We start from the raw sequence: 143241 nt of genomic DNA, 5'->3' as shown, positions 1-143241 counted from the left end.
CTCCAGCAATACTTCGGACCGGCAGCGTACACGTGACATTGTTGCTTCCATTTCGTCATTTTGAGAGGAAGTTGCAAACGGGTCCCATGGTCCCTTCCACTGATCAGTGGTCCGTGCCATCCGATCCCATCACAGTCCTCACTTGAACCCTTGAACCACATCCCACACAATTTCGGTTTCGATACTCCGCGTGCGGTAGTCCGATCCAGCGTAATCGCTATCGACATCAATTTTTGTGTAGATTTTTGCGGTTTTTTATGGTGTTTGCGTGCGGTCAGTTTCCTCGCATTTATCTAGTGTTCAGAAAAAAGAAAAGTGGCCCAATGTAGCCCCGATTTCGAGCAGTATTCGTAGTAGAAGTTGTGGCTCCTTGGTAGTACCCAGTAGTACCTAATCGCAAGCATGACAATGAGTGTGGAAGCTCAGGTTATGCGCTACATAGACAACGTCTTGGTAAGTTGGTTTTAAATTCTGTGGTTCCTGGTTTTTGCCAGTTGGTGAGTATGTAGTATGACTGTACCACACAATTATTTTATGACCTGTACTTTATGCAATCCATAGAGTCCGTACCGTCGATCCACCATAGAGTCGATCTACCGCGAACGAATCAGTGCGTGATTCTGTGTCTTTCTATACCATCATCTGTTGCTATGCATTCGGAATTCACTCCCGCTGGACCATCGCTTCGTCTCTGCTTGCTTTCACATACTTCATTTCGTCATAATGGCTCTCTCTGACCATTTTAGAAAAATGACACCCTCGAAGAAGTATTCAACTGCTTCATCATCCACTCCCAAGAAATGCAGGAGTATAAAGAGAGGACCTACCAAGAAGACATACGGACCCTGTTCTCCAACATACCCCAGGTGGGTATCTATATACAGCTTTTTGTCCAGAGATTTTCGTCTATGTGAATGCAGTTATGTGACTACACTGTGTTTGCACCTGCAGGATGGCGTGGAAGTGGCACTCAAGCACTACGTTGCCGTTGTTGCAACTCTGAGCAACCACCGGCAAAAGCAAACGTTGCTCTACCTTTTGCATCACGCAGTCACTTCAAACGTCGTCCAGGCAAAGTTAGTTGTCGTTTTCTGATCACTGTCAGCACTAAGTCACGTGTAATAAAGCCAGAAGCTAATTCTTGATGGTGCCATTGTGCTGGTAAGGGTGAAGTAGTCGTGCTGTAAGTGGTTTGAAACAGGATGCAAACATCAACACTTAGACACATCATAGCTGCGCCTTGCTGGTGAGTATGCTAGCTGGATCTTGCAGTATGCAATACACCAGCAAGCCGAAAAAGTAACTCTTCTCAAGCTGGAGCTACACTCTTAAAAATGAGCTTCACCGCATAGCACGCTCCAAACCAACCATCATCTCAAATGATATCGTTATCTGCCCCGATTTGTTAAAAACGGGAGGCGTACGCCTTTTTTGTGACACTTATGCTGTTCATAATTGTCACAAAAAGGCGTATGCCTCCCGTTTTCAACAAATCAGGGCAGATAACGATATCATTGGAGATGATGGTTGCTTAGGAGCGTACTGTGCGGTGAAGTTCATTTCTAAGCGTGTAGAATACAAGAATCGAGTTGGGGAATTATGAGCAGAATCAATTTTGTGACACCTTCAATATTGTCTTGGCATTTGCTGTGCACACCAGTTGGAAGATATCAGTGTGTATTGGTACATTACATTTTATGACATACAACGCTTTTGTTTTCCCACACAGGCCAGTATGTGATGCCCTATTATCAACCGAAAAATTCACCTACACAAATGAGGAGTACTGGTGCCAAGCTCTTGCCTTAATCAGGAAAATAATTTCCGGAATTGATTACAAGGTGCGGGCACTTTCTTTTAAGCTAGAATTGCTCCGTTCAGTGAAGTGATATGGTCATTTTCCTTTTTCTAGGGCGTCCGTGATTTGCTGAAGGTGATATTTGGCAAGGCCTTGTCAATACCATCTTCAGTAAATGTATCTGTTATGAGGCAGCTGAATGCCCTGACAGACGTAAGTCTTCTGTTTTCTCTCAAAGCATTTGAAAGCCACGTTTTATTCCTTTGTTTTTCTTGTTCAATCTGAGATTAATATAGGCCTGTTGGGGAGAGTAGTATTCTTTGTCTTGGAAAGGCAATGTGATGTGTATCTTTTTTTTTTTTCTCAGGTGATTGAGCACAGTTTGGACAGGAACGCTGCCCTTCTGCCAAGTTACCTCATTCTGGACGATGTTCAGAAGAGATCACTTCCCAAAGGAAAATGGCCTCACTGGGTATGTGGCAGTGATATGTAAAACATGGGTAATTGTTGTCATACATTTACAAGCATATCTGCACTGCCTCAAAAGAGATATATGTACCATAATTTCACGGGTATAATCCGCAGGACCCATTTTTAGGAATGTTTTGAAAATTTTCTGTCAGAGATAAGCCGTGGGCGATACGACCCGACTGATTTGTGCGACAAAGGAGATCATAGAGAAGGCCATAAACCCTGGGGTCCATACTCCGGGGTCGGCATTGTGTACAACAAAGGAGGTCAGTTCTAGTGTTCTACCAAAATCGGATTGTGCCCTGGTTGCGTGTTTTTCATGGATCGACGGGTCAATGGCCTTCGAGAAGACATGAATCACTGTCACCACTTTTGTTAAAGCTGCTTGGGGGAAGGCACCAGGAAGGTCAGTCTACTCAAATGTGGACGCGCCCCTGTTACGCATTCTTCGTGCATTGGCAGGGCGGTGCTGTTCCAGAGGCACTGTCAGACCTTTCGTTAAAACTGACGTAGGGGGAAAATACGAGGGAAAAATACTCATGAGATAAGCCACACTTGGCGGATAAGCCGCAGAGCGCCCGTGAGAAAAAAAATTGTGCGTAAGCCGTGGCTAATACACGTGAAATTACGGTACTTGGCACCTCTTATTTGTAAGGTGTTCCTTAGCAGTTCCTAAGATTGTTCCCGCTTCCTGAGCACTCTGTTGCTTTATTCCAGAAGTTTGCCAAACTGGTTGCTAATTTCATTGACAGCTTTCAACCATGTGCTCAAATGGTTACCATTGTGGGTAAGACTTTATACCTTTTCTAAAGCATTGTTTCTCTCTGCTGTGGTGTTATGGTATCTTTCTCAAGGGTTTCAGTTGCATAGAGGTGAATACTGACAATGCAATACAACTAGTCACGCAAAACTATCAATAAATAGACATTGATACTATTGATAGTTTTTTCAGAACTATCGATAGTGTACTATCAGTTGTTTTCTTTCGATAGTGCGATCGATAGTGTAAAAAATATAAATAGTTTTATGATAATTGACCCCGTACCCCTCTCTCTCTATCGAGAGCACTGTTATTTTTTTTCTTTCCTATCGATAGCTAGATTTAGTTGTCACTATTGATGCTTTGGTTCTCGTCTTTGTTTTCGCACTAGCACAGTGACAACGAAAACAGAATCACGGGAGACGCAAGTGCCTTCTGTTCTGCTGTATTGTATGATGCACTGCAAGCAGCCAAAGAAGATGTTCATCATGAAATCGTACGCACTCATGAGACTGCAATGCCAGTCAGTCCAGTGCATGTAACTGTGTATCATGTGACTGTGTGGTTGACTTGAGCAGCACAAGAAGCTGATAAGGTCAGCGTCGGAGGGAAGCTGCTCTGAGTTGCATTGTAAAACTTGTAGGAGTGAGGCATTTTCTTTGACGATTTTTTGTCTGCTCCCCGATAGTTTTCCAATAGTCGTCTATCGATAGTTCGATTCTTATGCATTTAGTTTTAGTTTTGCACCTCTAAATACAACACCATTCACAAAATTCCTTGGTGTGGAGGTAGGCTGTTCTAGTTCTTTTTCTCTTCTGAAGTCAGGCATAAGAGTAGGCAAATGTGCAGGGCATGTCGCCTTTACCTCCTGCCACTCTCGGCCTTTTGGTATACACCGTATACACCGGTATACCCGCTGGCATCTTACCAGCGGCGCACATAGAAAGGGGTGGCAGCAGTTCTTACTCAGCTGTGTTGAATAGATGAACAAGGTGGTTATAAGCATTTGGAAGTATGCAAGCAGACCTAGTTTAAGAGGAAGGTACTAATGATTATGCAGAATATTGTGTCCATGAATACTGAGTTTTATGCCATCGTGACAGCATTAGTGCCATCCCCTATTCATACTGCAGCTTTTCAGCGAGCGGCTCTCCGCTCTTGTGTAATGTCACATGATTCTCAGTACGCACAGGAGTGGTTGAGGTTAGTTCATGGCATAGATCGAGAAGTTACCCGTCAAAAAGAACTCGTTACGAGATAAGTTACCGTGTGAAAAATGTAACTAAGTTAATAACGAAGTTCTTCAGCCTGAAATGCAACTCGCAGTTACGGAGTTACATAAAAAAAAGGAACGAGTTACCTCCAAGTTACTTCGGACACAAAATAGCACTACACAGGTGCAGTGCGCGTGAGCAGTTGAGTTAGACCTTGAGTTGCCTGCGGAGGAGTGACACACGCTTAGATCGTTTTCGTTTATGTCCGACAAGTCGAACGCTTTGCATCTTACTCCCTGTGGGCGCACAACGGTTCAGCCTCATTTCAGTGACAGCGGTTTTTACTTCCCGAATAGAATACTGTCATTGATTGAATATCACGTTTTATGGCATAAAATGCCACAAAAGAGCCGGAGAGAAAGCAAGAAAACAAGTGGACGTGTGTGAAAAGCGAAGTAAAAGTAACTTGGAACTTAGCTTCAGTTACTTTGCCAAAGTTACCCGAAAAAGAAACGAGTTCCTATGGCGCAAAAGTACCGTGTTAAGTTACAAGTTGCCAAAAAAAGGAACTTAGTTACAGTAACGAGTTACTTGTAATGAGTTACCTCGAACTCTGGTTCATGGTTTACTCGCAGGTCGTTCAAAACTACAACCAGTTGTTGGCCATTCTGGAACTGGTTGCTCGATTTGGAAACTGGATCCCGTGACAGCAAAGTTCACAATGAAGGGCCAGTTGCCGTACAGCAGTGTATGTGCAGAACTCATTTCTTTGGGTATAACTCCCAGTATGCGATATATTTATGCGCTTTATTTGCTCAAACAGGAGGTGCAGAAGCCACAAAACGACTTGTTGCGATATGTCCTAGAGCAGCCCTATTCCAGAGAAATGGTCTGCAGCATGCTTGGCCTGTCTAAGCAAGTTTGTACCACGTTCCTGCCTCATTACATCCACTTTTCGAATTTTTTTGTATTATGCCGACACCACAAACAAAGATGTGCTGCTATGGTTGCTCCATTACTCAGGATGGTAGCAATTGGTGACATGGTATAAGCAGTTTAGATACATTGTGTGATTGTTGCACAAGGTTCTATGGGTGTTGATATTTGAGTGTCACGGTCAGGCGGGCAGCATTAGTCTGCAGGCTGGTAATACCTGTAGTGACTGTAGTTCTCCTGCAGTTTCAAACTCTGGAGTACTGTCAGTGCAGAAGGCTGCAGCACCTGTATCATGTGTCTGCCCAAATGGGTGTATCTCGTTTGAAACCATTAAAAATAATCTTTCAAAAATAAACGCGTAAGTACCCACTGTTATAAATATATCCCCCAGAATATACATTTAAAAATAAACGCACAAAAATAATGGGCGAAATATCCCCGTTTAAATATAGACGCTAAGGAATCTACTGTTAAGAATATATCGTTAAAAATAAATCGTTTCAGAATCCCCCAAATCCACCCTACAGTTGCTAGAGTCATGTGGTATGGCCCAAATCAAGGTGAACTGCAAGCAAGGGGCTCACAGGATCAAACTAGCCTAAACTATCCCAAACTAACCGAAACCAAACTAAGCTAATCTAACATAACATGATATAACCCGGCGTAAATTGCAATCAGTCCGCCTCCGTGCTAGATGGTGAGGGGATTTTGAAACAGTTTATTTTTAATGGTGGATTATTAAACAGTGATATCTAAGCGGGGATATTAAGCGGTTTATTTTAGGAGATATATTTTTAACCGTGTATTTTTTAAGCGGATTATTCTTGGCTGTTTTATTCTTAAACGTTTATTCTTAATGGTGGATTTCGGGGACCCCCCCCGCCCAAATGAATGCACAGAAAGGTGCACTTTGAGAAACAACAAAAATATAAAAAGAATAATTTCACAAAAAAGCAGCTGAAGTCAGGGAAAACAGCAGACAAGTGTCGTGACGATGCGCGGCGAATCACGAGTGCCGGTCACTGGTTGGACGGCCATGCCGCAGCAACGTTGCTGCGAGTAGCAGTTCGCCCATACGACAATCTCAGAAGCAGAAAAGTAGGGGGGGCCTCACTAATACTCAATAAATGACCCGTTTTATGAGGGATCTGGTATCAAAATGTAGCAGCCGCACCAAGTTCCCTTTTTTTTTTTAGGTCGGGGAATTCGCTTGAAATAGTCAGTGAAAAACCTGGAAGAGTCGGGGATTTTGAAGGCTGCAATTTGGTAGACACCCTGCTTATACCAGCTCGCTCGCATCTTTTTACCTATGCTCTACTTCACAATATGTGTCCCCGTTCTGATGGCTTTTATGGTAGTGACGCTCTGACACGCCTGCAATGTTTTTCTTACACCTGTAGCAAAAACACCGATGCCCTGTGCTGGAAGAGCAGCTCGTGGAGCTCATTGTAGTGGCCATGGAAAAATCCGAGGCTGACGCAGAAGGTCTGGAGGATGGCGGTCCCATCCAGCTGTTTTGGCAGAACTTGTCCAGCCAGCTCATATATTTTGTACTCTTTCAATATGCGAGCTTCCCCCACATGGTATTGGCTTTGCACGACAAGGTAGAGCATCCGCTGCGTACAGCGATAATTACGCAGAGTGCTTGACATGTTGATGTTTTGCAACAGCTGGTCGGGAGGAACCTTCGTAAAGGAAGAGACCATCTCATGTGGGTTCTGCTGCAATTCATATCGGGCAGTATCCAGAAAAACCCTGTGAGTTCTTCTTTCTTCTCTGTGAAACTTCTACATTTTTGGAATAAAAGAATCCTAGCGTCTCACCAAATGCAACTTTTTGTACAAAGCGTTGAAAGTGAATCAATACCTCAATGCCTTCCCATTTCAGCTGAACGATTTTCTACCTGTGATGAAGCTGTATGACCTACTCTACCCTGAAAAGGAACCCCTCCCATTTCCTGATGTGAATAAACCCCACTGCACACGAGTTTTGGCCATCACTTCTATATGGGTACACCTGATGCGCAAGGCTCAACAGGAGAAGGTGCGGCTTCAGAGGCCTCTGCCTCAGGCACTGCAGACACATCTTGAGTAAGAAATATTTCTGTATTCTCGAAGTAAAGTGACGTTGATCTAGTGAAGCCAAAGTCTATGGATAAAAGCTACTCTGCTGTCGTAATATGACCTTGAATACGGCTTTCAGCAGAAATCAGCACCAATTTTATTTTGATTATTATGATTGGTGTGCTTCATCACCACCTGGCAGCACCATCCTTTCCTGGCAATGAGAAATCAATGCTGTTGTGTTTTAAATACGCAATGTACACAGAAGTATAAAGCTATAGTGTTGTAATACGCTACGACAGTATGTCTCTGCGCATGAGAGAAAGAAAAGGTTGGAGAAAATACGTGACAAAGCGTCTGTCCACTCAGGAAGTAGCAGTACGTGGGTATTCGCAGACGGGCCACAACACTATCGTAAAAAAAGATGAAGCAACATGGACCTCGCGTGCGGCTGTTGTGGTACCTTATTTGAGAGCGATCCAGTGTGACTGTTCTACGTGCACGAGGGGAAAGGGAAAAGCTGAGGAACTGCTCGAAAGGCTGACCTACTTTCATAGCATATTGTGATTAATTGGACTACAACATGTGCAATTTACCTGTTGTGAGAATTAATGGACATACCTTTCTCTTGTTAGGTACCTACAGCAGTGGTTTGTAACAAATCAGTCTACTATGAACTTTGGAAATGACTACTGGATCTCCCTGCTGTGCAATGCATGTAAGGTTTTACTAAAATCCTTTATTTTCCGTAAATTGCAATCTTTGGCCACTATACGGCAAGGTTCTTTCCCACAGACAGCACAAACCAAGACTATTTCACTCGTCCTATGGGAGTTCTGGTGGAAGCCATTCAGGGCAATCAAAGAAGCCAGTCTTCCATGTCATCTTCTAGCTCCGGTCAGAACAACCCCACCCATCCCCTGGGCATGAACGTTCTCGACTCCCTCACCGTACACACCAAGATGAGGTATAGTACCTCCAGTTTTCTATATATATTTGCTCTGTTGAATTGTGCCCCTTATATAATTGTGTGGCATTCAATACCTTTTTGCTCTCGCAGCCTGATCCACAACGTGGTGACGCACGTGATGAAAATGGCCCCAGCGAAGTCCTCAATATCACTTACGCCAGCTCTGGTAGAGACCTACAGTCGGCTGCTGGTGTACAATGAGATTGAGTCGCTCGGGATCAAGGGGTTCATCAGTAAGTTGGGAAACGCAACGTGTAATGGCTCTAAGCGAGGCAGTATTTAGGCACTGTGTGTATCTATCTTGTAGCTAGTTACTGCATCTAATTGGAGCCTTGTGCCTTAAGGTTAACCCCAGTAAAACCCGTTTTTACTCTCGATTTGACCCCCCACCACTTTGGCCCAGAAAGCCACGAGGACTGGACTTGCCGAAGCGCAAACCTCCTCTCAGTATGCCGACTACATTATCCATAGAGTCTGAAGTTTTAGGGTTTTACCCGATTCTGCCCCAAATTTGCACCCCGAATTGAAGGTTGCCCCTTTAGGGTGAAACCCAATTTTTACCAGGCAAATTGCTCTCTCTGGGATGTCTGTAGGAATGCACCAACTTACTTGTTTGGCAGAAAAATGCAGTTACATCACCGTTTGTACCAAACCGCTACAGTTAGTTTGAATAACTGAGCCCGATTTCTGCCCGATTTTAGCGTAATAGAAGTTTTCTCACCCGAATTCGCATGAATTTAGTGCACATGTTCATTTACCCGATTTTTACCCCCGGAATTTAGAAAAAAATATTTCCCGAAAACTTCAGGCTGTAATTATCCACTGCCGAAGATATACCTCTGTGGCATGTAGCCCTTATGTTATCTCGGAGTATGGTTAGGTATTTTTGGAAATGACTCAGCTTTTGTATTGTGGGCCACTACTGTCAAGGTGTGTCTTCATTGTAGTATACCAGGTAGTTCTCTAGTCCTCTGAAGTTCTCTTTTGGGAAATTTCGTGTTACAGGCCACCTACTGCCCACTGTCTTTCGTCAACAAGCGTGGGGCATTCTTCACACCCTGCTTGAGATGTTCAGCTATCGTCTCCACCACATTCAACCACACTACCGAGTTCAGCTGCTCTCACACCTGCATAGCCTAGCTGCTGTCCCACAGACCAATCAGACACAACTTCACCTTTGGCAAGTTTCGGTCATGTTGTCACTATAAGGCGTATTCTCAGTACTAGCACAGTGGAGAGTGCTCATAATCATCTAGTGTATAGTCAGGTACTGGACGTAGTGAATACACGGTGGACATAGCAAAATAAATAAACAGAGTTTCTACTGCTACGAAAATACGGAAACATACACCCACGGCTTACCAGGCGGTATGGGCTATGTTAAGAGGGCAGCATTCTGTAGTTTTCACAATTTATCAACAAAGAACTGGAGCAAGTGACAATTTTTATATTAAATTTTGGCACATAATACATCCCCCGATCTATAGGTGGCTCTGTAGAGTCTACCTATTGCATAACTGATAATGCATAATGCAGCAAAACCTACCGATGTGCTAGCTGCGGTTCATGTGAATGTGTGGTTCACATGTCGAGAACATCTTTAAAATTACAAAAACAACTGCTCTGTGGCTTAGTCAAGGTGTGGCTCACACACATTAAATTACAGTATTTTGATAAATCCACAATTTTAATGGTGACCCCTGTATGTTATGTCTTAATTTCCTTGCCCCATGTCTCTTCATTTGCTTTGCATGTGCATCATGTCCTTATTCAGTAATAGTTCTTTTCTAATGTAGGTAGTCAGTGCTCTCACAACCCCCTGTGATGGTCCCCATAAGTAATCTATGTTGTACGAGCCTCTCTTAGTACTAATTCATCTTACAGTGTGGAAAGTACAGCATTGAAGTTGATCACAGGCCTTGGAAGTGCAGAGGTTCAGCCACAGCTTTCACGCTTCCAGAACGAGCCAAAGAGCATGCTGTCCTCTGAGTCCGAGGAACTTAACAAGGCTCTCATCCTCACCTTGGCTAGGGCAATACATGTGACAGGTAGAGAGCTTTTTACATTTAGCATTGTTTGTTCACAAATTCAGCTGCACTTTTCAAATGGGATTTTTCTTTAATGTCGCTAAGCGAAAGATGATACTTGTAAGATTAGCATTAAACTGTTTTGATTGTGCAAAGTAATTTTATTGCACTGTTGGGCTACAGGCTATGTAACTCAGTCACAAATCGGTTCAGGTTAATTTAAATCGACCTAGCACACAAATACCTTATTTCCAATGCACATGGGATGACCCTCTAAATTTGCAGCCCATCTGTTAGAGAAAAAGTTTTTGAGACATATAAGAAAAAAATTTAATTTGAAAGACTGAATTGAATATTTGTCCTGTGACATACTTGTGTTATGATGAACAGACAAACAAAATAGTATGGTGTTGATTTGTGAGATGTGTTATCTAATATGGTAATTTGGAAAGAGCTAATCCTTAAAGCAAGATGAGGACAGCCCTGTATCATTCTTGCAGGGTCTGAATCTCTATCGATGACCTGGTGCAAGGAGATCCTGACCACCATCATGCAGAACACCCCTCATAGCTGGTCAGGCCAGACGCTTTCTAGTTTCCCCAAATCTCTGAACGAATTCTTCAACCAACACCAAGCACAGAGAGAAAATAAGGCTCAGCTGAAACGGTCCGTTGAAGAAGAGTACCGCAAATGGAAAAGTAAGTCTTCCCTTGCCTTTCGAGCTGAGATGGTGAAATAAGAATGCGAGGTTTGAGCGTGTAGCCTTCCGTTTGCATGACCGTATCTCATGAGTGCTCTTTCTCTTTGCAGCTATGAGCAATGAGAATGATATCATTGCCCACTTTTCGCAGCAGGGAACTCCCCATCTGTTCCTCTGGTGAGGATGTGTACTTTTTGCGTGAATTCTTTTTGTACCTAATGTGCAACAGGTTTGGTTCATGTGGGGGAATCATTTGTGGAATCTTGAGAAGACCGCATGACATCACCAGTTGGTGCAGGACCAACAGAAAAAAAATCTTGCGGACACTCTCTATGTGTACAAGAAACAGCCGCCATCTTGGTGCTTTTATGATGCCCAATACAGAGCACGTTCCTTCGCTGTGTACTCAGAGAGCAGAAGCAGAGCCATGCTTGACAATAGCCGTGTTTGATCCATATGCTGTTTGCAGTACAAACTGTAGTATTTATCAGAAACTTGAGACAACAGCTTTAACTTGTGAGCAATGTCTTATTGTGCATGAAGGATTCACATTTATACCCGTGTTACATTGTACCTTCTGTCATGCACGAGAATGCTCTTCATGGGTATGTCACATAAATCAACCCCCCCTCCCCCCTCCCAACATTCTCGATTTGTACTCGGTTGTTAAGTGAACAGCCCCAGACAATACTTCAAATGTAATGCGTACTTCTGTTTAGGTGCCAGCTTTAAACTTGGGCTAATATGAAAGATGATTTGTATGTATTTGTCCCTTCTATGTTGTTCCAGCCTCAGAACATCAGTTCTTTTGTGTTGGGCTAATATGTTTACACAGACACATGTCTTTTGTAGCAGGAGTCTTTAAATACTCCTCTTCTTTCTAGCTTGCTGTGGAAAATGTTGCTGGAAAATGACCGTATCAGTCCACTTGCGTACAAGTAAGTTCACAGATAGCTTATTTGGCTCATCTTCATGCAGTGGACATGAAAAAAAAGAAAAGAAAGAAAAAGTGTGTGCTGTACATTGCATCATTTACATTTAACCTTGGAGCCTTTGTATTGATGTGTCATTGCTTTGAAACTTCAGAATTTTAGATAGAATTGGAGCTCGAGCTCTCTCATCCCATCTGAGGACATTTGCCGACTTTCTTGTCTTCGAAGTGTCCAATTCAGTTGGTGGACAACACGTTAATAAGGTGTGTGTTCTCTATGTTTTGCCATGTGGTTTCACTAGCACATTTGTAACAACTTCTCAAGAATGCCTATCATCTGACTCGTTGCAGTGCATCGACGCCTTGAACGATCTCATCTGGAAGTGCCATGTGATCTCCTTGGACAGGTTGATTCTGTGCTTAGTATGTTCATTGTTTGATTTCGTTCTTTAATGCCCCTCTTGGCAAATGGATTAGTTAAGGCTAATATTTAACAAGCTCTCTACCCACATAGAGAAGTGGATTTCATCAGCGATCTTTCACAGGCACTGCGCAGCTTTGAAGGAAATGAAATTCAAGTCTGCTTCTTCATTATTCAAATGCTGTTGATCAGACCCTCCGAGTTCAAGAATCGTGTCTCGGACTTTGTTAAGGACGTAAGTGATTTGGTCATTTGAGGCAACCCCACCACCAAAAAAGAATGGTTTGCATTAACAATGAACAAAAAAATATGCTCTCTTTCTCCGCAGAATTCACCCGAGCATTGGAAGCAAACTGACTGGCATGAAAAGCACCTAGCATTCCACAGGGTAGGGCAGTCAATGTTTAACACTTGAATGGTGCTGAAATAATGTCTCACATCTGTATTCCGTGCGTCTAAATAAATTATGTGTCTAAATAAATTATGCTTCTTCCAGAAATACCCAGAGAAGTTCTATTTTGAAGGGCTCCAGGACTTGAGCAGCCAAAGTCAACAGCACACCTATCTACCCGTTTACTTTGGAAACATATGCTTGAGATTCTTGCCTGTAAGAACGGAATGTTTCTTTTAAGTGTACGTACGCAGCCCGTATCCAATATAATGACTAATCCCACGTTCAGGTCATGGACATTGTGATTCATCGGTTCCTCGAGCTATACCCAGTGGCGACCATTTCTGTCGAGTCACTTCTGGATCATCTCGGATGTCTCTACAAGTTTCATGGTGATTTTCTCTATTGCATTATATCTGCATTTTATGTCCTTGCTCATCATCCGTGTTTGCATGTCACATAAAATAGTGAAATAAACATATTTCATCTCTGCATTTTGTATTTCCATTTTAATACTTGCAAACCGCAATCATGCTTTCCAGATCGGCCATTGACGTACTTGTACAACACTCTTCACTACTATGAGCAGAAGCTCAAAGATCGCCCTCCATTGAAGAAGAAATTGGTTGCATCTATCACTGGTATGTATGGCTTCATAATTTGTTGTCTTATTAATGAACTTAGTCATGTCCTGACACAAATGGAAACCAAAAAATATTGTAATATGCTTTCTTATGATGCTCAGCATCACAGCACAGAACATTTCAACTCAGTTTGCTGCCAATTATGTTCAATTGAATTTTGTTGCCAGCACTTTCAGTGCCATGGCATCACTGCCAGTAACTCTTAGCTTTTCTTCTGCCAAGCAACCAAGTCACCAATTCAAGACAAAACAGAAGCAACAACAACTTTATTTTGAGATGATAAATGGGTAGTTTCATGGCCAGGGGGCGATACTCTACCCCATTGCTGGTGGTGATGTGGGGAATGAAATAATGAACCCCTAAAAGGGTCTCTAAAAAAAGGTGTCTAAAAAGGTGCAAAACAGCTTCAAAACAAAACTTGCTGATCTTGTTTTAACATTTTGTGAAACAATCCAAATGTTCAATAGATGATCAATTCATGTTTGTGCCATTCATGTGTCATTAAATGCTTATGTTATTTTGTATCCAAGATGGAGCATCCGATTTGCATGCACAGTGGTTCACACGAATTTTGTGAGGTACACTTACCTTTTCTAACAGGCGCTCTTCAAGACATCCGCTCAGAAAACTGGGCATTGAGCGAAGCCTATAGTAGTTATCTACAGAGGCCACCTGAGGATACCTCATGGGTGCCAGAGCTTGACTACTACATCAGCTTGGTTCGCAGAATGGCTGACAGTATCCTTTCTCATTCTGTGGCTGTGTGTGCCCTCTGGTGGCGTAAAGTTCTGCGCATAAACATTTCAGTAATTACTCATACAGCTATCACCTTGACTGACAACACTTAGCCATGGCAGGTAAATCCCCATTTCCACACATGGACTGGCGATTCAATGAGTTTCCCAACCCGGCCGCTCATGCACTGCATGTCACCTGCATAGAGCTCATGTCCCTACCAGTTTCGGCAGCAGTTGTGGGTAACAATCTCCTAGATGTTGTCTTGAAAGGGTATGTATTGCTAATGCACTGCACAGAATTTTGCTTTATGTAAGATGAGAGTTGAAATTTATGCTAAGGCAGTGGCATAGTATGGAGGGGGGGGTCAGCTACCCTCCTCCGTCAAAATCACACCTTTGGTAGTGCGTTTCTGAGGGGGAAACGTGGGGTGAAATCCTCCTCCCCCATGTAAAGTCCGCATGGACCGCCTCCCATGTTTTTGTGTTTTATGTTTTTCAAAAATCGGGTGCAAAAATCGAGTTTTTATTTCAGGACCCATAAAATAAAGTAAAATTGGGTGATATTATGTGAAAGAGCAAACTTTCAGGTGGAAAATAAGACAAAAGTGCTTCCCGCATTTCACATGAATACAAGATGTTCAGCGGCAGTGCGGAGTGGAACGTTTTGTTGTCAGTGTTTTTTGGGTTTTACCGTAAGTAATGAAGATGCAAATTGGTGGGATAGAAATGGGTGTTACTGTCTTTGTCCCCTTGTAGAGGCATATGTGCTTATCTCAAAACACATGCCTCAAAGTGTAGTTAGGACAGGTCTGAGCTGCTGTCCTGGTTGCACAGAGACGTGGTGCTGAACATCCTTTTCATACCCCGTTACTGCTGAAACACTCTAACATTTCCAGTGTACCATACTTGCAGGCACACAGCCCTCCCACGCAGCGGCATTGAAAACTGGATGAATGCCATAGGCCTGATCCTTACCGCACTTCCCGTAAGTTAACCTCACACTGTTTGACGTCAACCGACACCTGTGCTTACTGTGGAACTCGTGTTAGGAATCGTACTGGGCTGTGCTCAACGATCGCATCCTCACGATGCTCCAAGGCCCAGGGCTCGCATCCTCGGGACAGAACATCTTCCAGTTGCTAAACTTCTCTTCGAATCACAATAGCATTACGGAGGTGCAGTGCTGCTACCTGATGGCTCTCGTACATGCAGTGTGGTACCATGCCAGCATTGGACAGATCAGTCAGATTCCACAGTGAGTAGTCTTATGATATTTTTGTATGCACAAAAACGCGATTCAAGGAATGGGCGCCGCCATTAGTGCTGGCACCCCGTGGTAGTCACAGGAACTGTGCACGCGTGGGCCACGACCTAGTAGATTATAACGACCATGTCACAATCAGCAACCCCTATGAGGAGCCTGTCCGCACGATCCGCCAGGGGCGCTACTCATCGGCACGCCACGATTGGACTATGGAAATTTGAATTCTGAAACGCGCAGAAGCGTATGTACGACTACCGTAGCAGACGATAGCGATAGCTCCTATGAAAACTTGTAGAATGATGATGATGATAACCAACCTCAGAATGAAACATCTGTGGTTGCAGATGTTTCTGCAGAAACTGCACACGTGAACAACTGTGCATATCACACGCGGAAGCGAGCAATCTTCTTTTTCGTTGATCTCTCGAACGTTGATACGCTACTCAGATGTTTACTGGATGACTACTTATATGGAGTGTTACGTCATCGTCAGTCATGCTCATTAAAGACGGCGACCAAGAGTATTCATCCCAGTGGGAAGAGCGGTTTTTGCAGTCCAACCCTGTTGTGTCGTCGCTGGGAATGAGGCTAAGGAGCGCACGGAGACTAGTGGTTTGAGAGTAACGCGACGAGGTTTATAAATATAATGAATGGAAATGAATATGTATGAATATGTAATGAATTAATAATGTTTAAATGAATGAATAATAATGAATGAATTACTGTATAAACAAAATATGTGAATAGCTTTATGATATTCACTCGAAAAAAGAAGAAAAGAGGCAGATTTGAAGGTCATTTTTGTTGCTCTGCCAGAAGCGCACTTTCTCCCTCGCCCTCAAATGCGAGGGTGAAAAGGCTGCAGCTCTTGCTCTCTCTTGCACAGTAACCTTGTAACAGAGTCACTTCATGTGGCGATGACACACCGCTGAGGTCATGGGATAACAGAGTTGTTTCCCAGAAGAAAGTGCAAAAACTGCAGCTTTGTTAACTTTGTTAACACATGATGAAACCAATACTTTGAGACTTCGTGTTTGTGTCTGTCCCTTCGTGTTCCCTAGTCTCGGGGTTTTACATCATGCTGTAAAAGTATTTTTATTCTCGATGTATGAATTCTAGCGAATTTCACGACCGCTAAAAAATCTTGGCAAATTACTCGCGTTATGTACCCTCGAACACAGCTTGTTGACGTTTATCCCGCAAAAGGAAACAACCCTGGAAATCGCGAAAAAACTTCACAAATGACTGAACGTATGATTCGCCGAAAATTAATACATCGTGAATAAAAATACGTTTACAGTATGCATTTTTTAGTGGAAGGCCTTCCAATAGTCATGCACCTAGTGTGACTTGTATGAGACAAGCTCAGTGGTATCCATTAGAGCTTCAGTTGACCCGACATATATTCACACTGACCGCTTTTCACGTCTTCTTTTGTGTAGGTTAATACATGAACGGCTAAAGCCAGTGATCAAGACAGAAGAGCAGTTCCTGTTTCTTTGCCACCTAGTTGCACCTTTCTTTCAAAGAATAGTCACGGAACGCACTCGCTGTGTTATGGATGTAAGTATCACTTTTCGTTGTTATGTAGGAGCTCTTGTTAAATAATGTAAAATATATCTGCAGTAACCTAGCATGGAATCTCAATAAATGTGATGTATCTTTGTCTAATAACTATCTGTCGAGTGATTTTTTGCTTTTCATGGTACAGTAAGTAAAAAAATTTCTCATTTTGTTTATTTTGCAGATAACGAAGGAACTGTACGAGATATTAGAAAACGTCGACAAGAACTGCGAGCAGCTCAACTATATGGACCAGATAACAGATCTGTTGTATCCTTTCTTGCCTTTGTAAGATGTTGACTGAAATCTGTATTGAATACTGCTTAAAACGTAATAATCCTCAGGTTGGGGGCCTGTAATAACTCCTAATTGGAGTTGTTGTTCGGCCAGGTCTAGTGGAAGAGTGGTGGCCCCATCCTGAGGATATTCCCTCTCCCTATTGCTACGGGGCAACTCGATTCAGTTGTCCTTAAAGGGACTTTCACCTCCATGGAGTTCCCTCTTACAAAATGCCGAGGGAACCATAAGGGTTTTGAAAGGGCTGACAGTGAACCATTCAGTTTGCTTTTGTAAAAATGAAATTGTTTTGGGTAGTTTATTCTGTGCAAAATATTAGTGTATACAGTTCATTTCAGGTAGCTTTTTAAAGCACATTTACTGTCATGTCATAGTGCTTTGGAATGCCAGCATTGTTATTTTGTTAGAACAAAGTAATCACAAATGAATTCCTTGACAGTAATCTTAGCTACCACATCAAGTACATGTTCACTGGCGACTCGGTAAAAGCGGACGTGGAGCGAACTATCCGTAACCTGCGGCCAGCTTTGCAGCTGCGCCTACGGTTCATCACACATCTCAACATAGAGGAAGTCAACGTTACATGAAAGCCACGAGCGTCCTAGTGTCACATTAATTCATGCACAGTTGAACATTTTCATGAAAGTGTCTCGCCCGTCGTTACATCTTACACATATTATTTGGCCATCACTGCTCGAACACCGACTTTTTACATGCCTTGTAGCAGGGATTCTCTCAGCTACCCTTCCTATGCACACACCATACAGAATTGCAGCTCACTAGTGAGTATGCAAAAGCCTATAGCATACAGAGGTGGATGTCATAAAGGGCTTGGCCTCTAGTTTGCAGCCACATAAAATATGTGAACACAGTTTGTATATCCAAATGATTCGATGGTGCAACAAAACAAACAAGCACCTCCTAGAGACAGTAATAATGGTGACGTCACGGCAACAACAGCCATCCTAAGGCACTTCCATTGTCTTCCCAGTTCAGAACATCAGCACTACGCTTGCTGAGGAACTTCTGTCTGTTTGTTTCTCATCTATTTATTTCGACCTACTCCCCCTCCACCTTGGCAACACGCATGAAAGACACTTCTCAGAGTGTCCAGCCTCACTCATCCATCCTCATTCATTCACTTCGGTTTCATCTGCGAGAGTGTATCCACACAATCGTCCTCAATCTTCTGGTCAATGAGGTACATGATATGAGTTCCTTGTGCCACTAACTTTCGTGATAACTTCTCCACAATGTCCATTTCAGTAAACATTAATGTCTTGCCAGTACGTAGCACCTTGGTTTCGAGAAGGATCGTTTCACCCATTCTAGCAGGGGAAAGGAACCTGAAAGGGGAAAGGAAAAAGAAGTTCTGTCATATCTACAATGAAGTGTTTTCTCTCTTTTCGTGAGGCTCATCCACAGTACATCATTATCATCATCATTGTCGATACTGTGTGTTTTTTTGGTGGACGTTGTGAGTACCGGAGGCAGCGTTGCTTGCTATTGGTGGTCAGCTGTGTGAAAATAAAGGCCCATTCATTTACAGATTATGTGCTTCAGTGAGAGCATTGAAGGAACAGGAAACTACATAACTATCACAACATTCAATGGCAATTTTTTTTTTTTTTATTCTGCTTCTGCAATAGCACTTGTGTGGTGTAGTCTTACCGCAATAACATATTAGATATGTTTGAGCAGACAATGTGCTCTCGTGCAGACAGCTTTCTGCTGACTTCACATAGTGACTCACAGGAGTGTCGAAAATGTGGGAGCCACGAGGGCGACCGCCCCCCTTTGAGCTCGGGTTGTTGGGGCCTTGCCCACCTCCCCCTTTCATGCATGACACTTACCTTATCTTCATTTCCACGGATAGAGCCCTCTTGTCCTTCACGCCCACAACTGAAAGGGCCGTGCAGGCTGTGAGAATGTCAAGCAATGTAGATGCCATGCCTCCATGTAAGGTACCACTTAGATTGCAGTGATGTTTCTCTATTTGAAGTTCATAAGTGGCCTTGTTCTTGTCAAATGATGCAATCTGTACCTACATCATCATCAAAGCAATAATTGTAAGCTTCCTTGGAAGCACAGTAATATTGTCTCAATGCAAAAAAAAAAATAAAATAAAATCTGTCGCAGTGCACAACAAATGTTTGTGCAAGAAAGGAATGAAAGAGAATAGTACTCAATCGTATGCTGGGGAGAATTCCCCTCTTCATGCAGCAGCAGCAACCGCAGTTTGGCTATGAATGCAGCATAACGCGAAAAAGGAAAAATAACGACTCGCTGAGACATTTACTTAACGATAATGTTTCTGATGTAAAGCTAGTTCGAAATGTGGCGGCATGTCATAGCACGCAGTAGTCTGACACTTTTTCGACTGCGATGAAACGTAAACAGTGCTTTACTGGCAATAAAAAAATCATGTGATGTGCAGCGTGGTTATCAAAGCGGACCCAGAACTGTCTCAGCCGTTAGTGTAGCGTGAGTGCTTAAGCTTAAGGTGTACATACACTTTAAAGTACATGCCTTGTGAATGAAGGGTTGCAGGCAACGCACTTTATACAATACATTGGTCATAAAATAACGGGCATGCTCCATATTTTGTGTTGCTACTACCACCGTGATCGCCACCCTTTGAGTAGCAGACAACAGCGCTTGGCTTGGCCGGCTTGGCGCTTGGCTCGGAACGGGCGAAGAAGCTCTCTTCTTCAGAGCTTCAGAGGCTGTTGATGTCGAAGGCGCTTGGGCTGGTGTTGGATCGCGCTTTCGCAATCTTTCGCTTTCGCTTTTGTTTTTGTCGTGCCAACAATTTTCTTCTACAGTGTGCATTGTCGTCTGATGCGGGTACACCCGCACCACCCGTGGACGCAGTGCGGGTACTCCCGCAACCTGCAGCGACACTGAATTTCCACTCGAAAATAACAAAACAGTAAAAAAAAAAAAAAAACCGAAAAGAGAACGCATATCCATGAACGCGTGCTGTTTCGTGAAATCTTCGACGTCGAATTTGTTAGCTATTTACACATGCCACATGTGCTCTGGTGAAAGGTCACATCACCATGCGTCGTGTGAAAAAAGTTTATCCATCTGGGTGTTTTCCTCCATGAAACCTCCCTGGTGGAAATGGTCTGGAATCCCAAGTGGTTTATGAAACCTTTTCCATTCTAGACCACCTACGTACAAAGTGGTTCAAAGGGGTTTCCAGTGGAAATGGTTTGATAAACCACTTGGGATTGCAGACCATTTTCACCTTTTTCCACCATTTTCCCCCAGCTGTGGAAAACTCCAAAGCTAACGAAAAAGTTAGGGCCGCAAACGATTACTTTAGGGGATGCGGGTAATGCGGGTTTACCTGCACTATCCGCGGACGTATTGTGGGTACACCCGCGTTTTACACGCAACCCGCAGCGACATTGAATTTCTACCCACAAATCGCAAAAGTGCGCGGGTATCTGCTGGCAACCGCGCGTATCCATACCCGCACCCGTGCACAGCTCTAATTATGACACCACTACCGTGCCACTAAAATTCGTATCACTAACACCGCCTCTAATTCGGGATACTTCCAGTGCTCTACAGTGCTGTGGCTGAGCCGCGCGACTTGTCCCTATTAGCAAGGAATGCTGGAGGAGTTTGATGTTTATGTTTATTCATTTCGTGTTAGCGCCGCGAAGCAACTGTGGCTGTGAGCTGCATACAGACGCGGACAAAGAGAGAGAGGGCGGCAGGAAGGAGTGGGGGACAGGGGGGTTAGTATGCGTCCTGGGCCGACTTCAGGGGGAGCTGTGCCGACATTCGTCTGGAAAGTCTGCTGAAAAAAAGAAGAAGAAAAAAAACATGGGAGACCCCAGACAGTACAGCCGGTGCGGGTATTCGAACCCGCGCGTCACCTCCCAGTCTCGGTGTGGAAAGCGGTTATAGCTAAGGTTCCGGGTTTTCGGTTTTATCCGAAAAAATCCGAAAAACGTACTCCGGTACAATTTTAAGCAATTCGGATTAATCCGAAAAACTCCCCTTGGCAGATGTTTTCCCTTTCCCCTTTGTGTCCTGGGCTTTTTGTGACCTCGGATACCGGCCCCACGGCAACATAATAATGGTTTCCGTGACCTAGCGTTTTCTTCGGCGGTCATCTCGACCACTTGAGGGTTCTCCGCCCGGGATTTTCCCCAGTGTGTTTCCCGGTTTCCTTGTCCTACACGTGACCTAAGCACTAAAACAAGCATCGAACCGAAGTCATACGGGGTGGGACGCAAGCGAAAGCTGCCCTGTGACTACGTCAAGAAGTACCCTGATTTCGAGGAGTTCACATCGTCACGCGATCGCGATGCAGAGGTTGTCGTATGTAAGTACTGCCGCATAACAGTGAACACTGCACACGGAAAGGGTGCATTGAGAATTGCGGAATATCTCAGTGTGCGTCGCACGGAATGTATTGTTAAGCTTGTATCTCTTTAGTGTTGAAGCGCTGCACAACTGTGCGTGCGTCGTCAAGTTTTCTCCGAATTTAGGATATTAACTGAGCTGTAAATCATAAACTCCGAAAAAGTCTGTTTTTTTTTAAAAACCAATAAACTCCGAAAACCATCCTCCGGCAACGCCCAGAAATAAACTCCGAAAACCCGGAAACCTAGTTATAGTTTATGTTTAGAATTGATATATTCTAGTGCAAGCGGTCTTTAGCGTGGACGTGACGACGGCAGCTGCTGAAAAACGTAAAAAAAAAAAAGCTTGTTTCGAAACTGCACGATTTCGACATTTTGGTTTCATGGGCGAAGCTCTAGGAATGGTTTATTCATTTTTGGTTTCGTTAATATTTATTCTGCTTGCCAGCAAAGTGCTCGGTATGGACTGGGACCGAAATAAGGTGACAAATTTCTACCCGCTTATTTACTCCTGGAGAGCTACGTACGTCAACAATTTCAAACGCTTCATATCAGTCACTACGCTGTTGCACTCCCGCTTATTTTAACGTTTATTTATTTATATATAGCATCATCATCATATATTGTTGTTTTTGTTTATGTTGACAGGCAGCTCGTCTTTTCCAGTAATTTAATTGCGCGTTTCTCTTCGTTATTAATTGATTAGTCGTTGTCGTTCCGCAAAGGTGATAAGAGGATCCATGAAGTCGTGTTCCACTCACGCTGAGTGCCCGAAGGGTGAGTGTTGTCTCTACAGCATGAGCCGAGGGGACAATTGTATGGAGCAGAACGGAACGTGTCCCGTCTTCATCACTAAAAAGCCACGTAAGTTAACGCCCTCACCTATGCAGGTAAAGCCGAACACTTGGCCATCATTGTCAAAGTGTCTTAGCCTGTAGTAAGGGTTCCGCGTTTTCGTTTTTAACCGAAACACACCGAAAGCATACGCCGATAAAATTTTCATCATTTGGTTCTAACCGAAAAACACCGATTACGAATGAATGTCCGAGGAAAGATCAGGGAGATTAATCTGTGCACAAGTAAATTGCAAAAAAAAAGAGAAAAAAATAGGAGCCCTGCTTTCACGATTTAGGTAGCACCATTTCGCTGTGGAGTAATGTGTAGATGTTTCATAGGGGCTAATTTTGTATTGGTTTTTGGTTTCAAGGCTGCGCTGAGACGCACAGTTCTGAAATTATGTTGCGAGTTATATTTGCCAATAACTGCAGGGTAAACCATGCACACTAAAAGGAAATCACCGAAAACACAGAAAAAAAAAAAGATAAATAAACACCGAAGAACATACGGTGAACCGGCCCTAAAATAAAAACTGAAAGTGCGGAGCCCTACCTATGGTCAAAAATCTCATCTTTCCTTCATATGAAAAAACGTCCTTTTTGTTTTGCTTCGACCACAGGTCCATGCTTTCCGTGGAGCTTATGCTGTTTTAGGGCACCACGGCTTAAAATAGGGCACCGAAGTGCTTTGGGGCCCCAAAGAAAAAAACGGATCGTCAGTGGTCCAGCACAGAACGCGAAAACTATGTTTTGCGCAATGCAGACTGACCAGTCTCAAGTTTGAAATCATTTCGGATTCCCACGGGAAAGTAAGGTTGTGACGAAAGTACGAAAGAAAGTTAGAAGTGGAAGCTTGGAGGATATAAGGTGGAAGCGACTACAGAATTCGAGCTTCAGAGGCACAACACAACAGGTTTAACGGAAAACTTGAACTGCAAGGATGGCACATGTGCCTCATGAGCCACAGGCCTACGCACTTTTTTTATTTCTTTGTCAACAAACTGTTTCTGCTGACCAGCCCTTACCGTAGAATGCTCACGTTCTATTTTCTGCCAACCGATCATACCGGGTTTGTGCTCAACCCGTTCCCGAAAACTCTCTACCAGAGAGTTGACAATGTAGTGTAGTAAGGGGTGTAGTGTAGTAAGCGAAAACTCTCTACCAGAGAGTTTTAGCGCATGGTACGCTATCTCCTTTGCATACGTATGGGCATGGTGGTTCTGCTCGCTGAGCGAAGCTCCCTTTATATTTTGCGGGTGCGCAGGATCACCACGCTAACCCTTACGTACGCAAAGGCGATAGCGTACGGTGGACTAAAACTATCCATTATATCGGGGAGTTTAAGAAAATCGTAAGCAGGTCCTCTGATTCCGACTCCGTATCACTGCATGTCAGTAAATCAGATATATCAGCAACGTACGATGTCACCCACTCTAAAGGAATCAGGTGATTGGCTTATCATGTTTTCGGAAACGTTATCGTGAAGCTTCTACGTCCTCCTAAAACTCCCGAAGTGGACACATAACGGTCAAAATTTCGAACGACTCTTCGTCTTCTTCTTTTTGCAAGTATGACATTTTCAGTTCGCCGTGTTAGCGTTTCTCACGGGGGAAAAACAAAAGAAAAAAAAATCAGTTCCGAAAGAGTATAAGTAATCTTCATCCAAGCGGAATTTTTAGTTGAGTGGGAATGCGTCCCTCTTCTTCCCCATGACGAAAGTGAGAGAGTGTCCTGCGATCCAGGGTTGCTGAGTTGCCACTCCGGGGTTGGAATGATTCCGGAATCATTCCAGATTTATCACAGCTCGGAATGGAGTTGGAATGGAATGGTCTGGGTGCCACACGGTCAAGGGCGATGGTTTGGTTTGGTTTTAAGAAAAAATAAAATGGAGATTTTGGCTTCACTAGTGTGAGGCCCACAACCCCACATCACGTGCACCAGTTACTTTAGTGGAAAACCCCTGTAATGATGATGCCAATAAAGAGGAGGAGGAGAGGAGGAGGGCGAAATAACCTTGTCTTTGTGCTTTTTCCGTGCTGCGTGACGACAATCTCCTCTATAGCACTGCTGGGCTAGCTAGTACGGTTACCGGTCCTAATTCTTTTATTGGTGGAATTAACTGAATGGAATGGGGTTGCCAAGCCATTCCAGGAGCGGGAATTGACCGTACCTTTTCATTCCGAGGAATTGAAAGGAATGGAATTATCGCAAATCTTCATTCCTCAGAATGGAATTGGAATGGAATTGGTGATCCCATTTCGCAACCCTGCTGTGATCCATACCTGCTATCACTGAGGTGGGCCCCCTTGGACCACCTTTCTGCGTGCACTGACTTATTTGGCAGCTTGCATACTCATAAGTTTTAATTTAGACGTATAAAAGGCATTCGTCGTGGAAATGATTAATTTAATCTGTTTCGTGCAGGTCACACCCGCTTCTGTCCTCCTTACAATAGCGGCGAGTGGTTGTACAGCATCTGTCGAAAACCACAACACTGCCCCCCGCCTCTGCTTTGCTGTCCCATCAGGGGTGGAAACTACTGCGTCTTCTCGTTCTATGATCGTAGAAAGCGATAAACATTGGATGCTTTCTGAAAATAGATGTGTGTCACGCTGTAATCACAACTACTTCCAACAAATCGGTGTGTGCTCTTTGCGACACACTTGTCCAAACTTACCGCGCAAATAACTGCTTCAGCTAAGATATATAGTATACGCTACAATTGGGTTCTACGGCCATGCGGACATCCCCTGGAAGTAAGTATGCAACCGCAAGATGACTAATTACGCAAAATTCGTCAATGGACTCTTTAATTAGGGTGTTTCAGGCAAAAGCGAGGAAGCAGGATCAGAGACTGTCCTCCTCGTTGAAAGCCATTCCACGTCAAACAAATCCTGAAACATGCACGTGCGTTAAAAACTTAAAATCTCCATTCCCGCATTTTGATATGCAAATGAGCCGAAACCGAAACAGCGACGACTGGAAACGCGGGGAGCACGGAGCTTATTCCACGTCACAGGGCCAGGTGATTTGGAGCTATGGAGATGATTGGAGGAGGTGCCGATCTGCTGGCCAGATAATCCGCTTTCCGGCCCAGATAAGCCTATCCGTCGGCGTAGATGATGCGCTCCTGAGGCGCGCTTTCTCGGTTTCGGCTCATTTGCATAGTAAACAAAAACTGCTCGTATCTTGAAGCGCAGAAACATTTCGGAATCGCTGACAGCTGGAATAGCTTTCGACTACGACGGTCTTTATAATCCTGCCATCTCAGTTCTTTCCCTAAAACTCGTTAATTAGTAAGTTAATTATCGGATTTTAGTTAATTAGTCATCGAACACTGATGCGACCCGGCTAGGGAAGATGTCCGCCAGGCCAGGTATGTTAGACGCCCAAACGGAATTGGAATTGGAAATGAAAGAAAAATATGGAGATGTTAGTCCAGACCCAGTTGGGACTGAGTACCCGAAAACGCCCAAACGGCATATCTGGTGCTCTAATAGATTTTTAATGAAAAATCTGTGGCACCTAAAAAAAGACACCTTGTATATACTACAGCGCGCCGTGGCACAATCAATTCTATCGGCGGATTCGGCAATCGCCGATGAGGACTCATGTATAGAGGAGGAGCATCTCTACAACTCTCCCGACCACTTGCCAAGGGGCTGATATCGACGATGACGTAATTGCGAATTATTGGATTCATTTTTTTTTATTGATTGATTGATATATTTTTGTCTTTCCATTTCCTTACATGATACTGAGATAGGACCGCTAGGCAACCTTTTTCGATACCGACAGGCTAACTTGTGGGTTGTTCTCCCGCAGCACTCTTTTCCAAAAAGAAACAGCATAATTCAAACCATGTCGAGGCTCTCAACCTCATATAACGCATCCCTCCGAGACATATCCGCACCCTGCTATCCAGACTCCTCTCCCCATTCTCTCTCTCTCTCCTCTTGTCGTGCATGCATGCACCTGTGTACCATATTGGAGCGTTCTTTTAAATGGCGCCTCTAATTTTACAAGCTCCGGTCGTTTTACTGTGCGAGGCCATCGACTGGAGCCTTTTTACGAGCCACCAATCGATGCTGGGCGTCCGCATCCAGCCGTGCATGGCTATGCGTTTGCCCAAACAACCACAGGCATCTATTATTCACCTTTTGTCGCTGGCTGCAGACCCTGTGTCTAAAGCGCTTATGAAATGACCAACGCGCGGATTTATTGGTCTCCCTTTTGCCTTCCTGTCGTGTTGGGGGAGAGATTTCCCGGTTGTTATGCGCGCTTCAATGGGGCCAGGAAGATAGAAAGTGACGTGAAAGGGAAGATAGGGCGTCGTTGGTGGCAAAATTTCGCCTAGTTAAGAGTGCATTTCGTTATCGTTGCACCGTAGGAAATATGATAATAATTATGTGACGAATTGGTTGATGGTCGTGGTTCCCCGTATGGGATTGCAGGCAAGGAAAAGAAAGAAAAAGAAAGAAAGAGAGAAAAGGAGAGAGGGGCACAACGTCAGGAAAGTCAAAATGGCTGATTGGACGTGAGAGAAGCCATATTTCTATAAGGGGGGGGGGGGCAGGAGGGGTGAAGCTCTTATGCGCTCACCCTTGGGCTGGATACGTATCGCTGCTACCAGTGCTACCATGACAGAGAGCGTAAGGAGAAAAATACTTTGGGAAGGGTTCTATGGGGGAATTCGAGTTGCTTTTCTTTTCCCCAAATGCACAAGCGAAGGTACGAGTTAGGGGGACTGAACACCCCTATAGGGCTACGTGACTGATAGAGAGTATTAGAACGGGATACACATGGCGACAATAAAGCGTCCTCACTGCGCATGCGCGGAACCCATACAGTGTTTCGCGCAATGAGCAGTGCGGCTCTTTATCTCTTTTGAGCCCCAAAGTGTTTGCTTATCCTGTAAAAAAAAAGAAGAAAAAGAAAAATATCTGTATATAGTCAGATTACGATAAGCTGCTCTCGTGAATATGGTAGTCAGTCGTACAGTCGCCGTCAGACTTAACCGTAACGTGCGCGCGGGAGGCCTGCGCAGACGCCAGCGCCGCGGAGCGGAAGCATCTGGGCTTGAGACTGCGCCAGAGACACAGACCCGGCAATAGGATGAGATATACGCCGCATGCAAGGCATGCTCGACTGGCCGGTTATCTCGCTTGCAGTCAGCAACTGCTTCGCAATCACGCTAACCAGCGGCTGTGCTGCATGCGTGCTCCGCGGCGCTGGCGCCCGAGAAGGTCATGCGCTCGCGCGCTACAGTTGAGCCTGTCTGCGGCTGTACGAAATATATCGACAGGTAGAAAGTGATACTTTCTCACCACATACCACTGCACCGCCAGTACAGCCAGTGTCGCGGCCTCATTTCATCCCTTCCAGCACAACATCCTGACCCAATACTGGTTCAATATTGGTCCAGTATTGCCGATATCCTGTCAAAATTGGGCAACGGCATTGCTCTGCTTGGAATATATGGGAAGTATCGGCAGCTCTCGACGTGTTGCTTCTGCTGCAGTCTTCGATATAATAACTAAAGTCACTTCAAAAGTAGAAAGTAATGTAAATAGGTTAGCATTGAACACAACTCTTGTCTCTAACGGTATAGAATTCCCAACCTTCAAAGTTGCCTCACCGTTGGGCCAAGACAACTTTCATACCAGTCCCGGTGATGATGGTGATGTGCTAATGCTTTGCTTTCTACCGTAATTTTCGGTGTATAACACGCGTGTTATACACGAAAAAAATTCGAAAAATAGGCCGTGCGTGTTATTTGTGAGTGCGTGCTAACAATAACATCGATACAATTCCGCATAGGACCTCCAGTGACCTTGTATAACACGCAGGGTGATGACGGGCCAAAATTGCGTTGCAATTAACGGGTGCGTGTTATACACAGACAATTACGGTACATTGCATCTCTCAAAAGAAGTCACGGACAGATCCTTCTAACGTAACTGAAAGCACGAAAAGACGGGTGGCCGGAATTTTTCGCCGGTGTTTTTTTTTTTCCTTTTTTCTTTCTTTTCTCGGATGATCGTATATAGAGGCTGCAAATTTTGTGCTGCGCGCCCGTAATTCAGCTCCCTTCGAAGCAAAGTACATAGAAGCATAGACTGAAAGTCGCTCTCTGTTTATTGAATGCTGCGCGGTATATTTGCTGGCCACAAAATGTGAAATAAAGCCAGCAGAGTATATACAAGCGCAAATAAACTGTCGTTGGGCCTTGTTTGGTTGAGAGAGCGCTGCTGGGATTCCGAGGCCAGGTGTTCTTGATGGATGCGTATATACGACCAGGTTACGTCGTCGTTCTTTTTCTTTTCTTACTTCCTACATTTTCTTTTTGCACAGCGACTATACGATTTCGGTTTTCATTTTTATTTTGTGCCGAATTGGAGTTCCATTTACCGGTGTCGTTTCAATTTAGTAGTCGCTCAACTACGCGATTGTGAGTACGGAGTCAAACGGGTATCGCCGAAGAGGTAGCTCTTTATGGCTTTGGCAGTCTTCTAACTGCCGTTGCGGGAAAGACTTGTATTTTGGGGTGGGGGTGGGGTGGGGTGGGGGTGGGGGAGTTTCCATTTAAACAGTTGATAAGGATATGCTTACTGTATAGGCATACGTATCGTATGTAACACCAGCCAAGCATGACCTAGAATATCCTAATATTGCTTTACAAATGTATCTTCACTGTATCTTCCGTTGAGCTCCCTAGAACGTTGTACGTCGCGAAGGAAAGTAAATTAGGTGTGCTACGGATCAAGCTCCAGACCCGCATTCTACCGGCCTCGGTGGCTCAGTCGGTAGCGTGTTCGCCTTCTGATCCCGAGATCACGGGTTCGAATCCGCCAGCAACTTGGTGGCAGGGTACAAGTTGCTTAGACACGCCGTCGTCCGCGAGGGACGTTAAATACGGGGAGCCGTGTGGTGAGCTTTCAACGCACGTTAAAGAACCCTCAGGTGGGCAAAAGCAATCCACAGACCGACCGCTGTGGCGTCGCTCATTATCTCCGTTGTCTCGCGACGTAAAGCCCCAATTACTACTACTACTACAGACCCGCATTTAAAGAATTTTCTGTCCATACGGATTTATTTTAGTACTCATTCCATACCCGATAACAATACGTGAATGGAACAGCCTTCCGGCCGCTGTAGTTAATCAAGGTGACATGCAACATTTTGTGACTCTCTTAGAATCTGTATTATAATCGTGCCACATGTAACGGTCCACTGTGTGGATCAACAGTGTCTAGAAAACAATAAGCACCTTCAAAACCAAAGTGTATTAAGCCAGGGATTTGTTCAGCACCATCCCTGAATCCCCCATACGACCCATAAAGGCAAATTCTTCAAATACCTGACAAAAAAGGAGAAAACAAAAAGCCCTAGAAGTCAGCAGATACGGGTGTCACACATCCCCTACGCAAATCCAACCCCCCCCCCCCCCTGATATGGACAACTCTGCACCCTGTGTGAAGCTACACCGTACAGGGTGCGCATTGATTCGAACACTCAAGCGTGTAAGAGCCTTCCCAGCGACTTTCAGGGTGCGTCATCTGAAGGGACAAACCAGCCACTGTCCCTTCTATGTTGTTCCAGCCTCAGAACATTAGTTCTTTCATGTTCATCGTGTAAGAGCGTTAGAGACTGTAGCGTACCGTTGCAGCGTAGAGAGCATAAACTCATTGCAAATGCAAGAGCATACCGACTGTAAGAACACAAATTATAAAACTGTGTTGCCCCAAACCAGGTTGTTATCGAGGTGTTTTCAGCAAGCACGACGCCAGTCACTTGGTTATAGATTTAATTTTTTTTTAAATTGTGTGTTAGCGCCGCGAAGCAACTGCCGCTACGAGCGGCGTACAGAAGGGGACAGATGGAGAGGGTACAGCAGGAAGGAATGGGGGACAGGGGGGGTTAGTATGCGTCCTGGGCCGACTTCAGGGGGAACTGGGCCGACATTCGTCTGGAAAGTCTTCGGAAAACCATGGGAAAACCTCAGACAGCACAGTTGGTGACAGGATTAGAACCTGTGTCACCGCCCAGTCTCGGCGTGGAAAGTGATAATCCTAACCGCTATATGGCCACGGGAGCTGGTCTATAGATTTTTAATACGAGTGGTACAAGAGATAATGACGTTTTCCCTTATATGTGTGTACCATACTATTACTTCTGTCAAATGATCGTAGCGAGAAACCGTTCCCGAGAGCGGAGGTTCCTCTTTTGGCATGGTGGTTCTCCAAAAACCAGGCTCACTTCACCAGGCAAGTGGCTCACTTCGTCGATACGACGCAGGACCTTAGTAGGAAAAAGTGTATTGCAATTTCCGATACTTACTTTGTTGTTAGAACGTTATCATTTTCCTATGATTGAGGATAGCTGCCAGGTGTTCGCGCACGTACATAACAGCACAGTTCACGTTGAGCGCTCAAACATAAAACAACATGACGCTCTTAAGTTATGACCCAGAGAAACCCCTGTAGATATTTTCCGTTCCTCGTTGGAAGTTAGTTTTTTTTTTTCTTTGCGCTTAAGTATCCCGTAATCACTAACGATTTTTCCGAGACGACTTGAGAACCTTTCCAGGTCACAAAGTCGACACCGGCGCCCGCGTCTTCCATTCTGCTTGTCGTCTGACCGCACTCCCTTTTCAAGAACTGTCTAAATTCCTCTCTTCTGTATTCTTTACCGAAAATCTCCGCGAACGGAAGAGACATGCACTAAACCCACGTGCCTTCAAAAAAAGCTCCAGCATTTCACTCCACATAAATCAATTCGTCGCCTCCTTTCCCTCGAGTCATTTCCAAACTCCAGAAAACCTCGCGTGACGCCATCTGCGAACCGCTAGCGGCACTCGCATCGCACGCGCGAAGCGCCCCAGGTCCATCGACACGTGACGCAGACCCCACCATTCAAAACCCGAGCTCACGCGCTCTCCCACGTGATGCCACTTCGCCAATCAGAACACCGCATAGAGGGCGCGAAAAGCGCCGTCGTTTTCATTTTTTTTCTGTCCCATCGGTTTCTCCCGGCTAGTGCACCGGCGGCTTCGTCGAGGCAGAATTTTTTCTTTTTTGATTGCACAGTATAGACACGTTTTTAGTAAACGCACAACGCTGTGCTTTGTGGGGTGCTTGCTTCGTGCTGGATCCAAGGTTGTGTCTGCGTTATGTGTGTGGATGCTCGAAAGCGCTCATGAGAAAACGGATTCCGAAGCACATCTCGGGAGCTCCCATGTGATACGCCGATGGGGAGCTTCAGATCTACGCCGGCTTACGTCTGCTGCTTGGCCATCAGTGCTTTATTTATATCCGTTTTGGTTACTGCAGACACGAACGGCTCCGAAGCGGTTGCGAACGAGTGAGTATCTGTGCCTCAAAAAAACCACCCTGTGCTTTGGAACGCCGATTTATTTTGCTCCACGCCATGCCTAGAGCGCGCATGCGTCCAAGTGAGCGGTATGCGAAATCCGTCCCCCGTTTCATCGCAGCGGTAAAGAAGAGCTTAATGTGAAACTCGAAACCGGTGTTGCGCAGTGTGATGTGTATAAGGTCATTCGGTGGATAGAATCGTCTGCGAAATACTAGTCTGCGTCGAAATACTCCTCTGGACAGCGGATGCCTCTGCGTTTGCAGAGGGCGTTAGGGTTAGCGTTGCTCGTATGCGGATACTACTATTTTCTTGTAAGGAATCGCGTTGCAATGTGATAGTGAGGATTTGGCGGTTCCTTAGGCATCGCGACACTCATGCGATAGCGAGTTTGCAAGAAACGTAATGCTCCACGAACCTGTTATTCATATTTTTCCTACATAATCTTCTTATGTAAAAAGTATGGATCTCACGTTAGCTGTGTTACCCGATGTTATGATTTATGCTTGCGCTAGCGAGAAACGGCTGCTGTTTGTGGTCAGACTTCCGCAATTGAGTCACCCGGAGCACACAGATGTTTCTGGGGGATCGTAGTGTGTTCGCTAAGCACGCGCTGGCGGTAGTGTTTTGTGGAACGACGCCTTCGGTGCCTTCACTTCATGCGTGTTACGGCGAAGAACATAAGAACTTGGAGCGTTCTAAATTAGCCTCGAAAGTAGCCTCATTACGGGTTGGGCTTTGCCGCATAGCTCTGGTGCACTGCGGTGCAGCATACGTGACATTCTGTGACACACTGGGAATCCCGGCTTTGCGCGAAACTGATAGATTTTCTTAGTGTCTCCGCACGACCTTTTTTACCATTACTAACCTTGTTGATCTTCACGTACATATTCTATGTGTGTCGGCGCTTAGCGGAGACAAGATTGTGACCTTGCTGCTTTCTAAAACATCGGTGCCGCTTGTTTTCTGGGATAGAAGCGCAAAATATGCATTGCATCTAGAGTCTCGAGCGAAAGGGGTCTTGTCACATCGCATTCATGTTTCCTGCTGGTGGAAGGCAGCCGGCCAGCAAGAGTGAGATAGTTCAATACACACGAGCATAACCCTGATATAATGTATTAGTATTGGTGATATAATGTATTATGTATGTAATGTATTATAATGCAAAGTGTATTTTTAAGTATTTTGCACAAATAATTATGCACATAATTTCCATAGACACAATTTGATCCACAACAACAACAAATACACAGATGATGATGAATGGGGAAATTCGCCACCTGGATTGTGGCCCACTACCCCAATGCCGACACAATCCACAATAGCCGACACAATTTAACATTTTACCATGGCAGTACTATCGTTTTCACATCCGAATCCCACGTACCCTTATCAATAAGCGCTCAGCTCCTGAAAGATGTGCATACTGCCGGCAGTGGACAAGGAAGTTAGGTATACTCGAAAGTTTGATCCGCATAATTACACTTGACCGCCCTTGGTTACGCATACTTTCATATTTCTTTCATGTGCCATCTGCTGCATTATATACGCATACCTTTCTGAGCAAAAGAGAAAGATGCCTGCTACGAAAGTAAACATAAATAATACTAACAATAATTGGGAGTAGATTTAAACGAAAGTAAAGTAAACATGATCGGCTTCATGACGTAATCTGGTCCAATAAGTAAACGACGAAGAATATAATTATCAAGTGCGGGATCGGTCGCACGGTGAAGTTTGGTACACGTTCTTTTACCCTTTCCGTTCTTTGTCTCAGTTTTTTTAAATACCGTGTTAGCGCCGCGAAGCAACTGTGGCTATGAGCGGCGTACAGATGTGGACAGATGGAGAGAGGACAGCAGGAAGAAGTAGGTGACAAGGGGTTTAGTATGCGTCCTGGGCCGACTTCAGGGGGAACTGTGCCGACATCTGTCTGGAAAGTCTGCCGAAAAACCCAGGGAAAACCCCAGGCAGCACAGCCGCTGCGGGGATTCGAACCCGTGTCCCCCCCCCCCCCCCCCGCAGTCTCGGCGTGGAAAGCAAACATCCTAACCACTATATGCCACGGGAGGAGGTGCTTCAGTTTGTGACAGTCAACTATCAACGCTGCCGGTACATGCTTTGTTACATTCCGTTTTCAAAAAAAATTGATGAGACAGAAAATTTTAACGTGAAGACGTTGCCGGTGCAAAAGCAAACACTCCAAAAACTTAAGGCGACATTTGAAAATAATTCAGCGGCACAGCGTTCTCTTTAGAATACCATGTTTCGAACCACGAGCTTCGTGAAAGTGGTCCTTCCTCCGTTGGCTTTACTTGGCCTTCTCTTACACCTATATCTCTACCTACACCGTGCCCTCTCTCTATCCATTTTTTATGACTTCTCGCACAGAAAAGGGGGGGGGGGCGTACAAGGAGGAGGGTCCCTTCCCGCACACCTTTTACGCGCAAGACTTTGCAGAAGGACCAAACCGTAGGGGGGAGGCTCCCTAACGGTAAACCCACTTAGCTGATTGAGGGCCTCCCTTTTTTAACTCTCTCCTATACTGTATTTTCCAGCAACGTAGAGACGTAACCATCCGGGTATTCCCACTCAGTATGGCGTGCACTGCTGTCTGAGGGTCCTTTTAATCGGGACGGTCTGATATCGAACGTCTTCGACGTACCGCATCGGAGACATCCGTTTGTGCCTGGCGAGAGCCTCTGGAGAATCTCCTTCTGTCGCTTTTTCTTTATCGTTCCGTCTAACAGTAGAGGAACACTCGTGCTCTCAGTAGACTTTATAATGTGGGAAGAACGACTAAATGATGATGATGGTGTGGGGTAGTTCTCCGCGACCCCAATGCCTTCGGGTCTACTATCAAAGGGGTGATAATTACGGAGTGACCTGTTTTTTGGGTTAAATGCCTTTCTCAGATTCGGGGGGAAGGGGGTGAAAATCGGGCGCTATGCTTAAATATGTAAGTCGGGGAGAAATCGGGCGATAAATGTGCATTCGGGTGTTATCGAGTGTTTTTGTTTCTCGTCTTCTCTATTAGGTCATTTCCTAATCTCTCTCTCTTTTTTCTTTTTCTTTTTTGTGTGGGTAACCTATGAGCAGTAATCCCCAAAGGCATAGACAGTGCTGACACACATGGGCGTATTTGTGGGAACGTAAGTGACCCATTCTTACATGTGCTTATTTGCGTGGCGACCTTTGTTCGTCTTCAGCGGAAGCGTCACTTGAGGATTTCATAGTATAACTGGAATTCGGGGAGCAATCGTGTTTAGCACGAATTGGTCGGAAGTCAATTCGGGGAGGGAATAACCGGGCGGAATCGGGTTTGACCCGAAAAAGTCACTCCCTAATGATAATAATGATAATAATAATAATAATAACTTTATTTTTGTTATAGTACCCAAAAACAACCACTAGGGTCTACTAATTGGTGCACCACATAAGGTTATACATGTGAACAAAGAAAGTAAAATATACAAAACGACAGTAAAATATACAAAAAGCCAACAAGGTTATGATGAAAGGGTGCGTGGACAGCAAATTGGCTGCATCTGTTTTGGGCATTATGCCGAGCGCGTTTGAGTGCAGTTGCTTTACAGGGTCATCGTTGTCCTATAAAGCAGTTACGGACGGACTTACATGGTGGCTGGCGCTATAAATTAGCTATCGCTTTAAAAGGAGAGAAGGAGATGCAGTGGGAAGTTATAAACACTGTAAGATATCGAGCAGGCCGGTCAATCGCAAAAAGCTACGGGAAGACGCAGGGGCGTCGGAAGGTGGGGGCCAAAGGGACCACCGCCACCCTCGAGCGTGGGCTATGGGGGCCTCTTCCTTCCCCCTTTTATTTATTGAGAGTACCACCTATACATTCGCAAGAAGGCATTATAGTAGGGGGGGGGGGGGGGTTAAGGAAACATAACAGTGCAAACAAGAGTGGAAATAGTACAAAGCACGTCACAACAAACGATACTACTAAGCACAGCGAATAGACGCACAAAGATGTATAGAAGGGCGTTCAAAACCGTAGTTGAACACAAAAACAAAAGCACTGAAGACGGTCGTAGATTTATTGCGGTACGAGCTTTCGTGCACGAGGCTGCACTTCATCGGGCACGAAAGCTTGTACCATCACCGTGAATTCACACGAGCGACTTTCCTCCAGAAGCGGAAGATGCGAAAAGCGTCATAGCTTTCTGCTGTCACGTGAGCGCGAGCGCTCAACGTCGTGTCTTCAGGTACACTGGTAACCGTGGGGAATATCCTGCTGCACAGCCACAAGATATTGCGTTGCAGACGGCAGGACGCTGACAATGTCGTCTGCTAAGTGTCGTCTGCTAAACGCGCAGTACGCCACTCCCAATATTCCGCACCGTGTGAATGCCCGACATAACAGGGGCCGGAACTTCGGCTCTGTGAGCAGTGTTTTCGCTTTTTCTTCCACTAGAATACTCCATGAGGATGTCGCTCGTGTGAATACACGGTCACTGACGAAGGTATGTTCTGACGAAGAAGAAGTTCAAAGAGGAAAACGTGCTCCGGTAACCATGCTGGCAGTCAACGGCTATATTACATTTCTCGTAGGATTCTGTGTCAACGGTTAGTTACATTCGTGTCTCCAAGTCAAATTAAAACATATTTCATAACAAAGTATGCAAGCTTATTTGAAAATTTTGCACTTTGCTCGCAAAAGCCCGTCCGCGAATCGGCAACATGTTCTGTGTATGATGTCACGGCCAGTTCGCCTCGGAGGCGTGCCGTAGCAGCTGCAGTTCACGCCTGTGGTAAATATACAATATTTTCGCTATTTGTACGATTTTCAACTTCATATTTCACAGAGTGAATGCTTTAGTACAGGGGAACTAATTAAAAATGATCGTGGGCTTGTCAAAGATCCTTTCATGGTCCCTTTAAATATTTATTTCTGCACTGCGTGTAGTACGTGACACTTCACTACGTTTTATTTGATTTTTTTTCTTCTTTTTATTAACTTTTGTAGGCGGAGCGTTCTTGATGTACCAATTCTTCGAACTTCAGCTCACCCCCTGTCGCGAGGGGCTTCCGACTCCCCTGGGAAAATGTCCCGATTGCGACTGGATTACGGGGCACACATATCGCTAGATTTTTGCAGGACATCAAAAGAGCGTAGGTTCTTCACAGACTTAACCACTTCTGCAATCATGATCTCAATGCCTTATCAAAGCCTGACGATCGCCATCATGAGTGCGATCACGAAGCACTGGCAAGGCTGCCACGATCATGATCGCGCCGACCTATGGTTCACAGTGACAGAAGCCCCGGCAAATACCGATCGTGATAACGGAGATACCGCTCATGTCTATTGGCACACTGGGTGGTAATTAATTAAAAATGTTTAAGGTATTCGATGCAGTAACGTCGCCACTGCAGTTAACGTTATCGGCCTGAACGGTTTCCGTTAATCTCACTACATCAGTTCTCACATAACGCAAAGCGACCGACATCGTATAAAATCTCTCTCGGCTGATACAGCGTTGGCGTTCGTTCCGACATTCTCACATGATATACAGTACGAGGCAGGAAGCACGAAGTTGGAACCGAGCTGTTTTGTGAAGTTCGCCTCGTCCCATGTATTTAAAAGAACGACATTCCCCAGAATACTCCAGCGGAAGAAAACCCGTCATATATACACCTTTCTGCTGCCACGCGAGCGCCAGCGCTCAACCAACTACAAGGCCTGATCGCTTGAGCGACGTGACGTAACAGTTAAGAGTCAGCCAGTCACAACGGTGCTTTCAGCTGCCATAGCTATGGAAACGATCCGCCAGCAGCCGCATAGGCAGCCACTGGTAGCCACAGAAAGCCTGTGTTTCAAAATCGTCTGCGGCGATTGGCTGTCATCATGGCTGGCTTCGGCGATTGGCTGACACTATATGTCTACGTGTGAAGGAGTGAGAGGAGGCACTAAGCAGGCCTTCTGTATCTAGGCGGTGTTGGCTCAACGCTCACGCCTTTTAGTGCTCTTTCAATCAAGGGGAATATCCTGCGGCTCAGCCACAAGATATTCCGTAGCAGACGACAGGGTCGACGGTGTCGTCTGCTATGTGCCTAGTACGACACTTCCGATATTCCGGCACCGTCCGAGTGCTCAGCATGAGACGCGGCGCTGCTTCTGCCGTGTGAGCAGTTTTTTTTTTTTCTTCCATTAGAATATTCTGTTGGTTTGTCGCTCGTGTGAAATACACGAAAAGGGTATCATGATGGGCTCATAATAATTTCGTTGCTGTAGAACTTCATGTCGTGACTATATGGGCTTGAATCGATCTTCTCTTCATGCCGACATCTATTTATCTCGGTCGACAACAACAGCGACAATAAAAATCTAAACAGGAAAAACTGTGCAGGACGTTCATTCGACAAACGCGAAAGAGCGATCCAAAGTTCTATTTCCCGCGGCGCTGTCGTTTATTTAAAAATCAATTTCCCGTCGGACAACACGGGTTTGATCAATCCCATCCATTAGTCGATTAACGCGTACTGTAACAAATGACCCTACGGACGTAACCGACCAGTATACACGATACGCAACTACAAGCACGAGGGAAAGAAAAAGAAGAAGAAAAAAAAAAGAGAGAGAGAGAGAGTTTCAGACGATTCGTCTCCCGAAACGAAAGAGAGGACATATAGTTAAGGCGGCGGCGGCGGTAACAAAAATGTCGCTTCACAGTTCGCACGGAGATCGATTATTTTGAACGACAAAAATGGGCGCAACGCCGATTCCCTTATCGTTTTCAGCCAGTCCACCGTTTCATTTCGTCTCCCAAACATTTCCTTTTCTCGTCGTCGACGAGTGACGGATTTTGTTCGTGCGAGCGGACAGGATAGGATCTACGGAGACACACGACGTCATGCGTGCGGTAATTGCGAGCGCGTTCTTCGGCGCGCGGATTAAACTTGTTAGTCCAGTCGTGTACTTGCAGTGACCGAGAACCGCCAAGGAAAGGCAGCGAATGTTCCACCATCATTAGTGGATGGCCTGATACACGTCGGACGAATTTCTTCCATGCGTAATCGGGTGGTATTTTTAGGACTGTAATACACGATCCTAATCCCCTCCGGAACTTAATGCTGTTCTGAACGCACGTTGCGATTGTGAAAACACACTAGGCTATGCACATACACGCTAAGTGCACGCGTTGACATCCTTTTCCGTCCGGAAATAAAATCATTAAAAAAAGGCAGGATCCTAAGAAAGTAAAAAAAAAAAAAAAGAAGAAGAAGAAAAAAAAAAAAAGAAAAAAAAAAGGACAGCGCGTCGGGATTTAGAAATCGATAACATGTACCCGCACATATTCCTGCATCGTCTTCACTCTCCCTTCTGTTTAGTTACTTGCTTCCCTCCCCTATGACACGTGGATATCCTTGACCGATGATTGGCCCGTCTACGATCTCTGGAAGTGTATATATATATATGTATACGCTCCAGCATTAGAGAGAGTGACTTCTATGAAATTTGGGACGGTGTATCGTTTCGCCCTTCAGTGCACCGCTGTTTGGACAGTAGATTCGATGGCCCCATTTTGAGCGAGAAACTGTCCGCCCAAATGTGGCAGAAAGCGGAGGAGACTTTCATTTCGTCTGCTTCGTTTCTCATTGGATCCCCGGATTCTCTCCTGTCGTCTGCGTCGGTCTGCTCGCCGAGAGTGAAGTGTGACAGCTTCTATTTACCGGGGAAGGGTGTTCGTACGAATTGTCCTCGTCGACGAATACGAGTCCGTCTTTGGTGTCTCGAGGTTTTTGAGTGATGTGTGGCTCGGAGCTTACAAAAATAAAGCGGTTCTAAATTTTCGGTAAGGTATTTTCTTGTCGATGTTGTTAACTTGTGTCCGAAACGAACTTGCACCGAATCTTGCCAGATAAGGGAGGTAATTACTATACCACCCCCCGTTTCGCATCGAACCAGCGTCCTCGTCCACACTGATCGCGCTGCAGCATCACGATGTTGTCTATCGGTTCAACTTTCCGGCTTCCTCCGAGATACCGATCCAATATTTAGCGTTGCTGCCCACCCACAGCATCCATTGTTGTCGATCGCGCCCAGTGTTGCTCGCGGAGCCCTTATTTCCGTGGCTAGCGCAGAAAACGGATGTTTATTTATTATTAATGCTAGGCTTCCTTTCCCCTCCTGCTCTCCCGTCCACGTCCTAATCAGGTATATAGACAGACGATAGCACAAGGGGGAGAGGAGGATACTTATATAGGACGTATAACGTGACCGTCCTGCAGAATGGTGCAGTAGCATTGCAGGGTTACGGGGGGGGGGGGAGGGGGAGAAGCTCTTGGTGGCCAGATCTAATTAGCGAAAATAGGTGGGCCGACGCTAGAATGCCGCGCTTACAGGAAATTGCGCCCTCTCTTCTGTGGAAGAGGGGTATGGGTTACTCGTTCGGGACCAGTTGACTTGTAGCGACATGGGACATCGGCGGTGATGATTATTATTATTATCATCGTGGTGTAGTTAGCTATGACTTGCTCTGTGTGGTTACGTGAGCCTGTGCGTCGACGGGGTGGTTTAATTCCATCATTGCGTGTCAGCGCCACGGAGCAGTATCGAATGTATATATCGAATATATATATATATCATATATATATATATATCATATATCTTGAAAAGTTGGATCGGACGGCTACGTAATTATAGTTGAAATAAATGGGAGACAGAAGACGAAAGTAGGGGAAGTAACAAAAAAGGGGTTTATTAAAACCCCTCGGCCATTAACGAGGACCCTGGCATGCTGTCAACAATAAGAAGTCTAACAACCTAGATAAGACCCTGTTGCCTTTTCTCGTTTCAGCCAGATCAAGGTCCCCACTGACCCACAAGGACGATGACCCCACTCCTGTACCTGACACAGAAACGCTCTGGAATTTCCCCAATTGACAACCGCCAGGTGGCGGGAATTTCCCCCAACCGATCACGTCATTCTCAAGCCCCTTATCAGCCTCGTGGCCACATTTAGCTCTTTTGTCCCGAAGAAGGCGGAGCTTCCGCCGTAACGTAGACATTCTCCCTAACTTTCATGATTTTTAAGTTTTAATAAACCCCTTTTTTGTTACTTCCCCTACTTTCGTCTTCTGTCTCCCATTTATTTCAACTATATATCATATATATATATATATCATATATATATATATATATATCGAAATACATCGAAACTACCTCTTCCAAACATTACGTGTGCACTGTAAAAGTAAATAAAACATGAGTAAATAGGGGAGCAATTACAGCTTCTGCTCCCCTAGGTTGCAGTAGTTCATCATTTTAGTCCCCAGACCGTGAAATCTACTCCCCAACACTGCATATAGTCGTTAAACGTTGCATAAACTTCGTGCGTGTAGTCCCAAACGCGACTAACATTGCCCCCCCCCCCCCCATTGTTTTTTCTTACAGCGTGGCACTGTTGCAGGACGGGTGGTCACAATCCCCCTCGAGCCTTAAATAACAACGTTGCAAACAACTTTTTAAATGCTGTTTCTACCCGGTACTTAAAAGCTTCACAGTTTAAAAGTTGCGGTTTTGGTGTGGGCGTCCATAATTTTCGTTTTTCTTATTCAGTGACCAATTCAGTTCTTATTCAGCACTTCAAAGAGCGGTTTCTACGGACTTTCTCCGTTCCATTTATGTTCGCACGTGACACCCCATGCGCACCCCCATTTCACCCCATTTCAACCCAATTACCCCATTTCAACGCGCTCGACCGCAGTGTCCCAAAAACTCGGCCATTTTTTTTTTCTTCTATACAGTCAAACTCCTTTACAACGAAACTCAGGGGACAGCAAAAAAAAATTTGCAGTAAAGGTATTTTCGTTAAAAAGGATGTCCGTTATTGGACCTATAGGGCTGCAGCGGGACCGCAAAAAAATTTGCTGTAGTGGTATTTTCGTTAAAAAGGTGTTCGCTATAAAGGAGTTTGACTGTATACCACTTACGGCCGAGGACACGTAAAGCAACGGAAGAACCTGTCACGAATGACGAGCAAGAGAAAGTCTGGTTGTGTATAAATTATAGCGCTTCCAGTATACTCCCTCTTGTGTTCCTCAGAGTATACATAGCCAAGCCCACGGTACTTCGTGAGGAAAAGAGAAAGAAGGAAAAGCTTCCTTCTCCTTGTGCGAACAATTAGCTGTCGGTCAAAGACACAGCGACTCAAATTAACTCCTGCCTGCCATAAAGTGATCCTCACCTAACGCGCCATGAAAAACAGAGCAAAAGAAACGTCTAAGCGCGTCTGGCGTAGCAGAAAAGGCAGCGGAATGCGCCGGTAATTAAAGGCGTAAAAATCGCCATAAAACGTCGACCTCCCGCGCACCGTCAGATTAAAATTGCCCGGAAATTTTCTTCTCCCTTTCTTGGATGGCGTCCAAGAAAGGAAAAGTTTGCTTCTCTTTGGAGCTGTTTTTCGAAAGGCGCTCCAAGCTTTCGTCATGTACGTCGGGTCCCTTCTTGCTCTTTTCGCTGTCCGCCGTTGCTTCGTCGTCGCTGCGGTTAGTCTCGAATATCTGGACGACACTGGACGTTATTGCGCCGCCTTATTAATGTACCGCGTTAAAGTTTGGCATTCTTTAACGAGCGAATGGTTAGCGTAACGCGAAAGGTTAACGGGGGGGGGGGGAAGAAAATTTCGTGACTGTCCTCCGACAAAGAAGTCAGGGAGGACATTCTTAAAGGATTTTGGGATGATTATTTCTGCCGTCTTTCTTTTTTTTTTCTTTCTTTCTTACAGTAAAGCTAAAGAACGGCAGTTGCGGCCGGTCGCCGTGACGGTAGGCGGTAGTCGGACTGGGGGGGGGGGGGGGGGGATATGTCTATTACAAAAAAAAAAAGAGGCAGGTAAAAAGGAGAGGTCAGTCAGGCAGTAGTCGACTTGTTATTCCTTGTAAAAAAAAAGAGAGAGAGAAAAAAAAAAGAAACAGAAACAGAAAAGGAGAAAGACGCAAGCGGTGGGCAGCAGGGGTGCATGAGTACACGATCGCTCAGAGGCAGTCCAGGAGCCCAGAGTCACACAGGAAGCATATTAGCGCCCTGGTAACAGCCCATTGCTTCTGCCCTACGGGGCCCAGTATAGGGTGGCCAAAGAGAGGTCTCTGTGCCCCAGGGCAGATAGGCGGTGCGTGAGTGCGGTGGGTGCACAACGGGTACCTCCCGTGTTTCTATGTATATAAGGTTCGTGTAAGAGAGTTAACATGGGTCATTCCACCGTGTGATGAAAACGAGTGGTGTGATAATTAATACGGACAGAAGAAAATTAATAAAAAATTGATTATGCGATACTAATATGTAATCCTGATCGTAGTACAGGACAGCTACCGTAAAGCGAACGTGAAGGAAAATGACACACAAAAAAAGTAAAGAAAAAAAAACAGTCCATGTTTGAAATATCGGCGGCCCTGACCTGGCGCTGTTGCTTGAATAAAAATATAAACAAAGTTCGTGCTGGCGATTAGCATTCCTCCTGCTTGTGTCGTGAATTGGAATTTTGCACTGTCTTCGTTGTCCAGCAAACGAGCATTTTCGTTTTTTTTTCTCCTAAAGGAGACCAGCTTGCTTGCTTCTCCGAGATACACCGCTGTACTGCAGGCAGAGCACGCTTTAGAGGATATACAGATGCTATAGAGATAAAAAAAGCTGTGAGAGCTGATGCCTTCTTTTTATTTTTATTTTTCATTTTTTTTGCGACCGGATTATTCGGCCAGGCGGACGTCCTGTAGGAAAGATCATGGAACTACTGTACGACTAATTACCCAAAACTCATTAACTTTTTAATTAGATGTTTTCCCGGGAGAGGCAACTATTATTTGAATCCACCCTCTTTCTTAAAAATCTTGAAACGAGTACCGTACTTGGAGATATAAATCGCCGAACTCTGGTATGCAAATGAGGCGAAACCAGGACTACTCACTTTTCGAGCGCAAAAACGACATGGCTTCGGCTTATCTGGCCCTGAAAGCGGTCTATCCGGCCAACAGATCAGCGTTTATTCCAATCGGCTCGATCGCTGCAAAACACGTGACCCTCCGAAGCGAACGACCTTTCCCTAACTTTCGTGCTTCAGAAGTGCGTGGTTTCAGTTTCGGTTCATTTACATGGCAAAATTTGTCGATTTATATTTGAAGTATGTGCTCGTGTCGGGATAAAAAAAAAAGGATGGGTTTAAATAATTGCTGGGTCCAATGCTGTTATCTCGCATTTCCCCGCAAAGCACCTAATTCATAAGTTAATTATGATCACAGTCGTGATGGTGATGTGGTGTGAATACAGTTGTTTCGCGACGTAAAACCACGAATTATTATTCTTATTATCGAACTTCAGGGAATTAGTCGTCCAGTAGTGACATGCTTTTTCCCACAGGATATCTGTTTGACCGCATAACCCTCCTGTGGAAACTACATCTAGGTAGCGCTCGTAGCTCTATTATAAAAATTTTGTAAATGATAAAAAAAAAAACACGCTTTATGTCTTTCTTGGCTTGTTTGTTCTTCCACGCAAATATGGTCCATTTAATTCACGTTGATTAAAACAGGATATTGTAATCGAAACATGTAAGTCTCAGTTAAGTTAAATCGCATTACGGACTGTACGATTTTTCTTTATATGATGGTAAAAATTCTTTGTGATGGTAAAAAAAAAATCTTTATTTATTGTTGCTTGGCTAGATGTGCCAAAAAAGCGCAGCACTGAAAAAAATGCGAAACTGCGAGTGGGACGCGATACCGTCACTCTGGGAAGCGTTCCTATATATTTATGCACCGCACTGTATAATCCCTGTATACAAAACGTAGAGCCTCCACGGCTCTCAATCTCTCGCACGTAACGGTGTGATCGAGTCATTTTTTTCCCGAACCCGTGTCGAAATGAACATGTCTTCATACCGGAATCGAAGGGAGCGACCAACCGCGTTAAACAAAGGCAGCATTAGCAGCAGGGAAAAAATGTTCGATAAAAATATTCCCGGGGGGGAAGGGTTCGTATGGACGTGACGCGTGACGCTCCGTTAAACAGGCACTCATTGTGGCACAAAGTCTTGCTTCTTCTCGTTCAAGAAATGCGAGAGCCGCGCTTGAGTAAACAAGTCTTGTCAAGAGTTTTCAAAGAGATCTGCTCTGCTGTTGTTGTGTACTCGTGCTGGAAAAACATTTGTGCAGGGAGTTTATTCGTGCTCTCGCCAAATGTTCGCGGGGGAAGTCTTTTCTAGTGCGGAAATGAGGAACGATCGTTAGGTATCGTTAAAGTATGTTGATAGTGTTGCGATTGAATGAAGATTTTTTTGTATTGTTATATTTTTTTGAGGCAGTGAGGACGTTGAAAAATTGACTGCATCGCTGGGCACTGTGCGAAACGCGTTTAGATTCGGTATAGCTTTACAGGGACATCGCTGAAAAAAAAAAAAAAAAAAAAAAATTGGCGGGACCCTTTGTGTCACGTGACCATCCTAAGCTACGGACGGAGCTACAACGCTATCCCTTACGTACGCAAAGGCGATAGCGTACGGTCCACTGAAACTCTCCATTTTGCCTTTGATATCTGAAGAGGAACGCGAGGGTCACACCTCCCTGGGAGCGCGTGCCATTCTTTCTTCATGGAGGCTTCTGAATGAGACGCGTTTCGAGGACTTGCCGAAGACAGGCCTATATAGCTTTCATTTTGTGCGTGGAAGCGACGGGATCACTGGAGGAGAGCGGGTGGGAATGTAAACTACCATCGAGCGTGCACGCAGTCGTCGCGACATCTCGGTGGGGCCATACGAGCAGAAAAAAAGACATTTGCGTGGCGGTTCAATAGAGATAGAGTTGCTCTCTCGCGTAGTGCAGTATAGGAATGTCGGATGACACGCCTTTAAACACGGAAGAAGTTCCGAGACACGGAGTACAAAAGACAGATCCGCGTCGACATACCTTCTCTATGTTGTTTCGCACACAGACGTTCAGTTGATTTGCCGCGTTCAATGCATACCTATTGTTGAACGGCGGTGGGTTGCTCCCTCATGCGTTGCTGTTATGCAGACAAAGCACGCTTTACAGGGGCACGTTAATTTAGGTTCGAAATAGATGTTGATTTGTATTGTATGGTGATACCCCTGTCACACGGACACTTTCGATCCGCATCGAGCTCAATGCGGATCTGGCGGTACTACACGGACACGTTCGAGTAGGATCGAACTCCGATCCTGCTTAACCCGATCCAGTTTGTTAAACGGAGTTGAGATCCTCAAGACGGCTTGAAGACCGTCATTGGCATTCGCGAACTCAGGGAATTTGTAGTAGTCAACAAAAACATTACACTAATTTGCGAACGTCCCTATACCAGCCCATGGAATTTCACGGTTACGGTTTTAGTCTTGGTATGACGGGCGACTGCGTTTCCTAATTTGTTTAATCTCGACCACTCTCGACACCGCGCACCCCCTTAAGGGCTTAGTAAACACCACAATGCGGAAGCGGATGCTGTTATTCTCGACTTTTTAGGAACATATTTGTCAATCCCAGCGTACTGCCTCGGGGGCTGTTACCGCCACCTGTCGACAAGCCAACCTTTCAATACGCATTGAGTTGGACCATGTAGCAGCATCGCGCACCGAACGCTCTTGAGAACTCGATGCGAATCGGTTTCAATCCGCATTGAAAGTGCCGTGTGACAGGGGTATAAATGTTCATTCGTATTGTGATCTTACAAAGTGCCGAATTCGCGCAATTTGCCAGTCGCGTTGGTTCATCGAATTAGCTCACATCACATAGCCGCGGTACTTAGATCGCGGCTTGGTATTTCGCGGCCAATAGCCGCGGCAGGTACTTCGATTTGTACCTGTCATTTTCGTAGAGGGCTTATCTTAGACCATTGCTTGCATGTCGTACCTCTACGATAGAGCGAACAAACATCCAATCGCGTTGTCCGTACCTTATCACAGCCCCTTGACTTTCCGCAGTTGCTGGTCGTAGAGTGGCTTTTATCGTTACTAAATCCGTTGAAGGGTACGTCGATATATCGCTGTAATGTCTTCCGACCGGGTACTGCTGTGCATTTCGTGACGGGGCATAGTTACGCTGGGACTGCTTTTGTTTTAGTTCGCTTAGTTTCGTTTACTTTAGTTGTATGAATTCACCGTCGATTTTTTCATACATCCAGATCTTGTTTTCCTTTCTTTTTTTGCCTAGTCGCCACAAAGAGGAAACAGGTGCTGTGGCTGAAACGAACAATGTTTAATCGTTTGTAAAGTGCTGGACGAAAGTTTACGGAGCACGCTCTGGCGCATACCTTCCTCAGGGTGACACGCTAGCAGCGAATGAGACCGTATACGGACTCACAGACATGTGCCCAAGTAATACAGTCACCAGTTTGCAAGTCCGTACGGTATCATTCGATACCAGCGTACGTGTCACTCGTACATTATACGTTCACTCGTACGTTATCTAATTCTTATGCATTCCTATTACGCTTGGCATTCCCTAAATTTACTTGCTCTTAACCGAGAACACTTGCAGGGTTCCGCGTAGCCTTTCCGTATCATTTTTTGCTTCCTATCTGAAACACTTCATACTCCGTTAACCTAACCCCCCATCCTAGGCCTAGCTTGCCACCCTTTTCGTCGACTTGTAAAACGTGAAATTGCACGAAACGGCCAACCAGCCTGGATAAATTCCCACGGCGGCCGTTTCTCTTTTTCTTCTCCTTTTCTAACACCTTCGAAAAGTGACGTTGCTCGGCCATGCACCGCGCGAGGAAGAACTTAATGGTTCGCGAAAGAATAATGTTTGAAGCTTTTTTTTTTTTTTCTCGAAATCTTATCGCTTCTTTCTCATTCCGAAAAATGCGCCCGTAATGATAGATCAGGAGATAAAGAAGAGCCTAACAAAAGAGAAAGATTTACTGCCGCGAAATACGAGATAGAAGATGACGGAGGGACGAGGGAGGGCTTTTTTTTTTATTATGATTATTTTTGTGAAAGAAGGTCTACAGATGCTTCCCCCCTTTTGAATACAAAAGATACGGCACGCGCGAAGAGAAATGGTTCGGCGTCCTTGTCTTTTATGCTGTACGGCTAGTCATTTTTCTTTTGTTATTTAAAGCCTCGTTCCGGAGTCATATATGCGCCAGGGAGGTGGCTGTTCCTCTTTCTTACGTTTTATTCGTAGCTGTTCAGAGTTACTTTACGCTGAGGGAGCGAGAAAAAAAAAAAATAAAAAATCGGAACGCGGAGAACATTATGTAAATGAAAGTTACGCCTGGCTGTTTTTCGATGCAGAGAGCAACGTTTGATGTACAATTTGTGTGTCTGCCGGTGGTGGACATGAATAGCGCTTTGATTCGGCCGCGGATTGAGTCTTTATGTACGTAATCGTATTGCAGTTTAGGGGGAAGTATTGAAGCTTGACGGCGAGTTTTCTTTCCTTCAAGGGAGGGATGATGAAGCGTGTGTGTTTTCGTGTGTGTACGGTTGTAGTGCGTATATACTGAAGCGGTTGAAAGGCGATAGATTGCGCTGCGCTCGTCCACGACAAGATTACGCGAGGTGGAGCACGAACGCTGACGCAGCCTCGTGTCGTCTGCGAACACACACAAGTGTCGTCTGCGATCGGGGCTTTGCAGTTTTGTCGTCTGCGATCGGGGCTTTGCAGTTTTGTCGTCTGCCAGGACTGCTCATGTGCTCAGTTTTCTTTCCTTCAAGGGAGGGATGATGTAGCGTGTGTGTTTTCGGCTGTGTACGGTTGGTAGTGCGTATATATTGAAGCGGTTGAAAGGCGATAAATTGCGCTGCGCTCGTCCACGACAAGATTACACGAGGTGGAGCCCGAACGCTGACGCAGCGCCGTGTCGTCTGCGAACACACACATGTGTCGTCTGCGATCGGGACTTTGCAGTTTTGTCGTCTGCCAGGACTGCTCATGTACATAGTAGTGGAATGGTAGACCCGTTTTCTGCTTGAACATTATAATGTTGCGTCATTCGACACGTATGTGGGATACGTGAGTGTATATGCGACACACACGTGTGAATGACATGGGCGTGTGCAACAATGGGGAACCATAAGCCTACACTTGCTTTCTATAGGGGTAGTAAAAATCTTGTATATTATCTAGTGTGTCGAATAAGCGTGCTAGTTTACAGCGGATCGATAATGAACTCTACTTGGAGTTGTAACGTTCGTTTCAGAAGGCTCTATCATTTTCCGGCTTGGCTTGACTTTCGGGCGTTCAGTTTGGTTTCACCATTAAGATAAGCGCATGAGATACGCTTCGATCCAGTCTAAACATAACCCCCGCTTGATATCCCTTAGATTTTGATGTTTACGGAACTTACGCCGTATACAAGGCTGTTTCATGTCGAAGCAGTTACAGTACAGGATAAGAACACGGTCACTGCTGGCTCTCTGCGATTTTTGCACTCCAAATATAGTTGGGCACCACAAGCGCACCCATGCGAGCTAGTCGGTTATGACTCCTCTGACTGATGTTGTAAATCGGACAGTAGCACGCGAAACATAAGGCGTTTGTGCTAGTGTTTCTTGTCGTGCTGTTCGATATACGCCACGATTCAAACGGCGATGTAAACATGCGAAAAAGAAAAAAAAGAAAGAAAAGCCGTGCGTAAAAGATGGTACGATAAACAACCCCCTTATATTCTGACCCACTTCGCTCAAGTATTACCGCTTTAGCGCTTATTGATGTATTTTCCGGCGCTTTAAATGCGGTCGAAGTTTTTCACGTGTTTTGTTGCCTATCTTTTCCCGCCCTTATAGTCTCCATTGATTCACGGTGAACGACTAAACGTCCGATGATGTCCAAGCCGAAAGATTGCAGCCCTGGGTATGCATGACTGCACAGCACTCTATATGCATTGCCAATGCTTTCATCTACCGTACGGCTCGCAAACTATGTATACAAGATAAATGTCCGGCCGTGATTAAAATATTGATCGCACCGTGCAATATTAACCCAATACGGTGTAGCGGCAGTTTCAAAGGCAAGATGTGTATGCGCGGAAACGCGTTTTTGCAGCACGACGTCGATACGCGAGTAGCCATTAGTCAAATTTTGGGTTGCTTAAATTTCGAGAGCCTAGTTTAGCATGAGAGATATGAGCTCTTTCATTTGGGCATTGTATAATCTCCGCTTATTTCGTATATAGCAGAGAGAAGTGAAGAGAACAAACAGCGTCCAGAACAGTAATGATGCGCAGGAAATCCAACAGTGAAGCCTTCCTTAATATATTCACAAGCCCCCACCCCTTTCATGTAGTGGTCTACATTTCTTCAGGTGCAAAACGTTTGTACAAGTTGCACAAATATATACAAGGGAGGTCCCACGTGAACAGTAAATGGCGAGAGGGGAAAACAAACGTGGGGAAATGTGTACGCACATTTCCCCACTTTCCCCCCTTTCGCCATTTACTACTGTGTAAATTTACTACTTTTACGCCATTTACTACTCGCATGTGTCGTCGAGTTCCTTGTTCCAGTTTTAGTTTGTCACGATTCTGTGCACTTCTATGGGATGCAGATATGCAGTTCGAGGAGAAAGAGGGGTGATGTTCTTCTATATTTCTTTTTCTCTTTTTCTGGGGTTCATTCATTGAGGGGTTCATTTCGGCAACAGCTGAATTCTTCGGGTGACGAATTCAATTTCTCTCTCTCTCTCTCTCTTTTGTAACATTTAAACATAACATCCTACGCACGTGGTTGAGGCGACCCTCAGCGAACCATTCGTTATATACTGATCGTTACAGCGCGTTTGGTTTTATCCAATCGAAGACAAAATGTTGAGTGCTACTAGGACATGGACGAGTGCCAGATAATTATGGCTGCACTGGCGTGAACACGTAACAAGATGGGGAAGAACGTGTGCGAGACAGTTATGTGGTTGGAGACACTGCTACGTAATTTCGGCATTCCCATTTGCTTCCCTTAATATGCCGGTATATTTTCAGAAAGAGCGGCTGCGAGCGTTTTACCGAGAAAGTATTACACGATGTCCCCCCTAATCCACATAGTGTTCTCACATCGACCCGCCGGCTGTATTCCTCCCCCGACCTTAAATCCTCGCCACAGCTTAGCGCTATGAAACATAACTACCTCGGACATTACAGGGTCGGCCGAACCCGCTACCGTCATTCCCGCACACACACTCTTGCCACGCCATAAAGGTTGCCAGCACAGTCACTCACCGCTGTCCCCCCCGCTGCCTCCCCCGCGGGTTGCGGACGCACGCGACATGCTGCTGACACCTCTCGAAAGAAGCGCAATAAATCTACCCACCTTTTACCCCCTCCCCTTCTGGGTATAAGCAACTTGGCTCATAAAAAGGAACTCCCAAACAAACGTCAAGTAAACACACCTTTATCCTTACCCTATGCTCGCAAGATACTTTCACATGCCAGATATTTGACGCGCGTGCTGTTTCTTTCTTTCTTTTTCTTTTCGGGTTCTCTCTCGTTCTCTTTCGAGATATGAAGGAAGGAATGGGCGGAGAAAACATACGCGAGCGTCTTTTTGAAGCAGATGGCATCTGCCACAAGAAAGCCGTCGCGAGCAGCGCGCGCGGTGGCCCGTTGCCATGCCAACGACCGGGAGCTTCGATGAGGATTTGATGCCGGGCGAAAGAGGGCTTCACTGCCAGATTTCGTGAAAGAGCTGGAAGAAGAGAGGAACCGGTTATTATATATATATCTTCCTTCGCCGTTGGGTGATTGTTTCGGGCTCCTTTTTGCAGCGTCGTCGTCGATCGCCTGATAGAAACGCCGCATTCTGCTCCTTCCACCATCTTCGCTGAGTTGCCAGACCACTTTTGTTTTTTCACCGCCAGGCGACGGAGATAAATAGTCGCTGTCTACTAGGTGGATTTGGCACGGGGTTTGGTGCTGAGGCGATTGTGGCGCGATCTGCCGTTTACAGGGTAAACGAAGGAGCGATATTGTTTGGATTGTTGGGATCGGGAGGCAGGATGACAGACTGATTTGTCATTGCTCCAGGAAGAGTTTGTGGAAGGATATAGGCGGAAGCCTGTTTGGGTTGAGTTATTTGTGTTGGGGCTAGTGGTTGTGTATGGGTAAGCCAGGACAAATAAGAAGAAGAAGAAGAAAAAAAAAAACCTTGGCTCTCTGAGTTATTGGCTTTTATTGATATTGGATTGTTGTGGGTTATTTATCCACAACTGCATCCAGCTTTACTGAAGTTGTGTGGGGGAATACCATCTTATAAATTCCCAAGCTTTATTGTGTATCGTGTGAATGTGTGTATACATTTTTTGCGATATCTTTTTGATACGCGTTAATAATATGTTTAGTTACGACACGGTTTAAGTAAATTTATTTATTTTTGCCACAGTTGGGTTACAATGAAGCCGGGCAGAACGCAGCAGTGTAATAAACTGATAATTCCGAATAATGTCAGATATTTGAGCTATACGACATGATGCGATGATCACCCGTTTCACATTTGATGCGAAACAAGGTACATAGATAGCTCATGGCAGATTGGCTCTGGCTGTTCTGAACTACCTTTTTTTACAAGCTGCGGAGCTTTCTAAACACTGGCACTAAAGAACTCAGTTTAATATCATCCCAGTTTACACTTTAACGCCAACAGAAAACATACATACAAAATGAAATAAAGTTCTGTTCGATAAAAAGAAAGTCTCCATTGGTTCCTAGCATATCAACTTTCCTCGTTTCGAAAACGCTTTCTTTACCTCGAGGAATTGAAAGGCCTCTCCAATTGAATACTGCTTGCCTGCCTGCCTCCCATTTTCATTTATGCTTTTATATACCTATCTCTGGAAAAGAAGCTGGCCCGTTTTATGCGCCGATATTATCCAGCTTTCCCTGTATAGCGGTCCGGGTCAGCTGGGCTCTAAAGTTGAGGATATTAAAACGCTTCCTTCCAAATATTGGCCAAGGATGCCGAAAATTCCCACGAGGAATGTGCATTTTATCAGAGCCAAACCGTATGGGATTTTGCTGAATAAGAAAGACTCTTTTCGAGAAGACGCCATCGTCGCTTTCAAAGCCACTTTTTCCGGTAACGGCCACTGCGATTGGATTGTTGCGGATATCATTTCAACCTCTCTGTTGTCGTTACACGTGTTGCAGCGCGAGTTTGAAACCGGCGATTAAAGTTTCTCAACTGTCTTAACTTTCGCGTATTTAGAATCCTACCGAAATTTATGCCATTGCAATCCGGTGTCTATGACGTTATCTTATCGCCGTCGAATTGAGAAACTGGTCCTCCCGTGGGGGTTTTGAGGGAGCTTTCTCTCGTGTAGCACGGTCGAGCATCTGGAGAAAAAGGAGTTTACGGGTTCCTGGACCGCTTGTTAGGCGAGCGTTGTAAGCGGAAGCAACGCCACCTAGAGTAAACAAGCACCAGCGCAGCCACCAGAAACACCCGCCCAGAGTGCGATGTCGCCACCGCACTTGGACTCAACACTCCCACAAACAGAACAGGCGAGAGCGACATCGGCAACATCATCGAAGGAACGAAGCGCCACCTCACCAACTGGGAGAAACAGATAAGAAGCCTCCTGCGTCAAGCCCATCGACGACCACCATACCAAAACTGACCAGTGCCCTATTTTATTGTTTTTATTTTTTAGTGCCAGTGGATCCATTGAGGAGACCTGCCCCGATTTAAAGGGGAAAGGCACAACCTGAACCTGAACCTGAACCTGACTGCTACAACGACGTAACGATGTCATTACGAATCCTCCAATCGCCGCGTGCTTTCGGCGGCCGTAGCTATGGAGACAAGCCACCATGAGCCACATGGAAAGCCACTGGTAGCCACACAAAGCCTGTGTTTGAAATCGTCTGCGGCGAGTGGCTGAAGCAGACGACACCGCGACTGTATGTGTCACGTGGCGAAGGAGTGAGAAGAGGTATTAAGCGAGCTTTGTTTGTCGAGGTGGCTCGGCGGAAGGCGCTTTCCTCAAATGGAAAGAGCGGAAATAGCTCTCTTATAGCTCGCAAGTTGTATCTTTCTACGATTTTTCCTATGTCTGTTCAGAATACAACGATATTTCAATTTCAAGAAGGAAAGTCGCAACGTCAGCACAGGTCAGTCGTCGCTGGATTTCTGTCAATTGACTAGAAAGAACTGCAATTCAGCCAGAAGCTGATTATTAAATTTGTCATAACGTCCTCAGGACGTTAGGAACTCTCCCGTTTAATTTTGTTTAATAGAAAGGAAACTGCGGAAAAGGCATTCGAACTCTCGTTGGAAAATGGTGATTGAAAGAGCACGAAGATAGCACGGGACGAAGAAGTGGACGACACACGGCGCCCTCTCGCAAATTTCCTTGTGAACATCCGGTGAAATACGCCTCGGGTACTGCGATGAAACATTTACACTTTATACGCGCGTTACGGCATGCGTACACTGCTTCTCCTGCGCTCGTTGTTGCAGTGCAGTGAAAGAACGCTTTTTATTTTTTATTTAACTATAATGCTAGCCAACTGAGGTCGGCCAAGGCATGAATGTACGTACAACATCATTCAACGTACACCAGCATTTCACTAAGTCGTATATGTAGCATCTAATCTATCACAAAAAGACTGCGACGACTGGGCACATACAACACTGTTTGGAAGAGCATTCCATTCAATAGCGGTGCGGTGAACGAAAGAATATACTGATAACAATTCACGCTCGGTCGAAAAGTGTCTACATGCCGGGGCAATGGCGAATTCTGCTCTGTTGAGTGGAACTCAGCGAAAACAAATTTCGATAATCAATTTTCAATTCGCCAGCTAAAATCTGAAAAAACATCTTCAGTTTATGCAATTTCCGACGGTGTGCCAACGGCTCAATACTAACCTGTTTGTATAGAGCAGTAACAGATGATCGCATATCGTATATGAGCCACAGATAAAGCGAAGGGCGAGCCTTTGCACGCGTTCCAACTTCGTAATATTGAACACTGTGTAAGGGTCCCAGACCACGTCAGCATACTCAAGGATAGGGCGGACGAGTGATTGGTACGCTGCTAATTTTGTCGTACGGGTACTGTGTCGCATGAAGCGTCTAAGGTACCAGAGACTATTACTTGCTCTTCTCGTGATGTAATCCACATGGTTATTCCAACGCAAGTCTGAAGATATTATAACTCCGAGATACTTGTAAGTATCGACAACACGGAGTGGCACGTTATTTAGCGAATAGGAGTAAGAAAGGGGGCAGCGTTTGTGTGTAATTGTCATTTGAACACACTTAACCGGATTCAGATCCATCTGCCATTCCGTGGCCCATTCAGATATGCGATCCAGTGAGTCATTAAGTACTACCTGATCTTGCACAGAGTTTATACTATTGAACACAATGCAGTCATCTGCATACAATTTGCAATGTACTGATACCCGTCTGACTAAATCATTAATGAAAATAAGAAAAAGTACGGGACCGAGGAAAGGAACCCTGCGGTACCCTGGAGCGCACTTCTGCCCTGGAAGAACAAGAACCATTGACGACAACAAATTGCGACCTATCCTTCAAGTAAAATTGTAACCAATTAACTAAGCGTTCGTTATTGATAATATAAGACAACTTCTTCATAAGTTTAACGTGAGAAACACGATTCAAATGCTTTCGATAGATCCAAAAACAGAACATCAGCCTGACCATTATTATTCAATACGTCGGCTAGTGTGTGAACAGTTTCAATTAGCTGGGTAATAGTTGAAAACCCACGCCTGAATCCATGCTGAGCATCGGTGAAAAAGCCGCCTTGCTCGAGATAACAGATGATGTGATTACAGACATAATGTTCTATTAACTTGCTACAAACCGGTAGTAACGATACCGGTCTGTAATTGAGAGGACACAAAGCGCTCCGGGACTTAAAGACAGGTACAACGTGTGCGCACTTCCACTGTGTTGGTATCTTGCCAAGACACAAGAATTTGTTGTAAAGCATAAACAGGTTCTTGGCACACCACATCGTGAACCGTTCTAAAAATGCAGCAGCTAAGTCACCTTGACATTGTGATTTTTTTCCAGACAGATTTAACAATGACGCCAAAATTCCTTCCTCAGATATAACAAGATCAGGAATGGAAACAGTCTTATCAACAATAGTCAAGTTCGTGTTTCCATTGTCTGTTATAAAAACATTTGAGAAGTAATCGTTAAAAACATTCGCTATAAGCCCTGGATCATCGGTCTCGACATTATTATGCGTGATCCGATTAATGCATGATTTCGGACCTGTTAGGTAGCGCCAGAATTTTTCGGGACTTTCTTCAAGGTAATTATGTATGATAACATTAAAAAATCTAAATTTGGCAGACTTAATCTCTGCCCTCAGTAATTGTTTCAATCTAGATAGACATGCGCTGTCCACCTTACGTTTCCGCATTCTGGAAATCCACCTCTCTACCTTTCGAGTGATCCAAGGGTAATTTTGCCGCACTTTCTTAACTCTGTATGGTACAAACAGCTGCATACACGTGTCAATAAGACCCCTGAAAGTTATCCAGGCCTCGTCTATGTTATCACAATTGCCCAACATGTCCGCCAAGCCGTCAAAATTGAAAGCAAGATAGTCGATAATACTTGTATCATCAGCGTGGTTAAAGTCATAGGAGGTTTTAAAGGCAGGGGACGAGCAGACACGTTGTGCCAGTTCGCATGAAACAGACACTGTACGATGATCTGATATGCCATCACGTATATTCACGGAAAAGGGCTTGGAGGCGATTCGAGAAGATAAGAAAACAAGGTCCAGAATAGATCCACCGCTTTGCGTGATACGTGTCGGACTGTGGACAATCTGGGACAACATTGACGAGAATATAAAATCGGCAAAAAATACTGTATTATAGCACAAGCTCCACTTAGAGGAGTACAACTATCCCAGTCGACACAAGGCAGATTAAAATCTCCGCCTATTATAATAAAAGGATGAGTAGAACAGTACTTAGAGTAGAAACGATCCGGTGAAGAAAGAACACTAATATCAGAGTTGGGAGCCCTATACACCACGCCAAGAGGAGACCGCGACGAAACAACAGATAAATAAGGGACGGGCAGAGGCTTTTTCGCGGAATGCATTCTGCATTGAAACATAAGGCCGATTTTGAAAGCCATGAAATAGTGCGCGAGTACCAGGGACCGCATACTCAAGCCTACTTATTGGAATCGGCCTTATTTAGGGTTCCAGTTAGGTGCTCCCTCATCAAATCAAATGGCTGCCTGTTGTAAGTTTTCATAGCTCCCTCCGAGTCGCCAATACGTACGGATGCTGAGCAACTAAACCGAACCGGTACATCTGTCTCTCGGTACACACGTCTGGGAGCACTCCAAGGCAAAAAAGAAATAAATCGGGGAGTAGTTACAGCTTATACTCTCCTGGATCGCATTAGACCTCTCCCTGTTTGTAAACAAATGACGTGATAGTGTTCGACAGCGCCACCAATTTGGTAGAGTGGAACTACGCTGGAAGCTAGGGGGCGAACAAGGTCGCGCCCGAAAGCCACGGTCTTGAAGGGATTACGATGGTCCCTGAAAGGCACGCGACCTGCGGTCCTAGTTTTCTTTCAATAGGAGGCAGCCAACAAGTGCCCATTCGTGGAACCCAGCTCTTCCCTTCCGATTTGTTTCGGTTTCGGTCTGTCTACCAACGTCATGATGACATTTCTCGGGTAGAGGTCTATTACTACTCGCCATTTTTGTCCCGTGACCCTGAAAGCTGCTCCCGAGCACTCCATACAGTTCCTATTTTTTTTTTATTGATTTCTTTTCTATCTGCAAGATAACAGTGGCCACTGGAAAAAAAAAATAAAATATAAATAAAATAAAGCTACATCTCTGTAGCTTAACTTCCACACCTTTAGTCTCGAAAGGGACTAATGGGTTATGGCAATGCAGTAAGCCTTCCGAATAACTAATACTACTAATTTGTTTTTTGTTTTTTTTTGTCTTGTGGTGCACTTACTCGTATTGCGGGTGCTCGACGAATTCTTCCTCCTGGTGTATGTTCGTCGGTTGGGATCCCGTGATACGGGCAGTCCTCCGTGGATTATAGTTTTCTGAGGAACGAGGATCGATCTTCAGGGACGAGGTTCTCTCGCCAGCGACGGCGGCAGCGGAGAAGGCACTTGAGACACGACGCGCGGTAATTTCCGCAGTAATGGGTCGGGAGCAAACATCGACCGTCTGCAAATTGTTTCAGCTCCCACTGCGTGCCGGCTGCTGTCCAGCCCCCGCTGGTGGTCCTGCACTGGCGCTTCCTCAGATGTAGCTTTAGCCCCCTCGGTCTTAACTTCCTCGAGACGCAGATATTATCTCTTCTAGGGGCTAAGGAGAGGGAAAGTTATGAAGGTTTTTCGGGGCCGTTCTTTCGAGGGAAGAGGGATTTCCAAGGGATGGGAAATAATGGATAGCTTTCTACGTATAAAGTGTTGATTATGGTTAAATTATGGTTATAGTTGCGCGCTGTATCTTTGAACATTAGGTTGTGGTAGCTTTTTTTTTATTTATTATACGTCAAAGGCCCGTAGGCATAACATCACGGAGTCGTGGGTTGCATAGTAGCAACGTACAAAGCAAGTTATAGGCAAAGTGCAAAAACACTTATATGAACAGAAACAAATAAACAAGCAATGGACAAAGTGCATGGCAAAGTGCAAAAACACTTATATGAATAGCAACAAATAAACAAGCAATGGACATTACACAGTATAACTAATTACACGTAAGCTCGCGCTAAAAATTGTTCAATGCCGTGATATAACTGCGGTTGAACTGCCCCTACTGGAAATGTCCTTATTGCCTGTTAAATCTATGAAATGAAATCTATTGCGAAACACTATTTTGCTGAAGCCTTCGCAAGGCCTACATAGTCCACTACTACCCTGTTGACTCGGAATCGATTATATTTGGAACGAGTACTGCTGTAACGTTACACTGCTATTAATATGTTACTGACAATCTCAGCGATAACACGCATCTTACGTATTTAGTTTCGTCTGTTCCGTAACGGCAATGCTATCCAGGGTTTGCGTCAGTTTCTACGTATAAAGAAATGACGACGTACGTAATATATCCTCCATAGATAAGTGCGTTGCTATGTGGTGATAAAAACTAACATTTATTTATTTATTTACCCTCAGGGCAATACAGAACAACAGCAACAACAAATAAATCTTGACTATGACATGGGGTAATTCACCACTGAAGAGCAGTACACTACCCCATTGCACGCGAAACATTAGATGTGAGATACGAGAATGAAGTTAAAGTTATGTGCAAGGGCAATACAGAGGAGAATGGTTGATAATAGGATGTTAATATAAGCAGCATACAAAAATATTTACAAATTAAGTCCACATGAACAAATTGCACAGATACATGGACGTAAATAAAAAATGAAAGATTTGAGTCAATTAGAGCAAACAATGACAGCACAAGTGTACAACATATAGAACGAAAAATGGCTATACAGAGAAATGGTCGCACGAACACTTCTTAACTTGCTTGACGTCGCACGCGGCGTGAATATTAAAGCGCAGGAAGATTCGGTTGGCAAATGCATATGCTTACTATGGGGACAAACTAAATAAATAAAACTATTCCTAGAGTTTCCCCTCGAAAACGTGTTTACATTCAAATCATCTCTCTATATGACGGCATTCATAGCGTCGACTTCTCGTGTGCCTTTATATCTGTCGTCCCTCCTCCCCCCTTCAGTCGCGCAAGAAACCCAGGACACGCGTCTGAACGCGTATTTTTCGATGGGAGCCCGTCCGCAGTTCAAAGGCCGGGGTTGCACTGTCGAAAGCGTGTAGTACCTTCTCCGTATTTCTTATTCACCTTACGTAGAAATGCTCAATGCATACTGGTGTGATGGTAACAAGGCTTGAAAGGGGAAAAAAAAAAAAAAAGGAATGCTGAGCTGTTTCTTTCCCCGGCCAGACGTGGCTCGAAATAATACGGCCCTGCGCGCTAGAGCATGCATAATAAATGCAGAAAGATGCACAATTACAAAGCGCTGCCGCGTCCTTTTCTTTTTTTTTTCTTTCTACACGCCCACTTCTTTGTCCTGTTGTTTTATTTTATTTTATTTTATGTACGTGTCCGTTGTTATGTATTATGAACCTGTGCAAGATCCGGAATGAATAGGGATAGGCGCTTCCGAGAATCTCGTATCCTTCATATTTAAAATGCCCGACTCGCACGTGGCCTTTTTTTTAATCCAGTTTTGTTTTTTCACTTTTGTTCATTGTGTGGGCATTTTGCATTCAGGTTGTGTGTTGCGTGTACAGTATATTCAGTTCGTTATATAACGCGCGCGTTCGCGAGGGTTGCGATTTCGATATATCGTTAATCTTGGTTTTCGTTTTTAATGCGCGTAATTTGGGCGTTTGTCTGCCTCCATGTTCCCTTCTCTTACGGTGTCTTGCTTGGGCATGTGTGAGGCAGCTTTGAATGTTCTAATGACATTCGAGCAGTATAAAAGGTACGCTATGGTTGGTCAGTTACGTTACTAAATTAATTGAGGCTCGTTATTGATTATGATATACGTTGCGATAAACAATCGAAGGTGGTGTTCCGTCAAACAACAACGTAGGTTTCGTTATAAATATGCGTATACGTTTACGAGTAAAAGCAACGTCGCGAAAGTTAGTATACCAGAGTACGAGCGCATAACAGTACAAGAAGAGAGATAGAGAGAAAAAGACAACAAAGACTGTCCTCCTGTGAGGTGAGGTGAGGTAAAGCGTGAAAAAAGAAAAAGAAAAAAATACAATTAAAGCGATGAAGCTGTCTTTTCTAACCGCCAGAATCCTGTTTTCGATTGACTCTTTCCTGTCTCCAGGGCAACTTTTTTAATTTCCAACAATATCCTCGTGTAATCCTTTACCCTTTTATAGATATATTTTTTTTGCATTCAAACTAAAATATTCTCGTGACGGATCAAACTAAAACCAACGGTAATCAAACCTCACGGAAGCTGAAACTCACTTTTCTCTTATTTTGCTCACCACAACGTATACAAGGCCACGCATTGGAATCTTATTTTCATTTCATTTTATTGTTTTTCAAACATACGTAAAAATACGCATTTACATATGTAAAATTGTATGTATATATATGTACGCATTTTTACACATGTACATAAAACATATGTTACATATGTTTTCATATGTAACATATACGTAAAACATGTTTTACATGTGTAAAAATGCGTACATACATAAAAATATATATAGGTAAAAAACGCAAGTTTTAACATGAGTTTTTTTTAATATGTCTTTGAACATATTGATCGTTTAGATATTGTTGTTTTACATATGTTACATTTGCCTGTGATGACAAAAGCGAGCACTCTCCACTGTCCCGTATCGTCTCCTCGCCCCCATTCCTTTCAGCCGCAACTATCGCAGACAAACACGGACAACGAGAGGAACGCGCAATTACGGACTGCGCAACATCAGCATATTCTCTCCTCTTCCTGCGTGCGGTCATGAAACCGCCCGTCTATGTATCCAAGTATGTGTGTCTACACTCCTTCTTTCTTTCTTTTTTCTTTTTTATTCCCCGTGTGCCATCATTCGTTTCCTGAGCGAGGGAAACGGCCAAGATACATAGCGCAGATTCTGCTATTACCAAGATGGTCCCCTTCCTTCTTACATGATGGATGACGTCGTCACTTAACCCTATACTCTCGTTCCCGAGGTAATGTCGTTAAGTCGCATGTCACGTCCTTGTACCGCCAGTGGTTGCTTATCGCTGGCGCTGCTTGACAAACTGATGGCTCCGTCACGGGAATATTTTATGTTGCGTATATATACAACGGCGGCGAGTAGTGGTACTGCTGCAATCCAATAGGGGGCTTCATTCCTCATACACAATGTGTTCTCGGGATACGTGTTGTTGGTGCAGCGCAGATCGCATGAGCGGGCGTTCGATTTTCTTCGAGCGACTTTCGGCACGTGCATTGAAACGAAAAACAAAATACACTGAACAAACAAACTTGCTTTATGATGGAAAGTGATTGTTTTGAGGCTGGAACATGTAGAGGGACAAACACAACACGAGCCTCAAGGTGCCTGGGGACATGAACAGTTGAAATACCGTAAACAACGAGAATTGGCCGAGGCAGACCACAATTGAACCTCTGTATGCTATAAGGGGATAAGTAAAAAAATACCAAACCGAGAAAACTTCAAGCGAGTATTTGGTAACGTAGCTGCAGCCGGATTTTCTCGAATAATGCAAATGCAAAATGTGTAACGTATATATATATACTATATATATGTCTATGTCATATGTTCGCCCCTGGTGTCTTAATTATCGACGCTGACATCATTTGCGAATGACATTCGGTTTCTTCGCGTAGCTCGATGTGAGACAAACGAATGCCATTCGGTGCGACTGTCATTCGCTGGGAATGCCATTCAGTTTGCCGTGTGACAGGGGTATTAGAAACACGATTCCAGTCGGTCACTTCCCTCTTACCGAGAAACATTCCATAACAAAATGGCCATAAATGTGCCGCAGGAGGTACCTTACAGAATATCTCACTTTTGTAATTCATTCGTTTAGCACTTTGTCTTCCCGAGTTCCCCCCCCCCCCCCATTCCCCTTAATCCTGAGTAAAGCTTCATTAAAAAAAAAGACCTGCATATGAATTGTATCCACAGTGCGGCTGCATGTCAATATTCGAGTTGAAACTCGTTAGTTTTTGCTCAGCATGCACTAATGCTATTTTATGTAGTAGTATCCTAGCACGGAGAATGTAATGTAGAAAATTGAGTAAAGCTCGGGGAAGGCATGAAAACACAAAGCAAAGCAAATCTGTCTCGTAATATCGTTCTACAGTGTCAGGAAATTGCAATCATCATTTTGTTTTCTTTTTCTTTTCTTTTTTGTGAACATCGGACAGCGTGCAATTCTTTCATAAATTCGTTTTTGCTGAACAGAAAGTGGCAATGCTAGAGTAAAACGTGCAGTTACAAACATTGCGAGCTATTTTGTAAGATGAAGCGAAAGAAAGAAAAAAAGTTTCATCCGAAGATTCGAAAAATAATTAAGTATCGCAATTAATTATTCCACGACGTCAAGTCTATTTTGCGAGACGCTTTGCAAGACGCTCAGAACTCTTGCATGTTTCTAGCACCTCGTCATCCTTTCCAATACCATATCACACTCGACACACTGACGATCTCAAGTGGAGTTCAAAACGCTTGTCAGTTGAAAACCGCAGATATAGCCAGTTACCAAACCCCCGTACCCACTTACCTAAACAACGAGCCTTTCGCTGTTTTTCCTTTTACTCTTTCTGAATACCGTGTGTTGTTTTCTCCCTTGTTCACAACATCCAGAAGAAGAAGAAAAAAAAAAGAAGGAGAGGAGAAGAAAGATGGAAGGGGGAAAAGTGCAGAAGAAAGCCAGCGTGTGGCGGGTCTGAAGCGGTCAGATAATACAGCGGGCGAGCCTAGCTTTTCCGTTATCAGGAGCCTTGCACTGGCGTGGCGAGGCAAATGGAAGCAGTCGGAAAGGCAAATCCACTGGATTCATATATCAACGCGGTATTAGAGGCATTCAGCAGGGAACAAGCGCACTTTCTGTCCGGGCTCGCAGTATAGTCGCTTCTCTATTACATACAGCTTTGTGTATGGGCCTACATTTGCTTGGTCGTAGAACAGTTTTGCGCTGCGAGGAAGATCGCTGTACGTGCGCTACCCGCCAGGGAGAAAGAGATTGATAAACCGAGTTCGAGAAGGTCTCGTTCCGCACTTTTCTCATTCTTTCTTTCTTCTGTTTTCGCTGTTGCTTAATGAGAGCGCGGTTCCCGTTAATGTTTCTTTCGGACGCAGGTGAAATAAATTAAACAAAGAGAAGAAACAGAAACGTGGACGGTAAGCACAGGCGTTACGAGCTAACGAGGGGCGGGGCACTCGTCGAGAAGGGCACGTGATAAAACACGTGCACGGCGCTCTTCGCGCCATACGCGAAGGGCGTGCTATGCGTCACGCGCAATGTGTCACGTGCCCATCTTGTTTAATTTCCCGCCCGCCTTTTTTGAATTTCCCGCCACTCGTTAGCTCTTAACGACCGTAACGAGGATGAAGCGATTACGCGGAGAGTTGTATAGTACAGCTCGCAACAGAGTTAACTTGAACGCCATTCCGGGCTGCATACCCTGGTGGTGATTAGTAGACATAACGGCGGAGGGTGTTTTGGTCGCATCCATTTACAGTTAGAGGGGGTGTGATCCTCGTTATGAAGGCGATGTTCTCTGCTAGGCGTTGCCAGGGTGGCTCCCTTTCTGCTTCGCAGGCTGGGAGCGGTGTTCAAGTTAATTTTTGACGCGAGCCGTACATGCGCCCATGCCTGGAACTATAGGCAGTTGTCGAAGCAGTTATAGTACGTACGGCGAGACTTCTGGTCCCGTACTTTTACAGCAAGGGCAGACTTCCCCGAGATATCGTGGTCGGCGTCCCCAGAGAACGCGCGTCCCCGCAGAGTGTAATCCCTGTCAGCAATACAGAGCGTTTTAAATCATACTCGTAAGATAAAACATCTGAGAAAAAGAATAGGTTCGTTCGTTCGTTCGTTCGTTCATTCGTTCGTTCATTCATTCATTCATTCATTCATTCATTCATTCATTCATTCATTCATTCATTCATTCATTCATTCATTATTTCATTCATTCATTCATTATTTCATTCATTCATTCATTATTTCATTCATTCATTCATTATTTCATTCATTCATTCATTCGTTTCACCATTTTTTTTTGTCTAGCGGCAAAATTAGCTCACCATTATTACTCTGTGTCGACTGTACTTCCCGACGACTCGCCAATAAACTAGAGCGGACGGAGCGAGAACACTCTCACTCTTTTATCCCCCTCTCCTACGCGCACTATGACCATGTCGCTTTCCGTTAGGAAAGAGACCGTAACATCTAACGAATTCCGAAGACAGTAGTGTTGCAGTCGCTGTTGTATATATATAGTTTCGCAATAACCAGGTTGTGCAGGAAGAGTTTCAGAACGCCTCCCTACGCAACTCCGCTTCAGAGAACATGGCTGTGTATGTCGCAATCCTCTTTCAGCTCTCATCTTCCTCGTATATAGTCTGCGATCTAGCGTTCGGGTTGCCCTTGGATACCGAATCTTGCGTGGCTGGAGTTGACCTTATCGTACGCCCTTTCGATGCCTGATGCGGATGCTGCCATAGTACTTCGATCTCGGACACGTTCGTGTTCCAGGGAAGTAACCATATACCTACCGCACATCGGACGTACCGTCCATAGTGCACCTGCACTTGTGGAACCCACTCTTAGACTTAGCATTTTCTCCAACAACCATACCTCTCCTACACTTTTTCACTGACACAGAGACACGTTGCGTTTAGTTTTATTAGCTTGTCCATAAATAGCGCGATGGCCGTCTAATATGGTACAATGGCTAGTACAAAAGAGTGGAAAATTAATTATTGAAACATTGTACAATCAAAAACGTCAATGTCACTAATTTCATTATTATAAAGATGCTGCACACGGGCCAGGAGACTCAGTGAGCTAAATCTTGGAACATTAAGAACACGACACCGACGGAAAGTTCGCATTGGTACATGAAAACTCATTGATTCAATGAAGCACGGGCTATCGAAAATGCCATGAACGGATTTGCACAAAAATATAAGGTATCGACTTTTGCGTCTCGCAACCAACGTGTCTAAATTGCAACGGCTAAGTACACACAAGTGCAACAAATGGCTAAGTACAAGGGCAAACATGAATCAACAATGACCAACAATAAACAAGTACAGCTTTGGGTGCCGCCGCCGTTGTCCTGCTTCAACGACGGCTGCCTTATTCATTATCCCTGGGCGTTGATGCCTTTAACGTTAACTCTGTCCATTTACGTAATATCCTTGGCTTGGTTGTTTTCCAGCTGCTACCTCGTATCTGGCTCTCGCAACACCGTTCATCTTGCTATCTTTAAGACTAGCTACAAATCGTCGATTTAAACGACTTTGCGCGGCAATGCAAGTGGCTCGAGTGAAAGGAAAGGGCGCGGACAGGCTTGTGCGCACTTAGGGCCGGATGTTTTCGGGCTTTACTTCTTTTGAAAATCGGGATGTAAAAATTGGGTGCTATTTTGTGGACATGAAAACACGGTGAAATTTTTTTTTTCCAGACATTGACGTTTTGAATGATACGTAACCTTATGCAAAGTTTTACTGCATCATGTCGAATTTTATTCTAGACGTTACATAATGCATTGTTTTGAACATAATCATTTTACTTTGAATGAGTCGCAATTTTCACCATTGTTTGGCGCATCACGGTCATAGTCGCTTATGCGCAATAAAACATCAACACCTCATCAAAATTGTGAAATCGTGGGAAATATCTTTATTCGGTTTTTTTTTTTTCGTTGACATTTTTTCCTCACCTTGATGTGGTGCAGATATGCAGTACCAGTTATTACTTTTCCACCAAAAGTGTAAGTTGTGCCTTCAGGTGTTCATCATCCATTGATGTTACCAACGTGCTCTGCATGTACCGCAGCTCTCTGAAGCTGTTCTCTACGTCGCAACTCCCATTAGGGAGACTGATTAATGATAGGGCCGCACAGGCAAGCATTATATTCCTATCTGCTGATGCTGACTTCCACTAGTCAAGCGCCACAAAGTGGCCACTCGAAGGAGGATCTTCACGCATGTATTGTCCGAACTCTGATTTCAGTTCCTCACTGCAGTTCGTGACTATAGGGCAAACGGTCCCTTGCAGTCTTCAAAAGTCACTTGTCGTTGAGAAGATGAAGGGCTGGCAAGTTTCTGCTAGTGGTTCCCTGCCACTTGTTGAACAAGTGATCGCAAAAGGCGTGACAGGTCGCCTTTGCAGTCATCCGTACGTCCTTTGGTGGCATCGGCAAGATCAGACGTTCCTTCTCACTGGTCCCTACATTGCTTTTGATGTTGGAGAGCGCTTCTTGAAGTTTTACGCTGACAAGGTGGTAGCACTGTGGGAGCAACACCTCCTCACACTCAAGCTATTGCCGAACACCTGTGATTGGTTTCAGTATTTCAGTGTGCCCTTTCCATACGGCTCCTTCCTCTCAGCTTCTACTTTGCCTCCACTGTGCCTCTCAGCAAATTCTGTAAGGCAATCCCACATTTCAAGAGTCACCTTTAGGGACTCGTGAAAGCTGTATACCACCGCTGAGCTACAACTGCGGGGCTCTTTAGCGTCTGAGTGTTGTTATCCGAGAGGGTGCTATCCAATTGACAATGCAGGGCTCCCGGTAGTATACTGGTACTGTCGATTGCTGTGTTTGAAGAGGCCACTAACTTAACGACAACCTGCTGTAGGTCGCTTACTCATTCTGACGTGATCGATTCCCCACTGCTGCGTGAGTCAAGTGAGGTACAGCGCTGGGAGAAAAGTTTACGGAACACGGCTCTGACGTATTCCTTCATCAGAGCGGCCCCCTGCTAGACATCAGGAAGGGATAGAATAAGAAACGGGGGGACGGCTGTTCTAGCCATCTCTCAGTTTGTGTGTCCGCTCCTGTTTGCTGCTATAGGATGTCGCTCCAATTGAGAACTGTGACACTCCGGCGTTCCTTTTGTCCTAAGCTGTACGTCCTTTGTGCATCGCTTCTACCTCGTTAACATCCTTCACCATCCGCTAGCTGCATGTATTTGGCCGAATCACTTAAGACGGCTGTCACGTCACGCCATGATTTACCGAGCACTGAAAGTACTTCGCGAAGTTTTTTTTTTATTTGTTATTCCGTGTCAGCGCTGCGAAGCAACTGTGGGAATGTGGGCAACTGTGAGCAACCCAGAGATGCAAAACAATTAAGACCGACGCAGGGCAATTTCTCAAACGCAGCTACACTTGTTTTTATTTTTGATTTTTGCATTATAAAGTAGGGTTTCACAAATACTAGAATGACGTTGCGTTTGAGAACATGTCCTGTCTGTCGTCCCTGTTTCTCCGTGTCTCTAGGTCGTATACCCGTGAAATGGCGTGCCGCACAGACATCAGACTGCACTTATCCTCGTCTCCTATACACAGTATTTTTTTTTTACATCTTTCGGATCTATATGGCTTGTCGTGTGGCACACTTTATGGTTCATAGTAGGGATGGGCCAACCGAATCCGCCAATCCTCCAATCCTATGCAGGGATTCGAGATTCGGGAATCCGAATGCTAGCCCAAAACGGCGAATCTTTCGAATCCACCAATCACGTTTGTTTGATTCTTTTTAATTGGCGCCTCCGGTGTCCTCCGAAAGCCTGATTGACCGGCTGGTGTTTTCTTGTCTGTTCATTGTGTGTGGGAGAGATTTACTAGACGGATTTCACATTACATTACAGACACACATTTACACATTACAAACACACACATTACACACACACACGCATACATTACACATTACATTTATTTACATTGCTCTGGACTGCAAGAGTTCAGGCACGAACTCTTACATTACAAGTTTAAAAGTAACACGGTTTTGTCTTTGATTGTTTCTCAGTTTTATGGAAAGAATTCAGGCTCGAGAGTTTTATGTATTTGCTGTAGTCGAAGAACAACATGTTAAATAAATTACATCTAAGAAGTATATGGGTGTGTTTTATCCTGAGAGTGAACTATTATTTTAATTTGTTTTTCATTAAACAAAGATGTCAAATTCTGCTTCAAAACACTTTTCAGTAGAAGTGTTTTCCCCCCTGGCTTTCTAAAATCTTTTTTTTTCTTTTTTTTTAAAGCAAGGATTCGAAAGATTCGAGATTAATAAGATTCGTGGATTCGCGGAACCTTCCTTGAATTCGGATTCAGATTCGGAAAATACTGGAAATGTCCCATCTCTAGTTCATAGTTTCACACCCTCCCACCCTTCTGAGTGTTGTATTTAACTAAAATGCACCATTTCAAAGGGCACGCTTAACAGAAAGCACAATGTCAGAGGGTGTATCCCATTGAAGACACCGTTTCATATAAGCGCTTTGCAAGCACCTTTTTCAACACTGTTATCACACTTTTCAGTTGAGCCAGCGTAGTAAAAAGGAATGTTTATTTACAAAGACACCCCTTTTTCAAGCTGAAAGAAAACAGTTACGGTGTAGAGCTATGACAGGACGTAAAAACAGATGCTATCCCTCGAGTCAAACAGTGTCTCCCAAGCTGTGCTTTGTGTTTCTATCCTGATGAACACCCGTCGGTTCCTTCCGGCTTCCTGATTCCATTTATATAGAGGGAGTGCTATAAGTGGCGTCTCAATTGTTTCAACAGGCGGACGTTGCACAAAATTACCGCCATTGTTTGCTGGACGCGAATTAATTACCTGATGCTTTTAGGAACAATCGACTTTACATTCAAAGAGCGTCGTGCTAGATATCGAATTTGACTCTACTTTCCGCTTTTGTGTGTCCGCGGCACGCAATTCCTTTTTGAATTGCTGATTACGTAAGCTCTTTCCAGTTCGCACGATCGTAAACGAGTTGTAGATTCATTCATTGTGTATCGTAGATTCATACGCTTGTTCTACAGTCATGAGAGAGAGAGAGAGAAAAAAAAAAAAAAGACTGGTGATATTGCACAGGGTGGTCTTCGGACTCTGAAGGGCTGAAATGAAATACTGTAGTACTGCCGTTAGACAGAGGAAAAAGTGAAATGAGGAACAAAGACATCTTTTGAAGACCATGGCGAGCACGCTTGAAGTCACGCTTCGAAAAGTTATGAAAATATTATACACACAGGGCTCAGACGATACACCACCGGGTGCTCTGTTAGTTAGTGTGCCTGTCGGTGCCAAACGGAAGTCATCCTCGAGTACCTTTGGTCGCGATACATGCGAAGTCGGCATACGCGTTACAAATCAGTTCAGAATCAGATGAAGTATTCGGCACTTACTTATGTCAACAAAGCATTAAGGAAATACTTGTAAATGTAATTTTGTCGAAGCCACGCTTCTTACTTCCGCAAGAACAAGTACAATTTTGTAGTATGGGTCTGGAAGAAAAAAAAAAAAAAAGAATCGGTAAGGACACACGTGTGACATCTCACAGCACATACGTGTCAAGTCCAGTCCGATATTGCGAGGCTCGAGTTATTACTGGTTACGTTGAATCGGCGCTGATATAATAAAAGCGCTCATTTAAACCAGCGTACACCATCCAAAAGTCGTTCTCCAGCACGGCGGTTCTTCTTCTTGTCAGCACCATTGTCGGAAGCACTAATGGCTCGCCATTCGATCTTCCAAACTTTCTTCGAGTTCTTCCTTCTCCTCTAAATGGGAAGTTGGTCGCTGTCAGACAATGCCTGCGAGTGACGCATTCTTCTTTCAGAAAACTTCGTTTGGTTCCGAATTAAAACGACCCCTCTTTTAGCTCGACCAGTTGAATGGTTTACGATGGTAATGTGTGTGCTTGTTTGTTTAGTTTTGTCTCGTCTTGCTCCAGAGCATATAATCGCCGGAAGAAATAAAATAGAGCGGATTTGTACTGTAAGCGTGTATTCACGTCAGCGATATCCCCACGGAATATTCTAGTAAACAGAAAGGAAAAAAATAAAAGGTCGCCGAGTCTTGTGTCGAGCATCGCATGGCAGCGGAATATCAGCAGACAGCAGACGACACCATTGGTACTGTTGTCTGCTACGGAATATCTTGTAGGAATATCTTGGCGCAGGATAGTACCCATGGCGCGAAAAGACATGACGTTGCACGACTGCACGCCGGAGTATTAAAAAAAAAGAGAGAAAAGAACGAAAGAAAGAAATAAGCACACGCGAAGTTGACTTGGCCAATTTCGGACTTCAGTTAGGAAATTTCAATTTCTTGCGAATTAAATTTGATAAAAGTGCTCAGAAATCGTGACAAAATCTCTCCCGAGATAAATAGCGTTGGCCCCATAGTGTTAAGAAAAGTAGGTTTTTTGGCACGATTTTTTTTTTCACGTTAGGTGACACACCCTGTATAGGCTGTTGACCACACGTACGCGTCAAGCTCTGGTGTCAGAGAAGCGATGGCTATGGGCACTCCCATTGGTAGTCATAAGCACGTGACCTCTCCCGCGCTGCCTCACTGGCGGCGAAGCCTGCAGCGATGTGCCTGTTTTCTATGCGTCCATTACTCCCTTTGCTGTAAAGCTGGTAACAGAGGTTTATATAGATGAAGATAGCCGTCTTCTATGTTTATCTGTTAGGTTTTTATGACGAATAACCATTTTAAGCGGTGAAACACCCCATGATAAAGTCATCATGTATTTGGTGTCCTTCGTATTGTAAGAACGAGGAATATTGGAAAGCATATATTTAACGTCTGTTGTTCTATGTATTTCTTGCAGTTCCTTGTTTTTCGTCTCTCGCTTGCATTTTACGTTTACTTCAACGTCAGAGAGTTTTAGCAAACCGTTGATAACGTGGCTTGCGTCGAACCGTATCAACGGGAACCAATCAGTGGATAAGGCTCTGAGTCACACAAGACTGTGATTGGTTCCGATAGGCACGATAACCTTACCGATGGTTTGCCAAAAATGCCTATTTAATTCAATTCAATTCATTTAATTTATTGAAATTCAAGTTCCGGTTTTGAATACATGTATTTACATTGGGTTAGATGTGAGGAGGGTGGGGAAAAAGCTGTGCAGAACAGCTTGACAAGCTCCATGCTCCCCACAACTATTGGTAGCATCAGTGGCATACAACTTATATATAGAGACATGGAAACTGTAATTGATACACTAAAAAGAAAAAAAAAAGTGCGCAGGCAAACGAACTTAACAGTAACAACCCGAAAGCACTTTTTATGTACATTGTTATACACACGAACATTATGTATATATAAACACACGCACATACATATATACATACACACACATATTCACATCAATGCATGGCCAATAGATAGTTTGCTTTACCATAACTTGTAACGTCTTTTTGGGTAGTACGCGTAACGGTTCTGTGGTGAGTTTGAATTTATCGAGTGCGTTTGGAAGTGTATGTTGCTGCATCTGAAATTTACTTCCTACATTGACCCTCTCTCATTATCGACAGCGCGATTATAGACGACCTGCGTCCCTATACGTCATCGATTACGTTTCGCCGCCGCGCAAACCATGCTGGTGGGCACCTATCACCCTTATCAGCCTTTTCGGCCTATCAGCCGTTTCCCTCTTCTTGCCCACCACAGCAAAATATAACCTCGAACCGGTCTTCTCGTGACGTCACGTGTTTGTATACACAGGGGGTCGTCTATTCGGTTTTTCGCCAAATCGACGCCGCACAGCGGTGAAACTCGGGACTAGTCGATCCAGGTACACACGGCCGACCCCGCCTTCACTTGCGGAGAACTTGGTGCTTTTCGCATGGGTCGCTCAGCTGCACCTGTATTTTGCTGTTGAAATCATGGATGAAGGAAACAGTGCAGACAACGACCAGCAAACAAAACCAAACGACTTTTGTTCTGTGCCACAATGCGACTATGCACGCCAAGGGGACAGCAGTTTGTCTTTTCACGTTTTCTTCTTTCCACACATGGAATACCGCCTACTTTGACGCATCCTCGGAATAGATGGATTGAGCGACGCAAAATCAGCAAGAGAGAAACTGGTGTTCTGAGGCTGGAACAACATAGAAGGGACGGATACAAACAAGCCTCAAGTTGACGCACCCCGAAAGTCGCTGGAGAGGCGTGTTAGCTTAGCTCAATTGGTAGAGCCCTGGACCGGTAATCCAGAAGATGTGGGTTCGAACACTACAGCTGGCTAACCTTTTCAGTGACTTTCATCTTTCATCGTCAAACTCAGCAAACCTGTTACACCAGCAATGCTCATTTGTGTATGGCAGAGCTCTTGGAGCGGTAATGCCTACATATTTGATGAACGTTCTTTCTCTTTTTTTTTTTTTTTTTTTTGTGAAGCACACTTCTGTGCAACTCACGTCAGGAAGGGAAGCAAAACCTAGTCTAGGCAAAACACAACAATATTTTTCATACTTGAGTAGCCATTATGTGCAATGAAGCGCAGGGGATAGCGCGAAACATATACCAAAAACGAGAGGACAGAGAGATAGCAAGCGAGCTGGTGGTATCGATCCATAACTTAAAAAGCCCGAGACTAGGGTCTGTGTTTATCGTTTTTTTTGTCCCCTAGTCTCGTGTTTTTAAGTTATGGACATATACCAAGTCAGTTTTGTAACTGTGCATTTGAATCAACGCGTCCAGTCACTTCGGAAAGAATGCAGAAAGAATGCGACGTTTCGTTAAGGTTTCCCAAAAACATGCGCACCAGTGACGCACGGATGTGGCAACCATTACCCTGTAAATTCTAAACTACATTCGTACACGCGCTACACACTTAGAAGATCTTATCTGTAAGAGAGCATCAGCACAGATATCCTGTGCTTGCATGTCTCTGACATTCCTGCAGCACAGGACACTCGCTGCTTGCTATTTCGGCCTCGCAACCGGTAAACGTGAAATTCACCTTCACGAAGTGTGGTTGATCGAACACGCCGGAACTTGGCAAATAATACGCGACAACTATAGCCTTCTCTTTGGACAACTCGGTTACGCCTGCCAGAAGTATATGAGCAGCGTTTAATACTCGTTCGCCTTCAACGCATCGAGAATCAACATTGCAGTTCAGAAATCTCAAAATCGAAACTAAGTGACAACCTGGATACGTCCGCCATGCTAGAGTTAAGATGCGCCACCTACAGGTCGCGCAAAACGTCATTGATTAGGTAACGCCGCCACGCAAAGCATATGCAGGTGGGCACTATATATCAGCTTTATCAGCCTATCAGCCGACGTGTATTTCCCGCTCGTCCATAGACGCTCCTCTGTTTACAAACATGTGCCGTCACGAGAAGACCGGTTCGAGGTTACCCAAGCAGCAAAATGTACTGAAAGTCGGGTGCAATAGGGGTGGACGGGTAGGTGGAATGCCTTGAAGAGTCTCGTGAAACTAAGGAACATCGATAAGACACATACCGTCCACCCCTATTGCACTCGACTTTCAGTACATTGTGCTGCTTGGGTATATTTTGCTGTGGTGGGCAAGGCGCGGGAAAAATACGTCGGCTGATAGGCTGATCAAGCTGATAGTGCTCACCAGCATGCTTGCGCGGCGGCGTTACGTAATCAATTATGAACGTGCGCTCTCTATCGTAGAAAAGTGACGAGTTAAAGTACGGCATTAATTTTCTAAATGGAATCCTGGTGCTCATGCTTCTGTGCACTAGAAGTACACTTTTGTATGATTTAGTACCTACGCTGTGATAAAGAAAGTAACAAATTGGGCAGCAATCGCAGCGTCTATACTCTCCTAGATTACAATTACTCCCCTTTTTTTCCCCTGAACCTGAAATTTAGTACCCCGGCATTGCAAATGGTCCCAAAGCTTCGCATAAAACATTATCTGTATTTTGAGACTCTTGTGTCGTGCCCCCTCCTTCAACGGCATAGTAATGAAATAAATAAATCAATAAACAAACTTCTGCGCATTTACTCCCCAGAAAGACCAAAACTACTCCCTTTTGTGCACTACGGCGCGTCAGCTTGGTTTCACGCTATTAACTTCATCGTTCGGCGGGCAAGTCTTACTTACTTTGCCACACATTACACATTCCGCTACTGACATTGCGGCGTCCCGCTCGATGGTAATAGCCAAGGTCGTGCCAATGGCTGGGAGGTGGTGGGTTCGAATCCTATCACCGGCTCTGTGCTTTCTGAGGTTTTCCCTCGGTTTTTTGAAGACTTTCCAGACGAATGTCGGCACAGTTCCACTGAAGTCGGCCCAGGACGCATACTAAACCCCCTGTCCCCCACTCCTTCCTGCTGTCCTCTCTACATCTGTCCACATCTGTACGCCGCTCGTAGCCACAGTTGCTTCGCGGCGCTAACACGACATTAAAAAAAAACATACTGACATTATCCCGAGACTTTGAACTCCAACTAGCGCCACAATTGCATAGTTTCGCGATTGGCCACAGCGCTGCAGCGACCACAGCTTATTGGTCGAGGGCGTAGAGAGCCGGAGACGCTGATGAGAGATCAATGTCGGTTAATTGCGATATATTACAATGCATCTGGGGAACGACGCCTCTAACTGGTAATGGATGGAGCGGGGCCGTCCTGGGGGGAGCGTGTTCCAAATGGCTTTTCACGTGTTTAAGGGATGTGATGTATGCGCGTTGCGCCAAGTGGGGGGATGAAAGCTGTGCCGAAGCGACGTGTTCGGTCTCTGCATTCTCTTGCACGAGTGTGTGTACGCGTAGAGATTATGTGGACTCTGATGTCGTTGGTTCTCAGGGATATGATCAGAAATAGGTAGACGAGGAAGGGTATTTGATGCGTGTATTTCTTTCTTTTTTTTGTAGTTTGGTGCACGTAGACTTTGTTTTCGCACTCTCTCTTTGTGACAGCTCTTTTTATTTTTTTTGTCATAGTTGTAAAATGCAGGGACGATGAACTTCAATTTCAAGCGCGCGTTTTCTTTTTTTTTTTTAATTCCGTGTTAGCGCCCCGAAGCAACTGTTGCTGTGAGCGGCGTACAGACGTGGGCAGATGGAGAGAGGACAGCAGGAAGGAGTGGGGGACAGGGGGGTTAGTATGCGTCCTGGGCCGACTTCAGGGGGAACTGTGCCAACATTCGTCTGGAAAGTCTTCGGAAAACCCACGGAAAACCTCAGACAGCATGCACAGCCGGTGACAGGATTCGAACCCGTGTCATCTCCCAGTCTCGGCGTGGAAGGCGATCATCCTGACCACTACGCCACGGGAGCGCTGGTGCGTTTTCTTAAAATCAATCCTAGGAGCAAAGGGCCTCCAGAGAATAGGGGGTCGCTCGTATTACAGAACCACCAGGAGCTACACTGGGTACTCGCCTTTAAAGCGTGCTCTGCCACATTACATGACAGCATGTTGAGAAGCTCGTGGTGCAAGACCTGGACATCCGCAAAGCTCCCAGCACCGGGGTAGTAGCTCTGGCAATCGCCGCTTCGCTATGGGATTTGGCGCTGGCTACCACTGTTCGTTACCACGTGATTTGTCGAAACCACGGCAATGTATGGTGGCCTGTGTTGACAACGACGAAGACGTACGGAAGAGGGTAGCGCGTGCTTAGCAACAGAAATGATGATAATAGTGTACATGTTATTTCCTGTCCCCAATAATGCTATGTGGCGCTTGCAGCGGCCACTAGCGTAAATAACCCATGACCGGGCTCTCCCATAGGCGATCGCCATATGTCCAGGTCTCTATAGTATAGAGTAGGTCGTGGCACCATGCGAACGGCTTGCTTGTGCTCTTTCAAAAACTGGTGATTACCGCCGGTTCACGACCTCGTCGTCAGCACATATGTTTCTGCTCGTGCGAACCTTCGCGACTAAAGATATCTCTATCCCTACGCCACTATACCCAAGAAGGTATAATTGTGGACGTGACGCAATTACCGGCAAGTGTAGAAAATTCTACCTTATCTTAGAGCGTATTTTTTTCAATCGCACGTTGTGCTGCTTTGAAGAAAAGGAGTAAGCTACAAAGCAATTGCAGCTTTTATTCCCCTAGATTGCAATATATACTCCCCTTTTTGTTCCTTTATCCCCGTAATTTACTCCCCATAAGCTTCGCATAAAGTTCCACGCATTTAGTCCCTAAAGAGACTAATGGAAGTAGCAAGGCACCTTGTCCCAAAAAAGACTAACACTACTTTTCTTTCTTTCTTGAAGTCTATATAGACAAGTAAGCGGAACATATTGTCACGTGAGTCACTCGTAATACGAACCGTCAAAATTCCAATGACGATGCCTCATACCCCTCCGGGCATAGCAATTGGCAAAACGGCTCCGGACATAGCAATTGGGCTCGTTATTTTATTCCCACCATCCCAACCAGCAATGGGGTAGAGTATCGCCTGCGGCCATGAAACTCCCCACTCTCCAAGGTCGAAAATAAAGTTGTTGTTGTTTGGCAAAACGGCAGCAGGAACAGCAGCTTGTGAACGCCTCTAATGAGATAGATGAGCTCGTTCCAATGAAGAAGGGCGGATATGCTGATCAAGGCAAATTTCCTGCACAGGACGCAGACGTGGGCTGGCTGGCGGGCGTCACCCGTCTGGCAGGGTGCGTGGCTGGCGGCGTTTTGGTGGGACACAAAAGGGTGTCACGGTCACTGTCTGGATTGTACGGGGCACATATACGGTGCGTGCTCAATCCTCGATCACTGGCAGATACTGCGCGCGGATCCGTATTTGCATGCAGAAGACCGCCGCAATTCAGCATGACCTTCCTACCATTGCGGTCCTTGTGCCCATAACTGCGCTCGCACTTCCTGGGCGTTCATTGTTGGTTGACTGGACGATGTGTTACAGAACTGAGCGATAACTCGAAGAATTCGTGTGTAAAGAATAAGCGGTATTGGGAAGGGTATAACTGAGGAATATGGTGACTAGCCTTTCTTCGTCTGAGGCCAGCATTGAAAGAACTCGCTGATCAGTGCCAGGGTTCGACCCTCCTTTTGGTCCTTCCGCGAAGGGGAGCGAAGACAGTGTTCTCTCTCCTTTTCAGGTGACCGGGGACACATCGATGCATAGATTAAAGCACTGAGACCATTTTGACGACGCATCACGAAGCGATGAACGTTGTGATCCCCCTTGTCCCCCACTCCTTCCTGCTGTCCTCTCTCCATCTGTCCACATCTGTACGCCGCTCATAGCTGCAGTTGCTTCGCGGCGCTAGCACGGGATTAAAAAAAAAACTTATCATAATTTTCACAGATCATAATGTGGATTCTTCTCTCACTTGGAGAACACATGTTGATACACTTGCGAGGAACAACAACAACGACTTTATTTGAGATGATGAATGGGGAATTTCGTTGCGAGGAAATTGTCATTGCAGTTATGTTATGTCATGCTTTGTTCCTTGCAAGACAGTGTGTGTAACTTTTTTGAATACTCACGTTTCTTCAGCTGAACTAATTTCGTAAGCTAAATGTTTTGCCTTTCCTCGATGCTGTCCGAGAACGTCAGGTACAGATGATCCGTTCAATAGTTGTTAAAAATCTGCCTTTCAGCAATGCCATCGGAAAATACAAGTGTCACACTTAATGATTATATGCCATATCGCCCTAAGAGTGTGTACGGTACACTGTTAATTGCTTGCTATGGCCAAAAAATCTGGAATACTTTGCCATCCGAGCTCAGATATATCAAATGTCCACGCAAGAAGATACGATAGTACATAGTTGGAATCTCTGTATATCTAATATCTATAGTATGTCTTTTACATGTTTGTTACATATTTGTTGTACATGCATTGAACGTTATTGTAATTCCTTTCTGTTTTGCAGGCATGTTTACTAGCTATCGCTATTGACCCTGCAGCATGAGTACTTGTATGGAGTAAAATAAAATGTAAAGAGTAAAGTAAAGTAAAAAAATATAAAAGAGTGAAGTAAAAGATTTGACATGATCTGAATTTGACAATATTGACCCTGCAGCATGGGTACCTGTATAGAGCAAAATAAGATATCGGTGTCTCAAATAGTTGCTGAAGTAGTCCAACCTGAAGAATTCAGACTAATATCACAATATTTGGAAATATGAATCTTCTGAATTTGACAATATTTGACATGATCTGAATTTGACGATATTGACCCTTCAGCATGGATACTTGTATAGAGCAAAATAAAATGTCGGTGTCACAAATAGTTGCTGAAGTAGAGCAACTTTAACAATTCAGACAAATATACATTATGAATCTTCCACATGCGGAGTTGCACGTGAAGTCAACAACCCCATTGAACCATTCAGCCTGCCCAATGTATCATCTGCTCACGTTCAAGTAAGCATCGTCCAAAACCGAAGCGCTACGACGAAATGTGGCTAGTATTCATGTTCCTTTTCGTTTTGCGCATTGGCAAGCGAGCGCAGACAAACACAGTGAGTGGAATCGAAATACGGCCAGCCTGTGTTCACAGCCATATTTCATTGGAAGGGGCGCAGAACCAATGATTCTGGCTGCCTGCCAGCGCCTATCGACGTTTCAAACGCTAACACTAGCGCACGTTGGCGCTAAGGGTTAGCCCCGTATTTGCGCCAGAGCTGCGCATCCCATCTGTGTGCGCAGGTGTTCGTTCGCACTTGGTGTAGGAAGGGGGAAAAATATTAGTGGCGTGGGAAACCCACCTGGTGCTCCTATACACATATAGTATATCGTCGCTATAACGAAATTGCGTATTTCGAATTATCGCTTTATTCGAAGTTTCACGATGTCTCGGCCGGAATGTATTCGTTTCGAACCGAATTATTCGAAGCCTCCAGCCAGCCGACTCCGTTTAGTGCGAACTGCGAGCTGGTGAAATCCCACAGCATTTTCTTTCTTCTTCTTCTTCTTTTTTAATCTATGCTCTTGGGTTAAAAGATTGAGAAGGTGATGCTCATCACCAAGGCATGTTTGCTGTCTGGCATGCCCGTTCCGCACCGTTCCCACCGTGTTTCGGCACGCTTCCGATGCCACTGTCACTGCTCTTCTGACACTTCCGTTTTGATCGAATTGTCTCTTATATCGAATTTCCCCCCCGTCTCGTTCACTTCGTTATAACGTGGTATCTCTGTATTTCGTGTCCATCTGAGAAAACGTCGTGACGAAAGAATACGGTGTGTGCTCGTTTTCTGACGAACAGTAGAGAAGTGAAAGCAAGTTAAACTCACTTTGTGCGTGCTGTGAATGAAAAAAAAAACAAAAAAAAACGGCAACCTGAATGCCGGCTGCTCCATAGATTCGCCATAGAGGTGATGACGGCTGCGCAGTCATCGCCTGTAAATGCCGGCTTTACCTGTCAGAGAAATTTAACGACATTTACAGGGTGCGTGCAGATAAACTCGAGTGGCATTTGCACACGTACAACTCGTGGTCTGCTTACCTGACGAACTTCCGGTGGCGCACGACGGGGCATTTTTGCGTGCGAAAGCTACAGAGAAATCCTGAAAGCCATACTCAGCGTGCAAAATAAACAAAGGCGACGAAAACATCAGATAGGGCAACATGGCGTTCTCAGGAGAGTTGTGTGCAGGTACCGCTAGGGACGCTACCGATGACCACCCATATGGGACATCGCTTCGATTTCTGAACCAATAGCTCCCCTAGTGGCACCCGAATACAATTTTCCTGAGACCGCCATGTTGCCCTATTCTGATACATATAAGCTGATGATTTTGTCGATTTACTTAGAACACCGCAAACTTTGTCCTTATTTTCTCTCTCTCTCTCTCTTTTATTTTTCTTTCTGTCTTTTCTGAATTAATGGATGCATACTTTTAGAAGAGCATTATTGTAGCTGTCCCCGCAAGAACTGTGCAGTGGACTGCTACAGTTTCGTTTTTAATGGCACGGGACACTTTTGCTGCCATGTTCAGTGTCACAGCAATAATAACAACATTCGCTCCGTTTTTTTTTATCTGTTTGTTGCTTCCGTACTAATAGTACGTCATACGCCTTGCATAGGCTTGCGATAGAGGTTATAGGTGAGAAACCGAAATGACGAGCTGAATTACTGGTTCACCTTCCGGGTAATGTCCCGCAGAAAAAAAAAAGAAAGAAAAAAAGAAACAAAACAAAGAGAAACTGGCAGATATGATTACATATATATGATATGATATGGTATAAGTTACAGTGCCATCATATTAACGACAACGATAGAGCTGTTGTTGTGCTCGCCTGTCGCATGGTTCGCCCTGTCGATTGTGTTCCGCAGCAAGATATTCTTTCGTGCGCAGATAGGTTCTAGGACCGCTAATAATGCCGCTATTCACCACAGCACACACACACGCAATACCGTCTCCGCCGCTGCCGTGGGGGACGAGAAGCCGGTAGAGCGAAGCGCTATATGTGGGAACTCGCCTTAACACCCTGACATGTGAAGCGGCAACCGCACTGCCGCTTCACACTTTTTCTCTGAAGCGCGTGGTCCCAACATCACAGCCAACGTGACTCTCCGAAATGACCAATCTGCATCGCGCGCCTTTTTTCGTTCCTGCTCTTCATCTCGCGCCAAGGGAGAGAAGGGATTTCGAAGATGCGACGTACGGACAGGATCTTCGCGAAAGTCAGCCCTTAACAGTTGTCCCGGTAAAAAAGAAGAAGAAGAAGAAGGAAAAAAAAAAAGGAGATAGAGAGATTTTTATCCGTGACTACTTTCATTATCTCATTCACAATTCACATAATTCACAATGAACGCAATGAAGCATGCAAATGAACTGTGTGACGCTATCGAAAAGTCTAAAATCCAGCCATCCGATCAAACTACAGCAGAGCAGTCCCTATTCGAAACATCACCGGTTCCCGACATCAGGCTTCTGCTGCATAGTATGTAACGCCGTGTAATTCATTTATGTGCTGCAAAATGAGGGGCACCTAATTCTACTATTCCAGAAGCTTAGTTCCAGGCTGCCGAACTTCTCGTTCATAATTTTTTTTCTTCCGGCATGATGTGCATAGTAGCAGGAACGACTGTTGCAGGTTAAGCGAATGCTTATCCTTTCGCCGAAAGAATTTTCACTGTTCTGCCATGCGTTTTCGTTGTCGAAATGAGCCGCTGATAAGCTCACGCTGATGTAGACTAGATTAGATTAAACGAGATAGAAAAATTTAGAGTTGTTAGACACGACAGGGCAAGGTCCGACGACTTCTATAACAGTGTGCCTTGTTCCAGCTTGCTTATGTATAATTTTACGTTTTGTCTTTGCAGTGTTCGCAACTGGGCATGGCGGTTTGGCACAGAAATTTCCAATCAAAGTTTATTTGCGTCAAATTACACCGAGATTAAAGAAGTGAGTATCAATTTCCTGCCAATTTTGCTTTTACGACATGCTCATATTTTGTACGACGTCCATTAGTGGTAGGGAGTATAATAAATGAGAATTAAATCAGTCATGTATGTGTATCAACAATTTTGGAGCAGTGTGTAGACAAGGCGACATGGCGAGCTTACGACAAACAACAACAACGACAACAATAGCAGCTACATGCGTGACGATGGGATGAGGTGTGTTCCACAGCAGGAATACCCTACGAATTGCGATACCCTACCTCAGTGTATGTGGGCTAATACAGGGTGTCCAGCTAACGTGCACCAGGGTCTAAAAAACACGGTGCGTTATAAACGAATGAAATCTGCAGAATATTGCGAGGAGTCGCGTGCTCTAATCGCCTGTATTTTTTTTCATTGCGTCTGATTAATTAATTTGGCGCAATTAATTAGCTAACTTTCTAGTTATTCGTCTTAGGGCCGAGATGTAAATTGGGAAGTTGAAGAACGTGTCGGAGAAACACCCATCGCAATTGTTTCCTGCAGTGTACGTCTTCCGTGGACTTTTTTTTTCTTCCTGGTAGGTGAGCTCTTACCTGAAGGTCGCTTCTCGGAAGATAACGGATGTAGTAGTTCTTCTGCACGCATGAGAGCTCCGAAATCGAGGTGCGTGCGTAGGTGCGCTCGATTCGTGTCACGTGGTACACTCTCAAATTTCGCTTAGCGGCCTTTCTGACCAGGAAAAAAAAAAAAAAAAATCTCCACGCAAGGCGCACACGCTCTGCAAATTTCCAATTCACATCTCGTCCCTAAAACTAATAATCGCGCCTAATTAATTAATCAGACACCATGAAAAACATGACACCATGTAGGCGATTACAGCACGGGACCGCTCGCAGTATTCTGCAGTTTTTATTCGCTTATGACGCACCGTGTTTTTTTTTAATACCCCGGCGCATGTTAGCTTGGACAACCTGTATACAGGGTGCTTGCTGTAACGTGTCCCGAAATTATATTTAAAGCGAGCCATAAAAGAAAAGCAAGTGGTACATTTCTGCTACTTGAGTAAGAAACAGGCACTGCTTCACTAGTAGCACCTGTTTCTTAGTCAAGTAGCTGAAAAGTAGCGATCGTTTCTCTTTTATCGCTCGCTTTAAATAAAATTTCTGGACACGTTAGAGCAAACACCCTGTATAAGTGGGACAGCGATGAAGGAGATGAGATATATACACACGCACATGACGCAACACATAGCAAGTGTGTTCTATGACAACAGTCGCGTTCAACTTAAGAAGGAAAAGAAATCTAGTCCGTCAGCTCTCGAAATATTACTGCGCCGCAGATAGGATGGTTGGACACAGAGAGGTCACGCTCCCTCCTGTGCCAGATAATGTAATGCACAATGCTCACTCTGCTGACCGCACTGACTGACCGCATGGCACTCCGCTGCACCAGAAAGTGCGCTCCTCTACTGATGGTGGCGCTGCATTATTTCTCCTGCGGCGCTATTGCGTCACCTTATCTCCAACGGCGTATGTAGTTGACGGACTAGATTTCTTTTCCTTCTTCACGACTATACACGTGTGGAGGCGCCGTAACTGCCGGGTTAGCAGTTCATCCAGTCGGCCACATTTGATGTAGTGCGATGAAGTCCCACAGATCACATTTCCGCACTCACGCAAGAGTCACTGAGGTCACTTGATTGATTGGCTAAAGGAGCCCAAGCAGACCGGCGAACTTCATGATCTGTTGAAGAGTTTGCGACATGGCATTATAAGCATCGGATTTTTTTTAGAGCAAAATTTTACGAGTGAAATTTTAAAAAGGAATGGCTATACTGAGTTCACAAGTTTTTCTTTTCTAGCGTAATTTTTGCCTTAATTACTTGTAAACATAACCCGATATCAGCTAATAATTTCAATTACCATAAAATTAATTCGTGAGCCTTAACGTACGAAACTTCCCAAGCGCAATTTTTATTGCGAGAGTCTCTCAGTGCCCCCGTGTCGTAAATTTTAGTCATTTATCTTTTTCCTCCAAACTTTCCTTCTCAAAGGCTGCCATTGCCCAGACCCCCTTATGGTTTTTCTGACTCCCGCTTTTCTTCTGCTTCAACTTTGATCCCCACGAGCTAAAACATACAAAAGCGCGGTACCCTCTTCAAGGCAGCGAATGAGATCAAGTTCCTCCCACCCCGTACTCTCCCTTCTCTGCCTTACTCGGCAAAAATCTCTGCTCTAATAAAGCAACAAATAATAACAAAAAAAAAGCTTTCCGGTAACTGTGAGAGAGAAAACGAGATTCATTCCACCTGTTCTCCATCCGAAAATCTGGCCCCCGATCGGAAATTGAATTTCCATAAGGCAAAACGGGAATCGGTCCTTTATTTTCCTTTCCCGGATCAGCAGATACGATGGATGGGGGAGAAAAGGACGAAAGAACCACACGAAGAAGAATGTTAAAAAAGAGTCTCCACGATGAAGATGAAATGCTTGTATACTGGTTTGAAAATGTACTTCAATGTGTACTTCACAGTGAAATGTAAACGACGGTGAACAGATTTCGTCACCGGCATACCCCGAGAGAAGGAAATTTGTTCTACGCAGCGTGTCTAACGAACGAGAAAGTGTCATTTAATTCTCACAAATGGGGTACGTGACCTAAAAACTATTCTTTCTAGCAGCGCAAAATAACGACGACGCAAGAAAGACAAGATGACACATCCGCTGTCTGATATGAAGCGGATGTGATTGTTTGATTGATATGATTGACGTGTGTCGTCTCGTCTTTGCTTGTTTGTTTCGTTTGTAACGAAAAAAAAAATGAGGAGAAATAGTCTCGTCTTTCTTGTGAACGTTATGAGTAGTTTCAGCCCATGCCAGATACCCCAACTGCGAACATTGGTTGATCTAAAAAAAATCAAACGTCCTGGGTAACACACGTAAGTATTTTTTTTTTCACACACTATCATCGGTTTTATTCGTGTCACGCACTAATTCAGCTAATTCTGTTAATTGAAATCGAAAATTTGCCAAGCTAAGATTTAAATGTTTACAGTTACAGACATCGCATTGAATTACTTATAATTCGGTAGAGGGGGCAGTGGGCCGCACCTCATATGGCGAATTTCCCCATAAAGAAAAATATGTACTTTCTTTCCATTTTTCGAGTTCAGTTAAGAAAATTAGCATAATTAATGCGTGACACGAATGCGAGCTACAGTAATATGTGTCAAAAGTAATTGCCAGCGTTACCCAGGCGGTTCCAAATTTTTATGTTGCGCAACCTATTTTTAGGAATTAAATGACACCTTCTCGTTATACACTCTCTTTGTATCCCGCATGTTTTTTTTTTTTTCCTTCGAATCGTTTGGGTGTGGACTAATGGGTAGACATAGGAGAATTGATTTATTGATATGTACAAATGCAAGATAACATCAAGGTACGCTGGGTGTCACCTGCGTCGTGGGCGCATAAATTTTGTTATCCGGCTGCCGTGGGGGGCATTGGTATTCTCTCTATATATGCCTACCTTCTGTGTCGATTAAAGAAGTTCTTAGTTGCTAGTTGCGCGCGGTCCTCTGTTCTTCGTGTAACGTGTTCCTCGTCCCCTTATTGGCGCTTTGTTATCATTATGAAGTCGATATTAGTTTTGAAGTCACGATTTCTGAACGATGTGTAGCTTCGAGTAATAATTGTCTGCTCTTCCGATTCCACGTGGCATTGACCTTGATCGTAATATGCCTCCAGAACTTTGAAGAATTCAAGGCCGACGCTCACTATAGAGACATCGCTCAGCTTACAGAGAAGATTCTAAGAGACCTCGGCAATTTAGTGTCCTTAAAGATAGAATCCCTCAAGGTAAGAGATTGTTACTTTACATCTATGGTACCCGTCGTAAAAGCGTCTTATAACATTACTTCCCTTTTGCTCCATCCTCCTTTTACCTCTTGTTTCCTTGCCTGTTTACTCTCCGTGTTCATCCCTACCTTCTTGTCTTTGGATTCCCTTTTGAACTGCTTTTCGCTTTTACTTCTCTCTCTCCACTTTCTTCTCTTCGTTTATTGACATCTGCTTCTCACCTTCCATCCGCCACCGTTAAAATGTCTTTCTTATCACCTGGCACCACTCTCTCAACTTCCATATGTCTTGTCGCCTATTCCGTCCTTCCGGATAAATGTTCTCACGCCCTTTCCATATATCCCTATTACTTGCATTTTTTCCTCTTTTTTACTTCTAATTCATCCACGTCTTATTTACATGTTGTTCATACATTTACTGTTATGGTATTGGCCTTCTGCACACGTGTTCTCGCATTATATAATGCATTCCCTTCTATTGCTTCATTTCCGTCCTGTCTGTTGCTGTGTTTCCTGTATGTAACCTCCTCCATTTCCTTCTCTTATTTCATTCTATCATTTTTTGTTCAAACCACTACTCCTACATCGCCTCCTGCATTTAACCTTTCTCTTTACCCTTTCTCTTCGGTACACCTCCCCTCTGTTACCTTATTATAACCTTCCCTCTTGCACTTTGTCAAACCATTACTCCTACATCGTCTACTGCGTTTCATCTTTCTCTTTACCCTTTCTATTCGGTACACCTCCCCTCTGCTACCCCTACCATCTTTCACATCCTTCTTTCACATCCTTCTTCCACATCCTTCTTCCACATCCTTCTTCCACATCCTTCTTCCACATCCTTCTTCCTCATCCTTCTTCCTCATCCTTTACGTTTCCTTGTCCTTGCCTCCCCTTTCGTGCTGCTCCTCCTTCTGCGCTTCTACGGTATGCCTGTCCTTTCCATAATCATTCTCCTCCTCTACTATGTTTCAACAATCTGTCCTCCATTTGTCATATTCAACCTTCTCCTATGTTTCTTTGTTCTAACCTCACCTTTTCTTCCACCTCGTTCTTCCTTACGTCTTCATCCTTTTCTATTTCAACTACTTCCTCGTCTCTCTCTTTTTCCATTTCTATCTCCTCTCTCTCTCTCTCTCTCTCTTTTTAGCCCTTAATCCAAGAGGCCGAGGCGCACGCCAAGGAACACAAGTACAGTAACGACATAGACGTGAGTTTCTCCCGCCAATTACACTTTGTCTCGAGGCTCTTCTAAAGAAGCCACTGCTGTGCTACTGGCCTTCAAGTGCCTGCAAAGAACAATAGACGCAAAGAAGGCACTCGTCTGTTGCGCCGTCTTCTCATTTGGGATATGTAGCCTTCGCGAACTACTTGTGGCCTTTTTATGACTGCAGGCAGTTTTTGCGCGGTCGTTCCCTTCATAAGGGGAGAGTACTTTGAAACAGTTCCCTAACGAGGACATTAAATAAAAAAAAAAGTATCGAAAGGCAACGAATAGAGAAAGAGAAAAGGGGGGCCTGCAGTCGGCGATGCTTGCTTCATGAAGTAGATCGGATGTCTGAGTTTGTTACGTACATCCTTTACTTTTGAAATTCTGGTTTCAGTTTTTTTCTTCGTCTCTTTTTTCTTTCCTTTTCTTTCTTTCTTTTTTTTTTTGTGTGTGTGTAGGCAAGACGTGTCTGATGAAGCCGCGTTCGTGAAAGAGAGAGAGACAAAAAAAAAAAAAAAAAAGAGATTGCGAGATATCAATATAACGAGGTGTTATTTTGCGCTCCGCTTCCTGTTGGCTTCCTTCTGCGTGATATACTGTGTTTTCGTGTTGGTGTCAGCGGGAGGATTTGTCTGTCGCTATGGAAGATGCCTTCGTAGCTATCCTTTTGAAACTTTAGTGGGGGAAATAAGAGTAACGAATGTTAAGTAAAGAAAACAGGAATGTAGGTCCTAGATATACAATTAAAAGTCCAGTATCGGCTTTTTATCCAGACGCCTACTTAAACGTTTGGCCAGCTGTGCAGATTACGTGTCCCGTCGTTATGTGAGGCGGGACCGCCTCTTCTAAATACTCTCTTAAAATGCGGAATAAGTAAAAATACATTATCCTTTTCGGCTCAGAAAAATTCACACGTGTCGTCGTACCAGGATAAGACATGCCGTTGTTACCAGAAGCCTTTTTTTTTGTCATTGCGTGCAGCTTGTAGAGGCATTATACTCAGTTATTTCAGATTTCTGTTTTTCGGTAACAGGGTGTAATTTATTTATTTATTTATTATGCCCTCAAGACCCGTTGGGCATTACAGAGGGGAGTGGGAAAAGAAAATACAAAACAGTAATAAGTAACAGTGAACAAAGGTCAGTATATCAAGATACTCAATTAAAATGTAACAGATTGATAATACAAGAGCTAGTGAGTTGGGAGAGTTTACATCAAGGTCCACAGGTTGATATGAAACTACATGGTGTTATTGTGAGTCAAAAAAGGAACATAATGCAGAGCGAAATCGGAAGTGATCGCGAATGTGTATAATCACTAGGAAGGTGGTTCCACTGAGCAGATGTGCGGGAGACGAAAGGCTGCAGGATTAGTGTGGTATGACGTAAGGCCTATCATGTGTTGATGATCAATCTGAGATGAAATATAAGTGGGAGGAGGTAGAAATTCACCACGCAGACAAGGCAGGTCGTAGTAAAGTTTGTGAAATAAAGATAAACGAAAGATTTTACGGCGTGAAGCAAGGGCAGGTAAGGCAAGAGTGTTCTTTTTATTGTACTAATACTCGCTGTGCGGGAATAATTACGAGTAATGATACGCGCATAATTATTTTGGACAAGTTCGATTGCATTAATTAGTGTGGCAGAGCTAGGATCCCATATGGAGGCAGAGTATTCTAATTTCGAACGCACAAGAGACTTATAGAGCAATGTTTTTAGGGATAAGGGGGGCTGAAGAGAAGTTGCGACGAAGGTAGCCTAACATGCGGTTTGCGTTGTTAATTATGCTCGTTATGTGAAGACCAAGGTACTTGAATGGTGAAACATTTTCAAGAGTGATATCGTTAAGATAGTAAGTGGAAGGAGGCAAAATATTAGTTCGAGATATGCGCAAGACTTTACATTTATTAATATTTAATTTCATTAACCAAGTGTCACACCATTCAGAGATAGCAGTTAAATCTTGTTGCAACAAAGAAATATCGTTAGGATTAGTGATTTGACGAAAAATTACACAATCATCCGCGAATAAATGAATGTTACAGGAAACACAGTGAGGTAGGTCGTTGATGTAGATTAAAAACAAAAGGGGACCAAGGACGGAACCTTGAGGAACACCTGAGTGGACTGGGCTAGGCATGGAGTCATAGCCGTTAGCTGTGACGTACTGTGAACGGTTAGACAGGTAGTAATGCAACCAAGACAGAAGATTATGGTCAAAATTTAGTTTACTTAGTTTAAGTAATAGAAGTTTATGACATACTTTATCAAAGGCCTTAGAGAAATCGAGAAATATACAGTCAGCAGAAGAGTTGCGATCCAAAATTAGGTGAAGTTTATAAGTAAAAGAAAGAAGTTGTGCTTCACAGGAAAACTTTTTTCGAAACCCATGTTGTGCGTGAGAAAAAAACAAGTTTGTTTCAAGAAAAGAAGCTAAATGTGAGAATAAAACGTGTTCTAACAATTTGCAGGGGAAGCCGGTGAGGGAAATAGGACGATAATTAGATGGCGAAGATTTACTCCCGGATTTGTGTATTGGAACCACCTTCCCGACTTTCCAATAATTAAGAATTGCACGAGTGTTGAGAGACTGCTGGAACAGTTTGGAGAGTATGATTGATGTGTATTGCACAGTGCTCTTCAAAAACTTCGTATTGATTCCGTTAAAACCACAGCTTGACGAAACCTTCGGATTACCGATTAGTTTGATGATGCCACTAGGTTCAACGATTATGGGCTCCATTGGAAAATAGTCGCAAGTTCGTAGAATAGGAAGTGAAGATGTAGTATTCAGAACAAAATTATTTATCTAAAGAACTATGTAACAATTTATGCAAGAAAAGTTTGTTTCCGAAAGGCTTCGCGTAGACATGACAAACTAACGACGATCGTTTTTTTCTTCTTCTTCTTCTTCTTCTTCTTCTTCTTCTTTCTTTATGGTAGTATACATACTTGAATGCGCGCAAAGTGTATCCGCCGAACACTACTCCCGAGTTTCCCGAGGATGTCACCGATGAAGAGAAGAGAGAATACTTACCCTTGGAGCTCAAAATGCACAGCAACTTTCAGCCATTTGCCGTCAACTTTTCCCAGAGCGCAGTCCACGTCGCCACGAACATCTACGGCAAAGGTAAGTCTTCAACTTGGGTAGCGTTCTTTTTCTCACTGGAGGCGGAGTTTCTTTTCATGCGTTAGCATTAGGAGTGTCAAAGTGGGAAAAGCTGTATGTATGTGTGTGTGTGTGAGATGGTGAAGCCGAGGCAGAGGTATAAGTGGAGATGTAAAGGAGAGATAAGAGGGTAAATTTAAATGTAGGTGAATGATATGAAATTGAGGTAGTTGACGGTAATGAAGAGTAAGCGGTAAGAGCAATTAAAGCAAGAAAGTTGAGTTTAAAGGTAATGAATGTAAGATATATGTAATTAAGAGAAAGATTTAATGAAATTAAAGATACCGAGGGCTACCGGAGGTAATTAAATGTAATTAAAATAATTATTGTCAATTAACGGGAAATTGAGAGTAATTAAAGCAAGTAAACGTAATTAAAGGGAATTACATGAAATTCAAGGTTACATTCGGCAACAGGGTAATTAAAAGTAATTAAAGAGTCAAGTTAAGACAAAAGGGTAATGAAAGTAATTTTGGCTAATCAAAGGTTAATTAAAGGGACTTACATACAGTAATTGAAAGTGTCGACCCGGAAGTCAAGTACAGACCGGAAAAGGCGCTTAATGCTAACGCATTACTCTCGCACTTACCGTTAAATCCCCACAGATTTTTTTTTCTTCCAAAAACAGATACTGCTTTTAGAGTTATCGGTGAGACGGTCTCCAGCCAAGCATACTTTAAGACAAGGAGTAAATTAGGAAGCACTTACAGCTTTTACAGTTCCCTAGATTGCGATTGCTCCCCGTAATAGTTCCCTGACCTTGAAATGTGCTCCCCAGCACTGGAAATAGTCCCTACACTGCGCGTGAAGGAGGTAATAACCGTGACAATGCATCTCTTCCCCAAAAGAAGTATGCGCTTTTTTTTTCTTTTTCACTAGACTGTAGGTAGTGGTACATGCGCGACAGTGGCCCGGTTTCCCCAATGCTGGCTAACTTTGAACCGAGATCAAGGGTTGCTAAAGCTTGAAGCTAACGCTCAATTGTTTTTTTTGTTTTTTTTACAAACTTTAGTTTGTGACGTGATGAATGTTTCAATGGCAATAACTCCCTTCAGTGTAGCAGAGCTAAGTGTTCAGTTAGGTTAAGGGACCGTTGATCTGGGTTTAAACGTTAATCGGCGCTAGTGAAACCGATCCACTGACATGTGACACGAATCAATATTTGATGAGCTAATTGAGTTAGTGATAGTGGAGCAGGTACAGGGTGAGTCGAGTCCGAGATGGCTGTAGAACGCTCAAAACTATGACACTGAAGCTTTCTAAGTTTAATATGTACAAGCTTTCGCGTGGTGGACCACGCTTCATCATTTACAGAATGAAAAAAAATTTTTTTTTTTTCATTTTTCACACGTGATCATACCTGATGAAGCGTGGTCCTCCACGCGAAAGGTTACACATATTAAACTTAGAAAGGTCAGTGTCATTGTTTTAAGTGTTCTGAAGTTATTGACAATTAAAGTATGAATAGGCACTTCGAAAAAAACACCCCCAAGTGAGCGGCGCAAGGCATCTTGGGATGTTTGAGAGACGCTGCTCTGTGCGTGTGCTCTTTTTTTGCATATTTTTTCCGTTCCGTTGCAACTGGCAAATTCCAACACAAAACGCAATCGAACGATTACGTTTCACAGACAGATGCAGCTAGAGCGTCTGCGCATGCGCCGGCAGCAGTAAACAGGAAACTGGCGCTCCAACTTCCCATGATCCGTCGGGCGCTACAGGTGGCGCTGGCTTTTCTCAAAGGGTCTATTGCTTCTCTTGCATCATTAAAATAGCCTCGCACCACCACATCGAAGATAAAAGAAGGAATTTACGAAAGCTATCTGTCCGTTCTCTGTATTTCTCTATCTTATTTTGCATCCGACCTTCGTAGAAGTGATCCACTGAAATTCCGAAAATTCATCCCAGCGTTAGCTGCGTTACCCGATTGTAGAAACAAACGAAGCTTGTCCGAAAGAAATCAGATTTACTCCCTTCGAAGCGAAGGCGAGAAAAGCTGCGATGCAGAAACATTGCCGACGGCAACGACGTAAAAGGATCCGAACCGTATTGCCCAAAGTATAGGGTTCACTCACAAAACAACATTGCTTGACGTTAGCCCCATTTTATTTTTTTTTATTTTTTTTTGCACAATGTTTTTTTGACATTTTTCTCTAGCTCCGCCGGTTCTCAATGCGATCAAGTGGTCCGAGGGCATGAACTCTCGGTTTCGCAACAACAGGGTCATGGACCCCTTCATCTCGTGGCAGTTCTTCTGCAGCAGCACGGGCTTCCTCAGGGTCTACCCCGGTAAGTTATACCCCTGCCACACGTGCACAAAAAAAGAAAAAAAAAAAGAAGACGTTGGAGAGTTTTAGTGCATCGTACGCTATCGCCTTTGCGTACGTAAGGGATAGCGCTGATGGTTCTGCGCACGCCCATAACAGAAAGAGAGCTTTGCGCAATGCGCAGAACCACCAACGCTATCTGTTACGTACGCTATCGCCTTTGCGTACGATCTACTAAAACTCCAAGTGCGTATAATGAGTTCAGTATTACTGTCATTCGTGCCGTGCTTTACGGAGATATTTAATGACATTCGTCCGAATGACATTTTCCGCGTAATGAGATCGACACAACTCATTCGCCCATGAAACGTGTACACTCGTTCCCATTGTCTGAGGACAAGGGCAATATAGAACGTCTATAAAGCCACTCTCTATAGTGCGCACCGGGCAAAGTTACACAAAAACGAGCATTATTTTTTAGCAAAATGCCTGGCGTTGTCACCGCTCTTTTCTTTTCTTTTTTTTCATATTTGCTTTTGGCGTAGCCTGCCACCTGACAAGCAAGATAACAGCTTTCCGACACAATACAGACCATCGATTATGAAATACAGCAAATTTTCTCATTTTTAGGGATATTATGGGTACTTCCAATCTCATTAAACACGTTTACGCTCTTCAAGTGTCGCGTCTTTTACGCGGCTAGTGGGAAACACGCATCGACGCCATGGCGTTTGATGTCATTGCAATCTGACGTGTAGCACGACTTTCGTAAGAAATGGCATTCGTGCCTCGACCGATATTACACGCTAATGTCATTTTTTTTCTGACCATGTGGCACGGGTGTTACCTCGCACTACAAAAGTCGAGTGGCGTAGTCCATCTTTTCGTGCCCTTTTACAACCCCTTTGTAATTTTACCTGGTATGACTTACGGGCCTGTTGTGCGTAGGCGTAACGAAAATCGCGCTTCCCACTGGTCCTTGATACTCTTAAGTACCCTGGCATTAAAAACTGCCATTTTCAAGATCTGGAATACCTTGGAATTTTTCACAGTCCTTTAAAAAAAACCTTGAGTTTGCATCCTTTTCTTGATGCCATGGAACTGCTAGTGCAAATTGTCCGAAGTCAGAACTGTGGTTTCAAAACCGCAGGAGTTAGTGCTCTTCCCAATAGGAAGCAGCAGCAAGAAATTCACGGCACACTCAGTTGTATTAGTCAACTTTCCTCTCTGTCCTATGGTGGTTAACATTCAACAGTCGTCAGACACATCTGTGAACTGATCACTATTGTGCAGTTCCGGTGTATTCTCTCATGTGATACCTGAAGCTTGTACATGTTTTTATTTTTTTGCTGAATATTGAAATCCCGGTAATAAACTGTGTTTTCTATCTCAGACAAACTGAAGGCTGTATCATTAAGAGGCCCTTGAAAGCCCCTGAATTTTTGTTCAAAAATGCTCGTTGAAGATGTTCAAGATCACGTTCAAGATGCTTGTTCAAAAATTCAGTGAGAACCATGAACTATATGCTTAATAGCTACCCTTTTTTTTACACTTATACACTCATAAAACTGAAAATATGTCTACTCTATTATAAGTATATTCTATTACAGCTCCGCTGTAGCAGTCGGTTTCAACAGTTTTAATGTGAGTTGCGCGAATTCATTCTTGGTGCCGGCAGGTGTCACCCGAGAAAACACGATGTGACCGGAAGTAGTTTTTATTCCCGCTTTAATTTTAGTTGACAAAATTGCCCACCTGGTATCTGACTTGCTCCCTCAGAACACTCGTAAGGTGTGCTTTATAATGTGTTCTATGCCGTGACTGCATTGCAGGATTACCTAACGGTCCCACCTGCAAGCTGCTCTGAATATTTGTGTGTCAGTGAGAACCATTCTCTTCTCAGAAAAGCTCAGCATAGAAAGGCATTGACATGTCTTGAATAACCCCACATTGGGAAGCCGACGAATTCTACCGATCTTCGCAAAGGCCATTGTTAGAATTGATTCATTCCGCACATTGAGACGGCCCGCATTAGGAAATGCCGCTTCACCTTTACAATCGTCTTAGTGCAGTGAAGTACTCTTCACAGGCGCTTTTAACTCGATGCTTTTTTAAGTGGAGCTTTCCTCTCTCTTCTGCAGCCCTCAAGTGGGTGGACGACGGCCCTGATATGTATGAGTGTCGAACAAGACCATGGTATGTTTTTTTAAAATACATAATTTGCGCTGACGCCTCTTTCCAAAGTGTGTTCTTTCAGTTACCGCTTGCTTTCGGGCGACTCGGTAAGGCAAAAAAAAAAAAAAAAGGAAGAGAGAAATGAAGAAAGGGACAGGGAAAAGTATAAAATCGTCGGTACTGCGTTGGAGCTAGTGGTACTAAACAAGATCGCTATTCTCGAGTATTTTGGCTCCATAATATAAGTTTAATGGATCCCAGCCATCTATTTTTAGTCGGTCGCAGCAGTACACATTACCAGATCTGTAGCTGTCTCGTACTTTTTTTTTTTTTGCTTTTCTGCTTATTTATGTTGCCATTTCTTTACGACCGGGCTCTCTACCGAATGAACCTGCGGCTCTTCACACAGTGTTTTTATATTATTTCTGGTCTGCGTTCGTTTTAGTTACTACTGGAGGTGCTGTGGTAGCCGTCCCAACCTCTTCGGGACAACAAAGTTGTCCCAGTGAGAACATCTGTTCCTTTCGGTCACCTGATATCGTATCCGTTTTCAGAACAAAAATCCTTTCGATAGATCGCCCGCAAAAAATTCGTGAAGGAACGCCATTTTTTTGTTCATTGCGCTTCTTAGAAGACGCGTCTTTCCTTCACCCCCAATGTGAGAGGGAGAAAGAGCACGCTATCGCCTCTCGCGTCCTGGAAAAAGATTAAAAGGAAACAGGAAATGCAACCCAAGATAAGGCCAGTTCCGATAGAGTCACCCGATACATTTGTTTTTGTTTTGTTTCCGCAAGTTAAAGCTCATTTTCGACGCATGAGGCGGCACTGTACTCCTTTCCCCTCTCACGTTGGGGATGAAGGAAATACGCGTCTCCGAAGATGCGCAATAAACACAATAAAGAAAAAAATGGCGTTCCTTCACTAATTTTTTGCGGGCGATCTGTCGAACGGATTTTTGTTCTGAAAACGGCTACGATATCAGGTGACCGAAAGGAACAGATGTTTTCATTGGGACAACTTTGTAGCTTTTATAATTAAAAAGTTAATTAATGAAAGTTAATTAAGGCATTGCCTTTGGACTTTGCTAATGCCCTCCTAGGGAGTGCTATATAAGTTTATATATATTTTTTAAAGATATGGTTGCAGTTAGCTGGGACACCCTGTATACGAATCACACTATACAGTAAATTTTTACACCATTCATTATCTAACTGATGTTTTTGCGAATAAACGCCCTTTTTTTATTTCGGACACTATTTTTTTACACGTTCCTGCTTGTGAAAAGGGCGTCTTTGTAAGTCAACGTCCGTTTTTTCACACGCTGAACCGAAAGGTGTAGTAAGAGCGTTGAACAAAGGTGTTTGCGAAACAACCATCTGAAAGTGTGTTTTCAATTGAATTTCGCTAGAATATGCCCTTCGAAATGGCGCCTTTTATAGAATACACTACAGAACAACTTTTCTGTATGGCGAGAAGCTTACAGCACAAAGGTGTGTTTCATATAGAACAGGACATTTACGGCTGAGAGGGCGTAAAAAAAAAGTTTGATTCAAGTTAGACGCGCAACATTGAAGGCTGCCGTCGTTGTGTAGCGTGACGTTGTAGTATGACGTTGTTGCGTAGGTACGTGCAAGCTGCAGCGTCTGCCAAAGACGTGGTGATCCTATTGGACGGCAGCGGATCCATGATGGGCCTGCGCAAGGAGATCGCACGCACAGTCATCATCAACATCCTCGATACTCTCACCGATAACGACTACGTCAGCATCTTACGGGTAAATGGCCAGCTCTTATTTTGGCTACAGGCTATTACCGACACACTTCCGACGTCTCTAATGGGTTCGGCCTGCCACCGCTGTTCCTCTTTAGCTTCTCTGATCGTACCAAACACTTTTTGCGTGACTTTTCTCTTCCAGTGTCTTCTTTGCTGATGTGCCTTTTGGTGGCGTAGTTTTTTTTTCTTCTCTTTTCTTTTTTTTTAGTATGTTGCCAGTTTGCACTTCGCCTTTTAGTATTTGCGTTAGGAATGCAATCATGCAGTGTTTTTTTTTTCTGACCCTGGATTTTGCCGATATTAAGATTACAGATTTTTTCTTTAATGGAAGCGAGGTCTTTCTATACTAAACTACCTCTCATAAAAAGGTACTGCTTACGACACGTTTTGTCTGGTATCGCCTGTGAGTAGTTCTGCAGCCCATATTTATTTGGTTGCCTTCGGAAATGATGTTCCAATATTATATTTAAAGGAAGACCATATGCTGCACGTGTTTATTACTCAAAATAAATGATCTTGCAACACCTGGAGATTTGAGATGGGATAAACCACAGGGTGCTGATTTCAGAGAAGCGTGTCGCAAGCAGTACATATCGCGTGGTACTGAAAGGAGCAATGAGGTCCCCCTTCATAGTTTTTTTGTTTTTCCGTTTTCTCTGCAGCGTATTGTATAACAAGTAGCTAGTTTTAGTGAATCGTATTCACAAAAGCGGTTCGCGAACGGTATTGCGAACAGCCAATGAGAAGACGGAGTGATCCAAAATGGAATCATCTGATTGGACAGCGAAAAAACTTTTCGTAAACCATCTGAGAGGCAGCCATAGAGTAAAGCTAGCCAATAGAGAGTTTCAGTAGATCGTTCTTACGTACGTAAGGGATAGTGCTGATTGCTCTGCGCACGCCCATAACTCAAAGACAGCTTCGCGCAGTGCGCAGAACCACCAACGCCACCCCTTACGTACGCTAGGACGATAGCGTACGATGTACTAAAACTCTCTATTAACATGCGTTCTTGCGCAAGTACCATTATCGTAGGTACCTTGTTGCGCACGCGAAAGATTTTCGATCTGCCACAACGTCTAGAAACTCTTCCCCTTCTTCAGAGAGAGCGTAAGTAAATGAGTGGTGCTGACGTCACTCTATGACGTGGTGAGTCCGCCGCGAATGGCGTCGCGCCTTGTCCGTAGCAGATTTCAATGATCATTGAAACCAGTAGCCTTTGAACACGCACCTAGCACCACCTAGTGTGTAGTGCGTCAACCTGTTAGGGAGAATTAGATACACTGCTCTTTGAGGAGTTGACACGTTACACGCTAGGTGGCGCTAGGCGCGTGTTCTATGGCCGTTGGTTTCAATCATGATGGACCTTTTCACAACGCTTCTGCGCATGCTCTGTGGCTACGACGGCGCCGAAGATGGCTCCCTACATATGCAATGGATGGCGCCAATATGGCGCCGGCTTTGCTTTGGCGCGCGCCGATTGTGTTTCGCTGGACAGCCGCCAGGATACGACGCGAGTGTGAAAAAGGTCCAATGGACCTTTGACAGGTCCATTAAATCCACAGGTCTGAATGGTCCACAGGTCCGAATGGTGACACTTTAGTGGAAAATGAGAAATCACGATTGCTCGCTACGATGATGCCACGTGACACGGACTTGGTTACGTCATACCAGGAGATCGGGCCGGACCTCCAAGGTCACGTCACACCGCTCCTGGTTGCTTTCTCAGGGCGTTTTTGTAAGGCCCATTTCACAATAACATTTTTGTCGTCCATTTGCTTCAAAAATCGAACCTAATGTCAATCGAGCCCCGTGGGTTCTAATGGGTCCGTTTTGGCTCCGTAAAAAACACGGACGAGAGCAACGTTAGTGTGAAACCGGCCTAAATGTAATCGCGTAGTGATAAGATACTGTAGAGCGAAAATATTGTGCGTGATGGTTGATGCATGAAGCATGGTTTCGTGAAATGCTAAGCGTACTTCATTGCTTCTTTAACCCTGACATTCTTATCGGCCGATACTTTGCAATCATTGTTCAGCCTCATCTTCCCGGAGAGACTACGAGAGATCGTACGATGGCTGAATTATTATCATTGCCGCCATTCGCAAACATTTTTTAATCGTCTTTTCTCCGCAGTTCCCGACAGTGTAGTGCACGTAAAGCAGCATCACATGAAATACGTGATTAAGGCGCCAATACTTGCAACGTACCTTTTTCAGTTTTCCGAAATCATACAGCCCGTGGCGCCGTGCTTCGGCGAAAACCTGGTTCAGGCGAACGCTCAAAACATCAGGGTACGTAGGGCGCTGTTTGCTTCTGTGTAATGCGTTTACTATTATCGTTTACTCTTGTCATTTTTCGTAGGAGTTCAAAGAACACCTGGGCGGACTCCCAACGACTAACATTGCAAACTTCACGGCAGCCTTAACCCAGGCGTTCGAGATGCTTCAAAAAGTACGTACAACATCGTGTTGATGAAGTTTTTGAACCGTGTATTACCACGAACTACTAGATTATAGCGACCATGTCATTTGCACCCCTTCCCAGCGCCGCATTTGGAACCTAGCGGTGGCGCTACTCATCGACCCAGTTATTGCTTCCTCAATTTCTACACTACTTTGTATTTCAGCTTACTTTAGTATTTTTTACAAGCGGTGGATGTCCCGCAGGAGACGCTTCATTCTAAAGTTGATTATCATCATCATTCTATGATTTCATGGGAGCCGTTGCTGTCGTCTGCTACGGTAGTCGCATGTCCGACTCTGCGCGCTCAAAATTCAAATTTCCATTGCCCAATCATGATGCAGATCTCGCGGGCCGATGTGTAGCGCTCCTGGCGGATCGTGCGGAAGGGCTGCTCATAGGGTTGCCGATTATGACATGGTCGGTATAATCTAGCATGTCATGGTATTCACACAGGCGGCATCCCTGCGGAATATTCTAATGGAAGAAAGAGCGAAAAGCAGTGCACGGGGCGGAAGTCCCATCGTGTGTTTCAGCGTACGCATAGTGCCGGAATATCCGGAGTGGTGTACTACGTACATAGCAGACGATACCATCGGCCCTGTCGTCTGCTATGGAATATATTGTGACTGAGCCGCAGGATAATTCCCCATAGACGAAGAGGCACGACGTTGAACGGTAGCGCTCACGTGGCAGCAGAAAGCTATGACTTTTTGCGCATCTTCCGCAGCAGTATTCTGTGTAAAGTCGCTTGTGGGAACGCACGGTAGCGGTATAAGAAAGCAAACGCTTCTCGAGACTAATAATGATTTGTTCGCAGTTCAACCGATCTAAGATGGGTAGCCAATGTAACCAGGCAATCATGCTCATCACGGACGGAGCACCCTACACCTACGAGGAGATTTTCCGCCGGTACAACTGGCCCAACATTCCCGTGAGCACAATATGATATTATGTTGTTCTTAACATCGTTTGTGAAGCCGTGTACAACAACGTCTCAATTTTTTACTTCCAAAAGAATCCCCCCCCCCACAAAACACACACACACACACAAAGTCCTGTTCAACCTACGGACGGCACGTTTAAGTCCCGCCCTAGGCTTGTTCTTATTGGCTGCAATATGTAGCCGCGTCTCTCAACGTCGCAAAATTCGAACCCGGCCGAGGATGCCAGCAACTTGGTGGCAGGGTACAAGTTGTTTAGACACGCCGTCTTCCGGGAGAGACGTTAAATACGGGATGCCGCGTGGTGACCTTTCATCGCACGTTAAAGAACCCTCAGGTGGGCAAAAGCAATTCACAGACCGACCGCTGTGGCCTCGCTCATGATCTCAGTTGTCTCGCGACGTAAACCCTCAATTAATACGTCGCAAAACGTAGTGCGCCGACACCGAAGCTGTATGGAGCCCCATACCAACGCCAGCCAGATAAAAGGAAAGCGTGATTAAGAATCCACCAATCCGGACCGCGCTTTCGGCGACCGTAGCTATGGAAACGAGTCACTGGTAGCCACAGGAATCACGTGTTTGAAATAATCTGCAGCGATTTGTTGAAGCTGATGACGTATCACTTTCCATGTCCACGTAGCGAAAGCGGAAGTGGACACAGGTCTTCTTTATTTAGGTGGCGCTTCAGTATAATGGGCCTTTTTCACAACGCTCCTGCGCATGCTTTGTGACCCTGATGGCGCAGATCGTGTTTCGCTGGACAGCTGCTAGGATACGACGCGAGTGTTAGGTTACGCGAGTTAGGACTACATTTCGTACACACGAGTTCTGTTCCATTTCTTCTTCCTCTTTTCGCTCTCTCCATTATTGGCGTATGTGTCTCCCCTTGTTGCAACGGTACATCATGCAGCTCACCCTGACGTCATCAGTCGTCATTAGGTGTTGTTGTTGTTCCTACACTATTTGTCAACGTTGCCTCCCATCTCGGGCGCAAAATTGAGAGGTCGATAAAGACGTCCTCTTCTCCACCTGTTTACGTTCAGTGTTTGTGTACGCAGTGAATGGATATTGATCGTGTAACGATTTGTTCGAAGGTACGGGTGTTCACCTACCTCATCGGCAAGGAGGTGACCGATACGAGGGAAGTGAATTGGATGGCCTGCGCCAACAGAGGTATACATAACATTATTTTTGTGTTGCGATAATTGAAATATTGTCCACTAGAGCTCTTAGCAACAGGAGTCCGTAGCAATCTCTAGACCGATTGGCCCAGCGGGTAGAGCTGCCCATGCAGGAAGGCGCTGAAGTGCATGTAATTTAAACTTCAGAATGTATAACAAACAATGTATAGGGCGCGTGCAGATAAACTCCAGTGGCATTTGCACAAGTAGCTCGTTGTCTGCTTACCTGACGCACTTCCGGTGCACGATGGCGCATTTCTGCGTTGCGAAGGGTATAGAAAAATCGTGGAAGCTATACTGAGCGTACAAAATAAACAAAGCCACGGAAACATCGGCTTCCGTGTATCAAATAGGGCAACATGGCGATTTCAGGAGAGTTGTATTCGGATACCGCTAGGGGAGCTGTCAGTGCAGAAACCGAAACGATATCTCATTGGGATGCTCATCGGTAGTGCCCCTAGCGGTACCGGCACACAACTCTCCTGAGGCCGCCATGTTGCCCTATTCTGATATACGGAAGTCAATGTTTTCGTCGCTTTGTTTATTTTCTACGCTGAGTATGGCTTCCACTGGGTTTCTGTAGCTTTCGCACGCGTAGTTGCGCCATCGTGCACCACCGGAAGTTTGTCAGGTAAGCAGACAACGAGTTATACGTGTGCAAATGCCACTGGAGTTTATCTGCACGCGCCCTGTACTTGGCGCGTAAAATTGAACTTTTTGCGTCTTTGCACCTTGCTTTATGGAGGTGCTCTTTATATGTGTTAGAAACTTTGGAGGCTCCGAAATATAAGTGGGACATTGCCTTAATTTTGCAGTAGAGTAGAAAAATATCCTCTCGCTAAATGAAAGGTGCCTCGATAGTCGTGCAAAAGGAACGCAATTCTTCCGTTGCGATGCTGACAATACGTCTTTGTCTTCTACAGGCTACTATACGCACGTGACGACGCTCGCTGAAGTCCGTGAACAAGTTCAAGTAAGTCTCTGGCATAAGTATGGTCGCTTGCCTCAATAAAAATACAAATACAGAATGAACGAACTAACGAATTACTGCGCGTGCCTGAGTGGTCGTGCATATTTTTTGTCACGATAGTTCTTTGTGCTCGCTGAGCAGTTTTCAAAATGTGAAAGGATAGGTCGTTATTTTTTTATTTGGGGGGGGGGGAGTGTGATGGTTACGATGTTTGGTAATCGTGCACTGTCTCTGCTTTTTGTTTGCAGAAATACATACCAGTCATGGGAAGACCAATCGTGCTTTCAAGAAAACACCCCATCATATGGACATCCGTCTACGGAGACATGACGGTATTGCTGCTTCTTCTCCATCACTTGTCTCGTTATAGCGATGGCATTATAGGGCCAGTTCTATAGGACCACGTGACATATATTTTACCGCCAACTGTGGCCCTATAAAAGCTACGGTATTAGAACGCGCTTCGCACAATCCCCAAAGATGCAGCGACTTTTTTTTTTGTTTTTTTTTAATACTTCCGTGCTGTTTTGTCGCATTATCGAAGCATATAAGCATCACGTTTCAATTTTCGAACTTGTAATTGTTGCATGTAAAGCAATATAACTTTTACGTTCACTTTATAAAACGGTAGCGTCTTTTTCACGTGGCAGGCTTTGTTTACGTGGACGACGCAAGAAAACGGTGTTTTGATGTTGAATTCACGTTTTTCTGATCGTTTATGCGGCTGACAGTTCAGAAACTCCATGTAACGTTTTTGCATTACGGTTTGGTGTAGGATTAAATTAATTAGATTAATATAATCAATGTAGTTAATCGACTAATTTAATATTAAAATATCCAAACTAAATTCTCCACCCAAAATTTCCATCCCAACCCCATCCCAAACCCAAATCCCATTCAGTCCCAAAACCCATCAATCTCCAACGGAGGAGGTCACCCTCCGTGGTGTAAGTTTCTGTTGTCATACTGCATCACGGCTAACCAGGGATTGTTACCGGAAACGGTAACGAGGAACGTTAACTGCCCTTATTCCGCGGGAAACGTAACGTAGAAACAAAACCGAAAACATTTTCGTTTTCATCACCAGAAACCCAAGCGGAAACGAAATCTAAGGGTGGTAACTATAGCGGAAACCAAATTCATGAATGCGTGTTTCACTGAATTCGTGCTGGTGACTGTCACCACACTTTTGATGACTACTTGCCGCGAGTTTGCCTTATCCAGCCAAACCACACGAGTCAGCAAAAGGAACGTGCACTATAGACGAGCATTGTGCACCGACAGCAAAAAATAAGAAAAAGAAAAGCGACTGCGAAAAATCCGCGCGAGATCTGTCCAGAGGGCGCGGCAGCGGCGAAAACAGTAGTCCTGCTTGCCTCTTTTATTTATTTTAGCGAGGCATGCGACTGGCACAGTGTCCATAGGTTGCCATGTGGTGAGCAGGGCTCATGGTTATGTATGTCTATTACCATATCTCGTTTACAGTTTTGGAAAAAAAAATTGTGAACATAAACACTGATGTTTTTATACGTTGTACCTTGCACGCAACATACGCGGACTACTAAGCGCTACAATGAAATCTATATGAATCCGCAACTGCTGAGGACTCGTCAAAACCGGTATCGAAAATAACTTGGAAACAATAACAGAAGCGACATACCGCAGAAACAGAAGAAAAAAAAATGAAGAAAGGATACTGATACTGAAATTAGCCTGGAAACGAAATCGGAAACAAAAAGTTGCGTTTTTTATATACCAGAAACAGACCCGAAAACATTATTTTCGGTAACAAACCCTGCTGAAAACCGAAGGTACTGCGATCTTTTCGAACTACGCTGTAGCGTTCCACAGCAAGCACGCTGAATATCTTATCACATATTTCCCATATCTGCGTGCATGTTACCAATAAATGCGCTCATGGCAATATCTTCTAGTAATAAGAACGAGAATTAGAATTGTTCGTACATACTCTCTTGCCTCGCTACAATGAACAGAACACCCACCAATCCCGAAATGCATCTCATTCCGAGAAATTCGCCCCTACTTTTTACGTGGCAGTCTGCGCAGGCGGCACACAGTCGTCTGCTTTGTGTCATCCTTTCCCGACCGGAACGTGCGTTGATGCACGAATTGCTTTACTTCATGATTATTGTTATTAATATTAATATTCCTTTGGTGCCTTTCGGCATTGACTCACAAATGCACGTGCCTTTTTGCTTTTTTGTTTTTCTTCCGTTCCTCCCTTTGCTTGTGTCGCTGTCCATTTCCGTTTCTCTCCGTTTTGCCTTTTTGGTACATTCCCGCCAGCATTTGTCTGCTATCTCGTCGTTGCTGCGTCTATTGCTTTGAACTGTAGCGACGCTTCTTTTTCTTTTTGTCTTTTCTTCCGCAATCGGCCCTGGAGGCTCTGTCGCCTGCAACGTCGATTCCGCTTCAACAGTTTCGTTCATTTTCGCTTGTGCCGCGATGTCGTCTGCTGATGATTTTTGTTTCGGTTTCATTTCGCGCTTCGTTCTCCGTATGTTTTGCGTGTGTCGGATGATGTCTTTGTTACGTAGCTACTTTGACGGGGACGTCTTTTTTTCTTCTTCTTCTTCTTCTCTTTCGGAAGCCATTATGATTGTTTCTGCGCATTAATTCACATTTGCTGCAACGTTCATTTCTATGCGTGTTATCGAGTTTGCGTGGTTTCTTTGTATGGATATGTTTTTCGTCGACGATTCCATTAAGGATATTAGACCCTTGGGTGATGTTTGCGGCAGTTGAGTTGGTAGTGTGACCTTTTGAGTCGTCCTTTTTTTTTTTTTTTCGTTTTTGGCGTTGGCATTGAATACTTGCATTACTAGTATTTCTTTGTGATGCTTCGGTGGTAATATGTCGAAAAATAAGCGACCAAAACTAATAATCTGGACGTGTGGCACTATTGATAAAATTGAGGAAATAGCGGCAAGCTGGTAAACATTAATAATAGGAGACTTGAGCATGAGGGACCGAGGAACATTTCACTTCGATATCTTACTTTCCGCTTTTCACTCACAAAATTATAGGCCTTAAGGCAGTCTTGAAAAACAACGAGGTCACTTTATCTGTACTACTTGCATTCTTATCGAATTTTTTTTAAGCGATATCTTAGGGTCATCGACCCTGTTGAGATGTCCGTGGTTCAGTAGCAACAGAGAGCGAGAGAGAGAAGGATTTCGCCAAACATTAAGAGACTTTCAATAAAAATTGAGTAGCATTTCAAAAAGAGTTCCGCCGAAAATTTATGGCGAGCGATGGCCCTATAAAACCGCCGCATATGAACGCGTTTGTTCGGCAATGCCCAAACATACAGGCAATTCTCTTTCTGTCCTGCTTGTGGCACAGGAGCCGAAACTGACTGATTGGCTATGGGCCGAGCGACAGCAGGCGCAGTTTCGTAAATTGATTCTGCACCGCAACCTGATGAGCAAGAACGTGGAGCAGTACCGGGCAGCGGCCTACGAAGCCGATGCGGACGGCGGTGGCGTCGAAGACACCGTCGACTACGCTGCCGAGGCCGTCGAGTACGCACCCAGACGAACGGCCAGGTCTGTCAGCACTATGCCCGTCAGCGCCATGTCCGTGCGTCGGCCTCAGAAACCAAAGGTGAGCGTCCCCTCTGGTTGCCGCCACCGTGTGACGCTCTTCATCCATTGATTTGCGATGACTTGTCCAATGACCGCCGTTCTGGCCACGAACTTGGCAGACGACGTGCGCAGACGATCGTCTGCTCGCAACGCACGTCGTCTGCCATGTCGCCGTCGTCCGTAGACGCGATCGATCTCATTTACTGACGACGCGAGTTTTTCTGACACGTGCGGCTTGTATGAAAGCACGCTGCGTAAAGCCGACGAAGGACAGCGTCGGTTTACACGCTAGAGGGAGACCACTCCTTCAACAAGGATGTACCCAAACTTATCATAGGCGCTAGAAATTTAACGAATTGGTTGTCCCTTAATTATTGTCCAATATAACCAAAATGGCTTGGAAAGAGTGCGTTACATGACGAGTACAAGTCAATGCTCAAGTCTTTTGGCACTGGTGACGAGCGTTATTTTTTTGTTTTTTGTTTTTTTTGCAAGGCGCGTGACGCTAATTCAGAGAGACATTAGTGCAATATTGACCATGGATGGAGTTCACGTGCAATCTTTCTGGACGGCGTGTGTTGCAGTCCGGCACCGTAGGTTTTCAGTTTCTAGTGCTTTTATGCTCTTCAGCTCATTTAATACTTACGATCACAATTAATGATGCAGAAAACTGTACACTCACATATATATAAAAAAAAGAAAGAAAAAACATAGGTGAAGATTGTTTCGAAGGGTATGAGTGCCGACTACCTTTCTTTCGGACCCGATATATTTATTTTTGACATTTGACACCATTACCAAAGTCAATTACCACTGTGTTCTATTACCAAAGTGTTGATCATTCGTACTTATTATCATCATCATTTGTACTTAAGTGCTTATTTAGATGATATCATAGGAGTGCTAATTCTGTTGTCATCCGTGGTTGCAGACTGTCACTCTCTACACGACAGTTGCAGCGCCGGTCTTCAATACCAGCAACGACACTGTAAGTTTCTTCACTCTTTGAGCTTGCAATCTGCGAGCACACTTCCCATTCCGTGCAAAGTTGCAATTGAACGGTTTTCTTCGAACCCGCCTGTTTCAGTCTGGCACCGCCAACCTCTTGGGCGTCGTTGGCATTGACGTCCCCATCAAAGAATTCCAAAAACACGCCCAGCCATTTAAGGTACGCAATAAAGATTGTAGCAGGCATAGTGATTCTTATATCCTTCATTATTCTGTTTTTCGTCTTTTAGCTTGGTGTGAATGCTTATGCATTCATGATCAACAAAAATGGCCATCTACTGTTCCATCCGGACCTTCGCCCATTGGTAAGCGAAACTGAATGATTAATAACGAAAAAAAAAAAAATACGAGTAGCTGTGCAACCTTTGGTACTCGCTGCGCATTGTGAGCAGACTTTAACACGGTCCTTTCTCTGTGTTTGAGAGTTCTTAACGTATAACATGTTAATATTTCGAAATGATCTCTTACAAATGCATTGCAACTCCGAACGGCCCTGTTCAGATGTTTAGGAATCTTTACAATCTTTTCTGAACGAGTTCGTGTTGCAAGACAAGAAACTTCACTATAAGAACCTCGGTGGAGCCGTCGTGGCGAAAGGCCTGGCGCCTTAAGCTTTCCACTCCCGCCACCTGCATCACCACACCTCACGTGATATCCAACGTCGCGTCACGCCACCTTCGCAGCGCGCTTCTTCCGTGACTCACCGCGCCGCGATATCTTTGACACAGGGCGCACGAACGCTATCCGATGCTTAACTCTCTATAAAAAATAAACAACTGTTAGGCTTTTATTCAGTGCATTAAACAAACCGCACATGGAGAAAGACGGAGAGGGAAAGAGACAGCAGAATGAGTGAGAGAAAAGTACGCAGAAGCAGCAGGCAGGCAGGTTATGTTGACGGTGTAGATTACTAACAGCTTGCCGCTTATAAACTCAGAATAAGTTATAAATGTGACAGGGAAAACTTTTTTTTTCTTTTAATATGCTGGCAAAATTCGCTGTAAAACGGCTCGGCGCGACGTCTGGTGGGAAATAATGCCCAATTAGTCAGGCAACAGTGATCTATGTTACAGTGAACCACGCTCGCCTCGTGTCACGTGTGTACACTTTGGGATTTCGCGCGCGTTCGTTCTTACCAGGACAGAAACTTCACGCAAGGCGTACGCCGTAGGAAACAATTGCGATGGGTGTCTCTCGATACGCTCTACAACTTTCCAATTCACATCTCGGCCCGAATTCGGGTAATTTCAATTTTTATTTTCCTTTGTTTTTATAAATGTTATTTAAATTAAATAAAAATCTTATAAATTAATTTAATAAATAAAATTAATAACATTATATTAAATATTGCTAATTTAATTAAAATTTAACTTTTGTTAAAATGTTAGCTAATTAATTGCGCCTAATTCATTCATGAGCCACCATGAAATAATACAGGCGATTAGAACACGCGACTTCTCACAACATTCTGCAGTTTTCATTCGCTTATGCACAGTGTTTTTCTTTTTTTAGACACCGGTGCACGTTAACTTGGACACACACACACGCACATAGATGGGAAGATGATGTGGTGGGTCATTCTCCGCCGTTATGGCGGTACATTGCCCCATTACGCTTGTGGAAGGGATGATAAAGTGATGATGATGGAAAGGTGTCCGGTTAGAGTTCGTCCATTAGTCTAGTGCTGGAGAGGAACTCAGCAACAGCTCGTAGGCCTTGCAATAGATGTGAAGGGTCCGACCATGGCCCTAGAATTTTGGCTAAGTCGAACTGGCGTTGATCGACGCGTTGGAGAGCAGTTTCCATGAGGGCGCACTCGCGATCGTACTGTCCGCAGACCAGGAGGATGTGATGGAGGTCACAGCGCACACCACACGTGGAACAGAGGCTGGACGCGCCGACACCGAGGAGGTGTTTGAAAGCCGGTGTAAAAGCCACATTAAGCCTCATGCGGTGGAAGACTGTGGTAAAGGGACGCGGCATTCGGCGGGGGACACCCTGTATGTTCCACTAGACTCCTGAGGAAGGAAAGCACACAGTGGAACAAAGCTTGCCGATAGACGGCTGGCCAGTCACAGAGTACTTCCTTGGTGGTCAAGAGGTCCTTTTGACGTTGACGTGTCCGTCCAATGCACTCCGTAGCACTTCACGACTAGTCGTGTACTGCTCGTTACTGAGCTGAACGTGTGCGATGTCCCTCCACATCGGGTGCCGTGGTGGTGGTGAAATTGCTCGCCTTGTTCGGCCACGCTTGTAGCGGGCAACGTCACGGCTAACGCTGGAGGACGAGGTCGATGATTAGATGAGGATGAGGTTAGATGAGGTTTCCTTAGTTTAGCTTAGTGCAACCTTAGTTTCCTGCAATGCCAGGCCTTCTCTGTACAAAGTGCGAGAGAGAGAGAGAAGGAGGGAAGGAGGAATGTTAGGCGGCTAGAAGCAAAATTTTCACCAGGGAAATGTTCTGTCGGAACATTCAGTGCGAATACCTTCAGTTCCTCGTATCGAATACCCGCGCGTATTTTACTTGCTATGGTTCGCGATCATTTGCATGGAAAATAATAAAAATTGCGACTGATTTAGACTCGTTTTCCCCTGCAGCATGCAGACATGCTGAAACCATACTATAGTAATGTCGACCTCCTCGAAGTTGAGCTATTGGACAATGAGAACACCGACCGGGTAAGGTTTCCGTCCTCTGTCTCTTCAGTTGTCGACTAATGCGTATATTGTGCCTTCTAATAATTAGTAATTTATTGCTCTTTTCAGATCTTCACCGACGTATTCACTGAGGTGAGGGACATCGTAGCTTTCGCGATTTTCACAAACTAAGCTACTTGTAGAAAGAAAGGGTAGTGATGCCAAGCTGTTAACCCATTTTATGCGTGCACTTGTCAGTCTTCATCCTTACCCTAATCAACACATGCCTATATGCCTGTCAAACATGTGAAACTACGCATACAATGGTAGCCTGTGCCATTGCTCAATCTGACGCAATTGTCCTATCAGTCCGATACCAACTCCATATCAGTCTGATACAGCAGGAGGATACAGCATCTCGTTAATGGCACATCGCCGCTTCCTCGTATTAGACTGGACCTTGAACCTGAATATCAAAGTTTGGGTTTGGAACGCCGTACTATGCTCGTTCACCGCAACACGAACTTGGAACATGAAAAACTTGAATCGAGTAATCTTGAGCAGGGCAACTTTGAACCTCTTATTTCGGCCTACCTTATTAACCTTCTTATAAATTACATCTTGACTCTGCAACCAAATTTTTATTGGGATATGCATTCTAGGCACTCCACGCATTAAATCACTCAATTCAATCAGTTTATTTACTCCCAAAGATCTCTGTATGTGGAGGGCAAAATTCGAAATTCGTTGCGAAATTTTTGTAATAAAACGTCAGCTGGGTAACACGAATAGTACCGTATGCGGATTGCACGCGGACAAAGTATATCCGGATTACTGCCGATCCGGATTAGAAACAACCACGCCAAACACAGACTGGATGCCGGGGCTGAAAGTTTCGTCAATTGAATCGATGGTAGTTGAAGAAAAGGCACCAGCCGTGGGATTCTGGGATCGAAGTATCAATTGAAGTATCGATTGAAGTATGCAACTGGGCATTGTAAGGCTTGTGTTGTGTTTGTCTTTGTATGTTTAATTGCCTCATCCACTGCAACGTGAAATTTACGTCCACAAAAAACAGTGCAACTCGAGATTATTTTTCGTTACCGCCAACCTTGAACGCATATTTTGACAGTTACGTAAGATGTAGCCGTTCAACATTGTCCCTAAATAGCGTGTGACTTAACGTGGTACAATTCATCATTGACTTCGCAGATCCGTAGAAACATGATAAATGGGAGGAGAGGGTGGATGGAACTCCTTCCTGTACGAGTACACATGGATAGCATGGTGGGTACATCTGCTTCCTAATGCTTCCACATGCAAGCCACGAATTGGTTGTCCTTCAAAATGAACACTCGTAATTTTCAGAAACGAGTTGTCACAAGGCGACACAACTACCAGTATGGTTCCGTGCCAAACAGCGGATTTTCGTAAGTATTGCTTTCTTCCTTCCTTCTGTACGCACATAATTCTGACCCATCCCATCCCAACCCCCAAAACTACTGGGTTTTCTCCCCCATTCCCCCCCCCCCCCCCCCAACAAGATGTGGCTAAGTGGTCTGGGGTAGCCAGTCTGACTTCGTCGTGACTTATACGTCCCCATTTTTTTCTTCCTCTCTCACATCACTCACACACCATAGAAGGCAACGCGACTGTTCACATATTCGTTTTTTGTCTTTGTCAGTTCTCTCTTCCTCTCTTTCTTTTCTTTTCCGGACGATGTAGACCATAAACATAGCAGTCAGGTCTAGCAAGTATAAGACGCCGCAGTTAAGGTGTATGTCCTTTCATGGTGCGCAGGTTTGGCATCGCTGTACCTCAGCCGTATGGTTCTGTTGAAATCCTGGGTGAAGTGCAGGTTCAATCAAGGGAGGAAGACTGTAAGTACATATTGTTCCTGAAAAAAATAACGAAATGAATAGATAAGTGACATTTGTTCATTAAATATGACTCAAATTAATAACTTAACCTTTCCCGCAGGGAGGCAATATTTCCAAGGCGACAGTTGGAGGGTCCATCCTGATTGGTCAGTACCTGAACGGATATTTCGTGTGGTGATAGTTATGTACGTACAGTATATCAGGAGATACAACATCTGCGACGTTAGACAGCGCATGCCGCCACCTCGAACAAGTTTAAATACTACGTGGCGCTCACGCCAAAGCTTGCAGCGTACGCACGCTATTCCCCGGAAATAGCTCACGCTACAGCTGCGCATGCTCGATGGTGGCACCGTTATCTCAGAGCGTACGCAGAGTGATAGCGTAGATCCCCTAAAACTCCTTCAAAGCAAGCATATCGCGCTATCCTCGCACCACTTGCTCCAAACGGAACGAGAGTGAGACCTTCACCACGTGATACATGCATTGTAATCGCCGTCTATTCGCTCCGAGATCGAACGGTGTCGGCGCGCTGCGGAGAAACGACGAACTATCGTAGTGTGGACGCGTCGTCTGCTTTTACAGGTTTATTCCGCGTTCAGTGCAGTAGGTGAAGCATTGGGGAACAGAACAGTATCGTATCATCACGGCACAAGTGATCTTCCCATGACTATATACACAAGAATTACGGAAAATGACCATCAACTCCGAACATCGGCCGGCGTGTTATCCACACTAGAAAGGTGACAGTGTCGCCCCCTATATGTCACGAGAAGACCGGTTCGAGGTTATATTTTGCTGTGGTGGGCAAGAAGCGGGAAAAATGCGTCGGCTGATAGGCTGATTAAAGCTGATAGTGCCCACCAGCATCCTTTGCACTGCGGTGTTACGTAATACATGACGTAGGGGCTCTGCAGGTCGTCTATGTAGAAGACGTCTGAAGTGGATCCCAAATATTAACGCTAAATTTGTCCCCTTTATCGCAGTGATAAAATCCGTAGGGCCTATAGCGTTTGAGCAAGAAGTGTCAAGCGGCCTTTTTTTTTTTTTTTTTTACTTTTATTATGATTTGCGAACCTAGTTTGTCCCAGACAGGAATGCATTTATTATTTTTATTTTTTTTTTAGTAAAACGTTGCGAATGGAGGTCGATCAATCTGAAAGCCTCATATTGGGCGCCGCGGCTATGTTCTGCTATATAATTCAGAAGTGCTGGATCGTTCTTCTAAGAACGTCACGCTCGGCTGCCGAAACCTTCTGTGAACCCCCCGACAGCATCTGTAATGATATCATTTCGGGCCGCGAACTTCAATGTTGCACGCGGAACTTACATATTTCCCGCGCGTGACTTGTGGTCGTGATGACGTATATGTGTTGCAGGGAGTACTGTGTGGACATTCACAAAGAGTACGATAATCCCGAGATGGTGATCCGCGATTTTCTCGATCGGGTCATGCGAGATTCCTCCCAGTCGTCTGAGAGCTACAAGTGGAAGCCCGACAGCAAGCGTCAGTTCTACAACACCATGGTTTGTGAGTATCACGTCTTACGAACAAACGTGACTCCAGCGAGCTGATTACGTGCGATCCTCTGCGACTGCGTGTAGGCGATAAAGAATTGGTCCAGAGCCTGGTGTTCGACGCGAAGGTGACAAGCCCTGCGAAGATCATGGCACGGCAGCCTTCCAAACAGCTCTACTCCCATGTTTCTAAGTGAGTATAGGATACGACGTGAAGCAACTACTGCGAAAAAAAAACGAGAAGTATAGTAAAGATGAGGCTAAGCTACAGATTCGTATTAGTACGTCTTATATATAGGTTATAGGTTCCTCAGTTATAGGTTCACTACCGTCCTAGAGGTCTATCTTTATACATGCGGATGTAGACAAGAACAAGCATCATCTCACGCTATTGGCATCACTGTCGAAATTGTTGCACGTAGAATACGTATTTGGCTTGGAAATGCAACTTGGCAATGCGTTTCACAGAGAAGCAGCCTGTGAATCTTACTAAACGATTGTGTGCTATGTCTGGTGCTCGTATATAGTGCACAGCAGATGGAGAATACAAACAACGTTAATTCTTGATACATGGTGCACTTATCCATGGGCGCATAATTGTAACAAAGTGAAGGCATGTAGTACAGGTATGCGGAACTTTTAGAGACGCGGAAATTACGGGTCGATTATGGAAATAATTGGTAAGTGGTGGCCACACTAGGTACAACGACGTAGAGGGTCTGGCGCTATTTTCCATACCAGCAAACGCATTCCCCAGCGATACAGGAAACGCACCGGCTCACCGCTGGGAGAGCGGTCGGTCAGAAACTCTCCCGTCGCGTGATTTTGTTTCGAGAGGAGGTAAGAAAAAGTTTGACGTTATTTCGCGTGCTGTATCTATGATTCGCTTCTTTTCCAAGTAAAAACGTATTCTACGTTAAAAAAAAAAAGTTTTGAATTTATCCATTAACGCTGTGAAGCTTTACGTACTTCTCTCACGTTTGCTAACGTGAAGGAGCCGCGTTAGCTTTTGTTGCACTCTGAAAAGCGCTAAAAAGATCATCATGAGAAGCGAGGACTGTGAATTTAGAAATGGCGAAGACCTGTGGTTACCGAGTGGTTCGTGAACGAAAAATCCCACGAAGGCTTCCCCTTTAGCCTAACATTACTGACAACATATCCAAGGCTGCCCCAGTGTATCCAAGTCTGGAGTTTGGGTCTTGTGCCAAACCAGTGCGGTACTTTCAAACATGTGTGAGACATCTGTTTCTTCCCATTGCGCATTTTAATGCGCAGCGCGTCACGCTGCCTTTGTTCCCCTGTCGCATGCGCATGATACTTTTGCAAGCGATATATATCACAAGTTGGCAGACTGAAGTAGTCTTCGCATATGACGCGTTTGAGATATGTCAGACGCGTAGGAAGGGTCGTGTTGATGCGATTGCATAGTTACTGAAACACACTACTTCAGCCATCCAATTTGTGAGAGTGCTACTTTTGAAACTTAGAATGATGACAAACAGTTCGCTTGTGCTTCCCTCCCCAACACATGTAGAGTCCTCTAAAACAAGAAATAACATGATGTCCCGGTAGAACACGTTCCGGGAACACTGTGTCCAGGCTAGGGCGAGGCACACGTGATTTTAGTTAATCGTGCTTTGTGCCTTCATCTGTGGTGCTTACTGTTGTTGTTGTTGTTGGGCGTGTCTCGTGCATTAGTTCCTGCAAATGAGTAGCATAACATATTTTCGATTTTTTATTTTTTTATATTTTTGCTATTGACGTCATAATCATCATCTGTTGTTGATGACAGATTGCTTTCACGTGCTTTCATACGTAAACCTGTTCTCGTGACTAGCGTTAGGATCCGGGATATCTCGAAATCCCGTGATTCGTGGGGGAAACTCCCTGGACTGAAACAATGACCCGGGGTTCCCGGCAGTATTTGTGAGCGATTCGCGTGCCAGACCAGAATAGTGTGCGTCATATATACGGTGCATGCTCTGGCCTCCGCGGAAAGTTGACACATTATACGCTAGGTGGCGCTACGCGCATGTTCAACGGCTGTTGGATTCAATCGTCATTGAGACTGCCGGTGTGTATAAGAGGGAGGATCTCTTCCATAAGAGACGGCATGTAGCAAACCTTCGAGCCCCGTTCGGGCGATAGAAAAGAAATAGAAAAGGGTAATAGAAGCGGAGTAAAAGTACGGGAAGTCACGTGCTTACGGCTGCCAATGGGAATGGACGCAACTCTGAGCTCTGTGACGTCTGCGCTTTGCCCGGGAGTGTGTTCGAGGACTTGTATCTTACTAAGTACGACAGAAGAAATAGAATAATTATATTATATAATAGAAATATAATAGAAATAGAATAATTATATAATAATGTAGAAGAATAATTTTTCTCTCTCAGTATTCTGACGTACAGTACAATGCGTCGATGATGTAATGAACCAAATCTATGAAAGTGTCCCAACCGCTTTAAGTATAGGACGGTAGCAAGGTATGAAGTGCGCTGTGACAAAGTAAATTACGGAAGAATAGAACCTGCAGTATTTCCAGTATTGGACTGTGCGACCAGAGAGCGTTCTGATTGTGTAATGTGGAGTTTGTTAACCGGTGTGAACACGACGAGTATTTTGCGGAATATTCTCGCTCAAGTAACGTCTCTTCATTACACATTACATTTTTTTACAAACGTTTCGGTCTCGATTCAAATGGCAGGAAAGCTTCGTGTGGTGCGCAGAACACACGATGCGCGCACATCGAAGCTCGCATGATACGGCTAATTTCTTGACAGTTACTCACTCTTCCCGGAATGTCGTTTGTCATTTGTTCAAACATTCTCTCGCTAACAGTCCGCTGCTTCTTGCAAAACCCATTCTTGACCGCTTCCGACATTCAGCTCTTAACCTTACAGTTCCATTAAGTGTTTGCTATTACTGCAACAGCATTGTGCGGCACATTTTCTGTCCTAAGCTCAGAATTATCTGCGTTCGTCCGCAAATACTTCCACGACCAACACCGTCTAGAGCAAACAAGGCCTCCACGTGGCGTAATGTCTGTGGCTCAGTAGGCGTCTGGCAGGCATTCCTTAGTAAAACAACGTACTAATTCTGAGGTCAAGCGCTCCAGGTGAGCCCACGATGTTAGCGTGCTTCGTCAGATTATTCTGCAGAATACTCGTTGTGACAATACACAGTGATCGTGTACAGAGCTGGGAACCACGAGAAAATACCTGTCTGACGCACACTCTGCAAAGAAAGCTTAGCGACTAAACGTAATTACGATTGCACATGCAACACAGCTTCCACTGTCTTCCAGTGCCACTCCGGACTCGGAAAACAGCTTTTATTTTATTTAGTCGGTGAAAAGAAGGTGCCTCAAAGATTCTATACGCGAAATTTCAATCCTGTTTACGAACGCTGTGCATTTCTGTCAATTTTTGAAGATCTGCTGAGCCTCCACAAGTTCCGATGATGCGAGGAGCCGGTGACGTAATCATAAGCCCACGAATTGCAATGATGTCATGTTCTGGAGAGGGTACTCGTCTCCTGGCAAGGACGACGGCGTCCGGGAAGGGTCGCGTTCTGGAGAAGTCACGTGACACTGATCGAAAGAGGGGGAAATGGGAGAGATGTCTTCTCCCTCCTTTGTGTTTTCTCGAAGGTCGGAGAGGTCGGGTGATATGTCACGTGGGGCTCCGCTAACGGAGTGCAAAAAGCGAGCCCCCCCGGAAGACGCGAAGGGCAACAACGTTGCCAGATGATAGCCGCGCGCTCCGCCGGCGCCTAACATGACGTCACAGTTCTCAAAAATAGAAATTCATTTTCTCTAGCTTTCGCGCCACGTAGAGCCAAAATATTTCGCAGGAATGTAAAGTGAGACAAGAACATTTCAGTAAGATAACTTTGGTAGGATTCTTAAGACACGAGATTTAGTCCGTAGTGGCACTTTAAGGCATCTATAAGGCACTCACCCGCGACATTCAAATGAATAAAAACGCCAATAGAAAAAATCTCCACAGTTCCCAGCTCTCCGCACCGATCAGTCTAATGGTTTCTCCCCGCTTAACCGTGACTTTCTCAACAGCTCATGGTAAGTAAGTCGCATTCAGGATCCTCGGTAAGCCTTACGTCCCGCTATTCTTCCCTCAGTGTCCTTCTCCTGTGCCTCTCCCTAGCACGCACAGCCGCGACGACCACCACTATTCGTGTAACGTAAATGAAGGTGACTTATAGTGGGACGTAGTCGCGGTTGAACGCAACTGGTTCAGAGTGTTCCCACTTTGCATGGTACAGTGCGTTCCTAACATCCCTCTGTGTTTGGTGTGTTAGCCCACTTCATAGGCTTCTGGCCTTACTGCCCAGGTAACGTAGACGCTTTCATGTATCTGCATTCAGTGCTGGACTGTCTTCGGAGAGAGAGAGTATATGTTTCTTCGATGAGTGTGTGAATCGTTTTTTTGTTCCCTTCTTTCTTGAAGGAAGAGGTGGGGTGGAGAGGGGCGTTCAATTTCAATATGACGTTAATAATGGTACCGTGGTATCTATCCAGGGGGTCTAATCACTTGCACATCTAAAGAGGTGAAGAGGGGCGGGGCATTCGTTGAGAACGTCACGTGACGTATGACGCGCCCTTCCTGACGGATGCCCCACCCCTCTTGACTTCTATAGCCGTGTAAGCGATTAAATAACTCGTAACTGTGTGACAGTAAAATTTAGAGCATTCAGAATGTGCGCTTTACTTCCACCTGCGGTTTTCGCATTGGAAATTGTAATATACGTATTGCCTTGCTCCGTTTTGGCTTTTGCTTTTTCTAATTTACCGTTACTGTGAAGTGGCGCGCAAATGGGGGATTATAAACGCGGTGTAGACACAGAAGTCATGACAAGCGTTCCGATAGCGTAAATGTGTCTCGTCTACAACGGGTGGAAAAGCATGGCATTTCGTTTGACAGGGATACGACCTTCAAGAGCAACGGCATCGTGGTGACGTTTGTAGCCACAAGGAGCGGTCTTCTGCGCTTCACTGACCATCGAAGCGAGGACGAGAAGACCAACAGTGAGAGGTACGTCATTCGATGAGAGTTAAATGGATTCAGCGGCATTTCGGGTTTAATCCTTTCCTTACCGCGCCCATAGGGCGTCGATCACCGGTGATCGACGGTTTATACGAGCGGCGCTGCTCGGCCTCTAGAGTAGATACAGTGAACCCTCGTTATTATGACCATGCTCGTTCCCGAAAATTTTGGTCATAATGCGGAATTGTCATATTAACGGGGGGGGGGGGGAGATTTGCAGAGGTTTCACTGCATTGTTCCTCAGGTGTATGGTCGTAAACCGCGTATATCAGGTTATCGGTGGTCATATTAACGAGAGTTCACTGTATAGACAAGGGGGGTTACATTTGTTGGATACTATAAACACCACAGAATGAGCTTCGTTGAAGCTTTTAGCTTTTCCTCGTGGTGGTGGTTTATTAAGCCGGCTCTGCGCAAAGGAGGCAGTGTGGAGATTTTATCTTGGTCGCGGCGTTGCGTTCTCGCGGCAGACCTTGATTTGGCAAATGCGCAATACTCGCATTTGAAGCATTTTTTTGGGTTCGATTTTCGTTTATTAGAACACAAATAACGACTCTGAAGGTGTTAGACAATCAGATTTTTATATTGAATGTGTGGATATGTATAACTTGCACTATTGCTGTTCTTCCCGTCTCAAAACTAACCGGAGGAATAGAAAAGCGGCGAAATGGCAAGACGTGGTACAAGAACAGGAAAGTTGAGCACGAAACTAATGTTTTCTGCGGAAATTATGATGCTCATTTCTGTCTTGCTCCTTCAATGAACTCTGCCACTCAATTACATGAACAATATTGGTGTTGATGTTATTTTCGACAACTCATGAACTTCTTGATCCAGAGTGTTGATATTCCCAGATATTATTTTTGACAAAATTTGCCACATTCTGTATATTTTGGAACTTGTAGATCAGTATTTTTGTTCGAGATAGAGTTTCTAGATAGAAACTTACATCATTCGATAGGGCATTCATTTGGCTACATTTTCCTATATAGCAACATATTTTGAAGTGATACTGTCAGTCACAAAACATATATTTGTCAAACCACCCAAAAATGGTCATTTTTGCGGCGGTAAGGAAAGTGTTAAAAGCAATTGCGCATCTCGCGCGTGTTTAACTCCTATGGCGCGCTTTTCCGCATGGCACCCGTGTTATGCAGTCAAAGCACGCTTTAACGGCGCAGCGTGCTCTTTCATTTTCGTCCTTTCCTTGGTCACGTTTTTGGAGTACAATATAGGGAATGTGGTAATGGTAATTTTAAGACCGAAGCGAATACATATATAACCGAATCAAGTACTGAACGAATAGTTAGCTAACCGAACTGAATACATATGCGTCGGATTTTTGGGGGTATACAGCATACATAAGGTACATTGACCCGGACATTCGTGTGAAGCAGTAATCGTCTTCGTTGTAAGCGTTCTTTTATGGCGTTGTCGGGCTTATGCGTGCAGCTTCGGGAATATTAGATTATGTACAGTTTGAAAGATACACTTCTTTGATTCAAAATTCGAACATCAAAGAAACAGATTCGGTTCGAATCGTTGACACAATTATTCACTTCGGTACTCGAAAAATCCGCGCAGCGCTAGAAGACACTCGTTATTGTGTGCTGCGAACATACTCCAGGGTAAATGTACTGCAAATTATTATTGCATCCTAAGGCACTTCCTCGTAAAAAAAAAAAAAAATACTCGATAATGTAAAGATCAAATAAAAATTTACAAAGCTAACAACGTCAAAGACAGTGTCCTCCTAATTAGAGGGAGCTTGGCACATTCCCCTCACGTAATGTGAAGCAACATGTCTCCTTCCCGTTTTGCCAAGCTTGCCCAGACAATGTTTGACACCGTTCGCATAAACGCGGCTGCGACCTGGTCTTGGAGTTGTAGAGTTCGCTAATGTGACACAGGAATTTTATTTCTTGTGTTTACAGACCTTTCTACGATGTGAACACTAGAGCGATCGATGACTTGTTCTACAAGCGAGCTGTCGACTTCTACCAAACCGCGAACGACACAGCATTCATTTACTCTGTGCCGTTCGATGCAGGTAAACGATTGAGATATCTCTGCACGGAAAATACCCCTTATTATCAATTAGTCTATTGTCAACATGGGATTATAAAAATATATTTAGTTGTGTATAAACGTGCATATAAACCAGTGTATAAACGTGCACACGGGTAAATTCATTATATTTTCTCGAGTTAACACTCGAATGGAAAGCTATATACATTTCGTTATACAACACTGGAGTAAGTATGTCTTGAGCATGCCCATTACTTTTTCACATTACTTTTTTCTCCGCTAGGAGCGCGGTACGCGGCCGAGGACTCTAGTACCATCTATGTTACTGGCAGTAGGGCTGTATTCTTGGGAACTGATAAGAAGGCACCAGCAGCTGTTGTAGGCCTTCAGATCAAACACTCTGTTTTTGAAGAGAAGTTCTTCAACATCACTTCCAAAGTAGAATATTTTTCACCTTTCGATAAGAACACTTATGAATGTGAACACTTGAATATGAATATGAACGATATGAACACTTCTTTTGTATATAACAGTGTGAAAACCAGAAGCCTTGTGCCTATACTTGCACGAATGAAGTAAGTCGCCTTCATATTTTTCAACCGCATTCATCCTTTCCTCTTACGTTGGACAGGTTCCCTTTATCCTACAGTATATAATGATTATTTCATTGTTTGTCATTATTTTGTTTCATTGTATGTCATTATTGTCATTATTTGTAGATGCCGTGGCCAACTCCTGTAACGGTCCACATGACGAGGACCAACAGTATGAATAAATAAATTTCTTTTTCTTTTCAGGCACTTGACTGTTATCTTTTGGATAACAATGGATTTGTTATAGTATCTGGGAATCGTAGCCAAGTGAGTTTAATGCCACTCTTTTGTCGCGATGCGAGAGAACTTTCGCAAATGTGTCTGTCCCCATTCTTTCTTCTAGGTAGGGAAGTTTTTCGGGGAGATTGACAATACACTGTTCATATCGATGGTCAAGTGGAATGTTTATAAAAAGTAATTTCCCCCTTGTACACGCAGCAAAATGGTGAAAGCACTAAATCTGCAGCAACGGTGCTTATGATATTACTTGGCCACTTTCAGGGTTCGAATATACGATTACCAAGCGATATGCTTCGATGAGATAACTCCATCCGGTCCTGCCAATTTCCGCACAAGCGTGAGCCACCTCTTTTGTTATGTCATCTTGGGTAACACATGGGTCCTTGAGTTCAATATGTAAATAACGTAAATATTTTGCCGTCTCATTCTTACATCATGAATGCCGTGTGATTCGTCTAGTAACCTTGGATTGTTCCTTTCCTAATAGCTATAACTGTTCCATTACAGCCCTTTCACACTTTATGGAAGGTATTAGCGTGGGGATGGCAGCACCTAGTAGCGTAAGTTTGGAATCTGATGTTCCTTCGTAAAAGGAATGCGTGAAAGTCGTCTTATTTTTTTGTCACTCCTTTTTAGGTTCTTGATAAACTTTGAATTTAGTAAGATTTTTAACCTGGAGTGGGCTGTAGCAACAGGCAAGTACCACTTTGGTATAATAAGTCGAGTTCAAAGCACGACCAGCACCACCTGGAGAAGTTTTTGCTATACGCGCTTTGAACTGCATTTGCGCCTGACTGCAATAATACTCTGTGCAGCTGAGTACGAATACGTGATGGACTACCTGGGCGACGACCCGGTGTTGACGTTTCGGAAGACACGGCCCAGACCGTGCGACAAAGAGATTGACCTCTACGAGATGCAACCACCCATGGATACGGAGCCCATCAAGGGCAAACTTTATAAGTGTAGTGACCGTAGCTGTGACAAGTAAGCCGTCGCAAACCCGTACTCTTTGCTACACTAAGCGCATTCTTTTCACTTGCACTGGACTGCACTACTTTGGACTCCACGCAAGACGGGTTTTCGGGAGCTGCACTTTCCAGCTGAAACAAACTTTATTAGTAATGCCTTTCTTTTCTTCTTCTTTCTTCTTCTTCTTTTATTGCTCACAAACAACGAAAAACAACATACAATAATAAACAGGACTGCGAGGGCAAGCCCTGTGATGCAGTCCAGGCAGGAACACAATTCAAGGAAACACACTGGGCGAGGAGCACTGTCATGAGTACAGTTGGAAACTAGGATACATAAAAAAAAGAAAGAAAACATACATAAAAAATACATTAAAAATACATAAAAAAATGCATTAACACATCCGAGTCGATGGAGAGAGTGAGGGAAGACAAAGACAGGAAAAATGACAATAACATGTTGCGATCTATTGAGATGAGCGGAAGTAGTATTTAATACTGCGCTTAAAAGCGGTGGAGTTGGTTGCCAACAGGAAAGTGCAGCACGCAAATAACCCAGTTCAGATCTGGTGCAGGAGGTGCAAGCGAAAAGAATGCACCTACTGTTACAGTCGCTACGCAGCATCCCTTACGCTTCTGTGCTGCGCAGGCAGTTCATCGTGCAGTCTGTACCGTCGAGCAACCTGGTGATGTTGGTCGTGTACACGGACTGTAACTGCACTAGCACGCCAGCGCCTCTGGTGCAGGAAGAGGTGCCACGGAATGAGACCATCTTCTGCAATCACAGCAGTCTCCCGAGACAACGGCCGGAAATATGCATTAACTACCACGCTGAGGTACCCGCCTCCTGACTCTCTGTAGGCGTTCACTTGTGAAGTGATTTGCACTATGTATAATATTTACTCGCATAATTGACGCATCCCCCTCTAGGGCACTACGTTTTTGTTTTAACATGCGCATTTAATTGTGGGAGTAAATGCAGTGCTTATTTCTAAAGCTACACAACTTCACTTTCTCAAATGAAACTGGATCGCTGAAGCATGCCAATCAGACAAAATCAGTCATTGGTATGTTACTTTTAAAAATTAACTACGTCGCAGTTTACGGTGCAGTTACCACGGTAAGATAACTTCGCTACTGTGTTGTCCCACAAAAAAAAAAAAAAAAAAAAGAAAAGAAAAGAAACTATTTGTGTAAAAGTGATTTTCCAAAATTTTATTTTAGCATGCGTAATTACATCCTTGTTACATTTAAGTGGTAGTTGATTTTCGAAGTTACCATTAGTAAATTTCCACCTCTTCAGTCCAAACACACATCCCACATTAAAATGGCATTCACCAGGAGCGCGCGAATGAATGCCAGTATCGTGTTCACAAGGAGAAAGACGTTCAAAGCATCCCAACATGTGGCTAAGTATTAGCGCTACATGAGTAACTGAATTTCAGTTCCATTTCAGTTACTTTCAACAGAAGTGGCAACTGGTTACAGTTAGAAGTTACTTTCACAGGAAAGCAATTTGTCACTGTAACTAAGTACAGAAGAAAGTACAGTTCTTTTTCGAAAAAAGTAACTTAGTTAGAGCTACAGTTACTGCTTTAAGAAAGTAAGTAGTTAGTTACTGTTCCAAGAAACTCAGTTACTATACAGTTACCTTACAGTTACTTTGCGTCCTCGCCAGGACGGACAACCGTATATGTGCACAGTCCATGCTGTATTTCCAAACACGCACAGGATTCTTAGGTGTAATCTGAACGAGTTTCATTTCAATATGGGTTTCAATGAGTTTCATTTCAATATACTGTATTTTCAAACAACACGAAGAGCTTCCTTAAACCCGAAAAATCATTCAGAGATAACACGGGGCCGCGGTTGGTTTCACAATGATTCCGGAAGATTTCACACTGTCACGTGTAATAACTGAGTTACAGTAATTACTTGTAACTGGGTGACTCAAATCAGCAAAGTTTTCTTTTTCACAAAGAAAACTTTGTGGTTTGAGTCGTTTGTTGTGTGTCGTCCCTCTCTGTGCCCAGACTCGGGCTTTTACATTATGGGGCAACTGTATAGTTGCAGAAAAAGTAACTAGTTACAATTATAGCCCAGGACTGAACAAGATCCCTCCATTTTGTTCACGCAGGAAGTTGAATTGAAGCAGCAGTGTGGCATGGCTGCCTGTCTGCGAGTTTCCACTGTTCCTCTCCTTGGCGGACTCTTACTCGCGCAGCTGCTCGCCCGGCGCCTTTGACAAGCAGCGGAGAGGCCACCTACCTCCTTTCCTTCCCGGCGGTTTCTCAACTAAGGCAGCGTAGAACAAGACCACCGTCGCCAAAATGCGCCAGCACTGTGCCCCCCCGAGCACTGCCCGCGTGCGAGTGTAAACCCGACCACAGCGAGCAGAGAGAACTCCTCCGAACTCACTCTCGGGTTTTCTTCGTTTTTCGATACCGTGTCATCTGTAAAGGGAGCTCGTTGCAACTTGCCAAATGGGACTATCTCTTCCGATACCTGTGCTTAGAGTTCTTTTTCCCCTCCCACCCAACCAACCAACCACAAATTTCTTCGGTACAGTTGCATTTCTATCGTGAACGGGTCTGGAAGTTCAGCGAGTAACATTGTTTTACTCGCAGCTCCTTCGGCAAATGTTAGGCTCGCCTTTTTACTTTATTCCGGTACATTTATTCGAAGCAGCGGTGACATTCGTTTTTCGGCAAAGTTTCTTCACCATGAGGTTACTTTATGCACGTTACGCACTGCTCAGGTAGTTAGAAGAACGGAAAGTTTATATACCCATTGTTTATATAGTTTTCCTATCTTCCGTTGCAGACCTTATGTATGACCTATACTATACTTCTGGTGCTTCAAGAATGCAAAAATGTTCCTCAGTCCCTAAGTTTGTCCGACAATACCTTTTGGATGTGGTCTGAAGGTAAGAGCTGGACTGCGACTCAAAACCTAAGGGACGGACGCTTCTAAAGTTTCCTGGGCTCACATCTTAAAAAAAAAAAAAGAGGACAAGATTGTTTTATATTTGTTTGAAAAGAGTGGGCATCTAATGTCACTCCATGGTGATAGGTGGTGTTCGATATTGTTTTGATCTTTTTTTTTTCTTTTTTTTTTTCATCCTGAAGAGCATGTTTCCTTTCCCATCAACATTTACAATTTGTGTGACATGTACCAAACATTTAAGAACTTGCATAATGCTGACAAATTGAACTGCAGCAATGCCCTGCAGCTACAAAAAGGCTCTCGGCAGATAATTACATCTACAAATTTTACGAACACCCTCGTTAGAATAATTATTTCACTGCAGTCGCTGTGTAGATACAAAATCATGGCCAGTTATAACCAACTTGCTTATGAACAAAGTGGGAATCATAGATAGTGTCGTATTCCACGAGGTAGATTATAAAATTTTTCTCACGGCTCAAAATGGGGACATGTCAGTGAAGAAGAAAAACCTGCAAGAGATCCTCAGTTTCGTAGCTTGTTCATCCTGAAGATGTTAAGAGTGACTGTTTGAGAGATATGAGGCTGTACATAAACCTGTTTTATAAAACAAATGCGTATGATACTTCACACACTTGTTTGCTCTCTTAGCAGTTTGAACATTTTTGTAACTGAACGAGAATCTTGTGCATCAGCAGGTTTACATTGCATTAAAACATGATGTGGTTTTCCAGCTCTGTGTCTGGTATATGACAAATGGTGCTCTTTCATATTTAGCCGCAAATTCCGTAGCTGTTCTTCTATTGATGCAAGGACCTTCATTCAGGTAAGTAAAGTCATTATAAAGACAATGGTAAAGCCATTTAAGCAATATTGTCACCTTGGAAGAATTGTACTGCAGTCAACCTCCACCTAAGATGACATGGCTACATTTGTGGAGCTGAGTGGGCAGCCACTACTTTCATCCCCACAGTATAAGTGGGAAGAACATCCCTATCATCCATGTTGCCCTACAGAACTTTTAAAGGGACCGCAAAGAAGTCCAATCACTGTTGTTCCTATATTCCACCACGCAAAGAACTACTCTTTGTGGTGATACACACATAACATAACCTCTCAGTTCCACGTACTTTCCATAATGACGTGTAGGAGGTTGATATTTTGCCTGCGTCAACTGATATGCACTGAAATAGTGAGTGACCATAATGCACTTTGTACGATACGATTGCTTGGCAAGAGCCAAATAATGCCACTTTATTTACAAAACCTTCGTTTTGCATCACCTTCAGAACAAGGCAAACACCCGTGGTCCCTTGTGTAAAACTCCGTCGTTGTATGAAAACATTAAAAAAGAAAATAGCCTTAAAGGCACAACAAACCCCAAACCCCTTTTTTTTGTGAGCTTCGAGAAATCCTTACAGTTGTACATTACATGATGATTTGAGGCTCTGTTACAGACTCTGAAATTGCTTTGTGTGGTAGCACCTTTCCACCATTAATGTAGATTTCATCTTTGACGTAGACATCCTCCCCCAGGACAGAAGTGTTCTCCATTCGTACCTGCAATCATGGTAACCACTTCGTTAGCACTGATTTGTGAGCTATGAGGCATCGTGTGAACACAGCCACTGCACAACACACATTTTGCCGGGACATTAAGTAAATACACATTTAAAATCATTACGCCGAACACAAATGAAATCCAGTACACAATTCCTAACTTCAAGGGGACCCCTGCTCCAGCAAACCTGGTCAAGATGCAGATTTCGATGACGTTACAAATTGCTCATTTTTAATACAATTTAAGTTCAAAAAACTTTTCCTTCATAAAATGCTTAAAGGTAACCTTCATGAACACACTTTTCAAGGTCATTTCCTAGTTTTCTTGGGCTCACAACCTACAGAAATTGATCGGATTTAAAGCAGCACAGAAGTCATTTCAACACAGTGTTCTTCCTATAAAACCTATAAAATATATGTTAAGTAGGCCAGTAGGATGCACCACAGAGTCATAATTATCGCAGAAATTGAAATTAAAATACACCGCAAAAGGCGACCTTGCGCAACGACGGTGGAGAGCAGCATGAGCCTGTGATCTGCGCGCGGCCTTGCGCTGACGCTGTAGAGTCCGCGCTCGCTGATTGGTTCAGAGAAATGTTGTCTGCTACTCGGCTGTTTGGGGCTCTGAAAAAGTATTGCTCCTGGCTCAGTCATGATTCGGCCGCTCCTTTTATCCCCAATTCTCCGGGGCAACTGGCAAAACTGGTTTACGGCGGCAAAGGGACAGGGCGCTGACCCCTCAGTGACCAGCGAACCAGAACGCGTGGACCCTGTCACGTCATCGGTGACATGGCATCATGCTTCTCCTCCTCGTTATACCCGGAGTGGCAAGTTAAGGATGAACGCGCGGAGCTATGTTTATGTGTTCTTTTTTTTTTTTTCTCGGAAACAAATTGCACACATCAAAACCTATCGTGCTATTCTGTAAATTGACACACACACTTTCGTCGGACGTTTTAATCTGAAAATTTTTGGGATGGCCTTCTGTACTCCTTTAAGTCATCCCACCTAGCAACATTCAGTATGAAATATGCTTCACACAATGCAAGGGACAGTTTTTTTTCATTGGAAAATGAAACTCATTAAAGTTTTTCTTTATGAACAAACGTAGAGCAATGTTTCTAGTGCAAGGTTACTCCTGTCAGCCTGCAAAAGCAGATATGTTACTCACCCTAATTGATATTGTAAACTACTTTACATGATTCGGTGTGAAAGCAAGAGAACAATTACTTTATATGCTACTTTTGTCACCATTAGTTTATCTGTACGAAACTGTCACCTACCCACTGCCCCACAGTGCAGCGCCAACCAATGATACAGGATTCCAGCCACGAGTGAGACTTGACTGTGGCTCCGTTAAGCAATGTGCACCTCTTGATGCAGGCACCATCCTCAATTACAACATTCGGACCTATCGTAACATTTGGTCCAATGCGGCAGTTCCTTCCTATTTTGGCACTTGGGTCCTAAAAAACGAAGCGCGAGTAAAGCACCGTATTAGTATACCACCACAACGTCAACTGGAGATCTAGAAGTGAAGCCTTTTAGTGAAAGGTCGGATGTAGTTCCGTATCGGGACCACTGGCTTTTTTAAAGAAAAACGAATAAAAGCAAAAATCTAACGCTTTTACGTGAAAGAGGAAGTAATTAGTAACGAAATTCAACAGGAATGTCCCTCGTATATTGCGTAAAACATATAAAAATTCAATTTGATGATTAAATTTTATTTTCTTGATGGCGATCCGCCATCTTGACTGCAGGGATGGGCATAAATACATTTTTTGAGTAATTAAATATAAATACAAAATACTTTGTTGAAAGTGGTATTTAAATACTCTGCATAAATACTTTTCAACATGAGTATTTAAATACAAAATATAAATACAGTATTTAAATACCGTAACTACTACCATAAATACTGTGAGGAAAATGTCATCCGGAATTACAGAAATAACGATGATCATAACAACAAATCAGCAACGAACAATAGCATTTATTTGTTACGTTATCATGGCAATTTTAATATTAGAAGTTTCTCGAATATTGTATCTTTTAGGCATCTTCTGTTCGGCCGTACAATCAGATTCGCAAATGAGAAGAGCATCTGCACAGGTGCTGATGAACAAATGCTTGTATTAAATTTGACGAAGATGCTTCGTACAACAAAGTAATTGGCTAGTCGCGACCGTTGTCCGCAACAACCGTGAAAAACTTGCCATCGAAAATTGTTTGTCGCATGTGCATGGTAGCACAAACACGGCATAACTGCGCCCCAAACTCTCTCTTCTTCCCGAAAGGTCAAATGGAGGGCAACTTTAAGATATGAGTCAGCATATACTGTATTTAGGAGTATTTACTAGAATAAATACCCAAAAACTGGTATTTAAATATAATTATAAATACATTTTTCAAGTCTGTATTTAAATACAAAATATAAATACATGTATTTATATTTTAAATAGTATTTTAATTACAATGTATTTAAATACTGCCCATCCCTGCTTGACTGAGGACCTAACTGACTTAACCCGAGACACAGTCCCGACGCCCGCACCGCCTAGTGCGTGCCGGGGGGGGGGCAGACCAGGGGCAGACCCCACACACACACACACACAATCTGTAGTACCTAGCTTAACCTAACCTCACTAAAGCCCATTTAGCCCAGTGATTTAGCCCATTTCAACGATCCTACCTTCCGCAAGACGGCAAGTTTCGAATCCGTTAGGCTTAGCATTCCCGTGTTTCTCCTGCGCTAAAAGTGAATCAGATGGGGTTGCTTAAATGCATATAAAAAAACTTCTAGTCCACAGAATTTTATAATTCTTACATCTTCAGATTCAGTATATGATCTTCTTCCACTTCTATGCAATATTTACTTTCCTAACCATTTCAGTAATTTTTAAAAACGAGTGGTCCCGATACGGAACTACACCCGAAAGGTCTACTTGCCACAAGGACATTTCCCACAATTCCAGCCTCTGACGCGAGCAGCAGGTGCGGCGACCGTGCCCTGAGAGACTGGAGGTACAAACACATGCCCGTCAGAAAGTCTTTTGGTTGCCCAACGTCCATCCAAAAGCCCTGCAGCTCCATGGCATAAATCTCATTGTCTTTCACCATGGCAGGAAACACTTCTTTTTCAATCGATGTTGGTTTTACCTGTGTACGGGTGCAGAAATGCAATGAGTCGAGCTTTACCTACGTGTACAACATGGATGGTGTTACCTCGATGCGATGCAGTATGGCAGGGCTGAATATGTAGAGGCCAGCGTTGATCTTGTTTGAAACAAACTCCTGGGGTTTCTCAACAAAGCGTTCAATACGTCCCACTTCATCATATACGACGACTCCGTATTTCGAAGGTTCTTCAACACGAGTGACCTGGTCAACATGAAAGGTACATATAGGCCTTATTGATAGCAAAAAATAAAAAGAAAGAACCGACAAGTCTGGTACGACAGTATTACGAATTCTGCTTTGATATAGCATAAATATTATATATTTATTACCTGCACACACATTATTACATATTTACAAATATATTACAAAAAGGCTTTGGAAGGAGGACAACGTCCATCCAGTGAAGGGGCATCACTAGGGTACGCGCCACCCGGTGTGGGGGCTCTTTGCATCCCCTCCCCCGCTCCTATAAGGAATCCTTTTCCATACCACACGGTATGCGATAAATAACAAATTCAATACTACAGGCAGAAAATAAGATCATTCGCTCGCAGACGGCTCCTCATGTCACCGCAGAGAAAGAGAGCTACTGGGCGGCATGTCACACCCTTCCATCACGTCACCACCCCTAGTGACGCCACTGGTCCAGAGTATAAGTTTGTGGGGTCATGATGCTTGGTGGCATAACATATGACATAACAATTCATAAGTTAGGATAAAAAATGTTACAAGTTCAGAAAGATACTAATGGCTTGAGAATGCCATGCACACATGCTTCCTCCAAGATGTGCTTGAACCGTTTTTTGTCGACTCCCTGGACTCGGGGTTTTACTGTAATGGATTCTGCTTGACAAAATAGGCCCCTTCCCCACAGTGTGGACCTAGCCACATAGCACTGCACTCCTCCTCTCATTATGTAATGCCCTTGGGACTTCGAGGATCTGAACAAATGAAATTAATGTAGAGACTGCTGAATAGCATACCACAATAGTGCCTTCCTTCCCATGATGTTTGTGGAAGTTAACCATTTCTTTAAACGGGAAGTCACAGATGACATCGCTGTTGAGCACGAAGAATGGCTCATTATCGTTGGTGAGCAAATGTTTTGCAAGGGCGAGTGGTCCCGCAGTTCCGAGGGGTTCCTCCTCTTGAGACAATGTAATCTTTACTCCGAGCTTGAAAGATTAAAAACATGCATCATAAAACGGCAACCGAAAGGATGTTTTATTTTTTAGTCACCTTCTTCTCTTCAGCCTTGATTTCTTTTTCAAGCAGTTCAGCACGGTAGCTCACAGCTAATATGACTTGCGTCACTCCAGCCTGAAGCAAAAGTGTTGCATTTGAAAGCATAGTTTCAATCTGTCATAGTTCATTACGGCACTGAGAAAAAGGCCATGATGAAAAAAATGGCAGTTGAATGCGATGGAAACTTTTGGGTATTGATTGCATGGCATGTTTTCACAACTTAGTATCCGTGCAAACAGACACAAGGGCAAATATAAATGGTGGCAGTGTACACTCACTGTGGTGACAGCACCACTATACCTCAATTTTACCAGGACTCGTTTACTAGCTTCAGACAGTATCAACCTTTGGTTCCGCTCTTGTTAAGTGTCCAGATGATATGTACAAACTCACAAGTAATTCTAGTTTTTGTAGTGAAATTTTACTAACACAAAATGGAAATTTTGAGGTACGGGGGAGGATTTTTTTTTTATCTTTAGCGTCAAGCAACACTACAATATAGTCGTGATTCGAAGTGAGTCACCCAAAAGAGTTCGAGGACGAGATAACAGGATATGGCGGGGCTAAGTTTCAATAAACAGCACTACGCTTACCTCCACTAAAGCTTCAATTTGGTGCATCATCATGGGCTTGTTGCAGAATTCAACCAGAGGCTTTGGTCGACTGAGAGTAAGAGGCCGAAGCCTTGTGCCGTAACCACCCACAAGAATTAAAGCCTTCATGCTTGAACTGTTTTCTGGCCGCACCTATAAATGCGAGGTCCATCGTGAGCTATTGGGGGAGGTATACCATTACGACCGAAGCTAATTTTTTACATGTTATCGTCCGCGGAAACGCACCGCCTTGCTCGTATTTAAACGTGATTATCACTGGCTCAGGCGATGCAAAAGCAAATTTCCGCTATGCTGTTACTGCTTACGATGAGTAGTATGCATTTTCTCACCGGTCACTACTCGCTGTTCAGTATACAAACCATTCGCGGCAGGATCATTGGGAAACTGTCTTCGCAGAAATATGCTTACCTAGTTCGCTGCCGATAAACACATTGTACCGCGTTGCCACGAAAGCACTACACGCACACGACTCCGAAAAGAGAACTATTTGCTGACGGACGCCATTATGTTGATGGCGATGAGCTGTTGGCAAACGCTTCGGCTTGGCCATTGCCTAGCGTTTCAGAAATACTGAATCTACGAATCGTTACATGCATAGATACATTTAAAGAATAAAAAAATAATACACGGAAATTCAAGTAATATGATATTCAATTTCCCCCTTTCTTTTTCCGTAACAGGCATGGTAACAGACGACAAGGGTATGATTCAGTATTCAGTGGCTTTGCCCGCGTTTTTGAGTTTTTACGCATCTCCAGACTTCTACAGCAGGTAAGTTTGTTTCATTTTTTAATCCACCAAATACTGACTCAGGGATTGAATGAACGCTTTGGGGCGGAATATGGGGCGCATAGTAGTAACTGCATGACTGAGCATATTTACTTGAATTTCAGTATATGTGAGGGCCCCTGAGTTATTGAAAATATAGCTGTACAAGCGTCTTGTACACATAATGCATGGTTCAACGTTATGGAACAATTAGAGTGTCATAAAAAAAAAAACTCAGTTCAACTCCATGCTAAGAGGCACACCTGTATCTACATTAATTATACTTTGTTCTCGGTGTTAATCAAGTTCACTTTCATGTCGCTTTCATAGGATGTCAAATACCCACCTAGCACCCTATAAGAGAATAACTTTGTGCAAAAGGTGTATCCACAATCACCCGTGGATTTAAAGTACAGGTGTGGCAGCAGTTCGGAGACAAATATTTATTTAGAAACATGTCGACAGGAGCCTCAAACGTTCCATCGAATAGTCCCAGCAATGGTTGATCGCAAAAGGAATACTAGGAAATATAACAGCATTTTGGTGCGTCTGAGGCTAAAAAAAATTGCGAAAGAAAATATACTATAAAAAAAGTCAGGTCCTTTACAGTCAGTGTAACAACAGAGCAATGCTGATGACGAACATGGGTGACAAACGAAGCATGAGCAGAAATATGTCTGCGCCGCTGATGATGAATGGCTGAATTTAGAGTTATTCTATTGTGCTCATTTGTCCTTCTTGCCGTCCTGTGACGAGTTGATCCGTGGCGAACGCCTCTTTTCCGGTTCAGTGGTTTTCTTTATGGTCTGTTTCTCGTCCACATCGTCTTCTACTTCTTTCTGTCCTGCTTCAACAGCTGGGTGGTCCTCGTACCTTTCAGGGGAAAGGAAGATGTGATCACTGCCACTTTCCTTCGAATGGAAAGTCAGTTTACTGTCTTGTGCACAGATTCAGAGACATGCGAGCAGGTCATTAAGACAGTCCCGAGTGTCGATACTTTAGTTTGAGCAATTGTTATGGCCAACCAGCTGCAGCTGCTGTCCTGTGAAATGCAGGGGGCACAGAGTGCTTAGGTCTTTCTGTGCATTCACAAAAATAACCTATGAAATTTTGACACACTACAAGTGTGTGAAATTACATGTTCAGCTCTAACTTTGCCTGGGGTTACGATTTGTGGTCCGTGTAATGATTCTCACCTGCATTACTAGTGACAACTGAAAGTGAAATGCAAATGATGATGAGTTGGAGTTTTTTGGCACAAAAGCATCTGGCTTTGTATTTTTTACATATTTGGAAATAGTGGTCTCGGTTACCTGGATGGGGTGTAGCTCAAAAAAGCCTAGTCATTTTTTTCTGTACATGCCAAAGGCCAATGTGCTGTACAACCTTTGATTCTAATTGAAATGTTCGAGATGCAGAGAACTCCACCAGCAGTGTCATACCCAGTCATGTAATTAGTGTGAGGATTCAACGTTACTCATGCAGTCATGACATCACACCCTTCATAACTTTGTCCAGACCCGCAGGAGGGGGGGGAGTGATGTAGGGGGAAGGTGCGGTCAGCCTGCTCTGAAGTGGCGGCTTGGTGCACCCAGGGGAGGGAGAAGGGGGAGGGTGAAAGAGGGAGGGGAGAGATGATGGTGGCACAGGAGAGGGAGGGGCGTGCTAACACTCTTGCTCTGGGATTTGGGTAGTCCAAGAGGACTACCCACCACAGAAAACATGCGAGCATCCCTCAGAAGTCTTCATTGGGAAGCTCCCTGTACTGCGGTAACGGCCAGGATTATTGGCGAAGTTACCCCATCTCCAGACCCGCAAGTTGCAAGGCAACAGTAGTAGTGTTGTCTGGCTTGTATTATATCCATTAGAGGAAAAATGCTACTGCAGTAGAACAACACAAGACCTTTCCTTTTAATAAATGTATATTCCCCCACCCCACAGTTCATAACAAGGAAGGATGTAAACTGGATGGAACATTCACATGTTCATACACACTGTACCAAACATCACGTCGTTGGCATGCATAGAATACTTCAACCTAATGGGTCTGCATAACTTGTGTACTACGACATATGCCTGCCCCCTGTACACAAGTTATAGTAACAAGTATCCGTGTGAAAAGGAAGCACTCACTTAAACATGGCGGTTATGTCACCAAGGACAAGGGCCACAGTCAGAGGCACACCCACGCAGGCTGGAACCAGGTACAAAAGTGCAGGCTACAAGAAGAATATGATATGGTACATAATGTGTATTTTCAGGACTACATTATAACACTGTCACACTTATATTATGTAATATCATATATATATTCCATACGCATCCATATGCACCTCGAAACCACTTGTGTGCAATTCAATGCATGAAAACTAACTACGTGCTGGCATAAAAGATCAGTGATAGCACGGTCTACAAGAACTGTGATGGGGCTCACATTTAGCTAGTCTCTACCAAATAATAACTGATATGTACCAATAAAACACATGGCCAAGCATTTTATAATACATATTAAGTACATGCAAAAAATGTACCAAGCATTTAGCCAAATAGCTGATGTGCCTAATTTGTAAACCATGATGCTCATTGTTTCTTCCTAGCACAAATTTTAACAATAACAAAGCTTGCACATATATTCATTAGACTTACCTGCGCATGCTCAAAGTACATCATAATGAATATTGTTGTACCGAGCCCAACTATATAAGCAATGAAACTGCTTGTGAAGTATACGTGAGTCTTGCGATTGAGCCTGCAAGAGAGTCCTTCATGAGTTGACCTCAGGACACTCAGAAATCACACATACTATACGCCAACAAAATGTAAGTCACAAAATCTTTAAAACGCTACTCACGTTGCATCAAATCTGAGAAGCAGTGCAATGAAAATACCCGGAATGACAATGTCGCCAAGACCCAACATGGCAAACTTTGACCCTTCTAAACCATTCTCCAAGAAATCTTGTGGGAAGACCACTATAAAAAGTATACTATTGAGTTCGCACACCTTTGACATTCCATAACAAGTTGGCTGCAAACACACAAAAAAAATCAGCAGGCTCACATTTGATGGGGGCTTCAAATGACTTTGCAACAGTAACCATGACGTCTGTGCCAAAGACCTACCCAGAAAAAGTAAATGCTGTTATGTTGCACCAGTACTACCTCTCAAACATAATTGTCGCCGGTTATCACTAAAAAATGTTGCACAGATTGGAAAGCTTCTGTGGAGGCTCACCCAAAACACGTCATAGACGAAAAGGCCACCTAGAAGAATGCACCCTGTGGCGACTGTGTTGATGTGCAGCAGTTCCACGCCATTGATGGCAAATGCAATACCAAACAGGTTGTTTGCAATCCAGTGCTACCAGAAAAATGTAAAAACAGCAACAGTGAGAACCACGACAAAGCAACATGACAAGAGAAATGCTAGAAAGTACGCACTTAAGTATGGAGAATCTAATAAATTAACAAAAGCTCACATAGCAATGCATACCAATGCAAAAAATGAGTGGGAAAAACTGGGCCAGGCATAAATATTAGGCCCCGGTCTCAGATTCATGCTCAACTTTTATGCGAACTGGACTGGAATAGTAACAGATTTGTCCTGCCTACTGTAAGTAGGGATTCAAGACACTTCCCAGCCAATGATCTCTAAAAAAAGTCGGTGCAAATCACCTTTTTCCAGAGGTACCAGACACCAAGGAGGGCGCAGCAGACCCAGCAGATAACATCACTGTAATTAAAACGGTAGTCGAAGATTTCTGAAACGAGTTTTATGATTAATTTTAATGATCAGACCAACGACCAGTGATGCAACTATGGGTGGCACCGGACGGCAGCAAGCTCACCCGTCACTTCAACTGCCTCTCACCCTCATTTTCACCCTCACTCGTGGGGCACGCTTGGAAGGAGAGATGGTATTCCCATTGATATAGCTTGGTGGGTAAGACTTTTCGTAAAACACGATCCATTGACGGGCTGTTGAAGTGAGAACATGAATCAGACTGTTGAAGCGCACACGCACAAGCCTGATTAACCCGAAATAAAATAGTTATGTACAACAGTCCTAGTGAGATAGAGAAATCACGAGCTTACCTCATGATATGAGCGAGGGCCATGATCCCAAGCAGGAAGAAGTAGCCAGCCAAAAGAAGGTTTATGTGCTCCTTTGAGAATAGCTGGAATAGAAAAGCCCTATATCTCAGTACTTGACTGTTGAAATAAGCGCCAGGATCTATTCCTGCGATCAGCTAAGAGTCTGATTACCTTGAAGAATATATACAGTCCAAACAGTGCTCCACTGGCTATTACAGGAAACATTGCTGCATCCTTCCGTGTCATTGTCTCTGGCTTCTCTCCAGACTCCTTTAATAAATAAATAAATAAAAAGATCGGAATATAATGCATGCAAGCAAATTGTTCACGTTGTTCTCTGGTATCAGTGCGTCACATTTCTTATATGACGAGGGAGCTGACAGTCGTGATTCTACACACGAAAGACCATAGGTTTACGAAAAACCATAGTACTGTCACTGAGCATGTGCCAGTTAGTCGGAGACTACGATCAATATGATCTAATGTGGTTATGACACGGCGGTATTAAGCAATGCCGGCCCGACACAGTGCAACATATGTGTCGGAGCGCTGGAGTGACGCGTCAAGCTACACGTGTACTGTTATTACCACGTCTCCTTGAAGACTATCGTCATTCCTGAGCACACCGCATCCTGAAAGCTGCACCAACCGTGGGGAGGAACGACGAATGACATGTAGACAGGTCTACCAAAAAACAGTATGCATACGTGGACCATATGTCACATCGGTGCGCTTACCTTTTGCTTGCGTTGGTGCGTCACTGACTTGAAAGAACCATACACAATGGGAAAAAGGGCCATGATTACTATGCTAGAGTATGCCACAGCCATTCCCGCGGGTGTCGCCCGATATTTTTCGGTCTCATTTTTAGCTTCTTTGAGGGATTCATTTAGTTGGGAGAGCACATCACCCACCGTGTCCGCCATGATTGAAAGAGAGGAGAAAGAAGCGTTTGGAAACTCTCGGTATCAGGACGCGTCTTGTTTCGCTCACTGGTTGAGGTCGCTGTCGTCGCAAGTTGCATACATACTCTCGTGCACGCGGGTGTTCTTGCAAAGTAAAATGGCGGAAGGCGTTTCTTCAAGTTCTGCTTCCGAGGGCATTAACCTCGTTGAAACTCATTTGGGCAACGAGTATGACTCTAGCTTCGAGTACGACAGCGAAGCTGAGCGTAAACGCCTGGATAGAGAAGATTTGGCGGTCGCCGTGCAGGCAAAACGAGACGCAAAAGCTTCACGCAAAGTGGTGTCCACCGAGTATGACAAGGAAGAGAAGCGTCGGGAACGGCACTGCTTCCTCGCTCTGGACGCTTACACACGCCACAAGAAACTGATCAACGATTACCTTTTATGTTACCCAGGTACTACTGCGAAGCTGAAACGTGATGCCAGTCGGGATCGCACTGATTTCGATATCATACGCGAGAACCACAGGTTCCTCTGGGACGAAACGGCCGACGACATCGACAGCTGGGAGAAACAGCTCGCGAAGCGCTACTACGACAAATTATTCAAGGAATACTGCATCTGTGACCTTACTTATTACAAAGCGAATAAGATCGCCATGCGTTGGCGAACTGAGCAAGAGGTGATTGATGGGACGGGACAGTTCTCGTGCGGCGAAAAGAAGTGTAAATGCTCCGAAGGCATGCGCACCTGGGAAGTGAACTTCGCGTACTTGGAGCAAAACGAGAAAAAGAACGCTTTAGTGAAGCTCAGACTTTGCAGCGAATGTTCCTTCAAGCTAAATTATCGTTTCCAGCGCAAAGAGCTAACGAAACAACCGGAAAAGAGGAAGGTTGGCAGTGCCGACGAAAATGAGTCCGGTGGAAAGAAATCTCGTCCGAGTGGAAGTGCGGTGGTTGATGCTCCGCCGGCAGAGAAAAGCGGAGGCGAGGAAGTGTCAGCGAAAGAGGAAGAAGAGAATATCTGGGCCAAGCCGAATGTTATCGACGCGGAGAAGAGTCAAGAAGAGGAGTTTGACGCGTACCTGGCAGACATGTTTATGTGATAGAACCGCGACACCGAATGAAATAAAGATTCGCAAATTTGTGTACACGTACGTTGGTGAAAAGAATACGTGCGCTCTACGAAAAAGGAAAGATTGTGTCCTTCCGGTCTGTGCAAATGCAGCGCGGAGTCAGTAAGGGGAAGGCAGCTTCCCTGTACGTTCCCTTTGCTTTGCAGCGAAGCCGAGCCACGATATCTGCATGCTCATTTTGTGTTTCGATTGGATTCTGGTGTATTTGTTCGGCGTAGTTGAAAACTTGTCGTCATCATCACGAAAGCATGGTCATATGATGTGACTTGTGCAGGCACGGTCGACCGGAGGTTTTGCATGACGAAAGTCGAAGATTCGCGAATCCTTCCAGCGGAGGTGTTGTATGACCTTTTTCCTTGGTTTTCCGGAAGACTTTCCAGACGAATGCCGGCAAAGGACGCATACTACCCCTCCCCCCTTGTCCCTCTCCTTCCTGCTGTCCTCTCTCCATCTGTCCACGTCTGCACGCTGCTCATAGCCGCAGTTGCTTCGCGGCGCTAGCACGGAATAAAAAAAAGAGAAAAGGTATCGAGTGAGTGTATGTCGGCCATGATAAGGCGGGCGGACTCTTATATTATTTGGACCAGGTATAGTGTAGCACGTTTATCCGCAATGCGGGTACGAGATATGTGTGGGCAAACCTCCTTTCCGAAGGCGCTGATCAAGTCGCGGCTGCCCTCAACGAAATCTACCAGGCACTCCCATGCGCGAGTCGTTATCTAAGCATTAGCGGTCGTTAGTGTCCGATGACTACCAGGCTACGCGTTCGAACTCTGTAGGGTCTTATAGAGGGTATTCACCTACGTCACGTTGTGACGTAGCATTCGCTTAAGCTCCTCCCACTGGTGATCACTTTTACCATGGCGGCCAAACGCGTTCGTTTGACGTCATGTGAATACACCCTATAAGTAGCTCATGATGGAAAACGCAGCGATCACAGGCTGATTCGCGGGAAGACTTGCCAATGACCTTGCGAAATAAGTAACCAATTTTCGTGTCCAGTAGCACTTCCATCTTCCCTCCACGCGCGTTTTGGACTCTTCCATTATCGCCAAAAAAACTGCCTTGTTCAAAAATGCTATTTTACATACTGGTATGTGATATGCGAATATCGAATAATTTGCGAGGCCCCTTTTCTCCAAACCGTTCTGCAGCAAGTGTCCTGGAATGCTAGTTGGCAGTGGCACTTATCCCCCTGGACCGTGAAAAGCGTGAAGGTATGGTTTTCTTCGCTCTCGGATACTGGGAAGTACCTGAGTTCGAATCCCGCACCGACTGTGCACTCTAGGTGCCTTCCTTGAGTTTTCCTCAGTCGTTCTAAGGAGAGAGAGAGAAAAAAAAGAATAAAGTTCCGCACTTCGCAGCCTTAGTTCTAAGGGAAGTATCGTCACAAGGTTCCAACGAAGTTGCCCCAGGACACACGATCCCCACTCATGAACAGCATGTCGCCGTATCGGTCATAACGACACGACTACCGTTTCCGCTTGGGGCTGTTGCCGACTGCTAAGCCCGCTTAGGTTGGATCTTATTATTCATTAACAACCAACCGTCCCCAATCAGCTTGGCTCCCAGGTCAGGGATTCTGCAGGATCTTCGTCGCAGGCGGGTCGTTGGAATTCCTTAGGGGGTTTCTCCATTGCATGTTACACCGATGACCCCTTGGATAAAAAACGTTGACTTGTAGTGCTTTATCCCAACCTCCTTTTCTATGTAAGACACTGTGTGGATCATCTTCTCCGCTGAGTTAGTCTTGAAGCCCATGACATGTCGACACGAAGCTTTTTCTGGTGCGTCCTACGGTAACTAAGTCGATTCTGTTCGATCCTCACACTAGAGTCCTGCACGGGCCCACTTTTCCGGGTCCGACCCGGCCCGGTCGCATCGAAAAATGGCCCGGCACGGGCCCGGACCTTCATGTTTTTATGCGGGCGGCCCGGCCCGATGGCCCAGTGAATAGAGGCCGGCCCGGCCCGGTGACTCGATGCGTAGATCGCGGCCTAGTATTTCAAGACGTGACGTACGCGTTTCTAGCGCTTATCACACAAATTTATAAGTATATTTATAAGAGGAGAAGACACGGCAACAAACATACAAGAACTGTCGGTTTGACATCAGAACTGCACGAGACCGAATTTTATCCAGACGCACGCGGGCAAGCGCGTTACCGTTACACTACCAAGTTTTTGTAGATGTAGAGGATGCCGTCGACAAACTCCTCCCAATCCTTACCCCTCTCACCAAGGTTTGCGAACCTGTTTGTGAAATACGTGAGGAGTCAGGAGCAACGTAAAGTGGCTTTGAAAATGTTATAGAGGGTCGAATCATACGCGTAATGCAGTGTCCCTTGCTTGTTTTTGCAAGTACTGTGCACCGCTATGACGCAAGCACGTGGTGATATGAACTAATATCCACCATTGCGTGGAATTAGCTGCGTGACCCGGTCGAGCCTGACTCTCGGAAAGATGTTTGCCGGCCCGAGTCCGTCCTGGCCCGCCGTGCTGGCGTCTTCTGTCGGCCCGGGCCCGGCCCGCGGTTTTGGCGTATTTTGTCGGCCCGGCCCGGAGCACACAGCCAATAACAAGCCCTTTCTGAGTGACCCCCTTGTTCTCGGAGTTCTTCAAATCAGTATGCCAACCGCGTACTCTGTTCAGGAGCAACAGGGGATACGTGAGAAGATCGTCGATTTTTTTGTCGATGCCGACGATATGTTGCAGAGTTCCTCCTCTTCGATGAACGGCAATACTTCGAGAGGCAGGGACATAGTTGTCTTCTGCTACGTTGACGACAGCCGTCTTGTTCGCCGTAGAAAGGACGGACTGAGTGACTGACTACCCACCCCGGAAAACATGCGAACCTCCTTCGATAGCCTTCATTGGGATGCTCCACGTATCACGGTGACCTCCAGGATGCCTGGCGAAGTTACCTCATGCGCCTGTGTACCAGCTCCGGTGGCGCAGCGGTAACGCGTGCGCTTGGAGACTGGGAGGTCCGCGGTTCGAATCCGCGGGCCGGCTGTGCCCTCTGGGGTTTTTCCTGGGTTTCCCTCAGATGTGTAATAGGCGTATGCTGGCACAGTTCCCCTGAAGTCGGCCCATGGACGCAGCTATCCTCCCCCCGAGCGGATTCCGCTCGGTCTTCCACTTCACCCTTTCCTCTCCTCCTCTCCACCACTTTTCCCTTCCCGAGAAACATGCCGCCTAATCAGGCAGGCAGACCTCTCGGGTTCCTCCCAACGACACTCCTCCTCCTCCTCCTCCTCCATGCGCCTTTGTGCTGCTTCCAAGTTGTCCAGAACGTCAATTTCTCCGTACTGCTTCTCCTGGCTCTTTTGTGAATGAGGTGGTTCGACACATGCGCTGGTAAACGTGGTTCTGGATTCGCAAGCAGTATGGATCGTTCCGTCTTGGAAGGTGCAACCTGATCACCCATTGAAGCCATTGCGAGGGTCGAGTTAAAATTGCGAATGTTTGGATGACATTTTTTGTCTTTGCGGTCCTCTTGGCATGTCCGGTAGCAGAAGGGTCGGTGATGAGAGCGTCTTTGAGGGACTCGATGGGAGGGAGGGGGAGATGCTGAAGTTCTGGACCCGAGCACGACTGATATCGCAGCGTTGTAGAAACTTCCTGTGGCCGCTCCTATAGTCTCAGTATCAAAGCGGCTCGGACTACAGTCGACATAGAGAACACCCGTGTATCCGAGAAAGCGCTGCTCCACTTGGCAGGGAAAGGCGACTTTCACATGACTAGATCGGCGTCGTTGTCGACGAGCGTCATGTCTTTCCCTCTCCTTTCATCTGACCTTCCTCCTCAGCTTTCATCTTTCTGCTAACTCGTCTTCTGTCTTTATGTTCACACCGTGGTCTCTGAAGTTTCCATTCTCAGCCTTTCTTTTGCTCCGCGCACTATGGCGGGCCCGCCATACGCGCACTTTCAACATCTTTTTACAGTCGTTCCTCTTCCTCCTCCACGAAAGGTCAGTGGTGAAGGTCCTTTTACTGCAACTAACTACGCAGTGATCGCCATCATTGCTGCCGCTCTGTAGCTGCTGCGCTACGAATATCACGAGGAGTAGAGAGGGCTGGCATTCGAGGCTGGGCCTCTGGAAGAGCGAGTGCGACGGGAGAGAGGGTCTTTGTCGTTTAACGGCCAGTCACACTTGGCATTGTCAATGAAATTAAATTCGGTGCCTCCAGGTACGTCTATTGATAGATTTCACACCAGGGGACGTCAAACTCGTAGCTCCCTATAGGATTGCGATATCTGACAGGCGCCCACTCCCAAATGCTCTCCATGTGCTATTTTAGAAAATAGCACGGCGCGTTTTTATTTTTGATTTTTTTTAAGGACATCAAATTCGTTTTCATCGACGTCAAATCCCCCTAAACAGTGTGATAAACTTAATGTGTGTGGATTATATCATTAAGAAGTCATCCAGGCTAAAAATATGCAGTTCCGCAACTATCCTGACTCCCGAGGCCCTCCGGCGAAGAAATATGAGAGCCGCACATACTCTGGTAACACAGATGACTGTACGGAAATTTCACAATCAGTCGCCAAACCGAATCGCCAAGTAACCAAAATCAACCATGTGGGACTTGCGCCTCGAGCCGTGACAATGTTCAAGGCTGCACCTGATTATGCGGACCGCGTAGACGAATAACCGGAGAAACCTTTTTTTGTAAGGAAACACTCAAACGGACAAGGCCAAGGTGAAGATGTGTTTTTCTAATCACGTCCACTGTAGTACAGTGGCTAGAAGGGGTAGTGTGAGAATCGCGCCCTCGAAGCCGGCCCTGTTGTGGAAGACGGCCGCATGGCGGCGCTCGCGCAACTTTCACTGCTTCGGCTGCTTTTTTGTACTAGACGATTGTATACAAATTTTATGCGGTTATGTTGCCACTGAGCCTGTGTAGCGTGTAAACTGTTACGAGACGTAGTGCAAATGCACTGTTTTCGATGTTTCTTCCTTTTCTCCTCTTCTGTCTGAAACCTGGAACACTAACAATAGCTCTAGCGCCATTAATCTCTGTTGTTTTATGACCCCGGTTTTCAATATAGATTAGGCGAGGCGCGAAAGTTTATTAATGATAAGTAGGACTCTACAAGACTTTCGCCTGTAATTGATATACATCCAGAGCTCCGCCAATCCCTTAGGTCTTGATGAGCACGCCAGTACATTTCACAATTTCCATTTCTCATTTATCCAGCAAAAACAGTGTTAGTTGAGACACAGCTATCAGGACAAGAAGTTGTTCAGCTGGAATACACTCAGGTAAAAGCTAATCTTTTAGTTGATATACCGCAGCATGATATTAGCAGATGAAAAGGGCAGAAAGCATTTAATGGTCGTCAGTCACATCAAGGTTTGTATTGCTAAAATCGCTTTAAATATTACAAAAGGCAAAGTTGAAAACTATTAATCACCATATCTTTCTTTCCCACTCACAAATGTTTTAGCACATTGCAATTTTCTTTGTTACAGTCGTCCCAGTTTAGAATTCTTCGCCTTCCTCTTCTCCTAACTGCTTCGGGTAGCGATTTCACGTAGAAGTGGAGGTGCGTCAAAATATAGAACTTTATAATTCTGTTTGTCAGTTCTGTTTCATGTGACTCACAACCAACGCTGTTAAGCGGGCTTCCCAGAAGGACTGATGATACTTCCA

General features: G+C 44.5%; 6 protein-coding genes and 1 long non-coding RNA gene across 8 annotated transcripts; 4 read left to right on the top strand and 3 right to left on the bottom strand.

The window, feature by feature from the left end:
* The first annotated feature begins 196 nt into the window (after positions 1-196).
* LOC135399062 (mediator of RNA polymerase II transcription subunit 23-like) lies at positions 197-18735 on the top strand. Of its 2 annotated transcripts, none has more exons than XM_064630729.1 (34): positions 197-453; positions 747-866; positions 952-1076; positions 1730-1841; positions 1913-2011; positions 2166-2270; positions 2990-3056; positions 4879-4991; positions 5067-5162; positions 6580-6783; positions 6850-6936; positions 7067-7269; positions 7878-7960; positions 8038-8209; positions 8303-8445; positions 9218-9392; positions 10097-10260; positions 10740-10937; positions 11050-11116; positions 11824-11877; positions 12026-12134; positions 12222-12293; positions 12416-12526; positions 12620-12679; positions 12788-12898; positions 12972-13074; positions 13225-13323; positions 13927-14064; positions 14175-14334; positions 14976-15048; positions 15113-15318; positions 16770-16890; positions 17075-17160; positions 17636-18735. In XM_064630729.1, exons 1-34 carry the CDS (start codon positions 403-405, stop codon positions 17772-17774), a joined length of 4026 nt encoding a protein of 1341 aa, XP_064486799.1. In that variant the 5' UTR covers positions 197-402; the 3' UTR covers positions 17775-18735. The 2 variants fall into 2 exon arrangements, with proteins under 2 accessions (XP_064486799.1, XP_064486798.1); XM_064630728.1 differs by having other exon boundaries at positions 2987-3056.
* On the bottom strand, positions 18221-19859 carry LOC135399063 (acyl-coenzyme A thioesterase 13-like). The gene is made up of 3 exons (XM_064630730.1): positions 19717-19859; positions 19041-19231; positions 18221-18533 (listed from the first exon to the last, which is right to left on the bottom strand). The coding sequence occupies exons 1-3, from the start codon at positions 19786-19788 to the stop codon at positions 18326-18328; spliced, it is 471 nt and encodes a 156-aa protein (XP_064486800.1). The 5' UTR covers positions 19789-19859; the 3' UTR covers positions 18221-18325.
* A 2060-nt stretch (positions 19860-21919) lies between these two features.
* Positions 21920-25007, top strand: LOC135397633 (uncharacterized). The gene is made up of 3 exons (XR_010423683.1): positions 21920-22054; positions 22298-22436; positions 24833-25007. It is a non-coding gene; the product is annotated as an uncharacterized LOC135397633 (long non-coding RNA).
* Positions 25008-31419: 6412 nt separating this feature from the next.
* Positions 31420-124811, top strand: LOC135399059 (voltage-dependent calcium channel subunit alpha-2/delta-3-like). Its single transcript, XM_064630726.1, has 38 exons — positions 31420-31771; positions 81518-81599; positions 85327-85437; positions 86587-86646; positions 89589-89775; positions 91969-92100; positions 94220-94274; positions 95877-96027; positions 98246-98320; positions 98391-98480; positions 99310-99423; positions 100530-100608; positions 101540-101589; positions 101835-101918; positions 104953-105213; positions 106126-106182; positions 106282-106362; positions 106433-106507; positions 108801-108881; positions 108969-108992; positions 110052-110126; positions 110208-110269; positions 110640-110719; positions 110820-110865; positions 112099-112250; positions 112325-112430; positions 117178-117288; positions 119235-119350; positions 119612-119766; positions 119862-119903; positions 120126-120188; positions 120265-120335; positions 120423-120498; positions 120669-120721; positions 120798-120856; positions 120977-121148; positions 121782-121968; positions 123270-124811. The coding sequence occupies exons 1-38, from the start codon at positions 31659-31661 to the stop codon at positions 123375-123377; spliced, it is 3696 nt and encodes a 1231-aa protein (XP_064486796.1). The 5' UTR covers positions 31420-31658; the 3' UTR covers positions 123378-124811.
* Positions 124812-125287: 476 nt separating this feature from the next.
* LOC135399061 (mannose-1-phosphate guanyltransferase beta-A-like) lies at positions 125288-131196 on the bottom strand. The gene is made up of 8 exons (XM_064630727.1): positions 131086-131196; positions 130657-130809; positions 130058-130138; positions 129802-129993; positions 128864-129019; positions 128588-128797; positions 126922-127104; positions 125288-125638 (listed from the first exon to the last, which is right to left on the bottom strand). Exons 2-8 carry the CDS (start codon positions 130783-130785, stop codon positions 125507-125509), a joined length of 1083 nt encoding a protein of 360 aa, XP_064486797.1. The 5' UTR covers positions 130786-130809; positions 131086-131196; the 3' UTR covers positions 125288-125506.
* A 677-nt stretch (positions 131197-131873) lies between these two features.
* LOC135399057 (minor histocompatibility antigen H13-like) lies at positions 131874-136485 on the bottom strand. The gene is made up of 11 exons (XM_064630724.1): positions 136277-136485; positions 135711-135809; positions 135540-135622; positions 135316-135422; positions 135120-135205; positions 134680-134805; positions 134506-134563; positions 134297-134417; positions 134092-134194; positions 133579-133664; positions 131874-132318 (listed from the first exon to the last, which is right to left on the bottom strand). The coding sequence occupies exons 1-11, from the start codon at positions 136463-136465 to the stop codon at positions 132171-132173; spliced, it is 1206 nt and encodes a 401-aa protein (XP_064486794.1). The 5' UTR covers positions 136466-136485; the 3' UTR covers positions 131874-132170.
* A 49-nt stretch (positions 136486-136534) lies between these two features.
* Positions 136535-137600, top strand: LOC135399058 (protein FRA10AC1 homolog). Its single transcript, XM_064630725.1, has one exon. The coding sequence runs from the start codon at positions 136602-136604 to the stop codon at positions 137547-137549; it is 948 nt and encodes a 315-aa protein (XP_064486795.1). The 5' UTR covers positions 136535-136601; the 3' UTR covers positions 137550-137600.
* The last annotated feature ends 5641 nt before the right edge of the window (positions 137601-143241 follow it).

The sequence above is a fragment of the Ornithodoros turicata genome, chromosome 6 (genome assembly GCF_037126465.1).
Source record: "Ornithodoros turicata isolate Travis chromosome 6, ASM3712646v1, whole genome shotgun sequence".
Taxonomy (NCBI): domain Eukaryota; kingdom Metazoa; phylum Arthropoda; class Arachnida; order Ixodida; family Argasidae; genus Ornithodoros; species Ornithodoros turicata.
The sequence above is the reverse complement of the archived record's forward strand: the minus strand, read 5'-3'. Positions and strand labels throughout refer to the sequence as shown.

Excerpts from the sequence above, each read along its gene's own strand:
- LOC135399062 (XM_064630728.1), top strand. The coding sequence starts at position 403 with ATGACAATGAGTGTGGAAGCTCAGGTTATGCGCTACATAGACAACGTC. Across the intron at positions 4,992-5,066 it reads GCCAGTTGCCGTACAGCAGT|GAGGTGCAGAAGCCACAAAA; the intron begins GTATGTGCAGAA and ends TTGCTCAAACAG. Across the intron at positions 7,270-7,877 it reads GCACTGCAGACACATCTTGA|GTACCTACAGCAGTGGTTTG; the intron begins GTAAGAAATATT and ends TTCTCTTGTTAG.
- LOC135399063 (XM_064630730.1), bottom strand. The coding sequence starts at position 19,788 with ATGGAGCATGCCCGTTATTTTATGACCAATGTATTGTATAAAGTGCGT. Across the intron at positions 19,232-19,716 it reads TGCAACCCTTCATTCACAAG|GTACAGATTGCATCATTTGA; the intron begins GCATGTACTTTA and ends ATGATGATGTAG. Across the intron at positions 18,534-19,040 it reads TCCGTGGAAATGAAGATAAG|GTTCCTTTCCCCTGCTAGAA; the intron begins GTAAGTGTCATG and ends TTCCCCTTTCAG.
- LOC135399059 (XM_064630726.1), top strand. The coding sequence starts at position 31,659 with ATGGGGAGCTTCAGATCTACGCCGGCTTACGTCTGCTGCTTGGCCATC. Across the intron at positions 112,251-112,324 it reads GTTCTACAACACCATGGTTT|GCGATAAAGAATTGGTCCAG; the intron begins GTGAGTATCACG and ends GACTGCGTGTAG. Across the intron at positions 119,767-119,861 it reads TCTTCAACATCACTTCCAAA|TGTGAAAACCAGAAGCCTTG; the intron begins GTAGAATATTTT and ends TGTATATAACAG.
- LOC135399061 (XM_064630727.1), bottom strand. The coding sequence starts at position 130,785 with ATGAAGGCTTTAATTCTTGTGGGTGGTTACGGCACAAGGCTTCGGCCT. Across the intron at positions 129,994-130,057 it reads TCAAGGCTGAAGAGAAGAAG|CTCGGAGTAAAGATTACATT; the intron begins GTGACTAAAAAA and ends TAATCTTTCAAG. Across the intron at positions 128,798-128,863 it reads CCATACTGCATCGCATCGAG|GTAAAACCAACATCGATTGA; the intron begins GTAACACCATCC and ends ACCCGTACACAG.
- LOC135399057 (XM_064630724.1), bottom strand. The coding sequence starts at position 136,465 with ATGGCGGACACGGTGGGTGATGTGCTCTCCCAACTAAATGAATCCCTC. Across the intron at positions 134,564-134,679 it reads TCGTCTATGACGTGTTTTGG|GTCTTTGGCACAGACGTCAT; the intron begins GTGAGCCTCCAC and ends TTTTCTGGGTAG. Across the intron at positions 134,195-134,296 it reads CTTCTCAGATTTGATGCAAC|GCTCAATCGCAAGACTCACG; the intron begins GTGAGTAGCGTT and ends ACTCTCTTGCAG.
- LOC135399058 (XM_064630725.1), top strand. The coding sequence starts at position 136,602 with ATGGCGGAAGGCGTTTCTTCAAGTTCTGCTTCCGAGGGCATTAACCTC.